The sequence below is a fragment of the Melozone crissalis genome, unplaced genomic scaffold (assembly GCF_028551555.1).
Source record: "Melozone crissalis strain CALT ecotype California unplaced genomic scaffold, PUWL_Pcris_2 ptg000013l_1, whole genome shotgun sequence".
Taxonomy (NCBI): Eukaryota; Metazoa; Chordata; class Aves; order Passeriformes; family Passerellidae; genus Melozone; species Melozone crissalis.
Window position 1 is genome coordinate 46,008,859 of NW_026535791.1, and position 130,112 is coordinate 46,138,970.

At 39.6% G+C, this 130,112-nt stretch overlaps 4 protein-coding genes across 4 annotated transcripts; all 4 read left to right on the forward strand.

Annotated features, from left to right (window-relative positions):
• The first annotated feature begins 13,775 nt into the window (after positions 1 to 13,775).
• Positions 13,776 to 29,917, forward strand: LOC128934440 (interleukin-1 receptor-like 1). Its single transcript, XM_054272018.1, has 10 exons — positions 13,776 to 13,845; positions 16,054 to 16,255; positions 16,524 to 16,692; positions 16,773 to 16,935; positions 19,134 to 19,202; positions 21,063 to 21,195; positions 21,288 to 21,445; positions 25,465 to 25,608; positions 27,556 to 27,714; positions 29,543 to 29,917. Exons 1-10 carry the CDS (start codon positions 13,779 to 13,781, stop codon positions 29,887 to 29,889), a joined length of 1,611 nt encoding a protein of 536 aa, XP_054127993.1. The 5' UTR covers positions 13,776 to 13,778; the 3' UTR covers positions 29,890 to 29,917.
• A 7,992-nt stretch (positions 29,918 to 37,909) lies between these two features.
• LOC128934605 (interleukin-18 receptor 1-like) lies at positions 37,910 to 49,977 on the forward strand. Its single transcript, XM_054272327.1, has 7 exons — positions 37,910 to 38,020; positions 40,601 to 40,720; positions 41,758 to 41,998; positions 47,276 to 47,453; positions 48,358 to 48,511; positions 49,063 to 49,125; positions 49,847 to 49,977. The coding sequence occupies exons 1-7, from the start codon at positions 37,927 to 37,929 to the stop codon at positions 49,975 to 49,977; spliced, it is 981 nt and encodes a 326-aa protein (XP_054128302.1). The 5' UTR covers positions 37,910 to 37,926.
• Positions 49,978 to 51,300: 1,323 nt separating this feature from the next.
• Positions 51,301 to 82,434, forward strand: IL18RAP (interleukin 18 receptor accessory protein). Its single transcript, XM_054271869.1, has 14 exons — positions 51,301 to 51,435; positions 51,616 to 51,749; positions 52,534 to 52,695; positions 54,233 to 54,391; positions 69,534 to 69,665; positions 70,730 to 70,997; positions 71,146 to 71,320; positions 72,570 to 72,744; positions 74,469 to 74,537; positions 74,696 to 74,816; positions 76,572 to 76,726; positions 77,595 to 77,732; positions 81,280 to 81,450; positions 82,070 to 82,434. The coding sequence occupies exons 1-14, from the start codon at positions 51,323 to 51,325 to the stop codon at positions 82,432 to 82,434; spliced, it is 2,337 nt and encodes a 778-aa protein (XP_054127844.1). The 5' UTR covers positions 51,301 to 51,322.
• Positions 82,435 to 84,976: 2,542 nt separating this feature from the next.
• Positions 84,977 to 114,924, forward strand: SLC9A4 (solute carrier family 9 member A4). The gene is made up of 12 exons (XM_054271958.1): positions 84,977 to 85,256; positions 87,406 to 87,869; positions 93,146 to 93,405; positions 96,420 to 96,637; positions 98,598 to 98,800; positions 99,921 to 100,007; positions 101,263 to 101,333; positions 103,530 to 103,691; positions 109,219 to 109,315; positions 111,045 to 111,176; positions 111,889 to 111,976; positions 114,626 to 114,924. The coding sequence occupies exons 1-12, from the start codon at positions 84,983 to 84,985 to the stop codon at positions 114,922 to 114,924; spliced, it is 2,355 nt and encodes a 784-aa protein (XP_054127933.1). The 5' UTR covers positions 84,977 to 84,982.
• The last annotated feature ends 15,188 nt before the right edge of the window (positions 114,925 to 130,112 follow it).

A 130,112-nucleotide genomic window follows, 5' to 3' on the forward strand; every position in this document is an offset into this window, starting at 1 on the left:
GATTTATTATTTTATGATATATATGCATTACATTATGACTATACTAAAAAGAAATAGAAGGAAAAGTTCTCAGAAGGCTAGCTAAGCTAAGAATAGAAAAGGAATGAATAACAAAGGTCTGTGTCTCAGCAGAGAGCGAGACCCACCTCTGCTGTGAGTGGTCAGTAAATCCAAACATCCACAGGAGACCAATCACAGGTGCACCTGTTGCATTCCACAGCAGCAGATAACCATTGTTTACATTTTGTTGCTGAGGCCACAGCTTCTCAGACGGGAGAAAAATCCTAAAGAAAGGATTTTTATGAAAAGATGTCTGTGACAGATGTTTATGTACCCTGAGAGATACCAACATGTCCACATTAGGTGATAAAACAAAGTGTACTTGAATTTTCCTTCTTTTCCGCTTACTTGCTTCAGCTGCTCTTTTGTAAATAGAAAGGAGGTGAAATATGGTTTCTCCTTCACGCTGAGGAATAGTTTCCACAGCAGTGGAAGGACCTAGAAGTGCCCAAATCTGCTGCTTTTACATGCAGTTGTTTCCTCAAATTCTCTGCTTTAATGCAAACAGAGCCTGCAGTTGAGGCAGCGCCCTGCCAAACTGTGCAGTGTCTGCAGTCTAGACCCTGCCTCTGTGGAACAAGAGCTCCTTCATCTCTCCCTGGCAATTTGAGCACAAGGCAGGTTTCATTTCCTTTTGCACTCTCAGGGTGCAGAGTGACCGGCTGGCAGAACCCAGAAGGTGACGCCATGAGCAGTGAGGCAGTGAGAGAACACCGTGGCTCCAGAGAAGGGCTGAGCGGGTGCCCAGAGGGTGCCCCTAATGCCCAGCCTAGGTGAGTGCACTGAGCTTTCAACAGGGCTGTGTGGTGCTGTGGGACTTAAGTGGCTAGTAAGAAACACCAAGGAAGAGACTGCCAGAAAGTCTGTTTCCCAAAAGGGCTTTGAACTGGGATTTGGAATGGGGAACTGTCTGTTGGTGTAAAATATTAGGTTTCTTTGCTTAGAAATGCAAAATATTGCTACTTTACATTTGTCCTCAATGTTCAAAATTAATCTGTTTAATTGTCCCCTCTCTGGAGAAGCATTTTTTGCATATATCTGCATTACTCTGTATTTCTGAGCCACAAAGAATGGAAATTTGTTGTTGTGAGCTTTTTTTTCTTTTCTTCCCTAGAAGGTTTTTCTGCTCCAAAGTAAGAACAAAGGGGAGGAAATTAGCAAACTCTTCCCAAAAACACCGCTGAGAACTTACAGGAACAAATCTCCAGAATGCAGGAATTCCATGGAAATGGAAAAAATCCATGGAAATCGAAAAAAACCCCCTCTTTTGGCTCATAGCAGAATTATTATTAATCACAGTTCTTGTGAGATGAAATGAAATAACTGGAATATAAATTCAAATGAGTGAATTTTGCATTTCTTCTCTTTCCCTGTTTATGTGATTATTATCATACCAGCTTGCACAGCCTCCCCCACCACACCACCCCCAGGTCTTTATCCTATTGCCAACCAAAAGTACAAGCCATCAATAATGGGTGAAGAAGAGGATGATAAACTCTGCCAGTGTCAACCATGGGGGATGGAAGCCTCAGTTTAAAGCAGCTTTTCCAACAGCATCTTATATGGTGATCAGTGTGCCTCTCCTTGAGTCAGGCCTCTTGAAACCAACTGTGCATTTACTAAAATCTTCACATGGCAATTAATTTTTGGTTTTACTTTTTATGTGAAAGAGTAGTGTTTTCTGCTTTAACAGTATGTCTGATCATTTCCCTGTTTCCTTTCTCATGAGAGGTACTGAAAAATAGTTTCCAGTGTAATCTTTCCTGGTGCTGAAAGCTCTCCTCTTTCTCAGCCAAAGAGTGACAGACAATTTGGCTTATTCTTGTGGCAAAAGCCCTCTTTGCCTCTGATACCCTTACTCTTTCTAATAACTTATTAAATAAGTTAATAACTTATTTTCATGCTACAATATCTTTTTTGTCAGTGAAGACTAGAATCACACCCAGTGCTCAAGATAAGGATGTATTGCATCAGTATAATATTTCCTGTTTTGTTCTCCATTCTTTTACTAGTAACTCTTCACAATCTTTGCCCTCTTGGTAGCTTCTGAACATCAGGCTTTTTTCAGAGAAAATCCAAAATGACCTCAAGATGTCCTTTCCATGTAGTGAAAGATGATCACTTTGTATGTGTTTGTAGGATTCTTTCCCTAAGAATAGGACTTTGTTTAGTTCAACAGCTGAAAGAAACCAAATAAAGCTGGAGGACACCTGATCTCATGGCATTTCCCATGAAAATTTATCTACTGCAATCAAATTTATCTAAAGCAATCATTCTGCTACAGAACTGACTGGCATTTCAGTTAGTTTCACAGGATCTAGGAAAATTCTGGTGTTTGGGCCTCATCCTGGAGCCTTAGTCCTGGACTGGTGTGTTTGGAAGGGACAGGTGGAGAGTATGGCTGTTGGGTTCTGGCATGTGAGGCTGAGAGGTGCTGCAGGGGGACAGAGAGGTGCTGCAGGGGGACACAGAGGTGGTGTAGGAGGACAGAGAGGTGGTGTAGGAGGACAGAGGTGCTGCAGGAGGATAGAGAGGTGCTGCAGGGGGACAGAGAGGTGGTTCAGGAGGACAGAGAGGTGCTGCAGAAGGACACAGAGGTGGTGTAGGGGGACAGAGAGGTGCGCTGCTCGTGCCACACAGTGCAGAGCACTCTCTTCACTGCTGATGTGGGAGGTCCCAGAGCAGCTTGTTTCTGCAGGCTGTCAGCTGCTGAGGATCAGTCCAGGAAGTCTGGCCTATGGTCATGGACCCTGAGAGCAGCTGGGCAGGAGTGCTTGAAAGCGCTGAGCTCCTCAGGAGTGGCAAGTGGCTTGCAAGCTCTGCTGCTGGCTATGGAGATGAGGTGGAACACAGATGTTTACAACTGACATTTATGGATATGAAAGAGCCAAGAACTGACCTCCACATGTGGCTGAACACACACTGAGGACTTGTATTTCTAGTGCAGGCATTGATTAGCTGTGGGTTAACCTCCTCAAGGAGGAGGCAGGAGCTTGGGCTCCACTGCCTCAGAGAATTGCCCCACAGAAGTTATGGACCCAAAATATGAAGAATAAATTACTTTAAACAATGTTTGTCTTATGTTGACTCCATCATTGTTTTCCTGTAGAACGGTGGATTGCCTATATTACAATGCCTACATCCTATGGGGAAAGCACATGGGGTAGAGTTTCTACTGTGTTTTGACTGCAATGTGTGCCTCTTGCTGGCACCTTGCAGGACAAATTTTTGAACAAAGGTTCACAGAGCTGTGAAGAAGTCCTGGTGAAGACCTGCCTGTGTTTGCAACAGGCCATAGTTACACCTAGGTTCTTTTCCATGTAGAATCCTACAGAAATTAGGATTTTGGCCCGGTTGACAATGGGAAAGTGAGTAATTGATACACCAAGACCATGTTATGTGGTGGTAGTCATGGTGACTATGGATAAGAATAAATAGCTCATTTTATATTGATGGAAAAAGAAGATTGGCTCCTGGAACAGCTCATCTGCTGGGAAAACTTGCAGAAAATCATGTGGAAAACTGTAAGAAGGATTTTGATAAAGAAAGGATTCTTGGTAAGTGAGGGAAGGCAAAACACATTATATAGAGTTGCTATTTTCATGTTGGAGAAACAAGACTGAGATCTGGGGTAATAGGTGCTAAAAGGCACTCTTTGGTACCTCTTCAGTTTACAGGACTAGGCAACAGTCTATATTCTCAGAATCTCTTAAAGCTAGCCAAACTGGGAGCACAGAGGACAATTAACCACCCATTTTCTGACATAATCTACTCTAATTTCCATGTGAACAGCTGCCAAAAGCCAGGCCCAGAGAAGATTTTCAAGTTCACAGCCCTCCTTGTTTTGACAGGTGCTCTAAGGTCTAGGGATTCAGTGCTCTAAGAATTTCTGAACTCTAGCAGAGGAGTCCTTGGTGTTTGGATGCCTGAGGTTTCAACTATACAAAAAATAACAAATACATTGATTTTTTTATTATAGAAAAAAATTACTTGGGTGATATTTTATTTTTATGAGAAGCCTTGTTTTTCTTTCCAAAATACTTTAAACTTTCAGGGAATGCAAACTCTAAGTTGCAGCCAGATCTGATGAACGCAATTAGATAATATTAAAGAGAAAAACAGTTCTTCCAAAAACCCAGTCCATAACCTAGAGAAAAAAATAGATATTTTCCTAAGTAGTGGTATTGTAAATTTTTTTTTTACAACTGAAGCTTGCTGTCAGTATGTCATGACCCTCTTCTCTCAGTATGACATTAACTTCCAGTAATTCATATACATTAAGGAACAAACAAGACTATTTAGTAAGATGTCTTTATAAACAATATAATTTGTCAAGAAATTATCTTCAATTACTTTCCAGAGAATTGAAATTCATTTTAGTTGTGTAAATCAGTAATTATCGTGTATTATGAATCCAAGTCACAGTTTCCAGAATGTCATGTATTTGTAGATATGTCTTCCTAAGAAATTGTGTGGAAAAAACCTCTTTGTTCTCAGGGATGAGGTCAGATAAGAACAACAATGATGTGCTAAATTATTGTTTCCTCAGCAAAGAAAAATGGAGTGGGTGCTGCATGGCTTCCCATGCACTCTGAGGGGAGCACTGGCTGTAAGGACCTGGGAGGGCTGGAATGTGTCTCTGATGCTGCACCAAGAACTGGCCTCTTCAACTTAAAATCTGGAATCCTTCAATTATGGACATCTTGTTTCTGCCCTGAAGTTATTTGGACACAAGAGTGATGGTTACTTCAGAGTTGTGTATAAACTTTGGAGAGGCTTTTGTGTATAAACTTAGGACAGGCTTCTTGCCCAAAGGTAATTGCCTGCTCAGACTCATCATCACCTCTGTACTGTAAGGCATTCTGGCATCTAAGGACGGGACCACCTGCGGGAATGGATGATTCTGGAGCCACAGCAAAGTGTTTTAATTTCCATAAGAGCAACAGATGTGCTGCACAGATCCTTTCTGTGGTAGGGTTTGTGGTCTTCCCATGGGGATCCTGCTGGTGGCCTGGTGACATTCAGACGTTCAGAACATCTGCTGTTATTTTCATCCTGGCTGTCTGTATCCAGACCCTATGGGATGACAGTGCAGCTGCTTTTGTTTTGGGGCAAGGCACGAAGCAGAGAAATTTAGAATTTCTTTAGAAAAGGAAACCAGTTTTAAGATAAAGGTTTTGTTAGTGATATTATGGTTTTTGCTTGTCAGGTTGGCCTGACAAGCATAACTATCATTGTAAGATCTTTTATAAACTGCTGGTGATCAAATAGAATACCAAGTAATGTATCAACATGTGAACCAAAGGAAATACTTGCCATCCACACAAAAACACAGATATGATTCTGGTTACTTTAGCCAATTACTTCTGTCAAGATAGTCCCCTCTATTTTACATCCTCTGAACTTTAATACCCTATCTGGCAGCTACAGTGGATTTGAAAACCTTATAAGATGCTGCTGGGGGATGGGTAGATATAAGTCTAATTGTGTTTGGAACTTACGTCTTAAAAAAGGAACTCACTAGGTCGCGGCAAAATATCTAAATATGGATAACATTGTAAACAGACCAGTGAAGAGATTTTTGATTTTATTTCCAGCACATCAGTCTCATAATACAAAAAGGAGACATGACAGCTCACTGATCTACTCCAAAAAATGCCTCCTCCAGGAGGGCTCATACAGCAATACATAAAATCATCTCAATCTAGAGTTCAGCTAATCACACACAGAAAACACATATTGACAAGCATTCTATCTAATCCCACAAAGTATACGTAATCATAGCTAAAACAAAGACTGGTTCATAGGAGACAATGAACAGAGCTCTATTCATGCTAACCTTCTAAAGATATACATTAAATAACTTTGTTGCCATCTTAAAACTAATTCTACAGAGATCTATTGTTATTTGTCACGTCTACTGCTTGGGAAACTTTTCTGCTTGCATGGGAAACTTTTCTGCTTGCATTTGCAATGCTAACAAAACTTCAGTCTGAGGCCTATACTTTTTTAACCATTTCTTAAAAACTCTCTAACCTTATGGATTCCAACATTTCCCCCTCTCTGTTTGACTTAGAAGCTTTCATTTTCTTGTCGCTTACTACTTGCGTTTCATAGCTCTATTGCAAAATTTCTGTTTATTATCTGTTGAAGACTTATTTTCACTAAACTGAAGTATTGCTATATTACGGCACAGCAACTTAATGCTGTGAAAACAGATGCTTTATATTTCTGGCTTGGTGGGATGAAGGAATGGGATGAGTAGGGTAAAAATACTGATGGCTTTGTAACACTTAAATTCTTATTAATCATTTGCTGTCTACAAGCATGCCCTCACTTACTGCTGGGTGGGAGCCTGCCATGCCAGTTGGCCTTGCCTGGCCTCCACAGCCCCACCACGCTGCTCTATCACCCTCTCAATAGGACAGGGGAAGGAAATACTGCAAAAAATCCATGGGCTGAAAAAAGGACAGGTGGATAGACTTACAAATTACCGTCAAAGGCCAATCAGACTCAGCTTGGGGAAATTATTTTAATTTGCCAATTGCTAACAGAGTAGGATAGTGAGAAAAATCCCAGACTAATCCCATCCTCTCCCACCCCCTCCCTTCTCCCCAGGCTCAATTTCACTTCTAAGTCTCTTACCTCCTCCTCCCAGGTAACACAGGGGGATGGAGAACAGGGGTTGTGGTCAGTTCATAACATTTTGAACTTCCTCCTCACACTACTCCCCTACTGCAAAGGGGGTGTCCCTCTCTTAGGAGACACTTCACAAACTTCTCCAGTGTGGGGCTTCCCATGGGCTATAGCTCTTCACAAACTGTGGGTCTTCACATGGGCTGCAGCCCTCAGGAACAGACTGCTGCAGTGAGTGTCACCTTCCAGAAAACCTGTTTTACATGGGCTCCCCTGTGGCCTGTGTTCCTGCCAGGAACCTGCTCCAGCACGGATCCTCCATCAACTACAGCTTCCTTCAGGTCACACCCACCTGCTCCAGTGTGGCATCCTCCATGGTGGCAGGAGGACAAACTGTGTCATCGTGACTTTCCCCATGGTCTGAAAGGGAATCTTGGCTCCAGCACCTGGAGCACCTCCTCCCCCTCCTTGTTCACCACGGGGTTGTCTCAGCCCTCGCTCACAGTTGCTGTGGAGCAGTTTTTACCTTTTCTCAAACATGTTCCCAGGGAGTACTTACCAGTGCTGCTGATGAGCTCGGGTGTGGCCAGCGTGGGTCTCTTTGGGAGCTGCTGGAACTGGCTCTGCTCAACATGGGGCAGTTCTGGGTGTCTCCTCACAGAAGTCACCTCTGTGCCCTCCCAAGTTTTGCCAAACCCAACACACCCTGGTCAGGAATGTATCTACCAACGGTGTCTTCTTGGGGTAACTGTCTCAAACTTCTCAATGAGAGGAACCATCAGAGCTGTTTGGGGACCAGCCCCTCCATCACCCACAATATGGGTGGTACTCGGGCTGCATGATAATGATAAAGGCTGGGGGAAACCTTTTCCTTGGAAACAGTCCATCTCTATTAGAATACTATGACCCTTGAAAAATCGTTCTAATTTCCCTTTTACACAAAACATGAGATGCCTTTGCTATGCACAAGAAGGGCACCATGACACAGATGAACAGGAAGAACTCCGAAACCTCAGCAGGGTGGATCCCCACCAGCCAAAAAACACCAGACCTGACACAGGTGTGGGCACAACCCAACACCCTGCCATCCCACCATGTGCCAGTTCCATCAGAGCCCCCTGGGGTGGCCTCAATAAATGGAAATAGTGAAACCTTTCCTGATAGGGTCACTTGTGTCTGAATGACTCCCTACTGTGTCCACTGACAGTCTGCAAGCAGGGTGCAAAAACCGTACCCAGCAAATATCTCCTGGCTAACAGAGTCAGGTATTAGGCAAGCAAGGCTAATGTGCTGCTGGGCTAAGCACTGCTTCTTGGAGCAAAGTGAACTCTGATGATGCTGAATTTCCGTTTCCCTATCTCTGCTTTTTGTCTCAGGACTTTATCTTTTTCAATCTCATTGTTTTTCCTGTTGCATACTTGAACTCCTAACTATTAAGATGTCAGTAACTTCATTCAGTCTGGGTTTTCAGTTTTTATATCTTGTGTGGCTTTAGCTTGCATATTTTCACAGGAGTAATTTTGCCAACACATTTAAGTTCATACACTCATGCTGTGGCAAAACAGTCATTGGATCACTGATGCTTTAATCTCTGGATCATTGACTCCTAGTGTCAAGGACCTTTGGGGCCAGCTACATTCATTTGATAACAGTACTAAATTGTTCTTTAACACTGAGTGGCAGCTGCGCTAAGTTCCCAACAAATTTCCAGTGCTTCACAATGTTACCTTTTAAAAGATTTTTCTGTAGTTGTGCTTAACTATCCCCTGTTTCTGCTCAAAGCCATTACTTATCTCTTTGCTTTGAGAGCAGATAATTTCCTTGCTTGCTGTAGTGCTATGCATACAGGCTGCCAAGGGAGCAATTAACCCCTCAAAGGAATCTCAAGGTATTTCTGTAAGCTCCTCTTTCCATAAATTTATCAGTAGGATTTTGTTTTAGGAGATGGGCCCTAAGTTACAAGGCATTCAGCATTGATTTTAGTTTCTTATGAAAGCTACAGAATGGCTTTTGCTCAGCTGGCAACTATCCTCTTTAGCCAGGAGCTCAGTTTCCCATCTGCACCATGATCTAGGAACAAGCGGGGCATGGGGAACACTACAGGGTTGAGGGCTCTTCTGAGGTGTGAGCAGCAATATAAGCACCTCTGATCCAAGTTTCAGTGGAATTTGTGATAGAATAACCTTTTAGCCTTTAGAATAACCTTTGTGTTCAGAAAATTGAAGTTAGCTTTACCCGAATATATTTAACCTTTCCCTCGATGTAAATGACATGTTGTGGTTGGAGGATTTTGAACCCACCACTGGATCCAGATGTTTACTCCAGAATTTTCACCAAAGTCTCTTATACCAGGAAATGAGAAAGACCTTGATTCTCATGAAACCTCACAAACTTGAGCAGGGAGTAATTTGTGAGCTTTTGCCAAAACATTGTGAGATTTCTTTGTTGCAGGTTGGTTGGCTTTTTTTTTGTTTTGTTTTTGTTTTTTTTTGGGTTTTTTTTTGTGTTTTTTTTTTTTTTTTTTTTTGTTTTGTTTTTTTGTTTTTGTCATATGGGAAGTGCAACCCCCAGACCACTTCAAAGGAAATGCTATACCAAGAACTGGGGAGACCATGGGTGTGACATAGGTAAGGTTTTTGCTACATCTTTGTGTATTGATGTGGAGTTGTTGCATGCTGACTATAGAGTCCCAGGAACACTGAAAGGAACAAATGGAATTCACAACTCTGCCAGGGAAGGGAAACAAAGTTTGAATGACCATAGGATAAAATCTTTCCCTCACAGACTTGATTTAGCTGCTGGTGCAGATAATTGTTTTTTCAGCATCTTCTTTGATCAGCTTAGCTTCAGTGAAGCAGTTTCCTTCACTTCATTAAAAACTGTTCCTGATTCTCCAGAGACTTTTCAAGCTGTTCTCAGGGAGCTGCTGCTTGACTAGACCATGCAAAGCTGCTACTTGTTTTCAAGCAAAATCTGTTTCAAAGTGCCTTCTGCCATCTGATTGTCCCCTCTCTCCCAGTGCTCCCCAGCCAGGAGATTTATTTCACTATAATTGTGCTAAAAGCAATAAAAAAACCCCTATGGTAGTGTAAAAGATATCTGATTAATTGGAACTATGAGATGCTATCTCTTATATGTACTTAAAGTAAATTGCTACAGTAATCTGCATGTTCTGCTCTGTTCAGTGGGAGGTGTTTCAGAATGGAGCTCTGTGCCTTGCTGCTGCAGACAGGAGCTGCCTCAGTCAGATAAAAAGAGCTCACAGTAATATCTGGTACCAGATTAGCAGAGAAATCTCTGCAAAAGACCCATCCACAGAGAGCAAGCCACTTCTCTGCTTTCTGAATTTTCTAAATGGTAGGTCAAATTTTTATATTGTCATTTAACCAGAAATAATAGAAGTATTTGATAAGAAAGCTTATTTCAGTTCACTTATGTGCTTCTTTATCTCGAGAAATAAAATTAGATTAAAATAGTGGGTATACTTCCATGATAGACAAATAGTATTTGGACTAACAAAAATTTACCTTGTTGTGAAGTGTATTTAGAAATGGATTTTGCCATCAGTTTCCTGGCATATATTCCTAATTAGTCAAAGACACAGAAAATCTTTATTCCCCAAATGATTTTTCAGAGTTTAGCATATTTATGTATTTTGTGCTTAAAAATATTTTTTACGAATAAAAAATATTCAATTCTAGAAATTCTATCCTTTAATGCTGACATTCCTACATTTTACACCTGCACCTGTAACTAGTGTAATTGTTAGCTCTTGAGAATGCTGGTTTTGGAATAAGTTCAGTTTTAATGTTGCAATTTTAATTGGATATTTTCAGTCAGAATGGATTTTCTGGTTTGATAGAAGAATGAAAATCATTTCCAAAAGGTGTATGGATGTATATATCTGTAAAAAAATTCCACAAAACTGCTCTTTCATGGTATTTTTACATTGTAAAGTCTGTTAAGTTTTTTTGGGTAGAAATTGAGATATTTCCAGGTTTTGTTAGTATGCTAGTATGCTAATTTTGTCACTTATATAAACAGTATTATAACCATTTTGCTGGAAAATAGAATTTTGGAAAGAAAGGCAGAAATACGTTACTAACACAGCCGCCTTCAGAGAATTACTTTAACCCCACTGAGCACTGCTTCTGCAATGCACACAGTGGGTTCCCCCTTCTCTCACCTTCCTTTGGTATGGTTCATTTAGGAACTAGGCTTTGACCCACCCAGACAGTTATCCCAAATTCCAGGTCTAGTGCTTTTCCAGCACCACAGTGATGTTTTTGCTTGCAGAGCTTAGGTTTACACTGCTACCACGCAGTCATTTGAAGCTGTAGGAAGGAGCTGTAAGGCACTGCAGAACCAGTCCTTCTCTTGCTGCTTTCTGTCTAGACCTGCAACCTCTGTTTCAGTTCATATTGAGCTAATTTGGTGTTTGCTGCTTACTTTGGAAAATGCAAACAGAATCACATTGCTTTTTCAGTTGCATGAGCTCTTTGGATTTTCAGGAAAAAATCCTCTTTTATTAGAGCCCTCTATATTGGACATATTCACACACACAACCCCCATACCCTCCTTGAACTGCTGCTGGTACTCAGCAAATTAAATATGGAAGGAAATTCAATAAAGCAAGCATCACATTTGGTGGGGAGTATCTCAGCTCAAATATTTTGCATTCTTTTGGTGCAGGCTGATAACCCAGTATGTGTAAGGTCTCTCAAAGACATATTTTTTTCAGTAAACAGAAGGCTAACTGCAACAGCTGGCAAGTATGGAGATAGGAAATTATGAATTTCTTAGTCCTGAATCATTCTGGCGCTTTTTAGAAAACTTAGTGAGAGCAAGCAATTGGCTGTCTCCCTTCCTGGACAAAGCTGTATCTTAAAAATGGTGAAAGCACATCTTGCAGCTTTCTGGTAATCACCAGCCTTCCATTTCTAGGGCTGCAATGGCAATAAGGGACTTGCCCGTGTCTCCAATAGAGGCATTACTTGTGGCTAAATTCCTAATAAACACTTACAAATAAAATATCAAATGAGACAAAACCCCTCATTTCAGAAAGACTCCAAACTTAGTCTGTGAAATAATTTTTCTTTAAAAATCAGCCAGTTTAGTTTTTGTCATCTTGCTGAGGTATCACTCACTTAAGACAGCTCTAAAAAATAGAAGGACAGCTAATATAACTGCTGGTATACCGTGTTGGGGGCAAAGAAGTTGCTGAAACAAAACCAAACACTTGGTGGGAAAAGGCTTCCGGTAGAGAAGGAATATTCTGGATAATTTTGCTCCCTGCTAGTGTTAGAAAGGACTTCTAGGAACAAGCCTCATGCTCTGAATGATAAAAAAGATTAATGCTTTGCTGTGCTGATGCTGTCAATGTCATTGTGCCATTTTGTGACATGTCTTTTTCTCCCAAGGGTCTGTCCAGTCCCAGGTCCCTCCTGGGCCCTGTTCTGGGCCACCTTGTTCATTCCTTCCAGGGCAAAACTCTTGATGTCAGTGTTGAAAAGTACCTTGAAAAATCTGTTCACTGGGCCTAAGGTTTCCTTAAAATTAAAGAAGTCAATAGATTTGCACTTGTAGTGGTGCTTTTCTCCAGCAAAAATGAAAGCAAGTAGATCCTCACACAATATTTCTCCTGACTGGTCACTCAGTTCCTGTAAAAGGCATGGCATCAGCTTTGCTGTGACATCAGAGCTGAGATGCTGCATTTTTTGGTCTAAACCTCATCTTTGTGAATATCCCTGCACAATATCTGCAATGAAATTTTCACACTTTTCCCTTCAAACACTAAGTTTTGTTATTGTTTTTTCAGAGGTTAAGAATAACCCTATGGATATTATTAAACCTTCTAAAAGAAGAAACTTTCCATTTCAATACAAAGCTGACGATATTTCTGAAAACTCAAAACTGAGTTTGCTCTGAATTTTAGACTTGGCAAAAACATAGGACTTGATAAGTCTTGTTCATGTTTATTTAGTCTGGAAGTTTTGGCACTGAAATAAAAATTTCTTGCAGTAAGTGTGACGACAGTACTTAACATTTCTTGCCTGTGTTTCACTACTCCCCTTATGCTCACTATCTGCGAGATAAATTATATTTTCTTTCTGACTTGATTTCTCTTGAAAATAACTTGTCTACAGTCTGTAGGACCCAGTGGCTGCTGCTCACTCATACATGACAGTAGAACCCACTGCTCTGTGATCTGCAGTGAAGAACTGCATTCAAAGCTTTTTCATGGTAAGTAGAATGCTTATAATTACCTAATATAGCTGGGTTGCGTGCCTTCTGTCTTCTGAGATATTCCTGGATTAGGTCAGTAATTAGGATTAGCTTAATGCCCATGATCAAATGGCCAGTTTTTTTAAATAAAGTGGTTTGCTGGAGAGTTCTTGAGCCACACCATGAACTACAGCTGGTGTGTATCAGCTAGACAGATGAAAACATCAGTGAGATACAGGATCTGCCCTGCTGCTGTTAGCTAAGTACAATATTATGTTCCTTTACCTTCCTTTCCAGTCCATTTCCTCAGTTCCCCTTCAGCTTAGCGTTGTTCATGACACTCACTTGGTTTTGATCCTACAGCTCAACACTTACCTAGAGAAGCTTTCACTGACGATTACTCCCCTTTCATAAAAAGAAAAAAAAGTAAGGTGCACCTAAGCAATTGGTTGGATGTAATTCAAAACCAGGGTTTACATTTTCAGACCCAGGATCTGTCCTTTTCTAAGTTGGGGTACAGTTTCTCTGCACTTGACTGTGAAGAGAATGCAATGTACATTTATCTTCCTTTTAAAAAAAGCAAGTAAGTTAAAAGAGGCTTCTGTCTGAGGAGCACCATGACAAAGCAATTCCCTGAACTAAGTCATAACTGTAGTTTCAATGGTGATAGAATAAATAACTTCACCTCAAAGCTGCAAAACGGCTGCACACAGTGTACAGAGCAGCTCACATGATGCTGTTTATCACTGCATGATATAATTTTCTGTTCGGTTTTCTGATGTACATTGATACAGCATTACTGATAAAGTCAGAGTATATTCTAAGATATCAATGTTTTTTCTTCCTAGTTTAGAAATATGATGAAGCTTATAGATTTGATCCTCCTATCTACCTTCCTTTCAGTTTCCATGACATCTGAAACATGTAAGTCACATTTTAAAAATACTTTCTGATAAGGTTTGTTCTGTACAAATGCGTAGGCTGTTTCCTAATTAGTGGTTTTATTTTTAAGCCTAGTGAGTTCACCTCAAGCCAGAAATCACAACTTAAAATCTAGCTTTTAAAGTATATTAAAATGCACCAAACACTGTCCATTTCTATGACAGCAAGTGTAGTTTCAACTTCTGTCACTTAGCACCTCTGCAAGCAGAAAGAAAAGGGTCTTCTTGAAAGAATTTGAGAGTAGCTGGTGCTCCAGTTCCCAGCTGGGCACAAACTCCTAGAACATGCTTTAATTGCACTGAGCAGCATGTATGCATATGCACCCTGCTGAATCAGGGGTGTAAATGGGCGCTGTTCTCCACAGAAATGCTCTTTAATGTCCTAAATTTGGGGATGTTAATTGAAAAATGCAGTGTAACAATAATGTTTCCCTGCACAGGGGCAATGTCCAGAGCAGTAAACTATTTATGATGGGCCAGCTCTATTGACTCAGCTATATAATGCTGACCAGGGACACAGTGTTGTACAGTGCTCATGTACTTCTATTCTTGAGCTGAGATGCTCATTTATCTGAAAAATTCTGTAAGATATGATCTCTAAATATTTCTCCGTATTGTCAATTTTACAATAGGAATGCTAAGATTCAAGCAAAGGATATTTATTAAGGTGCCAAATTCTGCTGAAGAATTTGGCAAAATTATTTTCATGGATGTCATTGAATTAAAATGAGGCCTTTCTTTTTCAATATCTTCCATCTCCACACTATTTTTCCTCAGAAATCTGTATTTCCAATATGTTCTACCTTTGGTGGGGCAATGTTGCATTTTCTGACCCCCTCCTGATATGTCCAAGTGTCTTTGCAAGGCTTGTGGGTGGTAAAACTGTTAAAATTGTAGGGTTGAGGTTCCTCATACTCATAGCTGGCTAATTTAGGAGCCCCAAATTAGTGAGTGAGATGACAATATCAGTGGAAATTGACCACTTCTTCAGAAAGAACAAGAGCAGAAGTGTCCATCATGTAGACTCTCACCTCCTCATTTGTGCACCTACATGTCTAAAGCCACCATTGCAAAGTGTCATTTTTGAGAGACACTGTCTGTTTTGGTTAGCTGTTTGGTTATCTACTCTCATTTTCATGCTCCTTTATCTACTGCAGCTCCTTTGCCAATCTCAATCTTTGTTCTGTCACCATCCTTGCTCATACTCCAATCTTTTGCTCCTTAGAATGCAATTTAACTTCCAGGTTGTTTTCAGTGGCCAGTACACTATTTAGGTACCTGAGCACTTACGTATTTATCACAATTGCTTGAATCTAGTTTCTCTGGACCAATTTGAGTATTCAAAAGTAGAAGTATATTCAGCTAAAAAAAATAACCAACTGAAAATATTCGTGTCTTACTCCCAGATTTTCTTATGTGTGATCACATGTGGTTTATTTTTCTAAGCTTCTTGTTTGTCTCAGTTATTTCTGTATCTTTTCACCTTCCCAGAATCTGATTTCTCATCAGATTCTTCCTTTCAGGCTATCACATTGCTTTCATTTTTTTCCCACCTTATTTCCATGAACTTCAGAGAGGGCCTGTTTTTATTTGTATTTTATTTTATTTTATTTTATTTTATATATTTTATTTTTCCTAAGGATCTAATCTACAGACTTCCTTCTATGATTTTTTTCTTCCAGGGAAAAAAAAATCAACTTCATTTCTCTGTATTAAAAAAGCAGGAAAAAAAGCACTCATCCATTGCATAAAAAAATATTCATTATACTGAAGTAAGGAAAGATAACTACATTAAAGCCGTATTTTTCTTTGTTTTAATTAATTTTTTGAATAGAAACAGTATTTCAGGCAAAGATTTACATAATAATCTCATTGTAAGAAATCACTATTTTTTCAATTAAATCCTCTTGTTTTTTACTGCGTCTCCACTTAGAACCTAGGGATTTGCTTGTTTATTTGTGCCTCCCACATTAGTTCCTGTTTTTGGAAACAAATGGCTCCATAGCTCAAGGTAAACAAAATTTTTGTTGGAAAACCATCTAGTGAAAATAAGCTTGCTGTGTATCATCTCCGAAAGCTCAGGGAGGGTAGAGGAACATGACTGGCCCGCTGATCCACTAATGCCAAGTTCTCTGTCCCAGCGGACAAAGGTTTAATTTACCTGAGATTTTAATCTTTTGCTCAATTGCAGTTGATGCTATGGAAGGTGAGGCCTTTGTTATAAAAGGTCCCAAATGGAGTTCATCAGTGAACATCGCCTGGTATCGCATGGACACTCACACAAGAATTCCTGCGGAAGAGAAGGGATCACGAGTGTTTTCCATGGAACGATTTCTTTGGTTTCTGCCAACTTCTAGAGAGGATTCTGGAAACTACACTTGTGTAACACATTTGTAAGTGCCACATGGAAAGTGGAAGGTGTAAGACTGGCAAGAATATATGTTTTGATAATATATTATAATTAAATTTTTGGACATGATGACTTTTTAAGATAAGTTTTCATCCTGCAACTGCTATTTTTATGGCAGATCATTAAAACCAAGCTGCGACTGAAATACAATAATCATCCACATGTTTATAGAATGACACACATTTTTTATAAACATTGATATATTCCATGTAAAAATGCAGTCACTGACATACCTTATTCCATTTTTGAAGTTCAAGTAATCGCACGAAGTCGTACAACGTGAGTGTGCAAGTGCATTCATACAAGCCAGGAGAATGTTTCCCAAGTCGGATTCGTTACCCAAATGACACTCAAACAGGAAGAGTTGTTTGTCCTACCATTGATAACTATAAGAATGCTACTATTGTCCAGTGGTATAAGGTAAATGAAACCCTGATAGTGCCAATGTAGGTCAAAATATTGAAAAGCTCTTTGCAACCAAACACATTTTTCTTTTCCAGGACTGCAAACCTCTTAAGGGACAGAGATACTTCAAGAAAGAGAAATATGTTTATATTGAGAATCCAAGAAGGGAGGATGATGGTTATTATACTTGTCAATTTATTTATACCCATAAAGGAAATGTGTTTAATGTATCAGCAACAAGAATTTTCATAAGTGGGGGTAAGACAATAATTCTGTAGCTTGCTAAGATTAAAAGACTAATGTCAATTTAGAGCAAGGGAAACTCCTTTTGTACATTAAAAAGAGAAAGCATTTTGGTTGGTTTGTTTTATCATATTATTTAAGAATTACATCAGCTTTATTAGATGAATTTTGTGGATGGTCACCCACATTGAGTAAGATGGAGTAAAGTCAGACCTGGTCTCATTCAGATTTTTGTTTAAAAGGTTCTGATGACTCTGGTTAGATGCTGTGGTTGATAGAGTTCTCTGGTAGCACATTTCTGAAATGAGGGATCTCCTCAGTGGAATGCCACTATGCTCTGCTTTCTATTTATTGAGGGCAGCAGAATCTGTGGCTGGTGAGGACTGTCTGGTGGTCACTAAATCAGTCATGTGTTGATGGCCTTCAGCTTAATGCCTTGTGGTCTGTCTCAACCATCTAACATTTATTTGGTAGTAGAACTGAAAAAAAATTTTAGATTTGTCTTTAATGAGACAAAATATAGCTAGAAATAGAAAATGGATGGATCTCAGGGATTACTATGTCTCTGTGATTTTGAACATAGCCAATATGACTGAGATGTGTGGACTTTGGGTTGCCTCTAGGATGCAGTCTCCTAAGGAAGGCTTTGTATTTGGATGGTGTCCAGGAAATGGTGCACAGAAATTCATAGTTTCAGATTGCATCAACTTGCAAAACTTCAAAATGCATCTTCAGTTCTGTAATCAGATCAGTAGAAAAATAGTCAGGAAAACCTTTTCTTGGGGGATGGTGGAAGGCTTGAGTTGGCTCAGATGGTTGTTTTGTTGCTGTGTAGTTACTTTGCTTGTTTTTTTTTTAAAAAAAAGTGATGTTCATTTGCAGACTGAGCATCAGGCCTTTTTGCTCTGGGGAGGCACACAGCTTGTGGGCAGAGTGCAGACCTGGAATGTGGGAGCCTTGGATGCAGTTTTTGCTGCTATGCCCAGATCTCAGTAGCAGAGTTCATTCTGACTATTCTGAGCTGGACAGAAGACAGCTTGAGCAGAGATCTAGTTCAGTAGCTGGGAAACATTGTGCTTTTCCTCCTTTTCTGCCTGTTGCTCTACATGATCACAATCATGCTTTCCATGACACTTGCTCTGCCTAACAATTTTTGTTTGAATGTACTTCCATCAAAACTTCTCTAACTGTTCTGGAATGGTGTTCTTCCTGGGTTACAACAAAAATTTCTGGGTTTTATTTGGCCCAAAGACATTCAAATTTATAAAAGCCTTTGTTACATCCAGGCAGATCTTGAAGTTCATCTCGCTTTCTTTTGAAAGCATTGCAGAAAGAAGAGATCACAACATAACATGTGAAATCTAGGCTGGGTCTGGCATGTCTGCTCCAGGGTTTTCTAAACTCAAAGTACTTAATGGCAACTTTGAGTTTTTATCAGACCTTAAAATACGTATGCTGATGAGTGGAACTGTTCTGTTTGGTTAATATTAGAGAGTTATGATGCACATTCCTGTTGCCTTGCAGATCCATGCTGATCCAGAGGAGTTTCTGCCTCTGAATTCTGGCAGCCAAGAACTTAGCATAGTCAGGCAGCTGGGAAGTTACTGGCTCTCTCCTGACATCTATGTTATCATATCCTGTCAGTCTGGGAAGCAGGGACTGCAATGTCTTCCTACAGAATTTTTTTGGAAATACGTGTTTCACAGAGGTGCCTTGGGGTGGAAAAGCTTAATGAGCAAAGAGTTAGAAAGCAATATGTTTGGGGTTCAGATTCTGCATAAAAGTATGTATTAGCTATTTCATATAATGGATATGAGTAATTTCTCAAATGTCTCTTTAGAGACTCCAAAACAGTTGAGAAACCCCAAAACAGCTGAGAAATCATACAAGTCTATATAACAGCATTTGCTTTTTTCCCCCACTCAGCAGCTAATACAGTATTTCAAAACCTAATTTTTTTTCTTACTTTCTATGTACAAAGGTACATAGATGGGGAATAAATACTGAAGATATTAACATGTACATACTCCCCAGAGATATTTGGTTGTAGGAATAAAACCTGATGATCCCAAGAAGTATGTGAAACACTGTTAGTTTGCAATTCTGTTTTGGGATCATAAAATATTAATTGTACAGATTACAAATCTTATCTTACAAAATGCATTTTCACAACTTGTTAATGCATACTTTCTTTTCCTCTTTAATTTCTAAAGTAAAATACTCACCTCTACCACCTCAAATCATATTTCCAAAGAATGAAGATGTAATAGAAGCAGAGCTTGGTGAGTACAAATTTTAATTTGTTTTTAAATTAACATTTTGTAATGGTCTAGAAGACGTATCTTCAAGAAGATGTAATGATGGAACTTCTCATCACAGTTTTGTACCATAATATTTACCATATTTAATTCCCTCCAGGCTCAGAGGTGTGAAGTTAGATATAACTGATGTGTTATTTAGGCATTAAGTGAAGTTTAGGAAGATTTCATCAACTTGTTCTACTCTCACCGGAATACACTTGGATTATTCACAGAGTGAATCATTACATCTCAGCTGAAAGGTGACAGCTTCCATCCACTTCAAAGATGGCAGTGGTTAAATCCCTCAAAACTGCTTGATGGTACCCCTGAGAGGGAAGGATGGACTGTTCTTGTGGCTAGAGCTGCTCCTTGCTACCCTCAGTCCCCACGTGGAGACAGTGCCTGTGTCTCTGCCGAGGAATGAGGGAGAGCAAGGAGCTGGTTGCTGGCTCTGAGGCTGAGGAGCACTGCCTGTCTCATACCCAAGCTGGCTGGCAGTGATCAGACAGCCTGCTTGGAAGAGCTGAAGGAGGACTGGGAGGGCAGAAGGACGGGACCCAGCAGTGGATTGAGACAGAGCAGCTGGACAGCCCATGATGCAGGGCTTGCTCCTGGCTCCCTGCTGTCCGGGCTATGGATGTTCCCAGGGATTCACATTCATCCTGGTTAGCTTGCATCATCAGGATAAGGTGTTCCTGGCAGGAGTGAGGGTTTGTCTGCAGTCAGTGGGAAAGGTGGAGCTCTCCAGCAAGAGACTAAACCCATCAGAAACCTAAATAGGTAATCCAGGATCTGTCTGCCAGGGCAAGTGGGGTGAAACTGGGCCAGTGGGAGAAGGGATTGTACCTACACTCCTCTGCTTCTGTCCTACAGCAAGACTGCTCAGGCAGCAGATACTGCAGGGGTCCACAGCCCTCTCTGTGCCATGTGCTGGGGCTCAGAGACTTGTCAGTTGACTCTCATTCCCATTATTTTATTCCTCTTTCCCCCAGCTGTTTTAGCTGTTTTCCCCAGAAATTAGATGGTCTCTGCTCGAGGACAAGCTTTCTCCAGTAAGATGGTCAGTGCCCAGTGCTCTGTGGGCTCTGCCTGTCACTCTGATAGTGCTTACACAGGGAAAATTCACTTTGCATTTGAAACCCAATTGCTGTACTGGCTCTGTTGTCTCCTGTTTGCAAAAATGAAGGGGTTTCCCCATGCTCCCTAATACCAATCATGTTCTAGCCATAAGATTTAATATTCTTATCTAAGACCTGCTTAGATGCAGACTTACATGGAAACAATTTAACATGTCTAAATTGTAGTTTCTTTTGGTGCAATGGTGGCCCTTACTTTGAAATAAATATTTCCTAATGGGGAATATTTAATAAGTAATTTCCTGTTTTAGTATTGCCTGGACTGGCTTACTTTACTTTTGTCCAGCTTGAATAAAATCCAAGATAAGGCTGCACGCAAGTCGCAAAATAATAGATGCTGAAATTTAATTAGATTATTTATGTGTACATTTGTGTGTTAACCACCATATCTATCCTATGTTCCTCCACATATAATCCAGCTGATCATATGTGTCAAGCATCACAAGTTAAGGGGATATTGTCTTCATCATAATAAATATAAATAATTCCTTTTGTAATCCTTGGTGTGCTATTAGATCATTTGCTGAAAAATTCCTGTTATTTCTTTTTCTCTGTTCTATGTATCATTTTTTCAGCAGTAGTTCAAAAAAATATTATGACAAAACTCACAAGTTTTATGAAGATTTGTAGGGAAAGGTGTTGTGAGGAAAATATAATTTTCCTTGTTTTTCATCAAGGAATGTTTACATCTCTGTATGTTGATTAGGTGCTGCTTTGTCTCTGAAATGTCGGGCCCGCCTGGGGATTAACAAACAACCACTGGCTGCTGTCAGCTGGGATGTGGATAACATGTCAGTGAAAAGAATTGTTTTTACAAGATTTCATAGAGAAACTCATTTGTAAGTCCACATAACACAGAATAATCTTTCTTCTACACAAACTGTGCCTAGCAATTGAAACCAATGGTACCATCTCTTTCTCTTTCTATTAGTTTTGATGATCATGAGCAAGTATACTATGGAGAGACAACTTTGAATATTACTGAAGTAAAAAAGGAGGATCTGCAGTCAAATTTCACATGTATAGCATTGAACACACTGTACAGCACAAGAGTCACAGTGACGTTACAACTCAAAGTGCAATCTAAGGGTAGGAGTTTTTAATTTTGATTCTTTACAATTTGCACTGAGTTTGAAATATGCTGGTGAGTTTATTTTATTATTTGTTTCAGATAGTAAAAAAATTTCAGTTAGTAAGAAACAAAACCAGGCTGCTTCTTCCCTACAAGTTCCAGCCAGTTGCAAAATTCTTGTGTCTGAGTCCTTGTCCTTGGGGTTGGGGAGAGAGTGGGACATTATTCAAACAGGGTCAGCAAGAGATGAAATACACAGAGCGTGACTGTATCAGCTCTGTGATAAGAATATCCTGTTTCTAGGATATTTCTCCACTGTGACAAATAGAACTATTGTCTGTAGTATAAAAGTGTGGCAGAAAATAGGCAAACTTTAAATGTAAGGGTTTCAGCTGCTGCTTTGCCAGTTTGTATTCCTTACTAGACTGCATCTACTGTAGTGACCTTTTTGGACTGAATGTTGTGAGAATCACCTCTTCAAAGTCACTCTTTATCTTCTCTGAGTGCCACTGTGTTCCCTCTGTGCCACACAGAGGTGTGAGTAGCGCTTCAAAGGCTATCCCTTGGTTTTGTTTTTAATTTCCTGGTTCTAGTAGTACCTGAAAGAGAAAGAAAATCCAGGGCAGTAAATGGTGGGGACAGAGATAATCCTTAGCTCATATGGGAATTTTCTTTTTTAATAGGGATAGCCAGATCCCTAAGCACTGTTGCCAACACCTCTGAATCAGATTCCTATGGCAGAAAATGCAATTCTGTCTGTGAGGGCTCAAGAAGCAGCTGTGATCAATTGTTTCCTTTTTCACTCCTTCAGACATGTTAACCACCAAGAATCTTGGAATGATAGAATGGTTTGGGTTGGAAGGAACCTTAAAGATCATTTAGTTCCAAACTCCCTGCCAAGGGCAGGGGCACCTTTCACTAGACCAAGTTGCTCAGAGCTCCAGCAGCCTGGCCTTGAACAGAGGGATGGAGCATCCTCAGCTTCTCCGGGCAACCTGTTCCAGTGCCTCACCACCCTCGCAGGAAAGAACTTCTTCCTAATATGTAATCTAAAGCTACTCTCTTTTCTCGAGGATTTTGAAAGTAAATGTCAAGACCTTTAACAGTTTTCTGTAAGAGAGTGTTGGGAAGAGTAAAATCCAGTGTACTGTGATGACAGGGTGTGCACAGACCCATGTCCTGCTGTATCCTCGACTGCTCATGACTTTCTACAGGATCATGGCTTCAAGGCCTGGACAAATTTCCTTGCAAGCCTGGACTAGAAGAGATGTAGGTGAATTGTAACAGCAGAATAGCACCAGCAGGAAGGTGGCATGAGATGTTTTGGCTGGATAGGTGAGTTTGAGTGCAGCATCACTCAGGAAGCTGGCAGTACACCAGCTTTGCACTGGAGCACCTGTGTGGGAGTGCACTTGCAATGAGAGGGAAGGAAACTGAGTAACAGCTTTTGTTTATTAGTACAAGTCTCTTGTTGGCCCCATATTACAGACTAGATGAAGGAGAACATATAGCATATCCTGTATTCATCCCATGAATCATTGAGTCTTATTTCTGTTATAGACAAATCTTATTTTGTTTTTTGTTCATAGGTCTTCAGTTAATGTTCATGAAAGCTCTTGGCTGTGACCCTGCTTTCATTGCTACCTTTTTTGTGTGGATATCTGTGCCCTTGTCCTTGTTGCTGCTGTTGACAAGGTGTCTGCCTCTGCTCCTCAACGCTGTTGGTGTCAGCAATGCTATGTCCAAAAGTGGCTGTGCTCTGCTTTAGTTTTCTTCACTCAGTTCTCTCAAAGCTCAGCAATACTTATGTTAAAGCAGTGTCTCTTCTTTCTGAGAATAATAAAAATGCTATATAGGATTCACTTGTGCCTCTCACCTTGTAAATGTGTAATAAGGATGTGCACACTCTTTTTTGTTTGTTTGTTTTGTTTGTATGTTTGTATTTAATAGAGAAAAAATTCCAAATATATGATTGCTCCTTAGTGTTTCTCACAGCACAACTTGTGTCTGCTAGCTACTACCCTGTTAATGCTTTTTTTTTGCAGTTATTCAAAGCAGAGATAAAGTTCAGAAAGCATCATCTCTGTTCTTCTTCAAAGATGTTTAATGTTAAAGCTAACCTCTTGGCTCATGTTTTGTAGGCTGATGTGGACAGGAACTCTAGACACAGATCTCTGCTTTCACTGTCTGGAAGTGCATCCACCTTAGATGCCAGAGAAGATAGAAAAAACTGCTGCTCTTCTGGAGTTTGTCTGGAACTCCTTCAAAAGTTGCTTTCTGACATGTTTTCTCTGGCCTTTCCAGTATTAGCTCTTGTGAGCTGATAGTTCTGTATTCCCATTACTCTTGAATATAAATAGAACATAGCTTACTCATGAGCTCAGCTGCTAAATGATGCAGTAAAGTCAAATGGAACAACAGGATCTATTCAGCCTTGTTCAGGGGTTTGTGGCACCTGCCCCCACTGTGCTGAATGTTCACTAGTGAATGAAATTAGTGAATGTCCATTAGTTAATACCAGAGAAATTAGGGGCTAAGCCAGCATTACTGGGAATTGAACCTGCTCTTCCAGGAAGACCTCTGTGAAGACACATTCCAAACTGCATGGGCACATTGGCTTCTTTTCCAGCCTTGGTCTAATCAGTGCAAATATAAACAGTGTTTTTTAGGTTTGCAATTGCAAACGTTGATGCTGGAACCTGCTTCTTCTCCAGATTATAGAGACTTAATGCAATGCACCAGTAATTGTAATGTTATGATGAGCATGCTGTCAACAAATGTATCAGTAAGAAACAACATCACACTCTGGTGCTTGGGGCAGCCCCTCCAGGTAGTGAAAGGGGTTTCCTTACTTTGTCTGTGTGTATTGAGCAGGGAAATGGATAAAATACCAAAATTTGAAGGGGTCAACAAGGATGAAGTTCCTTAATAGGCATCATGGGATACTATTAAAAATATGGTCAAATTTCACTTAAGAAGGAACTGACTGTTTTCTTGCCCAATCTTATTGAAAGGTGTTTCCTCCTGATCTAGTTCTGGTGAGGTAAGCTTCCTCACAAGCCTAGAATTTCTTTTCCCCTTTAAACTCCAAAGAAATAAATGTAAAGACTGTGAAAATCTTGTTAAATTTGCCTCAAAACCAACCAGAGGAAAGTGAAAATGTATTTGTAAACTCTTCATTTATATACATTTTCAGCAGAATTTCTCAGGCACACCCTCCACTAGACCAAATCTCTCAGCACCCCATCCAAGCCATTCTGGAACACTTCCAGGGATGGGGGACCCACAGTTTTTCTGGGCAATCTGTTCCTCTGTTTTACCACCTTCAATGTAAAAAATGTTTTCCACATATCTAGACTTAATCTATCTGTGATAAATCTTCACCTCTGAGGTAAAGATGGACAGATTCTAGAACTCTTCCATGAGGGAAATTGGAACTAAAGTGGGTGGCTCCTTTCTATCTCAGTTTCTCTTACTCATCATTGCTATTACATGCTTCTTGACCCTCTTGAAAGGAAAAGGCAGGAGAGAACATCATCTGACTTCTCATTGTTTATTTTATTTCTGTGACCAGGACGTGTTCTGTTTTCCTGCTTGTCTAGTGCTATCTTAGCTCTCTTATCTTGCAGATTTCATTACTTGCACACACTCTTTGTATCCTATTTGTGCAATCATGCCAGAAGCCTCCATTTGTCCTTTTGTGGATTTTCATGCGTAGGCTTAGATGTCTCACAAAATGGTTGTGTTATTACCAGTTTTGGAAAGTCACAGATTACTTAAACATCATTGTCAGCTGTGGTTTTTAGCATAAGTAGGTCTGGATTCAACAAAGTGAATATTAATTATATATTTATTATATAGTATGCTTCTAGTTCAGGGGTCTGTGTGTTGGCTATGCCAGCTGGGGAAGGAAGAAGCTTTCTCATCTCTGTTTTGAGCTCCTGAAAGCTGTTAACACAAGTAAGGATATGAGCCTAAAACTTCAGCACACTGATTAACTTCTCTGTGGCTAACCATATATTCCTCTACTTTGCAGAGGTTCTTCCTAATGTCCTCCTGATCACAGGATCTGTAGTTCTGCTAGGTGCAATAGCACTCTCTGTGATCCTTTACCAGTCCTTTCGAGTGGATATTGTCCTGCTGTATCGGGAGATATTCCAGCCCTACTCAGTCAAGGATGGTAAGTAAGATTTGAGAAAGAAAGTTTTAAAAAAGGGAAATGGCAAATCATAAAGTAATTTATTTGATAGTTGCTAACCCGTGATACCTGAGCCTGATTCTTCTCTTTCTTACACCTTCAGTAAAGAGAAGTAATACATAGCTCTGCAAGTGCTTTACATTCCCTTGTTTCCTGGGTTTTGTAGGACTGAATTACATAAAAGAGAGATTCAGTCCTGGTTTTGTAGTTTTTTATTGAAAGTATTTGCCATAAATACTGAATGATGTAGAAAACCCGATTTACAGTGCTATTAACTGTACTTGTTATGTGCTCTCTAATGCAAAGGAACAAACCTGATAACTAATGTGATAAAAGCATATGTTAGAGCAACACAGTTTTTGTAGGCCAAAAAGAAAGATAGCAATAATTTCTGGAGGAATACATACCATCTAGCTTTATTGGCTGCTTTCAGCTTAGGATTCAGATGTCTGCATTTAGTTGTATGAAATGAAAGTGCACACAGGAAAGTTTCCATCTCAGACATGAAACCTGGAGATCTGTGGCTGGATCCTGCTGTCTAGCCACGAGCAGTTGGTGCTGTTGGGGCTGCCTTAGGGCTTTTAGTGAGACTGGACCCCTCTGCAGGGGGCAGCTGAAGGGCAGACAGTGCCTAATGATGTGATGAAGTACATATTTTTAAGAGACCAAATCCAGCTAAATGGACAAATTTTAAATCTGAAGCTGACTCTTACCACAGATGTATGCATGTAGATATCTACAGCTGATCTAGTTACTTCTCATTAAAGAGGAAAGAAGTATGCCTTTTTTTGGACAGTTTCCATGTAAGCATATTTTATGATGAAATTAATCAGACTCTGGAAATGGATATTTCATTATTATTACAGAATCACAGGATCACAGACTCACAGAATCAGTGAGGACCTCTGCGATCATCGAGTCCAATCTATGACCAAACACCACATTGTCAGCTGGACCATGGCACTCAGTGCCATTTCCAGCCTTTGCTTAAACACCTCCAGGGATGGTGGCTCCAACACCAGCCTGGACAGCCCATTCCAATGCCTAATCATCCTCTCTGTGAAGAAATTCTTCCTAATGTCCAACCTAATCCTCTCCTGCTCCAGATTAGCACTGTGTCCTCTTGTCCTGTCACTGCTTGCCAGGGAGAAGAGGCTGATCCCCACACCAGGCTACAATCTCCTTTTGGATCATTATGGAGAGCAAGAGGGTCAAACCTGAGCCTTCTCTTCTCCAGACTAAATAACCCCAGCTCCCTCAGCTGCTTCTCCAAGGATCTATTGTTAGAATGGTTTGAGCAAGAACCTCAGCAACAAAAGAAAGGATACAGCCATTTCCACCAGAAAGAAAGAAACATTTGGGATTAGAATAAAAATGCTGTAATGGAAAACTTAATTTAGAGAAATGAATCAAGGAATGAAATAAATACTTGACTTTCTATTTGGTTCTGACTGTAAGACTGTTTCCTAAGAAATGTGATTTTCACTCAAGTGTATGATATGTTGTGGGAATGATGAATAAAGTCTTCAAGATGGAAGAATTTAAATGGAATATCTTGTGCTGAGAGACAAAGCCTGTTAATAGCAAATTGTATCACTGAAAAAACAAATGGTGAGCTTCGTGGCTATATCATGCTAATATGCATTGATCAGTAGAAATCTTATACTTTGGAATGCAATCTTCACAATACAAAGGCCAGGTTCTCCAAAGCTACAAACACACAAGACAAAACAATTGATCATGGAAAACACCAAATATGCACAGCCTTTAATTTCCAAACATGCACCAGATGATATACATTATTCAGATTGGCTGGAACTGCTTCTTAGATCTATTTCACTATTGACTGATATTTTTATTTCTCTCCTACTTTTTGCAACAGACAGCTCATGTTAACACAATACTCCTTCCTCTTGTTTTGCCTTACAGATGGGAAGATATATGATGCATATGTTATCTACCCCAAAAACCACACCAGTGAAGCTAATTTTGTGGAATATTTTGTTTACCAAATCATGCCAGAAATTCTGGAAAATAAATGTGGATATACGTTGTGTATTTATGGGAGGGATATATATCCTGGAGAAGGTAAGTTTCAGATCTGGTAATGCACTTGAAACACTTGTCAAGCTTGAGCAAATTGTGATTCAAGTCCCTTTTAGGTGTGTAGGAGGTCGCTCTACATTCCAGACCTTGAAGCTCATGTCCTCAGCAGCCATCTGCCTGCTCTTTCAGGCCAGGTGTCACAAGGGCACTCTGTGCTTTCCAGTGTGCTAGGAGAAGCAAGCCACTAGGAAAGGGCACGGACTTCTTATCATCTTGGAACGCACAGGAAACATGACCCTGAGTGTGACTCTTTTAAAAATACACTTGCTCTTTGGAAAATCTAACTCTCTGCAGGCTTATCTGGGCAAAGCCACAACCAAACCTTCCATGAGCTGGCTTGGCTGACTACAAGACAGGGAACAGGAGAAACCCATAAGCTCAGCCAAAGCCACAAACTCAGCTAAGGAAACACCTTTGCTGTTATCACTCAGGAGTTTTCAACCTTTTATGAGGGTGTTAGAATCACAAGAAGTTCAGCTTCTTTTCACTGACATGTTCTATTTTCCCTTCACATAATACTCAGTTTTAGTTCAGGAGAGAATTGGTATGCTTTATTCCTGCTTCCTTGTCTTTCAGGATGAAATAATGTAAATTAATCTGTGCTAATTTCCGTATTAACACCCTCCACACTATCACATATGATTGCTGCCACCTAGGTGCTATCTGCTCTCCTCCAGAGCTGACTTCTCTGTATATCTTGTGCCCTGGTTCTTCTATAGACCAGATCTTCTCTCTATGTCAGTGAGCAGGCATGAAGCCTAAGCTGGTGCATTTTCTGTTTCACATTTCTGAAATCATCTGCACTGGGCTGGTGTCATTCATCTGCCCTCAGCTGAGGCTGAAATCTTTGATGTCCTTCTCTTCTGGAAAGTTGTGAAAGGGCTGCTTAGCCTTGGAAAAAATGAAGGTAAAGAAAAGCCGCAAAAGTTGTTGAGCCAGACCATTCCCAGATCCAGCACAAGGAGCTACAATAGCTCACAAAACTGTCAAAGGCAAAATCTTACACCTCTTTCAGTGGTCTGGCAGCCCCCAGGAAAGGAAAAGAGGGCACACATGGAGCTGGCTGATGCATCTGCGAATCAGCTAGTTTGTTAAATAATTGGTGCGTTGAATTTCCTCAGCTGTGCTCCCACTTCTTCTCTTTTGGCCCAGCATCACAGGGACAGTAGCACTGATCAGCTCTCCCTAACATGGCAGTGGGAAATTCAAACATCTTCTGTTGTGCTGACACACAGATGCCTTGAAAGTCTGGATTTACCCCTGCAGGGTGAAGGCCAACACAATGCACAGATTAGTGTATAAATTAGCACACAATAACTCAGGACAATTCACTATAATTTAGTCTAACCTCACCTGGAAATAAGCCTCTTAGATGCAAGTCACTCTAAAGTCTCCTGATGACTATTTATCATGGCTAAGTATTGCAAGATCATCTCTAAGGCATTAAACATGGTACAACACAATTCCTTACACAGAGACTGTTGATCAAACACAATTTTCTTACAGTCAGATCTACTGAATTTGTTCCTAGGTCACTGGAATAGAAATTCCTAACAATACTTAAAAGCAGTGACCATATTGATGTTTCAACTAAAAAAAAAAAATTTGAAATGAAAGCTTTTTGGTTTGGGCTTCTTGCTTTTCTTTCCCCTTGCCCCATTGGTCTTTCTCTAATAAATAAACAAACTGTATCAGACTGAAGTGAGATACAAATTATTTCTGGTTACAAAGCAATGAAAATGGAGTTTCCAATCTCAAAAGAATTTTAAAAGTAATATCAGTGTCTCATCATTTTCTTGTACGTTGCTAGATGCAGCCAGTGCAATCGAGATGAGGATGCAGAAGAGCAGGAGGCTGATCATGCTGCTGACACACCAGCTGGTTAATTCTAAAGAAGATGCTTATGATCAACACATTGCTTTATACAATGCCCTCATTCAAAATGACACCAAGGTGATCCTTCTGGAAATGGAGACAATTGGGAGTTACGGGAAGCTTCAGGAATCTCTTAGGTTTCTTATTAAGCAGCAAGGCACCATCAAATGGAAAGAGGAGCACACGGTGCACCCACAGTCACCCAGTTCTAAGTTCTGGAAGCAGGTGAGGTTCCGTATGCCGCTGGCACGCAGGCCCTCACACGTGGCTGACACCAGGTGAAGAACAGTGCTGCACCATCAGGATGGACTACAAGCTGTTTGTCCTTTCAGAAAGGAAAGGAAATGACTGTACAGTCTGGAAGTCTGGCTGTGTTTTTTGAACTTTTTTTTCAGTCCTTCTACTGAGTAACAATGGGGTAAATTGATGGAAGAAGTCTAGGAAACTGAGGGGATATTTTACAGGTATGAGAGGTCTAAATAAATAATTCTAGATTTTGGGGAGAATTTTGCATGTCACAGAAAACCAAATGTGCCTATACTCTTTCTAGATATAGTTGTATATATAACAGAAAGTTATGATTGTGAATAACCGAAAGCCTTGCAGGTTGAATTCATCTTTCTAATGCAGTTGATAAAATATAAATGCCTTCTGTATTATTTGATTACAAAGTATAATGTGCATTTTGCAATTAGAAAGTATAATGTTATTATTTTGTTAACTTCTATTTTCTGACACTTACTCCTTTTTGATTCAATAGTGACACTCACAAGATGAAATTTTATTCTTCCTTGGTACGAATGCCTCACTAAAGAGTCTTTTGAGACTGATGTGAATACAGTGTTAAGGGAAAGAAATGCACTGATATATCTATATATCTATATATAAAAATATGCATTGTTACAGGAAATAAATGAACTGATATATACATATATATATTTTACATGCATTGTTAAGGGAAACGAATGCACTGATACATACAAAGGTATTTTATATGCACTTTAAAATATTTTATATATCTATTAAAATGAATCACACAAATGGGAAATTTAAGTCTTTCAGGTACAATAATCATGCTGTTACTATAATTATTATCTTAACATAGAAATAACATATTAAAATTTAGGATGTTCTTTTGATACACTGACAGCATTCCTTTAAGCTACCAAAAAAAATAGACTGCTTTTTTACAACAAGAATTATACAGTTTTTCCCCATGCTTTGGCCTCATGTGTAGTTATACTTTCTTATATTTCTGATAGGAAATCAGATGTAGTGTAGTTATACTCGTGTGTAGTTATACTTTCTTATTTCTGATAGGAAATAACCTTAAATGCAAAGGTCAGAGCCAAATCTTCTAGTTCAGGGGAATAGGAACAAGATGTATTCTAGTACAGGTATCCCTGAAAACTTTAATCTTTTTATATTTTCAAACCCAGGATATTCTTACTGTCAGAGAAGGCTTAGTTTTCAGCTTTAGACTTGCTACAGAATAGACTTAAAAAGTGAAAATTAGATGCAGAAAACTAACTCAATGGTAACTCATTGTTACCAAGTCCAGGATTAAAAGCAGGCAAATTCTTCCCTTTTACTCTAAGTTTTTATTGAATAGGGATCTTCAGACTTATAGATAGCTATTTGGAGTAGAAAAAACATGCATAAAATATATGTATAGATATTTTTCAGAATTCTGTTAAAAGATCTATGGCACACTAGACAGTTTTTCACTCATGAGTTGTATTTTCAAGCGTTCATTCACTCATTGCTCACTTCACCACAACTATAAAGCATCAAAGGTTGCATTTTGTAATTACCTCATTAGATTGTGTGCTGTGCTGGGTCCTGTTCCTAAAGATACCTCTGGATAAAACTTACTGTCTCCGTGGAGGCCCCACAAGATGGATTCATGCCAGTGTGAGACTTGGTTTGTTCCTACAGTACCATTGCTTCCCACAGAGAGCATGCCAACACTAAGGCATGTGTAAAAGCAGGAAAGCCTGTTCCTATAAACTTTGAAGATTTTTACACATAAGTGACTGAGCAAGACAGAATATTCACTTCAAAGATTATCACAGGATAAGTTTTTAATACAGTTTGAGTCCTGGGCTTGTAATGAACAAGAAAGGATGATAAGCAAGCATCTTTGAAGTGAAAAGTCTAGGATGACTTTTGAAGCTGGAAAGACATGAGGAGAAGGTACAGTGAGGAATTGCACAGGATGAGAAATGAACCAAATTACTCTGAAATATACTGGTGTGTCATTGACTCCTGTTAGCCATGCATGTAGTCATGGTGGTGAAAAACAAACTCACTACATGGCTCTTGTGGTGACGCTACATTTTTTTCAAGTTTCATGGTCAGCACAGAAAAAAAAAAGAGGAAAATAATTCTTATGGTGGTTTGCCAGCAGTGAAGAAAAGGAGCAAATTCAGTGTGGCAAAGGACTTTTTTTTTTTTACAGTACCAGGGCATGACTATGGGACCATAATTATGACTAAAAAATACAGCAGTTGTCACAGATTTTTTGTTATTCCTTACTTTTTAGTAAAAAAATATGAGATATGCATTAAAATGGGTATATTCTAGAGATGTTATCATATTTGTAATGTTAGAAAAAAAACACAAAAAGAACTGTGGAATACTTTTACAGCATCATTAAAATATCAGCACTACTGAAGGCACATCAGGAATCCTGCGTTTCATTCTGGGCTCCTCAGTAGGAGAGAGACAGGGACATTGTGGAGTGAGCACAGCAAAGGGCCATGGGGTTGGTGAAAGGATTGGAGCATCTCTCATAGGAAGAGAGAGCTGGGACTCTTCAGCCTGGTGAGGTCCCTCACTGAAGGGAGGGTACAAACAAGAGGGAGTCAGGCTCATCTCAGTGATGCCCAGTGACAGGACCAGAGACAAGGCGTGAAAACCTAAAAACAGGAGGTTCCCTCTGAACATCAGAAAGGTTTGTTTTTTTTGTTTGTTTTGTGGTGAGAGTGACCCAGCAGTGGCACAAGTTACCAAGGGAAGTTGTGAGTCTCCAACCTGGGAGATACTAAAAAACCTCCAGGGCTTGATTTTGGACAATCTTAAGCATGGGGGTTGACTAAATGACTTCCAGAGGTGTCTTCCATCCTCAATCGTTCTATGATATGCAACTTACAAACAACCTAGATTTTCAAAAACTTTCTTTTTTTTAAAATTAAAATTGGCTTTTTGTACACTAAGAAGTCTGCTTTCATGGAATAACAGAATGGCAGTCTGCCCTGTCCCCCCCACCCCCTCAAAAAAAAAAAAAATATTCTTTCAACATAGGAATAAATAAACATAGAAATAATAACATAGGAATAAACATAGAGAGCTTATAGAAGATTCAGTTTGGATGCCTTCAGCTTAAATTAAACAGCACCAAGGCAATTTAGTTGCTGAATTATATTGTCCACAAAGAGTTTTAATGTTCTTTGGTTTCTACTCTGCACTTCTGTGGTTTTGGCACCTCAAGGGACTCTGGAGAGCAGATTGACTTTCACTTCTTAATAGAGCAGAGTCATCCTGCCCTCTCGTGGGTGAACAGGCACCCAGAGATTCTGACCAGCTGGAAATCCAATAGGATTGAGATTTGATGTTCCTGCAGCTCACATGGTTGTGAAGCTCAAGAGACTTACCACTTAAAGAAGGTTTTAGAAGTTTTCAAGAGTTTTCTTAGCAAGCCATTATTTGTTAGGCAGTATTAATAGAGCATTGGACAAAGCCTGTTTGAAAGACGATGTGTAAAATCGATAGTATATTAAATTGAATGTACAACTGTATGTTCCTTACTCTTTAAAGGGCTGAAAAACTACAGTGTTTTAGGCACTAATCATGCATATCCAGCTGTGTTTCAGATGCTGGATACTGTATATCTTGTAGAAAGCCAGGTCCTTGACACAATCTCTGCTAGACAGACAGATCCACAAAAGTGATCAGAAAAACAGTGGGACCTGAGGGACCTGGGACTAACAGGTTGTGACCAGCATACAAACCCCCTCACAGCTAATCACTAGAGGTGTCCCTCAGGGAGTGATATCAGCACCAGGAATGTTTAGCATCCTTATTGATGACCTTGACAATGGGACAGAATGCACAACCAATGAATTTTCAGACAGAAAATCAAACTGGGGAGGGATAGCTGACCCACTGGAACACAGGGCTGCTGTTTTAGACAGCAACAGGCTGAAGAAATGGACTGATGGGAAACCCACAAAGTTCAACCCAAGGCATGGGCAAAGTGCTGAGATGGAACAAACCCATTCAGCAACGCAGCCTGGAGGTCAACTTAATGCAAAATAGCTTTGCAGAAATAGACTGGATGTCCTGGTTGACACTAAAGTGAACACAATTCAGCAGTGCGTCCTTGTGACCAAGATGACCAACAGCACCCTGCACCTTACTAATAAAAATGTAGTTGTGGAAGGTGATTATTCCCCCGAACGCAGCCTTTGTGAGATCATCTCTAGGGCACTATGTCAAGGTTTGGGCTCCTCAGCACAAGTGAGGTACTGACATATTGAAGTCCAGGGGAAGATCACCAAGAGCACAGATCACACAGGGAGAGGACAAGTGTCCCTGTTTCTACCTACAATAATCTAATGGAAAGACAGAGAGAGAATGGATGGAATCAGACTCTTCTCAAATGAGCCCAGAAATGGGACAAAAAAGTAACTGTGACTAATTAGAACGTAGGAAATTTATATTACATATTAGAAAAAATTTCACCATATGCATATTCCAAAGCTGGAACAGGTGCCCAGAGAAGCTGTGGAATCCCCGTCCTTGTAAGTGTTCAGGTCTTGTTTGTGTGCACCCTGGAGAGGGGCTGGACCTGAGGACTCCCAGAGGTCCCTTCAAACCTGAATTATCCTGTGATGCTGTGATGTGGGGGAACACTTCAAAGTGTCCAACTTCTGTATTTTAAAATTTCCGAGAAACATAAGAGGCTCTAACAGACACATTATCAGTTCGTAACCTGCTTTTTTGACATCAGGGGAAGAAAATGCTGAAAAAGTATTGAACATGACTTAACATGTGCTAAGAATTAATATAACTTGTATATAGAGATAATAGGTGAAGTTTAAGAAGGACTATTGCCACCTAAGAGCAAACAAGTTTAAACTATGGTTACAGGAGTTGGATGTGTTGCAATTTATGATGGAAATAATTTCAGTTTTTTTCAGTTAGCACCTCTATATAGCTTATGTTGGATGGAAAGGAAGATGTGAAAACTGTGAAATAACTGGTCTTCTCTAACTGATTCTCAACTGGTCAGGTCATCAGAGCTTCATTCAAAAATCTGTTTTCCAATCTGAGTGCAAACTTTGGTGTTCATCATGACATTTTCAAAATTAACATCTGAGATGTAAGTATTTTTAGTCAAGTTACATATCTATTATCACACTATGAATTCTCCATTAAAATTGCATTAGTCAGAGAACTAAAAAGTGTAAAGTTTACTCTCCTTTCACTTATGTTCATGTATGACTATGACATTAGTTGAAAGGACCAATTGAACACAGCATTTTCTGCAATGCAGATTAAATCTCGAAACTTGAGAGTATTTCAAAAGAATATGAAAGCAAATAAATGTGAGAGAAGCTCATGGAAAATATTGCTGTAAAAGACTGAGTCAGAAAAAGAAGTTTCCAAACTGTAACTATGAAGACAGTCTGTGAAAGTAAGAAGCTGATGACATTTTACTTTACCATTTTTTTGCTGGCTGCTAAATAGTTTCCAGACTGTCATTTAAAATCATTATCATCTTTATGATATCTGCTTTCTTTTAGGTTTTGAAATCAGGTACTAAGTCATAAAACCAAAAGCACTGCAAAGTATCTTCTACACATTTTTAAAGCAGTTATATTTAGTTAGATCCTTAGCTCACTCTCCTGGAGTTGTACTGATTTCCATTATGCAAAGGTCTAATTGTTATAGACATATGCTTCATTCTGTGATGAGGAAAACAAACAAGATTAGACAGTAATATACTCCAGGGTTTCTTCTCTTCTGCAATGAAAAATATGCACGAAAGCCAGCCCTGTGTAATCCCTCCCTCCTTTTAAGTGTAGCCTGCTGGTTTTACCTCCAAACTGGCCCCTCCCGTTGAAATTGGGAACTTTTGCACCAGCAGCTGTCCTGGGTAAAAACCCCAAAATGTAGCTGTCACCAAACAAATTTCTGAAGATGAAAAGGGTGATATGCAAATAAAAGGATTCCTGAGGGAATGATTTTTTTCCTGATGTTATCGAACTAACTTTATTTAGAAGTACAGTGAATCATTGCACAGTGCTTAGCAGATAAAGCATTCATGGAATTAACAACAGCAAGCATGCATTTACTTAGGAACAGGACTCAAACAAGAAATATGTCTCTCAGAAACCCCTGATTGAACCACAGTTCCAATATACCAACATTTGGCTAACAGCAAACTCAACTAATGGCATGATGGCTTATTTAGACGTTAATACATACACTCACAGTGCAGCAATGGAGCTACAAAATGTTTAATGTCCTGAAAGTTTCCATTATTCTCCCTTTAAAGAGGATATTGTCATAAAAACTTATGAGAACTGAAGAACTTAAGAACTACACAAGAACTTTTTTTTTTTTGTGTGTGTGTGTGTGTGTGTCTTTTGATGTCTTTGCAGGATATCAGCCTTTCAGTGTTAGCTCTTTGCACATCCTCATTCTCAAACCAGGCAGCGGGATGGGGAGGAAGCTGTAGCAGAGGCAAAACTTGGTATACTCAGCCCAATACATTCGTTCCTAGCACTCCGTCCTGCCTCCAGCACGCTCCTACAATGTGCGTTCCGCGGAAAAGCGGAGGAAGAGGCGTTTCGGCCCAAGACAGCGGAAGGCATCACCTCCTTACGCCTTTTCTTCCCCTGAAAGGTTGTGAGAGGGCAGAGGCGCACACACCCACCCCTCTCCGCCCGCTAAAAAAGCCGAGCATCGCTCGCTGTGCCGGCGGGGCGCGCTCGGGGTGCGCGGGGCCCGGCTGGCACCGCTCCGCCCGGCCACGCCGCAGCCAGGTAGGGCAGCGGGACGGGGAGGCCAAGGCTGGGCGCGGACACCTCACTACCCCTCGCTCGGAGGAGCCGAGCGCCCGCCCCGCTCACGGCATCCATCCCGGCGGGTGTGCGGGGAGCCGCTCTCGCCGACCGGAGACCGCTCCGGGGCACCCTGCCCGTCCCCGGCTCTGCCTGTCCCATCCCTGCCTGTCCCCATCCCTGCCCGTCCCCATCCCTGCCCGTCCCCAGCTCTGCCTGTCCCCATCCCTGCCCGTCCCCGGCTCTGCCTGTCCCATCCCTGCCCGTCCCATCCCTGCCCGTCCCCAGCCCTGCCCGTCCCCGGCTCTGCCTGTCCCATCCCTGCCCGTCCCATCCCTGCCCGTCCCCAGCCCTGCCCGTCCCCAGCCCTTCCCGTCCCCAGCTCTGCCCGTCCCATCCCTGCCCGTCCCATCCCTGCCCGTCCCCATCCCTGCCCGTCCCCATCCCTGCCTGTCCCCAGCTCTGCCTGTCCCCATCCCTGCCCGTCCCCGGCTCTGCCTGTCCCATCCCTGCCCGTCCCATCCCTGCCCGTCCCCAGCTCTGCCTGTCCCATCCCTGCCCGTCCCATCCCTGCCCGTCCCCAGCCCTGCCCGTCCCCAGCTCTGCCCGTCCCATCCCTGCCCGTCCCATCCCTGCCCGTCCCCAGCCCTGCCCGTCCCCAACTCTGCCTGTCCCATCCCTGCCCGTCCCATCCCTGCCCATCCCCAGCCCTGCCTGTCCCTATCCCTGTCCATCTCCATCCCTCTCCCTCTCCCAGCCAGCTGTGCTTTCCTGTCCATGGCGCTGTCCGGCGCTCCCCAGAGTCACCTCTCTTGGACACCTCTGTCTGGGGCATACACTGTATTTTTTCTTATTACCCAGCTGTCATAAACAGTTTAGCTCCTGAAAAAGGCTTATTTCAGCACACAGCCCCTGTCGCTGTCTCTGCACCGTCTGCAGCCCTTTTTCCCACACCTGGGTGGCTTTGGAAGAGGATGGGCTCCCTCAGCACTGTTGTAGGTGGTAGGAGCAAAAGATTATGCCTAAAACATTTGTGTATCACCTCTCAAATGCCTTATTAAAAAAATATTAATATTAACGACTTGCTATTAACTACTCATTAATGCTAGCAGAAATGAATTTCTCCCTTTTCCATTTTCCTTCCTGCAATCAACAGTTCTCTTTTTCCTTTTCAGAAGGTTTTTCAAACTGAAATATCTATGCATTGAATCACTTGCTGAGAGAAACAACTCTGTTTCAGTGATGAATGAGATTCAGAAGAGTTGTAAGTTCAAATTGCAACTCTCTGGAGTTTGGAAGACTCCCTGTCTATCCACTTTCCACCTGTCAAGACTTGCATAGTAAGTAAACAGCTTTGCTTATGTTCTTTGAAATTAAGACAGATTTTCATTTTTACCAAGAAATTGCAATCCTGGCAGAATGCTGCTTGAATCTAGTATGGTTAAGACAACTGTTTGCTAAATATTTTTGTTTTCTTCATCAATGCTGCGTAAATTATGGCACTGTGTGGTAATACTTACATAAAATCATTATAATACTAATATAAAATCTGTTTAAATTCTATAAGAAGCTGTTCTTAAAGAGGAAAGACTAATGCTTTCCTTCCTTGATCCCAAGATGATGTTTGGAACAGTCCCATGTTCAGAAGAACCTGTTGTGGTTTTTTTTTAAAAGGAAGTGACAACCCTTCAGGACCAAATTGAGTTTTCCAAAAGTGTTGATCAAAATTAGTTACTTGTCCAAAATTGAGGATCAATCACTTCTATGTATTGGCCCAATTTCATTCAAAAATCTTCTGGTGATTCTTGAAAAGTGGGGAATAATTTTAATGGTGCATGATTTTCTAATTAATGAGACATTGGTAATCCAATTTACAGAATTTAAACATTTGGTTTGTTTGAAACTTTTTTTTGGTGTCACAGTGGCACAAGTATTTTTAAGAACCATATTTTATTATTAAAACTCCATCATTCATTTTAAACATGTATAAAACATAAAAAAATGCTTAAAGCTGTTGTCACTTTGAGCCTTATAGACAACTTGTAATTTAATCAATTTTCATTGAAACTGTCATTTCCATCTATTACCTTAGAATTTTGCCCATTAGTATTTCTGTACTCCTTTATTAGGTAGAGAATCTTTGCTTTTACTTTAAAATGTCTCAATTTTTTTCTGAAAATCAAAAATCTTATTCTGTTTCTCAAAGATTCTCTCTGGATTAGCTGACTTTCACTAAAAGCTCTTTTCTTTTTTTTACCTTTTTGGCCCCCTCCTAACTTTTCAGTGAAGAGTACTCAAACTGTATAGCTCAAATCTTTTAGCCTACAGTAGAACAATTTCAGACAAATTGATCAGGTTCAACAGCAATGAGAGAGTAAGACTGAGGTCTTGTGTCTTGATTTTTCATAGTCATGAATCTCAAACCTGGTCATTACTAAGTCACTTCCATTAAGTTGCATGCATTCAACCAGCCTACTGTGTGCTGATGTGATATACCAAAAAATAAGTGGATTTAGAATTAAAGATCTGGTGTTAAATGATTCTATCTTTATGTAGTGGATCATAGTCTTGTAGTCACTAACAGCTATATTTCTTCTGAATGTGATAGGATAGAAAAGGAAAACAAAATTCAAGAATTTAAAGAGAGACGCCCTTCCTTCCTTATGAAGTGTAGGAGCTTGAATCTCCATGTGTAATAAGGAACTGAAATTGTGCGTTGCAGTATTCCCCATCCAGATTCTTTTAGCTTTCTAAATCTGGATCTGCCTACCAGGCTGTCTAAAAAAGGGATGTGAAACACTTCCTTCATCTCCTTGCAGTGCTTTAAGGGATGATGGCACACTTCTAAAGAACAGAGAAGAAGCACAGGAGAGGGAGAGCAGCTACCCAGTTTGGTGTCCTGCATACTGCTGGAAATGCTGTAGCCTCCTGCCTCCAGGCTCTTCAGGTCACAGGAACTTTCTGACTCTAAATCTTAGGGCAGTCTCTTAAAGTTTGTGTTTTCTCAAATTGCAACAGTTTACCTGATAAAAAAGAAATGGAATGCTCATGAGAGTTTTTAGCAGATCTCCCGGATTTCTGAAATGCATCTCATGTGCTTTTGTCTCATCTATCCATCCATGTTTGGGTCACACTAAGCAAGGTTATCTGTTTTGGATTCAGGGGTTGAACTAAGCTGATTGTGTATCTCACCTGTCTGTTTTGTAAGCAAAACAGAGGCTGAGTCTCAGGAGCAGCTCTGTCTTTGGTACCTGCTGTTCTGAGGAACCTCAGAATATGCCCCAAGCCAGTTTTAGTGGTGGTTTTCACTTGCCTTTGACATCAGTTGACTGCACATGAAGCAAGTGAATATAGGCTGCTTCTTGTCCTCCCCCTCAGTGGAAATGTTAGCACTCTCAGTAGGAGCTTATTGCCCCCACAGACCAAATTGTGAAAGAAATTTCATGTCCCATTGCTTTGCAACAGGCTCAAAGTTAGCCATCAACATATCCAATCTACACCATTGTGCTGTTCTCATTGAAGGCAAGGGAAGTTTCCAGTGGCTGTTTCTACAAGGTCCAGTCTTGCAAGTTTATTCTCTTTGTGGAGAAAAAAGTACTGTCCTGTCCTGTCCTGTGGTAGGTATCTGCTGGCTCAGGATTTGAGTGCTCTTATAATACTGCAAAATGCATCCATGAAATAAGAAAAGGGTACAAGGAAATCCTGCAGTGCTTTCTGAATTTGAAATGAAATTGCAAAGAAAAATCTAGATATATTACCTGATGTATGAAAATATCTGTTATGATAAAAATATGTAGCTTCCCATTTGGAAAGCCCTCTTCAGCAGCAGGCAATAGTTACACTGCTCACATGCTCAAAGGAATCTGTTTCACTGGACTTCTGGTGAACTGTGAATCTTGGTTTTTTTTTTTTTTTAATAGGCTTTCAGAACAAGCAAGAGCAATTCAGTTTCTTTTTTTTGTGGAGAAGAAGTGAGAAGCAACTCAAGAAAATGATTCTGATGATTTTTTTAGTAACGTTGATCATGGAATCTGCCCCTGGTAAGTAAAAGTCTTCAATTCAATAATAGAACATTCAAAATATGTGCCAGCTTCTTGACAGTTGCTTGGAGTAGGACAAGTTTTGTTTTTTGCAGCTAAACCTTGTAATTGCCAAGGTTTGGCAATTACAGCCCAGCTCCAGACTTGGGAAATTTGGTCCTAAACACCAAAATTATGAAATGAAAAAGCAAGGATGCTACCTGGAGAAACCTGATGATGCATGTGGCCATAACTGTATGAAGAGATATGGCAAACAAGAGAAAGAATCTGCTTCTTTTTGTGCCATTCAGAAGTGTGGTCACAATAGTTGCTAAACAACAATAATCTCTGAGAACCTCAGGAGAAAGAGAGCCTGAAGTCTGATTTTATTTTTGACTCTTAATCCTTGATCATGGTTCCTTTTCCGTACTTTTAATAACTTCTGTATGCAAAAGTAAATTTGGCAAATTTGTTTGGAAAGGCAGACTTGAAAACTAAATTTTACACACATAATCTCATTCCAAGGCAGTTTTCCAAAGATATCTGAAGTTTTTCAGAAATATATCTACATAATTATTCAGTTTTAATTAAGAAGATAAGGAAATGCAAATGTTAATTTATAGGATCTGTGCTTTTATCTCAAACATGTTTGTCAAGTCAAACCATATGTGAAGAATTTCTCTTCTCCTCTTCCATTTGTGGCAGCTGCTTTAATGTACAGTGGGGCCAGATTCTGCCTTTTGAGCCAATGTAACTCTGACACTGTGGAACTCATGTGAAAGAATCATAGAGATAGGGAAATGCCCTTCTATTTTCAGTCCTTTTCTCCTGGTGTTGCTTTGGTAAGATAGAATAAAGGCTTGGAAAAGGCTGAGTTTTTTAGCTAATATTGCAGGAATAAATAAATAAATGCTGCCAAACCATTTTGCTGAAAGAAGTCTTTTTATAAAAAGCCATCAGCAAGCAAATCAATTTAAAGTCAGGCTAATGTAATTTTCTGAAATAATAAAATAATGACTTCCTAATGTATTTTTTCCCCTTTCTCCCCTTCTCTGAAGAGAAGCTGTGTCCCCTTCGTGCCTCCATTGATATTCTAGAAGGGGAATATTTTTTCCTTTGTTATCTTGAGTCAAGGCAAGAACATTGTCAGGAAGAATCATATACAATAAACTGGTACAAAGAAAGTGCTGGCAAGCAGCAAGTGATAAAGGAAACACGCAGAATTGTTACGCAAATGAATTTTCTGGAGTTTTGGCCAGCTGAACTCAGTGACTCTGGGAATTACTCTGTCATTCACAGGTGGGTACACAACACACTGGGTGAATGTCTTGCCTGTGCATGTCTATGATGAAGATAATTTCTTTGTCTTGTTTTCTATAGCTAGTGGCATCCATATAAAAGGGGCTTGGGGAACTGCTCTAACTGCAGTGTCATGTCCCACTTCATTTCACAATAACTATCAAAGTAGACCTGCAATATTTACAAATATCTATAAGGAGTTTCAGCCTTTTAAATGTTCTGTAAACCTTTTGATAAGGCAGGTAACATTTTTGCTGGCTTGTGATTAATTACCTAAGAAAAATGAATGTCAGGCAACCCTTCTGCCCATTGTCAAGAAAAAGGAAACGTTTGCTTGTCTTCTTCCCCAGATTTGTTCTTTCTTGCTGTGTTGAGTGGATCTCATGCTATGAGGCTTGCCAAATCATCTAACTGTACAGTAAAGATTAAACATAGCATAGCTGAATTCTGCTTTCTGTGCGAACCTTTGCCTGCATGGAGCCATTCAAAGAACAAATGAAATAATTGGATTTGATTTCTTACTGCTATAGAACACCATGGGTTAAAAGGAGAAATGAGAATGGGCCTCCATTATTTGGTGGCAATTTTCATTGGAACACCTTTAAAGGGATTAAATCAAAGGTTTGCAGTGCTGAGTTCTTATGACTAACCCATAATTCAGCACTTACAGTCGAAGCAATGGTTAATTTGAAGAAGATCATCTTGCATGTAATGATTTGTGCTGTTCACCAAGTAATACTTTTAAGGTTCTAGGCAGGTTTATAAAGGGGATGGGACTGTGGATACTGAAAAATGCTCTCCACTTTATTCCAGAAATATCTCAAGTTTGATAGTTTACAGTTCTAAAATAGACTTCAATTGTTAACTTCCAAGTCAATTTGGAAGCTGAAAACTTTTTTTTAAAAATTCTTCCATGTATCATTACTGTTATCTCCTTACTGATATTATTTTAAAAAGTACTGACTCACAGTATATGAAATGCAAAATATTTTTAATTGTAGGTTAAATATTGAGAAAAATTCCATTCATCTCTGTTAAATTCAAGAGGATTTTGTTTAGGGATGATGAATATGGTAGTCTGTCTAGTTTGTTGTGCTCTTTTGTTGAGTTGATCAGTTTTCTGTATGGGCACTTCACAAAAAAGCTATTAATTCTAAAAACTCACTCCAATGCCACCTAATTAGTGTCACAAAATGCAGACTGACTAATTTTGGCATGGGGAAAGGTAGGTGGAGGTCATACCTGAATTGCCAGGCTACTGAAGGAGACTGCCATGAGTCCTAAACACTCATTAAAGGGCAAAAGAGAAGAGAGCTGTGATAACCTCAGCTTTAATTCATGATCATTATGGTTTTTGATTACTTTAAGGACGTGGGGTAATGACAGTAAACCCACAGTAAGTCACAAGAATTCTACAAAATTTCTATGAAAAAATGTAAACGTCAAAACCAAAGGAAACAGCCTCACGCAGAGAAGAAGGAGATGACAAGAAAAGAACGGAAGTAAAACTATTGCAGTACAGTTTTTAAAAATGAGTAATTGTTGGAAAACACAAAAATGTCAGAATCTTGTATGAAATTTCTTGATTTACTCATTTGCTTTAGAGAGAAAGTCAGAAAAAAGTTTTGATTACATCAAAGTATTCATTTGGAATTGAGAGTTTTGATTTTCTCTTTTTTGTCTTGTCTTCTGGAACTGTTACATGCTACATTTTAAAAATCAGTTTTGAAAGAAAGTATTTTTGTGGGAAAATTTCTTACTCTGAAACATATTTTCTTTTCTTTTTTCTTTTTGTTTTTAATTTTTAAATTGCTTTCTGTTAGGCCCATATGAACACTCATTTTCTGTTAGGATCAGAATGATGCCAGAATCTGGCAATCCTCCTGTGGGAACTCTTCACAGGTCTCACTGCTGGAACAAGAGGCATTAGGGGATTTTTTCATGGGATTTTAATGGGATCTTGGGCTTAGTTTATATGATGGTTCTCACTATTGGCAGGCATATCAAATGAGTTATATTTCAGTAAATACAGAAGGTCATTGCAAAAACTGTTTACTGCAGAGACAGTGGACTTTTAGAAGTTTCTGTAGGGAAAAATTGTGGGCTCTTGTGGGCTACTGAACTTGTTTAAGATTTAATAAGAATGACTGAGTGGAATTACTTTAATTTCAGAGTATTTATAGTAGGTTAGAAGTTCTACTTTTGAAAGAAGATATGCTAAGTATATTTGTATTTATATTTTTAATTTTTAACTATTTAATTTAGAGTTAGATGTTTGTAAGCTACATGGGAAATAATTTTCATAATACTTATAACTTTAGGCAGTTTCAGGGAACAATGTGACAATTACATATACTGCAGATTTTCAAGAAAAGAAGACAACATGTTGACAGCTTTTGCAAACTAATTAAATGTAGAATTTTTTTTCTGATGTGTTACAACTGACAGTATGTAAGAAGGAAGAGGTGAAAGTAATGTAACAATGGTTTATTATGTTGTAACCACTTTTTTTTTTTTTTTTCTTAAAGAGAAATCAGAAGTTTTACAGTTAAACCAGATGTGTCCTGCTGAGACATACATAGACAGCTGAAGTGTGCATGTATGTGTGTTGACATGCTCATGTGTGTTTGTTAGTACACTAGACTTAGGATAAAAATTCAGGAATCAGTGGACATCACCTATAGGCCTGACTGTGTCCATCTTCAGCAACATTCTTGAAAATAAAAACTGAACTTAGAGTAAGTGTGGTAAGCAGCAAAAACTGTGCCACAGGTCTTTGGAAAAATTTGTAATTTTCTATGGGTTTTTTTTTATAGCCTGTATCCTGTGGTTGTCAAAGAGAAAAACAGAATACAAAAAAGCAGGTCATCAGGTTGCTCTATTTTGGTAACCTTGAAACTGAGAGAACTTAGAGGCTCCAGAAAAAACCAAAAAACTGCAGAGAACCATGATAAACACATGATAAATTTTAAAATCCAAATATTGCTCAATTTTTCAATATGTTTAGAACAACTGAAAGCCATGGGAGCATACATATAAAGTTAATACTGTAGTTTGGAAAGCAGAGTGACAGCTTCTGCAGAAAATTGCAATATCAAGATAACACTGGCTTGCTGCAGTAAAATAGCCAAGGGATTACTTAGAATTGGCTATGTATCCAGTAAGCTTGGTTTATATTCTCTAAGGGCTTTCACTTCCCTGTATCATCTTCTGAGTCAAGCAAGATTTTGTTGTTCCTTCTTGCGGGGTTTGTTGAGGGGGGGAGTTGAAAAGCTGTTAAACCAGAAACGGTTTTGTTCCGACAGAATATCACTGGGGACTCTCAGCAAGTCAAAACAATGATAAAAATATATAGCAATTCAGACACTAGCAGTTTAAAAAATCCAACTAAATGGTTACAACTAAATGTGGTTTTGTGTGTGTGTGTTGAAAACCATGGTATATGGCAGAAAACTAGAAACTATGTATGAAAAAATTCATCTTTGTTTGCACTGGTATGGTTTTAATACCTTCCAGGGGCATTTTCCTTGCCAGAGGTTGGCTCATCAGGCAGAATATCTTGATCCATTTTGAGAGGTTTCCCCAGGTAGGGTCACAGAATAAATCCTCTGTGGAGTAACAGTGATGGGGAGAACATGTGGCTTTATGGACCCTTTTCTTTTATCTGCTGAATCTAGAGAGTAAAATAATTTGCTTTTCATGGCTAGATCTGTAATTAATTCTTTGACAGTATTCAGATTAGTAGAGTGATGCCTAAAGAAACACACAGACTCAGTGGAATTAATTGGAATTAATGTTTATGTCCACACCTGAACATATCTTAGGTACCTTTACTGTCAGGGAGGGAAAGGCCTTTCTGGGTCACAGGTGATCTTGTCCTAAACAAAATATGAATAATAGGTCTAACAAACTGCACTGTAACAGGGTGACTTCTGATGTGGTCCCACTGCTGACTGTGATTAGTAGCTCTGATTTAAATGTGTAAATAAGATGTTTTGTAAATAAGAATAGGTGAGAAGAGCTCCACCCACCGTGAATACCCACATGAGCTCGTCTCTGATGGAAAAGCTTTGGTAAGGCTTTTCCTGTTTGTGACAGCATAGTTAACTCATTTACCAAAACCACTATGTTTTGGTTTAAAGAGTCAATTAAGGAGTAATGAACATCTCAAGTGAGTAGAGAACCAGCGTAGGTTGAAAAAGGGCTACAATGCAAAGAAGGTGAGCAGGATACATAAATACATTTGTTTCGGGAGCTTAAAAAGCAGAAAAGAAACAACCCAAGACTTGGTTTAAATTCATCATAAAAATGATGTCCTAATAGTTCTTCTGAATCTTGTACACTCAAAAGACATGTCAAGAATGGTGTTTAAGCTGCTGTACTCATCAGGGATGCTTTTCCATTCCAACTCCTTTGTCCTCTTGGACTTTCTCATTGAAACAATTCTTGATTAGTTGCAGTTCTGGAAGAAATGTACTTTTCTTTTCTTGGAGGCAGGAAGATTCAAACATATTTACAAAGACATGACTGACACTGGAGGGAAGTTCTCTGTGATTGCTGCTTTTCCTTTGTCAGGCCCTGCTTGTTCAGAAAACAAATGAGAGCTCTATGCACTAATTGCAAAATCTCACCCATTAACTGACAGAATCTCACCCACTAACTGACAGCAGCATATGGCTTTCTCTTAAGCTCTACCTTTGCCAAATAAAAGTTCTTCAGGTTTCTTTCCCTTGGTAGTCATGTATTTGGATATATCAAACAGTGAAAGTACAGCTATAATCTGATTCTTTCAAGGAATATATTGATAGAAGCTAGTAGATACCTAAATATGAACCATTTTATTTCTAATTTTACAAATATGTTTTTCTGTCATGGCTTTTAATCTTAGCAACACATAGGAAATTAAACCTGCAAAATCTTCAGCTGATTCAAGGTCCAAAAGTCTTTGATGCTGTCACGTAACTATGGATGATGTCACAGATTGTTGCATCCTTTTTCAGGTCTATGTAGCATATATTGTCATGTTCCATAGATATAACTGTATTGTCAAATGCTTTGTGATAGTGCATTTAGTTTAGGTAACCTGTTTGGTTAAAGGAAATTACACTAATTTGGGAGTGGGAAAGTGATAAAGGGAAATAAAAGTAATTTGCTCACTGTAGAGGTACTTTTTACCTAACAGATGTATTTGAGAATTTATTTGTGTTTTGTAGCTCACCAAGCTGCATTATTTTAGAAAGCTCCTGAAACTGATTTTGCTAATTTTTTTTTTCTTAGCAATGGAAAAAAAAATGTCACAATTCAAAAGTGGACACTGAATGTACTTGAAAGAAATAAAAGTAGCTGTTTCAATGAAAATCATTTAACTACAGAAATTAAAAGTGCTGGAACTGGTCATTCACTGAAATGCAGCGATTTGTCTGTCTATGAAAATGACAGCATAACATGGTATAAGGTAATTATTGAAACAGTGTCACTCAAATCATTAGCTGTAGAAACAAAACATCTGATTGCAGGAAATATTAATTGCAAACAAATTTTTAGAAACACCTACAAACATTGTAAAGCCTTAATTTCTCATGGGATTAGGGGGAAAATCTTTAGACAGATACACAAACAAAGCTTTTGTCTGCTTTCCAATTTGTGTAAAAAAAATACCTGTTTCAGAAGTTATTAAGCTAGTAGTTTGGAATGATAAAAGATCTGATGTGCCTGTCTGTTTGCTGATTTTGGCAGCAGCTGGTTTTGCCAGCTGCTACTTTGCTGATACAGATATTGTACTGATGCTAAATGGGATGCCAAGATTTTTATTTTACAGTTGGCATGTACTTGTAAAGTAGTTGCAAACTTTTCAATTTTGCTGTTTCTGAACAGTGTGTAACAGATCCACTTCTGTTCATTTTTGGCAATTCACCTCTTTGGGGTGTGCTCCTTACTCCTCTCAGGTCTCCTGGTTGGAGTAACAGACCCTGTTCACCCCAAGACCAGTCAGCTTCAGGAAGGGATTTTGACTGATTTAGTACAGGCATCTGGAGCAGCCTGGCAAGAATGAGCCACAGCCCTGTTCTTTTGTCTTTGTGGGCCTGGGAGGATGGGACCATTGATGGACAGGGCCACAGGTTGTTATGCTTTCCTCAATTGCAGTGTTCTCAACTTCTATTGGGTTAAATGTTCAAATGTTGCATTTAAGTGACCTTGAATGAAAATTGGGCCTGCACCTCTTTTGGGTCAGACACATGTCATTGAGATAGTGAAAAGGTGATGGTGACACTGTTTCCAAAAAAAAAAAAAATTGATTTCTTTAATATTTTGAATGCATGTTTGCTGCAGAATAGTATTTTCTGGTTTTATTGATGCAGGACTGTAAGAATTACGAACATGAAACAGAGAGGGAACTACATTTTAGAGCCTTAACAGTACAGGACTCTGGGATATATACCTGTAAAATTCTAATCAGTCATGAAGGAATGATATACCACAGCACAAATACAATTAAACTTGTAGTAGAAGAAGGTAAGAAAGCTTTCTAAAATTTTGAAGCATGCTTTTTGGTTCACTTTACTAAGGAGATTTTAAATTGCAGTTCTTGTTTGATAAATATATACCAGGGGATAAAGTCTGGTAATCTGAACTACTTCAGAATAATTTGAGAAGTAAAAAAGTGGACGTTGAGATATTACCAGTTTTGGAAAATGTCTTTAGTATGGTTTCCCTGCAGTTTTTTTTTTCCAAAATAGGTGCTCTAAGTAAGTCATACAACTTGCTAAGAATTTTGCCCAAGAGCCTTTCCAACTATTACAAATTGTACTCTGTATATATATATATATATATATATATATATATATATATATATATATATGTGTGTGTGTGTGTGTGTGAAAAAATCAACAAGACATACTGGGTTTTAAGCTACTCAGTAACACCAGAACCCAGATAACCCAGATATTGTTCTGTGAATTGAATGAAATGTTTGTGATTAATTTTACATATAGAGCAATTATGTAACTTTTACTGTGGAAGAACATAAGTGAGGTATTACTTCAATAACAATACTTCTGTTTTAGATGCACCAGAGTCTTTCTCTTTGGAGATAGTTGGACGTGATGAAGAAATTGAAACAGAAATAGGTATGAAATTAATACAAAAATCTTTGAGGTAGCTACTCCACCTACATGCTTTTATTCTGATTTCTTTATGGTTGATGGACTAGATAAGTGCAATCAAACTAACTGTGCATCATCCAGTATGTGATCTAACCTCACATCTGGTAATGCTTTGCCTAGTGTATTCCATGATTGATACATAAGTTCACTGAATGTACCTTTCACAGAGGCAGAAGCTGAGGCTGCTGCTACAACCTGCAAGAGAAGGTGGTGATAAAACATCTCATCATGGCTTTCTTTTGTAGATAGCAAACCCCATGAAGGAATGTGTAAAAGATGTATGGTTTACTCAGTGAACAGCCATAATGAGTAGCCCTGCTGATACCTGATGTGGTTGAGAATGTTATTCTTCAGGGAAATGAGGAGTGTGAGGTGTGACAGTCCTGGCAATGTGTGCATGTACCTCTGTATTGTCAAGAGACCTTACCTAGCTGGAAGTAGGTTAGATAAAATCATCTGCAGGCTTCACACAGTCTTGGACAGGATCCAGTATTTTGTGATTGAGGCTGTAATTAATTTTTTAAAACAGAAATTTACCAGTCTCCTCTCCTCTCCTCTCCTCTCCTCTCCTCTCCTCTCTTCTCCTCTCCTCTCCTCTCCTCTCCTCTCCTCTCCTCTCCTCATCCTTCCTTTCCAAGTTTTACTCCCTCTGTGGCTCATGCCTGTATCTCATTTACTCATCTAGGACCTCAGATGCTAATTTTCCTTCCTTCCTATCAGTACTGCTTGGCAAGTCCATTTCCCATGCCTTCCAACCTCCCAGAAGGCCCTTCCTGCACATTTCCTCCTCGTTATTGTGCTTGTCCCAGCCCTTAGAAGTCAGCAGGGTTTGGTATCAAATGCTTATGAACTATCTGTCTTCCATCCCTTATCTGCCTTGATAAGATCATTTGATAAGGTCATTGAACTTCCTGCTGAGTGATGAGACAGATGGCATGGTGGAGAGTGAAGGGAATTTAAGATGAGCCAGGTCCATGATCTTTAAAATCTATCATTGCTTTGTTCTATGATATTTGCCTCCAAACAGCTGTTGTGTATGGTGGAAATGCTCGAGTTGCAAGGCCAATGATACTAGGTCAGGTCTGTGCAACTGTAATTTGGATTTCTAAGGTCTGAATCTATGATGGCCAGTTTTTCAGCTGGATCATGCTTTGAAGGTTCTAGAAGTATCTGATAAGTCTTGAGAAGCTTTGTGTGCTCTTAGAGAATTGCTGGGTAATTGCTTACTGGAAAGTGTTTGTGCATGATGGTCTGAAGAAGGAATAACATGCATTTTTCCTGGCTTAATAAAGAGCATTCTGGATGTGCTCCCTAGAAACGATGCTGCAATAGCCTAGAAACTGTGGTTGCAGCTAGCTTCACGTCAAGCTTCCCTTGACAGGGTTTAAAAAATCTCACACTCCAGAGCTGCAGTCCTCTGCCCTTATTTTTTCCAAGTCTACAGTTGTCCTCTTAGTTCTGCAATTTCTTAAAACTATTGGAGCTTTATGGGGTGGTTCCTGTCAGTTACACTTAGTGCTTTGAAGTGGGACAAGTAGCTGACTAATTAAATTACTTGTTCGAGTATTCAGGCATTTCCAGAGGTGATACTGAGATAAGAATTTGTTCTGTGCATGTTCAGCAGGTGCTTTGGTTTTGTTCAGTAGTCATTTTTAGTTTCCCTATTACAATTAGTTGGCTGTAATTCCCCTTACCAGTTACTTACTTTTACCTGGCCCTGGAACACTGGTGATAGGTTTTCCTTTTCTGCTCTCAGACTGCAGAAGACAGTCTGGTTTATAGAATCATGGAATATCTCAAGTAGAAGGGACTCATAAAGATCATCACGTCCAATTCCCTTTAGGTCTCGAAAGCCTGAAATTCTCAGGTCTATTTAAACCCACCTGGCTTTGATGATTTATCTCAAAGAAAGCAATGGATGATTGTCACTCTGCTGCAGTGCATGAGGCCATCACCAGTGCAGGTGTAACACCTATAAAACATTGAGCAGGGGCTACAAAATTTAGAAGGGAGCACAGCTTATAAGATATGTTTCCTGGAAAGCTGACACTTTACTGCACTGTGTAAATGGATACTACTTCTCACTAAATCTTCCCATGTTATGCTTTTTTCTGTAGGTAAAGAAGAGATATTCAATTGTACAGGTTCCTTGGGTGATTATATGCAAGAAGATGCCAGCCTCTACTGGTTAATTAACCAAACGTTTCCAGAACAATGCACAGGTATCCCTGAGAATGAACCTCCAATATGTGAAGAAGAACTCAAAACACTACAGTAGGTTTCCTGAAAATACTGCATTTAGTATGTGATAATGTCCTTCACTTTGTGGAACTGCAAATTCAGTAAAAAACACATCCTGAGGGTTTTCTCTAGAAACTTTTCCTCAAAGTCTGCCTCTCAGGTGATTTTAGGTTTTTGCACAGATAGTGTTGCTAACGCCATTCCTTGTTGCAGGTTGGGAAACAAATTCTATATCACAAGGCTACTACGGATTAAAAAAGTAAGAGATGAGGACATGCATCATAATTTCACCTGCAGGTTGCAAGCTGATGAAACCACACAGATGAAAATAGTAAAACTGAAGAAAGGTATGGCATAAACTAGAAATAATTTATTAATCAGTCTTCTCAATCCTGAGGGCATTTCAAAACACTGCTCCAAATACTGTCTGCTTATGAAGGCCCTCACACACCTAATGCTGGACCTAACAACCCCTGGGTGACTCCTCCTGCTCTCAGACAGGGACAGGAGGAGTGCAAAGCAAAAGAAATACAGACTACAATGAGCATGTCTTGAGAATGTCTTCATAAAAACTTCACAAAGATTTAAGTGTTAAAAATCTGTTTTTGGAACTAAAACTCTCAAAGATTAATGATGATGATGATGATGATAATGAAGAAAGGCATGAAAGAGACTAGAGAAAAAAAAGCAAAAGAATCTTGGCCAAAGAGATTAAATGGGACATTAAGGGCTTATGGATGGGACTGAGAGAGGGGTGAAAGGTAGATAATGAGAAGAAATTATAAAATACCTGAAGGAAACTCTTCGCAGAAGTGAGTGACCATCATTTTGGGATCCTCACATGTGTGAGGATCTGTAATGTCAGTCTTGATCTCACATACCCTGCACACACACAAAGGAACTGTAGGTGATTGTGTCCCAGATTGTTTCTCCTGTTTTTGCAGTAAAACATGTTTTCTAGTTTCTCTCTATCTTAGTGTGGCATGCATATGCGCCTGAAATATTAGCAGGAAAGGATCAACATGGTGTTTTTTTGAGGTGATATTTAGGTGCCATCAGTATTTGATACTGTAATCTTGTTAAATAATACTCTTTGTTAAGGCTGTAATTTGCTTTTTTTCTCTCTTACAGGGAAGATCCAAGACTTACCAGTGCATGTATTTACCACAGGAATGGTCCTGGCTCTGCTATTTCCATTTGTTGCCATAGCTGTGGTGTTTGTGTTAGTGATGTTTAGGGTTGACTTCGTTCTATTTTACAGAAATATTTGCAGGAGAGATGATACTGCTGGAGGTATGACTTTGCTAATGCTGACATTGAAATAAGCATATTGATGAAAAATATTTTCTGGCAGGTTCTATGAAGTAATCAGCTTTGAGGAAGATAAAAAAAATTCTTAAATCCAGGAGAGGTGTGAGAAAAAACAAAGAATATATAAAAGAGAACTTGATGGTCAGGTGCTAACGTGTGTTTGTTGTATGTGTGTGGTACTGGCAGCAGGTAAACACAGTGAAAAAGCTGCCTCTGGAGAAGGCAGTGGAAGGGACATGGTTGGATGCTGTTCAGATGAGCTCTGTTCTGCTCTGTTCTTCATCACAAAAGTTGACAGGGGTGGAGAAATTTTCAGTTGTCCATGAAGGTTTTCAGTTATCCATGAAGAGGCTGAGCACTCTGGAGTTTTCAGATGGACAGACTGACCCAAATTTGTTTTCACCTCACTGACGCACTTCAGGAGAGCAGGAGTGCACATTACCAGTATCTTACCAGGCAGCAGCTCTGTGGCCTTCACAGCAAGCAAACCTGACAATTACTCAATTTTAGGAATGATTTTTCTGAAAATTGTGATGACAAAACTTGCTGTATATATGGGTCTGATTTTCTTGGTCTTTCTTGGTCTCTAAATCAGCTTGAATATAACTTGAATAAACTGCAATGCTTGGAGATTTTCGGATAATGGGTGGATGTAATTTATGCCTGCCAGTGTTATTATCTACTGGTTGATATCAGCTACCACAGTGACTTACATTCACTCAGAGAGGGTCTGTGAGAACCTGGACTGTGCTGCTCTGGAGGAGCTGCCTGTTGGATACTAGGCAATGGATTTCCTATTCCTGGAGCTCTTGAAGGTGTGGGGTTTCACGGTGTTTACTTTGTGCTCTCTCTTACGAACTACCTGCAGTAAAGCATTCAGAAAGGGAAGCAAAGAAGTGCAGTTTCAGAAGCAAAGCCATGTGTGCTGGTGTATCAGTCCTGGTAGTTGCTCTGTGGCAGTGTGGTGGACCTGGCCTCTGGATTGGTCTTTGATTTTCTGTCTGTAAATTAGTGCCCCAACCCAGACCAGACATGGCATACTCTCATAACAAAAGTAATTAAATCGTTTGTTCTCTCTTTTACTGGTGCCCATTCCACTTGATACTCTTTGACACAATATACAATAAATGTTGAAATCTGCAACATCACTTGAACAGCAATTTTTTCAGTTTACAGATATCTTTTTTGCTTCCCTTCATATCTTGATTTTCACAGATGTGACATTAATTGGTTAAATTAATCTGATTTTATTTAAAAAGCACCTTAATGCAGAAAGGAAATATTTTCAAGCATTTTCCAAATGCAATCAGAATCTTTTGTATCAACCTTAAATTTCTTCAGGATTTTTTTTTTAATCTGAAGGAGAGTTTTTGAAGAGTCTTCAAAGTCTTCAGAAGAAAGATCAGGGGTTTCTAGATGCTTTACCATGGAGATACTAAGCTTGAAAACCAGAATGGTGAATCAGATACTGGATTTCTGATGGTTGATAACAAGGCAACAATTGTTGATTTATTTTCAGATGGAAAAGAGTATGATGCATTTGTGTCTTACCTGAAAGACTGTGTTTCTCCTACTGAAGAAGAGAGAGAATTTGCTTTGAAGGTATTGCCCATGATATTAGAAGAAAACTTTGGGTACAAGTTATGCATATTTGAGAGGGATGTATTCCCTGGAGGAGGTAAGTGCATTGAATATTCTTTTCATTAAGTAGGCTCATAGTTTTCACAGCAAGGTAGAAGTCTATAATTAGAAGGAATTCTGTCATGTGTTGTGCATTGAAAGGTTACATTTTTCATTTAATCTGGACTGTGTGCGTGCAAAGTTTGGTTGCAAACATTTTACATGTTTTATAGTTATATTTATGAATTCATATACCCTTGCACATGCACTCATAAATCACTAATTGCAAAGAATCAAGTTGAAAAGATCAAAGAGCAAGCATCAAGAAGGTTAAGGTGAGGACACAGAAGATATCACATATTTCCCAGTAATAGTGCTTTTGCTCTGCTTTTCCTGAAGGCCAATGAATGAACTCACATTTATTGCACAGAGCAGCTGATGACTCTGGTAGTAGTAATTCTTAGGCAACTTGTATGTTTGCTATATCTTCAGCGTGATGGTTGAAACCATTTTCTGAATGAAATGGGTGCCATAAAAAAATAGAAATAAGAAATGGAATTTTGTTTGGCCTATGGATGTATCTGGCATCTGCCTTTTGCTTGGATAAAAGGTACTATGAGTTTCCATTTAGTCGAAAGATCCAGCTGAGGAATGAAATTTCATTGTGCAAACCACAGAACAAGAGGATCAGTTAGCCTCCTTCATTAACCAGGATCTTGTCCCTTTATATCTATTCCTGGCAAATTTTTCTATCCTGAGAGAAGCCACAGCTCTTCCAAGCCCTTTCTTCTTACTGATTCTCATTCTTTAAGTATTAAAGAATTGTTTACTGAAGTGTGCAGTCGGATTCTTTCAATAGTTTTAGATTATTTCCTTTTCTCTGGTCTGGTCCATTGTGAACACATAAAATAGAATATTTCCTTCTTTGTACAGGAGCCTTTGGTGTTGTAATAACCTTGGTCATACCCTCCTTTTACCCTCAGTTTTCTCTTGCATAGGATAGTTCTGCGGTTTGCTTTGCCTTTCTCTACAAGTCATGCTTTCTAGATCTCTGGTTTATGTAGACTCTGTCCCATGGTGTTAAAACAAGCACTGGAAGCTGTTAATGAAAATTCAATTTGATATTTAAAGGGTATCACCATTCACTTTCATTCATCACTTTTCATACCAAAAGTCATCAATCTAAAACACAGTTGGCACTTCTTTTGTCATCACATGTTGGTTTTCTCAGCCCTGGATTACTGGAAATAGATTTGGGTGTTTGGTGTGATAAAGGAAGGTGTAACCCCCGGGTTACAAAATACTTGGAGAGAAGTTGCTCTTTGTGCCTTTCTGTGGAATCACTCGAATGGTATCTATGAGGAAAGAGCAAAGAAATGTCTGGTTGGGGGAAACCTAATTTTGCTGTGGCCTTCTGTCCATGTGACTACTGCCAGACAGCAGTCTAGGGTAGATGGAGATGATAAGTAGATTTATGTCTGCTCTAGAGAACAATCTTTCACCATACCTGAGTTAATTTTTGGAGACTCCTAATATTTAATACATATTAATATCTTCATAAGTGCAGGATGTTTACACGCTGTCACTTTATAAGAGGCACATTTTTGGTATGTATGTGAATTTAAAAGATAAGGTGATTTGGTCCCTATCCTTTCAATTTAATATAACAATAAATTTATCTTTAATTTGCAGCACTTGTTGATGATATCCACTCATTCATTGATAAAAGCAGAAGATTAATCATTATACTGAGCCAGAACTACGTTTCTGACAGAGCCATATATGAACTTGAGAGTGGACTGCATAAAGCTCTAGTTGAAAGAAAAACTAAGATCATATTAATTGAATATATGCCTATAAGTGACTACAATTTCTTGCCAGAATCACTGTCACTTTTACCATCAAAGAGGGTGGTGAAATGGAAAAAAGATAAATCTCTTCCCGTGAATTCCAGATTTTGGAAGAACCTTCGGTACCTGATGCCAGCAAAGCCTATCAAGCCAAAGACCAAAGGGCACTATAGTAATCTTGACTCAGGCTCAGAAACTGCTCAACCCTGGACTGAGGGCTGTGACTTTAATGCAATCGTATAACAATTCTGGAGACTGAAGGTGTAGCAGAAAACTGTGTGTATTTCTAACTAGTAGAACTAAATAATCTAATATTTTGGGAAATAGTTGATTAAGAGGCCAGCTCTGAGATCTGAGAAGAATGCAGAAGTCACTGCAGTGGCCAGGATGTCAACCCCAACTGAGAAATCCTATCCCAGAGAAGGTTTCCTCAGCAATCTGCACAAGGAGCAGAAGTTTCATTCTGCTTAGGACTTAGCACATGGCATGAAGCACAATGAAAAACATTTTTATTTCATGATTTTCAGTGATGTAGAATGATACTATTTTTACTTGCATATACTTTTTAGGCTCTTCAATAAATAAACCAGTACTTACAATCTTTTATTATTAGCATGCTCTTTGTTTTATATTTTTGTATTTTCTAAGGATTGTAAGTAGACCCAAACAGCTCCTGCCTTAAGGAGCTTGGCATGCAGGCTTTGGGCAACATCAAGTAGAAAAAACCCCAAACCAACAGAGAAAAGGGAGGTTATAAAAACTAGGGCAATTTTGGATGGTTTAACAGTATTTACTACTGAATCGTACATGGTCTACAACGGGGAATCATTTGAAGGTATGATAAAGGCTGTTTACATCCTATTTCACTGAGAAGATTGCAAAATGCTCATTCTGACTGGGAGAAGAGGGGGGTGGGATAGAAATAATGGTATTTTGTTAATGTATGCTGATACCACACTGGAACCAATGCCCAGAGAGGTTGTGGAGTCCTCCTCAATGGGTATATTCAAGTACTGACCGGACATAATTCTGTGCAATATGCTCTGGGATGACCCTGCTTGAGCAGGAGGTCAGACCAGGTGTCCCACTGTGGTCCCTTCCAAACAGACCTGTTCTATGATTCTGTTATACCCTGAGCTGCCTTCAGCTATTGCATGTAGGGGAATTAGGTGAAAATGAGTTCTCTGGTGTGTATACACACTCCTAATGCTTTGGAACTCTTGTCTTAATATTAGTTTCTAAAACAATGTTAGAAGAGTTATTCAAAACTATGCTAATCCTCCCTTATTGTTAGCTGCCTGACAGAAGATACCAAGCTCACATAAATTCCTGGATAAAATGGAACCATATTTCCTCCTAGCATCAGTGGGGAGAATCAAGGGAGAATAATTTTGGAAGATCTTCTGTCAGGTTGCTAGGAGATCATCAAGGCTCTGCCCAATCTTGTCATTGCTTTGCACGCCATTACTGCTGGTTTTGAGAAGGCATCTCTTTTACAGTGCCACTTAACTCATGGAGGTGGAGGAGCTCCATTACCTTCTCAGTGCACTTGAAAATCCAAGTGTTGGGTGTCATGACAATGTCTCAAGTTTCATGGGAATGAAACATTGTTTGTCAAATACCCTTTGATCACACATTGTTCCTGGAAGATGTTTAGATAAAAGAAAAGGTTAAGTATAGATTTCCAAAATGGAGACAACACTATTGCCAGGTAAACAGGTAGATGGAAAAGGAACAAATAAATAAAGCAAACATCCATAGGGACCTTCAGATCAGCTCTAGGAGGTCTCCTCTCTGTCAGACAACTAAAGAGCTATGTAAATGTGGTTCATAGGCTAAAGCCATTCTCTGGTGTAAGCTTTTACTGATGAGGATTACTCCTCTGGAGATGTGTGCCTTTACATTCCAAATCTCAAATCTTTCACAATGTTCAGTCCTTCTTTACCTGTGTTTCCCATGTTTTCTAGTCACAGAAAGTTTTAACAATCTCTGTCAGCACAGAAATGCCATCAGACATACCAGGCACATCAATTTTCTGGCCAAAGATCTTATAGAAGTGGTAGTAAATTTCCTAATACTTAATTGAATTATTAAACTTTCTCCTCAGCCATGTAGTTTTTCATATACTGTCATCAAAGTATTGCCTAACAAATTACATGTCAAATGTGTTTTACTACACGTGACTATGGATGATGCCCATGGTTTGTTAATAGCTCTGGACCAAGCCTACCCTCTATGAGAATCAGCTACTATAAATTGAAATTGAATTTGCCATGGATGCCCCCTCACCTCAGCTTGGAGAGACAACATGACTGCATATACCTGCTAGACCTCATGAAGATGTACCCTAAAGCCTGTGACACCATACAGAATTTGTCTGCCCTGAGATTTTACAGATTAACAGAAGATTATACATAAGGAAGGTTGAAAGCTAAATGGCATTAACTCCCAAGTTTTCTGAATGCCAGCAAAGCAGATGCACATTGAATGACTCAACATCTGTAAAAGGGGAAGTGTTTTTGCACAGAGAGGTATCATGACACTTTATAGATGATCCTCACTGCCCATGATGCAGTGGTAAAGGAGGACAAGGGAAATTAAGGATATACATACTCATACTAATGCCAGATAGTATTGTTCTTATTGCTCTTATATCCTGAATTACTGACATTAATCAGACCTTGGAAATGCCTGATTTTTGTTTGCCAGTCCATAGAGAAAAGGAACTGCTAATATTACCTTTATAGACTGTAGTTCTAATGATTTGCCTCATTATGTATAAGTGAATTCACATGATAGTTTTTTTGAGGTAATGGGTCATTTCAGCGATTTATACTGTGTCTTTTCTTCACTTTTGCACTTAATAAAACTATATTTCTCCTTCTCCACATCTGTGGCTTCCATTTTTGCTGCAGCTAGACAAGTAATATCATGAATGAGTGTTTTAAGGTTGCTTATAGAATCACTGACATATGTATTGGCAAAAGTAGATTTATTATAAAAGTGAAAGGGAGAAAAAATTAATTGGCAAGGTTCACTCTACTACTTACTGGACAGCTAAAGCACACAGAAAAAATCAAATTAAAATCTAAAATCAATCAATCTAACCCCAAAATCAACCCAAAAATTATCTATGAGGAGGCTGGAGGGGGAGTGGGGGGAAGAAAAGAGCTAGGGTAGGAAAAGGTAAGGATAAAAAGGAATTAGGAAGATGCTCCCATTTAGGTACAAGGTTCAGAGCCACAGCTAAACTTATCCAGTCTTGATCAACAGTTTAGGCCAAAAGGTTTAACAGCACTTAAAAGCACTTAATTGATAGCTTAAATTAAACAATTTAACAAAAGATTTACATAGAATTTACTGCAGCAAAACAGTAACTCATTTACAAGCCTAGCTTACCAACTTAAGTCTTTTAGGAGAGCAACATTCATAGCGCATTTGCTATTAAATATTCACACTTGCATGCACGCAGACCTGGAGAAGAATGTATCAGATATCTCTGTGAAAAATGCCCCTTGAATTCAGTGAAGTGCTCCCATCAGATGATTTTGGATCTTCTCAATGGACAAAGGGTTGAGCCTCGAGGAGTGGGGGTTTCAGCCCAGCATCTGCCATTGCCCAGTGATCCTCCAAGTGTGGCAAAGCTGGGAGTTCACTGGCTCTGAGAGGGAGGCTGCTGGCTGCAGCCCACTGTGCTCCTGGAGAGCTCAAAGGGTCCTAATCAGGACTGCCTTTATACAGGTTTGCAAGAGAGTGAGCTTTAGTCATGGTAATATCCCATCCTAGCCACGATTTGGGTTGGAAACTTTCCTCAAGAGAGCTCGACTCTGGTGCTGTTCAAGGCCGAGGCCTACTGAACATTTCTCAGCTCAGAGTGTGACCTGAGGGGCTGGGGGGAGGGATGCACCATCACAAGCAAGAGTCAAAAATCAAACTTAGGGTATGAAGAAAAATTGCAAGAAAAGCAAGTGTGGTTAGATCACAAGCAACAAATGTCTCATTTGTAATTTAGGAAGATTAAAACAAATCCAAATCCAAAAAAGCTATTGAAATATGTAATTTCCCTGAGGTGAACACAGATGGGATCAGTAAGGAGACAGCTGTTGCAAGCCACCAGTCTTGAAATTTCTTGTCTCTCTTTCTGTGTACTATACCATAGTAACTGGGTGTGAGAGCATGGTCTGTCTGTGCATTTTTTTGTGTTGCTGGTTGACCACTTTCTACCAGACACAATATAGGCTGGAAGCAAAACAGTATCAAAGAACTCTTCTTGTCTATTGATAATTGTAACATAATTGTAGGAAGAATTAGGACTATTGTGCATTATTGCTGTAGGGTAGTACTGTATAAGGGAGATTATTGCAAAGATTTTGTCAGTTCAAGGGGTTTTTTCCTACTATAAGTGCTTCTGTTCCTTCATGACCATCTGCATTCTTTAGAGACATTGGAGACGTAGAACTTGTGAAGCAGGAATAAATTCCCCCTCCTAAGCAGCTGTGTCACTCCGAATCCAAGCATAAAGACAAATCCTATCAATTCCACCACTGTCCCGGTTGTAATGAAAACAGGAGATTTGCAGAAGGGCTGGGCTCCAACAGATTCTGAGAACACAACTCCTGCGTGTGCAGGGTGAGGTTAGTGTTCACTGGACGTCTCACACCTTAAGGGAGTACATAGTACCCTATGTAAGGGTACATAGTTGATTTATGCAAAATGGTCCAGAATTTTATGTCTCACATTCAGAATTCAGTAGATTGATTCCTCAGATAATTGAAAATGGATAGAAAACAGAGATTAGCAGTTATGAAGATAGATGCATGTTTCTGACCTGGAGGGTTACTCTAGAACTGTGGTTATATATTGAAGTTGTTCTTTTCTATCTTGATTTCTCAGAGAAAATAAAAAAAAGTCACTTTCTTTTTAGAGACAACTATGGTCTGGCTTGCAGACTTTAAGAATGTTTGAAAGTGGCTTGTAGGCTTTAAGAATGTTTGTTGCCTTTCGTAATGAGATGCTTGTGATGTACTTAAAAAGCATTCAATATTTTGTAAAAGCAAATGTGATTGCATTTTTTGGGAAATAATTTTCTGAAGTAGAATTAGATTGCGTGTCTGGGTGAAGCAGCAGTTACCAAGATTTCTGCAGTATCCACAACTTACAGCTTCCTGTAGTTCAGCAGTCCAAATTTTCTGAATTTCAGCAAAAGCAGCTGCAATTAGGCCACAATAGTATTTTTTTGTTTGTTTGTTTTGTCAGCTAAATATATAAAAAAGTCATTACAGGGTTTTGTCTCTTACTGTTTGATCTCCCATCTGGGTATGATGGGTAAGAAATAATGTGTAATTCATAAAGACAGTCCAGTGTAATATGTTTTTTGCTTGTAACCTATCAAATACAAAAATAATAAGAGTTCAGTACATTGATGCCTTAAGGTATTTCTTAAAGACAATAAAATAGATTTATGGATTATTGCTGTATTGCTTTCAGCCACTACCATAACTAAGACAATTTCAGTGGTGTGCTGGAGATCTCATTTTACTATAAGGTTACAAAACTCTTTTCTATTCATTGCAGGAAAATTGTAGCTGTGTTAGGGGGTTTGACTATGGTGAAGGAATGCTGTTCCATAAGAGGCTCCAAAGTTACTTGTAATGCTGTACAAATCCGACTTTTTAGAAACCGTTGGGCAAATTCAGAAGTAACTGAGTCTAGTTTTGAAGAGCAGGTAGTATACATACATACAATCACTAGCAAAAAGATCTCTTGAGGACTTCATTATGAGACCTCATTACGAGACCTCATCTTTCAGGAGCCTTGAAAGTAAATATTTAGCTCTCAGCTGTGACAGCAACATCTCTATTTGTGCATATTGGTTTGATAAGCCACACATTAAACCTAGTTATTTATTATTAAACATATTTATTTATGTAGTACATAAGGAAGATACTCCCTTTATGAACTAGCAACAAAAATTCATCTACAAGGAAGGAACTCGTACACTGGAAATGAAAACTTGTGACGATCTCAGGAGTATCTCCAGCTTCCAGCATGATGAAGGAAAGACAAATACCAGTGAATTGCTTCCAATGAAACAAGACCTTGAGACCTGTGAGGCAGAGCCATTGAGGGTCAGCAGGGGAGCCATGAAAAGGCGTCCTAGAATACTTTAATTGCCTAGGTTGGTAAAATGACCAGGGAAAGGAATTGTTACCAAATGCATACAGGAAAAAAAAAAAGCACTAGAAAGAAGAGCTGTTCAAGCTAAGGAATAATATGCATACAAGGATGTGTCCTTGAATAAATATATGGTAGGCTTTAAAGCCATTATAAGAGTAAGGTCTCCTGTAAATTTCTGAAAGAAAACCAAAAATTTGGCAGTGGTCACCTCTGTCAGGTTTATGGTTCTTGGCTTGCAGTAAGCGGGCTGGGCTATCATGGAAGGCAAGAAGGAATTGTCATGGAATTTGAGGTGCTAGACAATATTTTCTAATTAACTGCTAAGAATTGTGAGAGTTAAAACTTTTGAAAGGCTTGCATGATGAGAATTTGCTTTGCTTTTTCTCTGTTGGTATGTGGCTATTCAGTCATTAGTATATTAATAGTACCTTTGTGGCTCTAGACATTAGTCCTTGATGCCCAAGGGAGAATTCACTGTAGTGCAGCAAATTGATGGTAACTGACACCACCTTCCTTTATTTCACAATTACCCACAAGTTCCAGAAACCACCTGTGACTGTATATTATTTCACAAGGTGCATAAACTAGTACAAAATGGGCAGAGATTCATGTTTGAACATTGTTCAGACACCTCCTGCAACAGCAGAACCACTGACTCATTGTAGAAGATCATTGGAGTGGGAAATTTCCTACCCACTAGGTGTTAACCATAGCTGGGCAGAGGAGGAGGTGATGTGTAAATGTGTCAAGCCAGAATAGTGTCAGAATAGTAAAAAACCCCTAATCTTCTCAGCACTATAAGACTACACTGCATACACACTGAGATGGTAGGTTTTCCCCACTTGAGTAGAAATGAGATGGACAAGGTAAGATAAAGCTCCCAAACTTGACTTTCCACAGGGGTGGGGAGATAAAATTTTCTGGAGATATAGCATAAAATATGCTAAATTTTAGCAGAGTGGGAAGGTAAGTGAGTAAAAGGGAGGAGAGGGCGGGGAGGATATTCTGGAGTGGTTCTTTACCCTCTTCCTTATGCACTTTGCCTTGAAGTCAAAGATAAATATGACCCTTGGAAGTGCAAGTGTGTGAGGCTGCTTTTTTAGTGTCTATATTATTTTTATAGAAGACAAAAGGGTGAATTGGAGAAGTGGCTTAGCCAAATATTTGGTGCTATGTGTAAGATTTTCATCCAGTGTGGTAACCAGCATGACATACCACTCAGAATTCTGGTAATGTGGCTTTCAAAACTCTGTGTGGCTGGTGTTTCTACTGTATTTCTAAAATGCATTTCTGATATAATAGTTGGACTGTTAGGCTTAATTTTTTTACTTTGGTAAGCCTTGGACTCTATGACAATTTGTACTCAAAATGAACGAAGTATATTTTATGTCTTTAAGATGCATCTCTGTGAAAGAGCTATTTTTTTCTGATAATCTGAGTTTGAAAGAAGGGCTTTGACTTTAGCTGTGTTGCACTCTGTAATTCCTTTAAGTGAAGGGGGAACAGAAGTGCTTTTTTTTCAGTCAGAGAGGACACCTTCAAAAGTTAATTCTTTCTACTGAAATTTTTAGAGATAAATTGGAGGTTTTTTTTAATTCATAAATCAAACATGTATTTTGCCATGGGGCAAAACATTGACTATAGTTTAGGAGACAATCACCAAGGTTGATCATCAGTGGGCTCAGGTTTGGAATAAGCAGAGAGCTAGAAATGCTCAGAACCCAACAGAATCAAGCATTAATACTGGTTATTGCATAAAGGAATGTGTGCATAAACAGAAGCAACATTGAAATGCCTTGTTGTGAAACAAACAGCCTTTCTAACCTTCCTGTGGAAACAGAGTGATTGACCCAATATACAGTACAGATAGAGAACTTCACACAAGAAAACAAAAACAAGTCCCACTGTTCTTGAAACAAGTCTGTTGCACACTGATGGACAAATATTTACATATCCTCTATTTGAATAGGGATCATTGGGATCTGAATTGATGGCAATGTGCTCTCACATGCTTTTGTGTAGTTTGGGTCACTGTGCAGTCAGTGTTTTTTGGGTTTTACATGCAAGCAGGAAGCCTGAAAGAGGGGCAGGACTGTGTGGGACTGTGTATGCTGAAGTGCTCTGCCTTCCCAGCAGGTCCAACGGGGGCAAGTCACAGATGGCTCAGGTTCAGCAGGGCTTCTCTTCCCTCTCTGCCAAGGCTGTGTTTGGCTGACTAGTGAGGCTGAATAGGAGGACACAGATGGGAGGTACCAGCTCCCACTTACAGTGGGTGGGGAAGGCAGCTGGGGACATTATTGGTCAGGAGAACTCGATTCTTACTGTGAATATTATTGTATATTGGAATAATCTGGTAAATCTCAGGTATTCCAGATTTTTGTGAACTGTCTAAAAACAGCATATGGAAAAAGAAAAGAAAGGAAACATTATCCTTCTTAAATGAAGCAAACTGAAAAAATCCAACACAATTTTGCACACAATGCAAGTAGAAGATTTTAGAACCCAAGAACCTTTGATCTCTTACTAGGAGGTGTTTCCTCTGTTCTTTTTTACAAGAAAGTGACCCAGAAATTTTCGACATAGTGCAACTAAACTAAGAAAGGAAGGGATGACGACTGTGAGGTAGAGGAAATTCCTGTAAAGGAAACAGATTCAACACAGTGCACAGCTAGAGCTAACCACAATTCTTAACCATGTTGGGTAGGATGTGCAAGTAAGATCTTGAGATAATTTTTTTAAAAATTATATTTCTTAGCTTTAGATTTTAGCCCTCCCTACCCTATCCGCGCAAGGTGAGTTCATTTTATTGCCTTTGAATGTGCATTTTAAAGTAAATTTGCTTTAATTGCTTGGTCAGGCAAAGAGTAGTGTCTTAGTAATTAGCTTCAATAAATATCCTTTTCCATTTTGTAGGCAAGATAAGCTTTCTTCAACTCCTGTGTGGCTATTACTAATCTTAGTCCTAGAATCAGATTATGCTTGCCCTTCCACTGATATAAGTTGAATGCAAGGCACAGGAATTGGTAGTTTTGATGGTGAAGGGATTTTCATCAGAATCAGAATTGTATGATGGTAGGATTGTGGTATGCCACTCTCTACTAGACTCTAGAAATATTGTGAAACTTGGCACAGCTCTCAAGAAACTGATTTTGGTTTTTTTGCTTATATTTTATGTAAAAAGCTGAAGAAGACGGTGAAAGGAGACCTCATCACAGTGTACTACTGATCTCTTCACTGTGATGACCGGTGACAGGACCCGGGGGAATGGCCTTCAGTTGTTTCAGGGGAAGTTTGGGCTGGATCTTAAAAAAAGGTGCTTCACCCCAGAGGGTGGCTGGGCACAGCACCAAGCCTGACAGAGTTAAAAAGGCCTGGGAGTTGTACTTGATGATCCCTATAGGTCCCTTCCAACTCAGCTTATTCTAACACTGTGAAAACTCTATGAAATAGAAATTTATTCTATTCTTCTAACAGTACTTTAGGAGTGGAAACATAGGCAATATAATACAATTCCTATTTTTCACTTGCATTTTTTTAGCACAAGAAATTATGTGAAGATCACATGAATTTCCTTTGCACATACGATATTTTCCAATTAGGTGGCACTTTAAATTCCTAGACAAAGGATATGATAATATGGATGTGTACATGGCAGGAGAAGGTGGAGAGACTTTTGATAACAAGTTGCCTGGAGTAGAGTCCTTTCTTTCTCTGGTAGATACTGATAAAGAGAAATGAGTCCTTGAGTAAACTGAGTCACTGAATCACCTCAGTGCACCTGAAGTGCAAATGCACCTGAATGCTGATTGCTGTCTGCTTCTGCTGTGAATTTCCCTCTTCCTGTCAAGCACACTTGCAAGATGACAATGATTAATTTCACATCCAACCATACTTTTTAAACACTATAAAAATGCAAAGATTACAAGATTCTCTACTAAAAATGTTATCAGTTAGCAAAAAAACCCCAAAAACCAAAAAAAAACAAACCAAAACCAAAACAGAAAAATCCTCAAAACAGCAGTTGTGTATTTTCCCATGCCTAGCTAAAGACAACAGAAAAACTGAAAAGATTGCTAACAAAAACTGCAAGATTCATTAGTCAACCTTCCCTTTGGCACTCCTTTGTGGTGACTTTTTGGAGCTTAAAGAAGGTATCATTAGTATGACAGCAAATTGCAGAACAAAGAGATTATACATCACTGGCATTATTAAATGCTTTGTGAACAGTCACTTCATGTAGCTTCACTCCATTTGCCTTTATGTCCCCAGTTACACACAAATGGGAAGCTGGGAAGTAAATACTTGCACTGCTTATCCTGTGCCAGGTCAGGCAGCTTCTGGTGGCTTAACAGAGTCAGAGTCACAGGTGGCTTAACAGAGTCACGGGTGGCTTAACAGATTCACAGGTGGCTTAATGAGTCACCAGGAAGGACCAGAACTGTCACAGGAGAGAGACTGGTCCATTTTCCTGGGGTCAAGTGGAGTGCAGAGGACAGAGAAATAGATAATAAAATCATAGAATAAGCTGAGTTGGAAAGGACCCATCAGGATCACCAAGTCCAACTCCTGGCCCTACAAAGGACACCCCAAGAGTCGCATCATGTGCCTTAGAGTGTTGTCTGAACACTTCTTGAAATCTGTCAGACTTGGTGTTGTGACCAATTCGCTGGGGAACCTGTTCCAGTGCCCAACCATCCTCTGGGTAAAGAACAATTTTCTGATATCCAACCTGAATTTCCCCTGACACAGCTTCATTTTGTCTCCTTGAGCCATGTTACTGGTCATGAGAATGAAGAGATCAGTGCTTGCTCCTCTGCTTTTGACAGCAGCAACTCCTGCTCACCTGCTCAAGGATCACAGCACTGAACCACACAAAAGGCCCTTGGGTCTTGATTGATACCCCACCAGCAGGCCTTGCCATGTGGGCTGCTGGATGACATAACTCAAAACACCACTCTTGGTTTTATACACAATTAACATGGCTAGAGATGCAGCCTCAGTGAATGCCTTGAGCAAGGTCTTCACACATGTCTTAAACCCAGATTTGAGAGTCAGGAACCATTCATCTTTTGCACCAGATAAAAAAGCTGGATAAACTTATTGAGGGCTTTTTCCCAGTGCTGGTAGCAAACTCACTTTATTGAGACATACATAGAGACATGGACTTTCAGGATGATTTTAAAAAATATGTGGGGTGATAAGAGTTAGCAGCCAACCTGTAACAAAGAACCAGGATGAGGTCAGACAAATGAGTTCACTTACTTCCTGTGGCTTCTGAGCATAAAAATAGATCATTCACTTGCAAGGAATAGAGACATTCTGAAGAGAATGGTGACTAAAAGTTCTCCCCTCTGCACAAGACAGCTGCCTGGAAAAGTGCTGTGTGGGAGTTCTCATCAGCTCTCTCTGTAGCTCAGTGTGCACTGGAGGCTCTGCTGATTCTAACCAGTATGAGCAGTGTCTGATTTGCATGAGGTGCCAACAGACAAGGGACTAACTTTTCCCCAACCTCTCTGCTTTTCCCTTGGGCTGACTCAGTGCCTCTCTGACAGCACTGCAAATGTGGAGTCACTCTGTGGTCAAAGGAAAGGAAAAAAAACCCTCGAGGACTCTGTTGCACAACGCACAGCTGTGCAAATTGAACAGCAGCAAAGTGCTTTGCTCCTGAACCAGGCACTGCCCCTTTACTCCTGGAGCAGATGCTGCAGACATGTCAGTCATGGGCATTGGGTATGTCCTTACTAAATACCCAGGTTAAGCCATGGCTGTGGAATATGCACACTAGGCATATTCAGTGTGGCTGAGAAGGCTATGGGATGCAGATCAGACTTCTTAGCAGAAGAGGGAAAACATAATAATATGGTTTGGGGTTTCACTATGTACAGGGTACTGTCACATTGAGGTCTGATGCATCTGAGTGTTTTGTGGACCTGCTCCAAATCCCCTGGGTGCTCCCAGTCCCAGAGGGCAGCCCACAGAGCTGGTCCCTAATGCTGGTGTGGGTGTTACCCTTCTCAGCAGGGCCCTGCCACCGCTGTTCAAGCAGTGCAGCACAGCCTTGCACTGCAAAAGTGAGGCCTGATGCTGCACACCCAGGTACACCACAGAGGAGGAGAAGGGGCTTTAGGTTGCTCTGCTGGCCCTAGTAGATATCCTAAGTATGCCCATTTTGGCTGGTAACAAAGCCCACTAGGAGCACGTCTCTTGGGACATGTGCCCATACAGGACATACTTTGAGGGCTTTACTTCTGTCACATGGGCTCAATGCCATTTGCAGCTGCAGCACAACTTCAGATTTGGTTTAATCCCAAAGGAATCTAATCTGGGCCTGTTGACCTTCAAGCTACAACAGCACTCCATGGATTTTTTGGTGCCATTTTTGCTGTCTCAGTCTGTTGCCAATAGGCAGGATTAGCTGAAGGCTGATGATGTTTGGCATCTTACCTCTCATGTTAGAGAACATGCTCCTATCAAAGGAGGAAGGATCTGCATTTTCATTCCAGAGGTGGAGTTCTGTGACTGTGTTCACAGGGGACTTATGATGAGGGAAGAGATGAGGATCTGACTCCATGTTTCAGAAGGCTTGATTTATTATTTTATGATATATATTATATTAAAACTATACTAAAAAGAATAGAAGACAGGATTTCATCAGAAGGCTAGCTAAGAATACAAAAAGAAAGAATGATAACAAAGGTTTGTGGCTTGGACTCTGTCTGAGCCAGCTCACAGTGACTGGTCATTAATTAGAAACAACCAACATGAGACCAATCACAGATCCACCTGTTGCATTCCACAGCAGCAGATAACTATTATTTACATTTTGTTCCTGAGGCCTCTCAGCTTCTCAGGAGGAAAAATCCTAAGGAAAGGATTTTTCATAAAAGATGTCTGGTAACAGATTTCTGCATTGTTGGAGGTATGACTTGGAAATCCATCTGTAAGCAATTCTATGCAAGGTGTATTTAGAGAGACTGTTGCATATTCTTGAGTATTATCCATCCTGTATTTCTGTGAAATAGTATGAGCAGGAAAAGTGCTGCAAACCCCATTTAAAAAAACCAAAATATGCAGGAAATAATGTCTGCAAAGTTTTAAAGAGGTACACAATGAAATATGCTATTTTATTGGACTCTTATTCACAAAAAATCACCCTGCTTTCCTCTTTTACAGAAGGCAAGATGATTCTGAAAGAAAATGTCTCCAAATATCAGCCAAAATTGATGAAGAAAATAATGCTCACTTTGTGCTGGATGCTAACACTATTTATCACTGGGGTAGAAGTTAAAGAGATTAACTTGCCAGGTAAGAATCTGCTCCAGTGATGTTTGGTGTTTGTGCTGCCTTCTGAAAACTTAGAAAAGGAGATCTTATTTTTTTCCTTGCTTTTGTGTGTTTTTCCTGCACATGTACATGCTTGTGTCAGACAAATAGCCTTTCTGCAAGCTTCTGAAGTATTGCTAATACAAGCTACCCTAAATTTGACTCAAAAATCAGTTCCCCAATGAAAAGGATCAATGTAAAGCAGAGTTACCGAGGCCTAAATGAAAAAAATGAATCACATCTGTGACTTAGGTCTCCAGCATCTGGTCTAGTGAAGCAGGGGCTGGGGAGAAGGAAGACAAAAGCAGAAATAGAGTGATTTATCAAAGCCTTCCACACACACAACATACCTAGAGGAGCTTGATCCAGTTTAGTGCACAGAGAGAAAATGAAACTGTAAAGGGTTTCCCAGGTGGGCAGGTGAGGAACAGATTTCATGACCTCCCTTCTGCTGTGGTGAAATCCTGCCGTACTTTCAAAGGTCACAACAGACTGATGGGCAGGATGGGCATTAGGGTGGCTGACCACACCTTTCAGAATTAAAAAAATTGTGTCATTTTAGAGACAGTGACTGAAACATAGGAAGATAAATATTTATAAATATCAGTGAGACAATAATGTTTGTCAATCTTACCTTAAAAAGGGCATGTGGTGGGCAGGTTCTGCTTCCTCAGGCTTATGTCAGCCCCTTCTCCATTAATATGGGGAGATTGAGAAGAGCTGAATCTGCTTTTCTACACAGTTGAGGTTTAACAGGTTAGCACACATGCAAAAGTCTACACATCACAAAAACTCTGTACATTAAGCTTTTGAAAAAAGGCCTAATAAACCTTTGGAAACCTTTGGAATGAATTTTCAAGAACATTGGCAAATTACATATCTGAGAAAACTTATATTTTATTAGTCCATGTTCTGATCACACAAAGAAATATTCAACATAAGAAAGGTAAGGTTCTATTTTTGTTTCTAATTTTTATTTTTAATTTTTTCACCATGGCTTTGCATTTTTTCAGATGGTACTGATATCTTACTGTCCTGCTTTTCAGGGTGTTCCCATGTTGAACCTCAAATATGGTATCGTGCAATTAATGGCGAGGAGTTTGTTCTACAATGTGCTTTGCCAGATAGAGATGCTACCAATGTTTATAACAACTCACTTCTAAATCAACATAAGGTGAAATGGTTCTGGCACCAGAAAGATACAGAGACACTGAAGGCTATCAAGGAAAGCTCAAATCTGACTTTCCAAGGGGATGCACTTTGGTTTAAACCAATAAGGGACAGTGCTTCTGGAGTGTACATCTGTAGGATATGGTAAGTAATGGAGCAAAAAAGTAATGGAGTAAAGGAGTAAAAGGTTTCTATTTCTATGGGAGAATTATTGTTTTGGTTTGGTTTATGTATTAAATGTTTAACTTTTTTTTTGCTTTACTTTTTTTTTTTTTTTTTTAACATCACTCAGGGGAAAAATCCCATGTCTCAAAATTGTTTTGGATGTTCAGACAAAACAGGCAGCAAAATGTTCAGGTCATGACACAAATATTCTATATCTGCTTGCTGGCAGTGGAAATTCAATAACCTGTCCTGGGACAAAATGTTACAACCACGCAAAAAAGCCAGATGTGAAATGGTACAAGGTAAGAGTCAGTCTTGCTGAATGGAGGTGGAGCTTCAGGTCTGGTCAATGTCATGAGCCATAGTTCTTGAACCCTTCTTTGGCAGGCAATGCCAAAGAAATTCAACTCAAAACTAGAATCTTGGACTGATATATATCAAGTATTTAAGGAAGAGTTTTGAAGAAATTTGCCACACCCAAAACATTATTATAGGAAACAGAAGCCAAGAAATCCTCGCTCTTCATCTAAGAAATTGAAGTAATTGAGAATTAAAATAGTTTTTTTACAAAACTGACATGATTGAAATGCAACATTTTAAGTTTTGTTTTGATATTTCAAATTTTGAAAATATCCAATATACCAAGGAAAAACTGGCTTTGTTAGACAGAAAATTATTTTAGGAATAATGTTTCAAATTGTTCTTTCCAAGATTTCTGTTTTAAATGAAACACTATTCTACTGAACCACTACTGACATAGTATTTGTAAGGATAGTAATTTAGCACCCAAACCTATATAAATGAGCAAAGGAAAATGACTAAAATTTGCAATTGTTTACTTTTCTGCTGGTATAATTTACATTATTTTATTCTATCAAGTAGAATTGTGATCTAGTCAAAGTTATTCTCCATTTGCCTTAAAATTTTAAGTGATGTTTATCTTTACCTACATCTTGATCTGAAACCCACAGAAGCTGGGGACAATCTACACATTTGCATTACTGGATTTTTTCAGGAATTTGATTTAAGGAAAATTCTTGCTGGTTTTGGTGAAATATGAATGTATTAAGCTGAAAAGTAATGGTTCTTTTCAAAAATAGACCATTTTCATGCTTCTAAAATTAATGACAGTGTCCTCAGCCTCAGGCCATCCAAACTCATGGTTTGCTTCTCCTAAAATAACTTGAAAATATTTTCAAAATGATTTCTTAACAAAACAAAAAATACCTAGTCCATCGAAAAAGTGATCCTTTTTGTCACTCTTTAGTAATAGGAGTTTAATTTAGATCAACTTCATTATTTCATATTTATGCATCAACCATAAATTTTAAATAATTTTTTAAAAATCCAGGTTATTCATATATTTTTTAATATAATTGAAAATTGTCCTCAGACTCCTAATGCATCCCATTTTGGGCTTCAGTGGAAAGACTTTGGTTTAGCCCTTCTGCCATGAAAATCCTGTCCAAATATACTAAAATATAATTTAGTAACAGCAACAACAGCAAGAGGAAAAACCAACTTTAATTCTTAGGTATTATTTTTCATTAGGATGGTCACCAGATAAAATACAGGAAAAGCAGACCAAGCCTAAAGCTTAAGCAGAATGAAATCTACTTGAATCCAACCTATGACAAAGATGCTGGAATATATGTGTGTGATTACACTCTGTCTGACAACATTACCAACTGGACAGTGAGAACAGCAGTAACAGTAGAAGTCATTGGTGAGTAATATAATAACCCAGAATAAAATATCTAAAGTAAAACATGTTTTCTTTATTATGTTTATTTCTGTCTTTTGTTCAGGCTCTTTTCCTGAAAACCCATAAACTGAATTAGCTACAGGATCATTCAAATCCTCTTCCAAGTATTCTGAGGACATCTTGGGATGCCAACTAGAACATCCAATAGTAATAGCAGTAGGTCCTGTAGGAAAGTATAAATCTATTCTATATCCTGAACTGTATGGATGCAGTACAGCTGTTTCTGTATGAAAACAGCACAGGACTATTCCTCAGCATCCTGGTGGAAGGTAGGCCACTCTGTGAAAGGGAAAACAGGATTTAAGGAGCAAAAGAAATATGTCAAGTGAGGCAACCTGGTTCTATGGTCTAGTGAAGAAACACTCCTCTGACATGTCATGGTCTAATGAGGATAATCAGCACTTTTCTGAAATAGGCGATCCTTTTCCCCCAGGTATTTTAAGCATTTGTTTCTAAGACTTCAAGGGAAAAATGTATCCATCCCATCAGAACAGGAAACCATGTCTTAACAACCTGTGAGATCTCTGTGTGGTGGCTTAAAATACCTCTTGCTCTTTCACTCTTCCTTCTGGCTTTATTCCCACATAATTCTCCAGGCAGGCTTGGACTAGCTCTGCTTTTATTCTGATCTGACTGTATTTGAGCTAACACATTGTCCTTCTCAGTATTTTTCCCTCACTTTCTAGAGCAGTCAGAAAAATACTTAAAAGGCACGATATGCATCTTACCCTAGAACCCTGCAGACTGGGGGGAGACCCTCTTGCATTGGAGGTTGCCATGTGAGGGGAAGAGAAGGGACAGGCACTGATCTCTTCTCTGTGGTGACCAGTGACAGAACCTGAGGGAAGGGTCTGAAGTTGTGTCAGGAGAGGTTTAGGTCGGGTTTTGGGAAAAGGTTTTTTAGTTTTTCACCCAGAGGGTGGTTGGGCACAGGAACAGGCTCCCCAGGGAAGTGGTCACAGCACCAGCCTGACAGGGTTCAAGAAGTGTTTGAGCAACACTCTCAGGCACAGAGTGTGACCCTTGGGGATGGTTCTGAGCAGGGCTGGGTGCTGAACTCGATCCTGTGGGTCCCTTCCAACTCAGCTTGTTCTGTGATTCTGTGCTACATTTCTCTGCTGTGACCTGGTTAAAAAAAAGAAAACAAAACAAAAAACCAGAACAAAAAGGTGTTTTGTGTGGCACTATTTCCTGCAGTATGGGACTTTCCTAGAATATCAGAGCTGTGGGTATTATTGTACAACCCGTGGGTATCATTATCTGTGCCCTTTGGCAGCCTGAGTTTTGAAAACAACATGGCTATTTTGGTACAAGTATCTGTGCTTGTGAATGGGGTGTGTATGTGCTCTGTTCATGCTTACTGGGCATGAAAAAAGGTTTGGCAGGGAACTGGTACGAGGATTGCACCCTTCAGGGGTTTTGCAAGAGGGGTTCCTAATTTTTTAATCCTAAATAATTTAAAGTGCAGACTAGTTGCTGAGCTTCTCAGCTCATGTAAGAGGACAATGCCTCAAAATAATAGAGATAGCAGATGTTTGAGTAGCTACACAAATTTTGTTGTCCTTCTCTTGGACTTAGGTGTCCAAATTCCACCTAAATATTGAAAAATTAAATTTTAGGTTATTTTCTTTGATTTTCTGCACTGACAATAACTTTATACTTAATGATATTCTTGTTAATTGCAGCAAAAAACACTATTCATCCACCAAACCTTTTGTATCCCAATGGTGTTGTGATCCTCGAAGTAGAAGTTGGTAAGTTTCAATTCCTCCTCTAGAAGCAAATGAAAATATTTAAATGAGGTATTGATAAATAATGACAGATCTTGAGAAAGCAAACCAGCTTTGCTTTCTAGGCTATTTAAGAGAATAATTTTCTGCAGGCATTTGTATTCTGTGTTCATTTGTTCCAGGCAAGCCACTTGAATTGGAATGTCGTGTACAGTTTGGGTTTGAAACAGTTTCTCCAATGAGGGTAACATGGAAACGAAACAACGAAGAAAATGTAAATGAGAAATTGAATCAAGAAACAATGTGAGAACCTTCTCCCCCATCCCTTCCAATATTCTGGGTTACTACCACCACAAGCAGCTGTATAAGTCCTTCTGTAACAGCTTTACTGAATACATTTTATTGAAAAAACTTTAGATGGCACTTTTCTTTCACCTAGTAATGCCACAAGCAAGGGACAGGCATGTGACCTTCACATGCAGAGGCACAAATTGATGGCCATAAAATCAAGAACTCAAACTGCATAATCTTAGCTCTTTTTAAAACCTTAGCTCACAGACAGCTTCAACATGAAGGGCTCCTGGTTGCCTGTCCCCACATGAGTAGTTTTCAAGTATTCTTGTTTTCAAGTGTTCTTGAAAGCACAGTCTCTGTTGTGTCTTGCTAGCAATTCACACAATCTGCCTTTGGAAGCTGTCTCTGAGTGAGGAATGAATCAGATCAGCAAAACAGTCCTGTGGACATGGAAGGGAGTTTGTGTGTCACAGGCATTGGGGTGTTACAGACCAGGTCTGAGGGCTTGCAGAACTGAATTTCAGGACACTGAATTTTGTTTTTCTCCCTGGTGAGAATTAACCAGACCCTGCAGAGAAGAAACATGTAGGGGAAAGTTTCCTGTGACCTGGAGACAGCCTTTGTAGTGATTGCACTTCCCTTTCCTTCCTGTTTTCATTCACTAACGCAGTGTTCAGCTTGGGCAAGCAACAGAGCAGAGGCAATGCAGGCAAGTCTGCTTTTCACACAGCCCCGAGTCAACTTCATGGGTAAACTTTCTGTACACTGGGGGAAGCAAAAGCCCTGCTGTCACTGCTAAAATCAAGTTCATAATAGGAGTCATATGGGGAAAAAAGGATTATGAGATCATACACACTCATGAGATAGACTGGATATTGAATTTTCATAACTTTAGAATGTTTAGATTTGGAATATTCTTGTTAACAAGTTTTTAGCTTTTTTCATGGATAGAGTTTCTGTTTATCTTTTAAAATAACAACAAATGAAACATCCCCAAGAGACTTTGGTTGAATCCTTGCCTATGCTCACTCCTACATGTCTTGAGGAAGCAGAGGTAGAGAGGAAGAGCCATGGGACACTGTCATTTTGCAGATGCATGATGTGAGATGACTTTTGGGATGACCCAGAGATGCTTATACTTGTGGCTTTCAAAGGGGAATGCTGAAACTCAGAAACCCTGGGTATTCTGGAGGGATTGCAGATACAGATCTGTTTCCCATATCCTTCACTCAGCCCTGAAGGGATTCCTCATTTACCTCTTCATTTCCTATACTTCTGTCCCTTATTTCTGTCTTATTCTGTTTGCCTATCCCGTCTTTGGGCTTTTTACCCTTATGCAACAGGCTGAGCTGCTCATTCTTTTGCCCAGCTAGCTCTCTCTTGGAGCTCCTTTTTGAAGTTTCATTTCTCTGCATTTCTGCCAGGTGAATATTTTACATCTTAGAAAACCACAAGTAATCTTATAGAAGTAAAAGGGACTATAAATTGAAAACTAGGCAAGTGGTAAATATTTTGCTGAGTAGATGAATTAAGGATAAACCTTTCAGTCTTCAGGCTTATCAAAGTGTTTTCTTACAATGTTAGTTAGTATTTTCTTACCATATATAAACCAAGCGAAGGTTCCAAACCAGAATATTGCTTTACTATTACAAGTTCAAGATGAAGAAGTTGCAAGCTCCTCTGTTTTTGTGTGTAAGACATTGGGAAATTGTGTGAATGAACAGCAAAGTATCATGCAAATACACTTTTTTTTTTCCTCTCTAGTGTCTATCCAAAAGGTTTGAAGGGGCACACACTTCTTCATGTTGCAACTTTGAAAGAAGTTACTGAAAATGACCTCAGAAGCAACTTCACATGCTTTGCTCAGAATTCAGTGGGGAATGCCACTGCTGTGATCCAGCTGAAAAGAAAGAAGAGAGGTAAAGCTATCAACCAGTGACTATTTACCCCTGAAGACACATTTTGATTTACTCTACTGCTACTAATTAATTCCCCATTGACACTGGCTTTTAGCCAGCAGCAGAAGTTTCTTGAACCTGAGTGGGAAAATCTAATTTGTCAGATGTCTTGAAAGCCAAGTATTTTGAGGATTACTCAGAAGAACAGGGCTCTCTGGGGAATTATTGCATGGAGGTGAGTCAAGTGGAAGTTAGAGAGTAACTGGAAGGAAGAAGAGGAGAGTGTAATCTCTGAGCATTAATGGGCAATCTACCAAACTAAAGCAGAGTGGCTGCTGAAACAACAGTATTCCCTGCTTTTCATGGGATATTTCTGTTTATTTTCCCAGTCATTAGCTTGCATGTTTCTGAGAAGTTACCACAACTGATATGATTGTGGCAGCCTTTCAAGTACCAAACTTGAATCAGTGTGGAAATTAAAGTGTTGAACCATAGTTCACAGTGGAGGTTCATCACTGGAGTGCTACAGGAAGCTGCAGAAGGGCACTGGGTGCAGCTGTGTCTGTTCTGATGTAGCTTTTCCATCTCAGGTGATGACTATTTTCAGCATTGCTGAGTGTACTAGAGATTGTTTTCTCTGCGCACTCTGCGTCATAGATTGGCTTTTCATACCACCAAAGAGATGCCATGCAAAAAAGGTCACTGATGAAGACTGAAATTCTTTGATAAGGTTTGTGGCTACATGAAATCTTGTCTTCCCTAAATTTTGCCAGAGGGATAAGGAAAAAGTTTTTGTAAGATGGTTTGTGCCCATTTCTGGACTGATTTTTTATCTGCGTCAGTATTATTTTGGAAACTCAAGTTATGACAGACTCTTTTCTTTCTGCAGTGTTATTCTTATATGTACTATGCAGTGCCATTTCTACTCTATTTGCCTTTGTCTTGTGCACTGTCTTTATTTACCAGCACTGGATTGAAATAGTGCTGATGTATCGAAGTTATCTGGTCCACAACAAAAGTACAGAAGGTAAGAAACCTAGTCTAATACCAATTTGATCCAGTTTTTCTACTGCCATTTGCCATATGGGATAATCTGATATGAATTACTCATTTAATTATGTTCTATTAATGACCCTGTTCTCTTTGAGCCAATAAAAAGTCTACTAAAGCTTGCAAGATGCTCAGTGAATGCAGATGGAAAAAAAGTCATATAGTGTGAAAGAAATATCTGACACCAACAGAAATGTCAGTTAGATTTTTACCCAAATTTAGCCATAGAAGATTAGAGTAGGAAGCTGAATTTTGGCAGTCCATGTGCAGGGAATAACTTTGCATCTCCAACATTTCAAAACCATTCTCTGGAAAAATTCAACAAAACATTTGGACAAGAATGAAATGACCTTGCATAACAAGGTGAAGGACTCCAGGGTCTATTGTATCTTTCACTTGAAGCCAAAAAGTTTCTCAGAAGAATAAACAAAAGAGAGAAGAAATAAGATGATGAAGGGCACCAGTTGACAAATCAATGTTTGGGAAATAATAGTATTTCCTTTCTAAAATCTTCGTAAACCACTTGACATTTGGACCTGAGTGATTAGCTTTTGATTTTTCAAGTCTCTGTAGTAGCATTGCCCCACCACATCAGCTAAAACAGGTTCCTGAAATAGCAGACAGAGTAAAAATGTATCAGGAATCACTATGACTACTTCAAAGAACTTAAGGTATGATTTTCTTAAATGTGTTGAAAGAATTCTGATAGTTTGTGCCTGAGAAAATTTTTCTAAAAATTCTTGCATCTTGATGCAGTTTGAGATAGGGGTGTCTGAGTCTGTTTTTGTGTTTGTACAAGCACCTTATATGTGAATGTGAAACAACTGTATCTAGATACCTTCAAGTACATGCACAATTGGAAAATTACCTGCTCTTCTGGAAAATATTTTTACAAGCACTAAAGCATTTGGCAAAGGCAGTTTGGGAAATCACTCAAAATTTCCCCACTACCTGGTGACAAAGTGATTTAAGGACCTGTGGAAAGTCCCTTTAAAGCACACATGTCAGCAGGACAGACACAGACCTGCCAAGGCCTGTGCACTAAGTTGAAGACACCTTTGGGTTTCACCATGACAGCTCCTGTCCCCTGCTTCTGAGGTACCTGAGCACACAGCTCCATTTGCAGCATGGGGGTATGGGGGTGTGCAGACCAACTGTGCACACCCAGAGAGTTTTCTGCCCAAGGGAAATGTGTTCTCACCTGCAGGATTGTGTCCTTCTCACTTCATGGATGCATGTCACCTGAGGTCTGGAAGGACTTGCTCATAAAGCAGCAAAGCAGCAGTTAGGACTTGATTTTGCTGTTTCTTCCTTTATATAATTTCTTCTCTCGTGTCCTTCTCAGCACAGAGTCAGACATTTGAAGAATCCCACAAGATTGGAAGGTACCCTTGGCATCTGCTCAAAGCAGAGCCAGCCTAGGTTGTGCAGGACCTTGTGGAGAGAGGAACCACAACTCCTCTGGGGTTAATTGGCCTCCCCAGACAATTCAGACATACCTATTAAAACTCCTGCCTTCTTCCACATGTAGAAATAAATAATGCAGGAGATTTGATACTAAAGTTTATAGAACACATATGCCATCACTTTGCTTAAGTCAGGTATTTTTCATTTCCTACACTTTCAGCATCTTAAATACAACATCAAAATTTCCTCAGCTTGTAATTTTCCTGTAAAATTATGTGAAAAAAAGGGTCTAATGGTGCTTATTTTGTATTTACCTTTTAACTTGCTATTGTAATAGTAATGTTATGAAGGTACGTGTTTGTTAGTGGTTGTGGTCTAATAAGATTGCAGTGACCTCTGTGGGTGAAATGAGGAATACCTGGCTTGTAGTGCAATTTAATGTTATTTAAAAACTGTTTTCAAGGGAGCTTCAATTTAGGGCATAAATGAATTGAAGTTCAGCTAAACCAACCTAGTGAACCTCTGGCCCACCTTTAATTCCCACATTAGTCCTGTGTGCCTGCTGTTGATGATTCAGTCTTGTGGGCCTAAATTGACTCAAGTTGTCAGAAAAAGAACTCAGTAAAAGACAGTGTGTAGCCAGCAAAGTGAATCATCTTCCGCAATTATCACAAGAGCTTATCACAAGAATTATCACCAGTAGAAGGATGGGGTTGAAAGTGTGTCCAGGAGCAGAGGGGAGGAGCAGAGATGCAACATTTGTTGTCTGATAACATTCTTGGCTTCCAGACTGAGTCTACACACCTCTGTTTTCTTTTGATGACACACCTTCTGCTATGTTCTGGTTCTGAATTTAAGTGTTCAGCCCCAGCTCATCCATATCAGTTTTCTGAATTTGCTTTACATACAGGCTCTTCTAGATCCTGAAGGAACTTGGTGACTCTAGCCTGTGTCTGTGGTCCTAATCTCACATCTAAGGATAGAAATAGGGAGGTTTACACCGAGGCACGTGGGTCACTACACTCAGCACTCAGGTCTCCATGCTGGATGTGGGTGTCTCAGTTCCCAAGCAGTGAAGGTGCAGTCAATGTGGTGGAATCCAGAGAGCCTCTCAGCTCACCCTGCAGCAGCACCCTGCTCTACACAGGGGAATTTCTTTCTGGTTCCTATTCATTATATTGTCATGTGATACAATTCAGCTAATTGAACATTGGTGCCTGATGGTATTTGGGCTGCCTGATGATGTCCTGCCATTCCAAAGTGCTTGAGTCTCCAATACTTCCCCTGTCAAATCTGGCAGTCTTAGGATAACTTAAACGGCCTCAAGTAACTGGGAAACTGGACTGGGTCCACTGTGACTTTTGCTTTCACCAGGAATTATTTTATTTTATGTTCCTTCTCCCTCAAGTGTAGTTCAAAGTTTATTCAGCAGATATAATTTAATTTTGCCTTGTAGTTAAGAATGCACCTAACTCAGGACATTGGTACCAGGGGACCAAAGCTAAGAAAAATTCTTTACCTTTGTTTCATCTGCACTGTACAAACGTTCTTTTAAGGAGACTTAAAGTTCAATAACTGGTCAGTACTTGGTGTCTGAGCTGATATTTTGATCAGACTTAGCCTTTGCTCCTTAACAGAGACACACAAGTTTCTATGTTTACAAACATAACAGTGTATAAAAACAGCATATCTTTTGCAAGCAACTAATATTCAAGAACATTGTTCCTTTAAGCTTTATTATATTTTAAAATAAGATTGGCCATTGACAAGTTTTTTAATCAGTAATCGGGCAAATAAGAGAATAGATTGGGAATCATTCCCTACCACGTGGTTTTTGCCTGGAAAGGACCAAATCTCTAAACTACCTTGCACCAAACATCTCTAGTTTGCTTGTTTGCTTTGGTAGAATATGTCTACAAAATTTGCAAGACAATGAAACAGCAAGGTTGTCTTTGGTGACTGGATAGCTGTAATCTATGAACACATCATAATTTGAGGTTTTGTTGTGCCTACTTAAACAGATATAAATGGAAACTGGGCATTAAGAAAGAAGCTGAATGCTTCAGCCAGACTTGTTAATGTATATAGTAATTTATTTATTTATTCATTTATTTTAGATGGCAAGGAATTTGATGCATTTGTATCCTACGCAAAACTAAACTCTTCTGAAAGTGGCTCTGCTTTAATTAGTGAGGAAAAATTTGCCCTGGAGCTTCTTCCAGATATGCTAGAAAATAAATATGGATACAAGTTATGTATTCTTGAAAGAGATATTCTTCCGGGAGGAGGTAAGTTCCCTGGGCATGGTACAATATCTTCAGTTTTTATAAAATTGTGTTTCACTTCTAAAAAATCCCCTTTGCGCACCAGAGCAACAAATTGTGTAATTAGGTAGTGGAATTTATGTTCAAATCTCATAATGTTTTGATCTTTGTGTCTGGTCCCTGAGCCTGATGCACACATACTTTGGAGTGAGGTGACTGTGAGCTGCTAGGCTGAGACAAAGCTTCTTGTGCAAGAATTTCTTTGCAAGCAGACTCCTTTCCCTGGAAAGACTACAAATATTCCAGTAGTTACTTTCTGAGCAACTTTAGCCAGTGCTACCCCAGTAATCAGAAAGCTCTGTGGGAGAGATGAAGACAAGTCCAAGTGTCCCTTGAGATCCTGCTGAAGTGTGCTGAGGTCTCAGCTGTACCCTTCATGTCCTGAGCAGAAAGTTGTGTTCTTCAGTTGTATAAGAACAGCCATGGTACCCCCTGATAGCAAACTCATTTCTAGGTGTTGTATCATTACTCAGCATTCCTATTCTTGCCTTTCCTTATTTCTGGGTTTTAGCTGTTGATATAGGTAGTGATAAGATAAAAACTCCTTTGCAGAATGCAGTAACTCTCACCATTTCCTCTCCAGCCTACACAGATGAAGTTGTAACTGCTATTAAACACAGCAGACGGGTAATAATCATTTTGAGCCCAGCCTATGTCAGTGGACCAAGCATCTTTGAACTGCAGGCAGCAGTGAACTGTGCATTGGAAGATAAAGGGATCAAACTGATATTAATAAAGTTCCAGGATTTCCAGGAGCCAGAGACTTTGCCACCAGTAGTGAGGAAAGCACTTCGGATTTTACCAATTGTTACCTGGAAGTCTTCAATTTCTGCTGCTCCACACAAGAAGTTCTGGAAATACATGTGTTACCACATGCCAATGAAAACTAAGAGGCTGGAAAACTTCAGCCTCAAGGGCTTCTTCCAGAGGTTATTCAGACTGGTATAGATAGGAGAAATTTCACAGGGGGATGACATCAGGCTCAGGAATGGTAACATGATTGTCAAAGACCTCTCCTATATTGCCTGACAGCTGCCAGCTGTCACTGCAGCCAGCAAGGGCTCCCTCTGGAACAGTCAGAAGGACTGAGGTGTGACAGTGCACAGCAAAACTGTGCCACTGCACATAACTGCAATATGTAAATATTTAAAAACTGTAAATATCTTCCGTAAATTATTATTTTATTACCATTTTTATTATACCATTTTTTTTACTATTTATTATACCATTTTGCTCTGATTTTGAGACATACACTGTTCTTTGCACTGCATTCCTTTCTGGAATACTTTAACACCTGTTTTCTAGAAAAATATTTTTAAAAGGGAACTCCAGAGGAAGCTTGCAGTTTAATTTTCTAATTTTCTCATGCAGTCCAGTGGGAGATACCCAAATTCTTCAAGTGAGTTACCTCCTCCAGTGGGAACATCAAGAAAATAACATGAGAGACTGCTGCAGCTGGGTATGCCAAAGGGATTCAGAAAAGAAGGACCACTCTGTAGGCTTACCCCAGGCATCTCCATCCTTCCTTCAATGAGGGGAAGAATTCAACCAGTTGTAAAACTGTTCACACTCAGGGACACGTGCACCTGATCATTGCTGATCCTGGCTGGCGCTGGTCACTCAATGCCCACTGAACCTGTTGGCACTATGGGTGTGTTGCAGGTGTAAATCAAAGCCATGTTTGTCACAACTAGTAGACTTCCAGGGTCTCTAAATCTTTCCCTTGCAGTCCTCTGGCTGCCAACTCTCCAAACCATCTTGCAGTCTGTGTGTGTGTCTCTAGCTGAGTGAAATGCAATGGTCAGTACTAAGCAATCTGGGTGGTATGGCCTCTTCCCTGTGGTTCTGCTCACTTCATTTGGCCTTCAAGTTAATAAATCCTTGTTTTGTAATGCTAATTGAATATCTCATCTGCCAGATTCCTTGTTGTAAAAGGGATTCTAATAAATATTACTGTTAACAGAATCAGTATACTGGAAAAAAGACTCTTGCAAGCAGGCTGAGCATTATCTTCCTAATGCTATATTGGGTTCAAAGCTTTTTTGGGAGGGCTGATGGTGCTGTGAGGCTGACAGAAGGTAGTGCTTCATGTAGAAGTAGATCATCAAAGGGCATCACTGATGGTGCTGTGGAGTTTTAACTTCTTTTTTGTTAGGGTTGGTATTAAATGTATGAGATGGTATTTTTTGTTTGGATTCAGATGTTTACTAGTTTTTATTTATATTACAGTCTCATAAACTGTGAATTTTACAGTATTTAAACAAACTAAAAAAATGGAGCTGTATCTCTCACTTTACAAGGTTTTTTTAAGGATAAACTGTCTAATTAAGAAATGATACTTAAATTATTTTTACTTTTAACTTACTAACTCATGGCTTATAATGTGGACTTTTTAATTTAATTACACAATACCACCCAAACCCATGAACACCATCTTCCCTACCTGCACGGTCTTCTAACACGGTCAAAAATCATTGATGAATTTGAATAATTTGTCAGTAAATTAAATGCACTCTGTTCTAAGATAAGTAATACAGGTTTTAGAAGCTTCTAATTAACAGCACTATGTTTGCACACCCTGTTATCCTTACACTAAACATGGTAGTTTTTGTGGAGGAGAAAATATGCGGGCATTTTAAAAAAATGATCCATAAGAGCAGTTGGAGGAGGATAATGTATTTGCCCAGTAGGTGCCTTACTGATATGAGTAAAACAAATGCCAAATACAAGACAACCCAAGATCCTATTTCAGGCAGGTGGTGTGACTCAGCCCTCCCTCTTTATGTCGACATCACCTGCTAATTACATACAGTTGTTTAAGGGAGGGAGCCCCTTTCCAAGCCTGGCTGTAATTTGCGCGGTCCCCCACCAGATGTCCCTCCCGGGAGCCCTGCACAGTCCCTTTATTTACACACTGGGCAGTTTTGTCACCAGGTGTGACAGGACCAGGGAGCCATGCCAAGTGTGGTGCCCGGGGTGCCACTTGTGCTGGGGAGGCAGATGGGGAGCGAGGGCAAGAGAGGAAGGCACGAAGCTGGCTCTCCTGCCTGCCCAGGCTGCCACCACCTCTCACAACCAATGCAATTCCCTTGAGCTGTGCTTGATGCCTGAAAGGTGAGCATTGAAAGCTTTTTTGATTTGTTGGTTTGTTTTTCTGGCTTTTTTTTTTTTTCTTTTTTTTTTTTTTTTTTGTGACAGTGGAAAAATCAGAGAGGCTGCATAAATTATGTAGTTGGAAAAGTCTTTTTATTCCTCAACAGGGTAATGCAGTGGCCAAGGTTTTTCTGGGTCAGTGGAACCTGCACAACCGGTATCTTCACAGAAACTCCAGGTCTGTCTGCAGCACAAGGAATGGGACAGGCACATAAGGACTATAAAATGACCTCTAACAGGCAAATGAAAGAGCCCTGAGGAAGAAGTGGCTGTGGGCAGTGTGAATCACCAGAAGTGACTGTGCACACCTTCATGCACCACTATATGCTAAATCTGTAATAAAATGGTCACAGGCCCAGACATGGGCTTTGCCAGGCTTGCACATGCAAAGCTTTCCAGCGTGCTGCTGCTGAGTGTGGTATCCTGTTCTGCTGCTGCTCATGGGGCTGAGCCCAGCCTGGGCAAGAGGTCCTTGCTTCACTATGAACATGAGTCCAGTGGTGCTGTTGACTCTTCTGAAGATATGAGGTTACATGTTTTCACACTGGACTATGACTACGTGCAAATTCCCTATGAAGTTACCCTTTGGATCCTCCTTGCCTCTTTTGCAAAAATAGGTAAGTAGAAAATGGGATCTTGGGGCCTCCTAACTTGGAAAGAAGTTTAAAAAAATACAATATAACCAAGTAACTTTCATTCATTTTGTAGCTGGGATTGATTTTACTGTGTCTGTCAAAAGAACAGGTGTGTTCATTACCACAGCAGTGCCAAAATTCCACCTTAGAATGATTCCATCTTACTTGAGTTAACATATGACCTCTAATCTTCAGGTCTCTTGGGCTGTGAGTAGCAAATAGCAACAGAGCTCCCTGACACAGTGCTGTCCATTCATTTTTTTTTAGTCCTTATAGATCACAAGATACCAGAATTTGCAACCTGACGCAGCTGCAGAAATCAATTACACCAGACTGAGACTTCAAGTGTACTGAATTTTGAGGAGAAAGTGTAAAGCATTCTTCCTTTATTTGAATAAAAGGAAATATTTCTCTCTGAATCTTTGTTTTACATATTTGCTCCTTGGAGTTGGTGTGAAAAGTAATACTGGGGAGAGAGAATGAGTCTCTGAGGGTGTGGATCATCAGAGATGTAGGCTAAGTATCTTTTGAATACATAGCAATGCATCTAGCTTCTATTAGAGCTCCATGTGGGTATCTGAAAGGAGAAATGCAACTCAGGGAGCAGTAATTGCAGTAGGAACTGGAATTAATATTGCAAAAAAAGGCTCATCATGTCTTACACATTTGCATGGCTGGGCTGAATTCATTTTGACCATTTAGAATTAATGCAGCAATATCAAATAAATGAAGACGGTAATGATGTGAAGAGTTGCACATATAAAATATCCCTTTTCTTTTGAACTTTTTGTGGGATTTTCAAACTCTTCCTTAGGACAAGCTGGTAGGTGAGACTGATGTTTTTCTGGAGGTGGCCTGAAGATAAACATTTTTCCTGTCATAGTTATCCAGCTGACAAAAATGTTTACCACCATCCACGCTTTGCCAGTTTCATTACAGCTGATGCCCTCAATCCGATTCCTACAAATGTTTTCACTGGTAACATAACAATCGAAATTTTCAAAATTTAAATTGGTTATGGCATCAGCAGAGTGTTTTAATATTAAACATATCGACCAAATTCTTTATTTATCATCCATAAAGCACAAGACTTGACATATGGCACATCTACCCAATATCCTTGTTTTGAACATGAAATAGATAATTTAGAAGAATTGTGTGATGCCTCCCAGGTGGACCTGTTACTTTTACTGTGAGTTTTCAAATAACATTATTTTTGATGAAAAGTGTGGAGCTGTTAATTTTAAATATATTTGGAAGAAAGCGTTAGTCTGAATAATCTGGTTACCCAGGGAAGAAGATTTCCAAACTGTTAAAGTTTTCAATGTTTTGTTCAGGTATTAATTTCTTTGTGGATTTCAATATTTAAGGGTGGGAAACAGTTCCAAGATCTGGAAAGGCAAAGCAATCCCCTTATCTGTAAGACTAGAAGAAGACTTAAAAATGATTTTTTAAATTAAAAAGCAGATGAGTAGAGTTATGATATAAACATACCTCTTAGAAAAAAAAATAGTGTCCTAAAAAAATTATATTCTTTTGCTTTTGGAAACTGATAGTTCAAGGGTCACAGAAATACTGTCATGGCAGAACCTTCTAGACTTGCAAGATGAAGGCTGACCTAGCTTCAAACATGGAGTCACAGACATTGGATTTTAAGGTTTCTTAGTCTGCATCATTCTCATTCTTGTAAATTTTAAGAAATCCTGACATTTTTAGTACAGGCACATCTTGTTCTCACTATGATCACACAGCTCTTTGTACAGTGACTGGACAAGCCAGCAGCAGGTGAGCAGTAAGGATTCTCGAAGAATATTTTCTTTCTAAATTGTGGAGGATCATTTCAAAGAAGTTTCTGCTTTCTCAGAACTGGAGCTTAAACTCAGACATGCTTGCTCATCAATCAAGAGCTGGGCAGCAGGAAGAGAAGAAATTCATGGTCAAACTCTTGCCCTGCTTTAGTGATACAAGTGTGGGAATGTTTAGTTTTGAAGGGAACAGTACTGCCTGTTTTTACCTTCATAATCCTTAGACCAAAGCTGCCTGTCTGAAGACAAAGTGTCCAAACGCAGGCATGACAATTGTCTGACATCAGGTTAATTTAAACAAATAATCCTCTAATGTTTTATTCAAGGTTTCCACATCTTTCACCGATTACCAAAACTTATGCCTGAAAGCTGCATCCTGATTGCCATCGGAGCACTGGTAGGAGCAATCATCTTTGCTTCCCATCACAAATCTCCACCAGTGATGGACAGTAGTATTTACTTCTTGTATCTCCTCCCACCCATTATTCTGGAGGAGGGTTATTTCATGCCAACTCGACCATTTTTTGAAAACTTTGGATCCATTCTGTGGTGGTCTGTTCTGGGAGCTCTGCTAAGCTCATTTGGGATTGGCCTCTCACTCTATGGAGTCTGCCAGATTGAAGCCTTTGGCCTGAGTGACCTGAGCCTGCTGCAGAACTTGCTTTTTGGCAGCATGATTTCAGCAGTGGACCCCGTGGCAGCTCTGGTGGTTTTTGAAGAAGCCTCCGTTAATGAGCAGCTTTACATGATGATCTTTGGAGAGTCACTGCTAAATGATGGCATAACTGTGGTGAGTTTGTTTCTGCTCCTTGTCTTCTCATCTTTGGACTCTTTTGGCTTCTAGGGTTACTGGGCACAGGACAAGAACACAGGAGCTCTTAATATATTATTTATTTTATAAATACTTCACTCAATCACACACAAGGGATTTTCATGCATGCAAAAATTACCCCTTAGATTACCTCTTTCCAAAGCATGTATTTTAGTGCTGCTGGAAGAGGGAAACATCCACATACGTGTGAGATGTGCTCTTGCATTCCCTGAAGTGAATGGATAAGCTACAGCTGATTTTTCTGGTCAGATCAGTGTAGGACCTTGGAATGTTCTTGACATTGTGCAAGCAAATAAACAGAAAATTGTACTGCTTGAAGACTGAAGGCAGCAAGGGTAGAAATACAGGAGATCCTGCCTTGTCATATATCTGAGAGGGTCCTCTGGAAAAAAAAAAAAAAGAAAAGCAAACCAGATGTAGATAACCTCTGGGGCCACACTCTGTCCTCCAGCCCCTTCCAGAAATTTCACCAGAGACCTTAGACAGGAATTCCAAATGCCACTAAGAACTTTGCATAATTCTGTTTCTATCAATAAAAAATATTGACATCTGAAAAATGTTTAAATTTTTTGGCTGTCTTGTCATAAATATCCAGAAACAATGTTTCCTGAATAAGAAAGATTTGGTTGGTTGGTTGTATGTTTGCTGTTGTTGATTTTTTTGTTTTTAATAAGAGTGTTTTTTTAAGCTCCTTTTGATAATATTTTCCCCCTTATCTCATTAGTTCTGCTAAAATTGGAGCAACCTGAAATTCTAGCTGTAAGCAGAAATGACAAGAACATTTAAAACATATGTTTTTCAAGGAAGAAATTTCAAGCAGGAAGTTTATTGCTCAGAAACCAACAGGACTGCTCATGTGGTACAAGTTAACAGCAGGTTAAGGAGTTTCACTAGATAAGATCTTTACAGAATTTAAATCACAGGAATCTAAAACACATAAAAACTATTCAGATACTGCTGTACATGAGGTACAGCCCAACTCGGACTTGTAAAATCTGTACAGAGTTCACTGCTGAAAGGCTTCATGGGAGTAGTGCAGTTTGCCAGTACTGAGAAAAGAAAAAGGAGCAAGTAACTTGCAGGCACAGCCTAAGGATCATAAATCCTTCCTCTTGGTGAGCAGAGATACAGGGCTGATGTAGAACTCAGGGACAAGTGTTATTTCATTTATGTTCAAACTACTTGGGTGCTACAGTAGTAACAGAAAAATCCCCAATGTGTCTATCTCTTACAATTGTCTTTTTGGTTCCCTCAAATACTGACCTCAAAAATCTAATGCCTCTTTTTCACATTGGAAGAGCTTGTTTCATGCTTTTCTTGATGGGCTCACTACCTTGCCTTTGCTTTTCTCCCAGCTATCTATCATGTGGGTCCAACTCCTGCTGGTATTTACCCGAGCTTCCAGTCGGGATCCTGTTACAGTACAGATGTGCAGTGACAGAAAGCCTGTTAAAACAGTGGATTTAGGCACTCCTCAGCAGCCCTGGGTGTGCTAGTAAAGGAGATGAAAGGGCTGCACGTGGGGTATGTTGGGTGCCCCTCTGAGAGTTCCCATTGCCCCACACTCCCATCTTTGGGGCTTAGAGCAGCTGCATTGCCATCACTTTGTCAGCTCCTGCTACTGCATCTCTGCATCAACCACCATTCACCCCCTTTCTGGGCATTTGGGCTTTCAAAATCTCTACCTGGCTTCATGCTCAAGGAGACTGAAGTATTTGTCACCTGAATGGAGACTGTCTCCTTTCTGATATCCCACCTACTTTTTTCCAAGACTTTAAAACTACTTATCTCAGGTGTCTTCTCTTACCTTTTCCTTCTATTTCTCTCTTAACAGTTTAATTTGAGTTAACTCTAAGTGTTTGAAGAAGATAATATCATCAAGATATATTAAGCATACGTATTTTTTTACTGTTTAAATACAAATATCCCCTGGTATTCTCCAGCCTGCTTATCAGCTTGAACATTTTTTTTCACCAGCAGGAAAAACTAGTATGAGTTTTGTTCAACTTGTGTAATACATGTGGGGCAACAATAGCTCTGTCTCCTATATTTAGTTCAATATGCTGGTATATAAAAAAGATTTCAAAACAACAGACTGTAGAATTAGAATTATAATCTAGAAGTTATGACTTTACCTTAAGGGGGTGGGAGAAAATGGATGATTTACTCATTTTACCCATTGGTACCTTTTCTTTTTTTCCTCAGTAGGGCCATGTATGTGGATGGAAAAAAGAAGGTTCCAAGTGCTGTTAATTACTTCTTTTCCCAGTTATTTCTGAGTGGGCTGTTAGCATCAGAATAGTTCAGACAACATCAGGGCTGGACCTAGGATACATCACACATTAGTGGAATTTCAAAGCCCTGTTCAAAAAGAGCATTGTAAATCCAGTGCAGATCTTATTCAAGACTGAACTCCGGTGGAATGCCCTGATTTTGCTGTGAAGTGTTTCAGCCATTTGAAGCTCTTCTCCCACATATACACAGACAATTTTGTTTCTAAACAGGAGCTGAGCTGCTGGTATGAATCAGGAACTGGAATATTCCCTGACTGCTTCATCTCTGAGGCTTGATTTTAGAAATACTGGGAACACCTATATGTCATGCTGTACTCAAAATGATTTGCACTGGCTGTATTCTCTAATGGAGCCCTCTTTTCTTTGTAAGCAGCAGAACAGTTAAATCTAATACATGCTGAAGACCTAAGTAAAATTACTTTATTATTTGAGGTGATTTGAAATTGCCTCTGATGTCACTGAGAAAGACCTTGATCACTAGTTTGGATGCTAGATAGGAGGATAGAGATCTCTTCTCTTCTCTTCTCTTCTCTTCTCTTCTCTTCTCTTCTCTTCTCTTCTCTTCTCTTCTCTTCTCTTGCTGTAAAAGTTGTTCCAATGTCATTAGAGTAAAACCAGCTACTGTAGTCAGAAAGAATTAGGGTGGTAAGAAAGAATTATCAAGACAGCCTGTGTTGGTGGTTAAGGCAGTCACTTGAAAATCTCTTCTTCCAATGCTTCTGGTGTGGATTGTGGTAGCAGTGATTGTACACAGACACCTGGAGCGTGAAGCAGTCCCTGGGGAGTCCCCTGTGGCAGCAGTGTCATGTTCTCTGTTCCTCTCTGTGGTTCTGAGAGCTGCCCAGTGGTACAAAATCCTCTCCAAGCAACCTAAATCATGATGTTCTCAGGGCTGCTACATGAGACCACTATCAATCCATCCCTTCTTTTTGTGTGAACAAAAGCCTCCTAATCTGATTCAGGCTTTCCTAATATATAAAGAATTCTAGTAATCCATTTGCTGGCATAAACACTGCAATGTAACTTAGCTGAGCCTTCCTTATATGACACAGTGCAGATTGTGGTACAGAACCAGTTTATTCCCACAAAGCATGTTACAAAAAAAAAAAAAATTATGTCATATTTCCATAACTTTCATTTTTATGCCAAATCAGTTAAATCATATGGATACTTTAGGAACTAGAAAAGTGAAAAAATTCTTAAGTCATTTGCTGAGAATCTTTCTTCGTAAGTCAGCATAGAATCATGCTGTGGTATCATTTATAAAGAATCACAAGTCTTAGGAAGAGGTCAAAGTCTACAAGAAAGGGAAACAGAGAGGAAACAGGCTCTGAAATTAAAAGCTATAGGGTAGGTAGGGTGAGGTTTGCTTACTGTGAAAACATAAACCTTCTTTTCCTTATCTGCCACTGAAGTGACAAATTTCATCTACTGGCATTAGGAAAAAGAAGTCCTGGGTATTTTCTTAAAAGAAATATTTTGTCAGGCTTTGTCTGTCTCCCAGAGCTATTAGCAGTGAGCCTCCTGGAGAACAGACTGTGTGACAGCTCAAGGTTATATGTCCCCAGCAGCAATTTAAGATTGGATAGTAGCTGAGCAGTAATTATTATCCTAATGAGCTTGACTCTTTTACCTGCAAATACCTGCTTTAGTCTTCTTAATAACCTTCTGGAATTAACTAGATGAAGAAGAAAGACTAAAGAAAACCATAAAATGCAAATGACTTTGGTCTATTTATTGTTTTTGAACTAATGCTTTAGTGCAATAGCTTTGGAGAGCTGGTGTCTAGTTATTTCCCAAATTCTCTTCAAAACTGAAAGGTGACTTTCATGTGTTACTCACTCACTGTAAACAGATCTGACAGGACTTAATATTAACTGATTGTCAGCAACCTCTAAGGCTTTTTTATTACTACACCACTCGGAAAATTTTCTATTCGTTTCTAAAAGATGAATGAAAGTGGAATTTGCTAAAAATTTTTCATTAACAGTTTCTGAAGAATAGAAATTATTGATAATAGAAATTTGGTGAAGCTTTCTTCTCTAAGATATTATCTTTTCAAACCAAATTATATAATACATTATATAAAATTATAATTTGCATTAAATTGAATCTTTCTTCTAATCTGATATTTTATTTTGATTTTAACAATTTCAAGATTTCTAGTCAAAATGTGTATATGTGCAGGGTCTTTAGAACGTTTAGAGGGCCACAGCATTTCATTCATACTTTTAGGTGGTTATCTGGGGAGGTGGCTAAATAGCACCAAACTCCAAATATGTGATGATAGAGAGACTTTTTTACGTAGCTAGAGAATGAAACTGAGGCTACCATCTTCCTTTCCCAGTCCCATTCTCAGTGATGTTTCATGATATTTATGTGTCAAGTGCTGTTGAAAAACATGTAACATTACCATGTCCATCTGATGAAGTTTGCCAAGTCTACTGGCTGATCCTATAGACAAACTAAATGGAATTTAAATCAAATACATGACTCTTAGTCCCTGCCCTGCCCCAGCCTGAGTCAGAAGGAGAACATGGAGGATAGAGCCTCCATGGTATTTAAGGTACCCAGATGAGCTTTTAACCTCTTCTACAAAGACCAAAAATTATATTAACTCTCAAACAAACCAAGAAAAGAGGGGTTTTTTTTTATTACTCAATGTCATGTGGTCCCCCAGTACTTTACTATTTTACTACTATTCCACAGCCATTTACCCTTTTTTTTTTTTTTGGTTGCTCTTTTTCAGGACACTTAATGGACTCATATTTCTGAGACTTCTTAAGAACCAGCTGAGATTTCAATTGTTACTTTGCTGATCTGCCTAAAGCAATTTCTGGCAAACACAGACACTAAACACACACACATTATTTCACCTATGAAATAGGTGTCAGGTTCAGAAAAGATGCCCAACTGCTGTTTTCTTATTTTCACATGTAGGTTTTATACAACATCTTCATTGCCTTCACCCAGATGCACAGGTATGAAGAAATTGAGTCCATCGATGTCTTTGCTGGCTTTGCTCGCTTCTTCGTGGTGGGGCTGGGTGGAGTCTTGTTTGGCATCGTGTTTGGATTTGTCTCAGCATTCATGACTCGTTTCACCCGCAACGTCTCTTCCATCGAACCCCTGCTGGTCTTCATGTTCAGCTACCTCTCATACTTGTCTGCTGAAACCCTTTACATCTCTGGCATTTTGGCGTGAGTATTCCTTACGGCTTTTTGGATGATCTCTTTGAGGAACTGGTGGTGTTTTGTGGTGGTTTGCTCAAGGTTGGTGCAACACAGGCATTAGACAGGCAGTGCACAGCTTCTTAGAGATCTGTAAAATGCAGTGGTGACTAGGAAAAGCAAACCCACAGTCAATGTAGGCACAGATATTCTACCGAGGGATGTTGGCAAAAGTACTGCAGGTGGCCAGTGCTGCCACCATCTGTCTGCTATCTCTGATAAGATCAGCAGCAGCAGAGAATGATTTGATACTACAGCAGTTTATCTGTATTTATTTCTAAGCAGCTTCACCATCAGATTCAAAGAGAGACATAAAACAACGGGTATGGAAAATATAAGAAAGCATATCTGAGTTCTTTGTGAACATCAGCCCTAACACCATTCACTGGAATTATATTACATTTGAACAGCATCACTGGGATTGAAACTGGGGAAAAAACAGGTGAAAGAGAACATAACCTACACATGCATACTTATAGTCATGTATATGAATATTGCAATTTTTTTTTTGTGGTCAGGATATCTTGATACTGCTGTAATGCTGGGGACATGTTCCTCAAAGTATGTGATGGTGTGGGTGCCTGCTGCGGAGAGAAAGCTTTAGGTTCTTGACTGGAGTAAATGCAGGAATGGTGAGAATTGTGGGAAGGAAAGGAGCTGGAAGAGGAAGGAATAGGGATGGAAGTGAGAGACTTAAGGAGAAAGGTGCTGGCAAGTGGCTTGCAAGGGTACCACCCAAACCAGCCCACCTGCAGGGTGCAGCATAAGAAGGTGGAGACCTCCTGTTGCCAAATGCTCCAGCTGGTGCTGCTGGCTGCTGCAGGCTCAGTGGACAGCTGGTGGGTGGCAGCAGCTTTGCATGGCCTCTGCTGGCTCTCAGCTTTCGTGATAGGCCTTGGATGACCTCATGTTGCAGAAAGTGCTTCCCTTTGTAGAGGACAAACCAGTTTAAACTTAACAAATACAAGCATATGGCTGCTGATGCCCAGACAGGTGCATTTACCCACCTCACCTTGTGAAGCTCTGATTTCACAAAGTCACAGAATGGTTTGGGTTGGAAGAGACATTTAAAAGCCATCTAGTCCAATGCCCTGGCAATGAACAGGGACATCTTCAGCTAGATCAGGTTGCTCAGAGCCCCATCCAAACTGGCCTTGAATGTTTTCACAGGTGGGATGTCTGCCACCATTCTGAGCAACCTCTTCCAGTGCTTCACCACTCTCATTGTGAAATATTTATTCCTTACAACTAGTCTAAATCTACCTAAATCTTTTAGTCTAAAACTATTATCCCTTGTCATATTGGGATGTCCCCATATTTCTTAAAGGCCTCTTTTAAATGTCAAAAGATTGAAATAAGGTGTTCCTGAAGGGTTCTCTTCTCCAGGCTGCACAACCCTGGGTTAATCAGCTTCAGAGTAGAATTGCCTTAATAAAAATAACCTTTGCAGGATGGTCCTGGGAAGCAGTATTTGAATATTTAAACATTTAAATAAGTAGTTAGACTGGATATAGATTATCTTGAGCAATTAGACAAAGCACATGAGTCTTGTGCTGTGTTTTGTATACCCAACACAGACGCTCAGATTGAGCTGACTGGCAACTTTAGTTGAGCAGGATTAGATGTACTGTGCAGTGAAGAGTAAAATCATATGGACCTCTTCCTACTTGCACTGACCAAAATACTGCTTCCCCACCTATTCCTTGCACAAGATTACATATCTCTTTATTTCTTTCACTTCTGATTTTCACTAGAGTTCTGAAATTATTAGTAATTTAAGAATGGTAATATAATTTGGATTTATTATTCTTACTGCTTCATTAAGGAAATTATTGCTTGTTTTAGAGATGGAAACTTATTGTCACCTTTCTGAATTATTGAGGATTCATTCATTTTTCACTTGGATCATGAAAGTCTATTATGTATGTGTATCTGAAAGTCAACAGTATTAATCATTAATGCCTAATGGCCTTGTCTTGGAGTGTCCTTGGACATGCTAAATGACTCAGCTCCACCAGGATACCCTTGAGATTTCTTCAGTGGAAATTAAATGAACTGAAACTAGAGGAAGGTTATCTAATGAACAGTCATCATTCTCTGAATTCACAAGTTTGGAAAAATATCATTACAAGAGGCCCCCAGAGACTAAAATCATATCAGTAGAAACTAGATAGGTGATGGAATATGTTACTAGCATAGCACTCAATCTGTGTGTTACCTATGGAAAATGCAGAGGGGAAAAGGAAATCCCCTTCAGCAGGGCTGATCAAAGATGCTGCTCCATGTGATTGTCACCAGCATCTGTGCTGGGTGGCTGCTGATGCCTCTGACACAGGCTCTAGTCTTCATTAACAGTGATGCAAAACATCCCTTTGCCTTCTTAGGCACATTCCACACACCCTGGTGACTGCAGGGAGGAGGACACCTCTGTAGGATATTGAATTTCCTCCTGCTGTGCCACAATGGGCTGCTGTGGCTGGAGAGCCCTGCAGCTTGCCCTGGCACTGCTGATCTGCCAGGGAGCCATGGCAGCTTTGGCCCTGGCACGGGGCTACCATGATCTGCACTGCCACCTCAAGGGACAATGTCACCCGGAGGCAGGTTATGTCCCTCTAACTGGTCCACCTGTAGGCTGGTACAGAACCGACCTGCCTCTTGTTTGAGACAAATATTTGGTGCTTGGTGGCTCCATGTTAGGCATTCAGGATAAAATGGACTTTGAGCTGGAATGTGATACCCTCCCTTGCTTGTCAGAAAGGCAGACTAGTTTGCTTCCTTTATCCTATAAGTAAAACAGATTTGTAAACGTGAATGAAGATCCTTTTCTAGCTAATGAAATAGCTAATGTTACTGAGAAATAAAATGCTTGTTTTGATGAAGGTCAGAACCTGGTGGTGGAGAGTACAGGTAATGATGGCTGATGTTGTCCTTAACTGAAAAGAAAAACAGATCATGGCTGATCTCTGATGTTTTGCTTGGTACAGGATGACAGCATGTGCAGTGACAATGAAAAAATACGTGGAGGAGAATGTTTCCCAGAATTCTTACACCACAATAAAGTATTTCATGAAGATGCTAAGCAGCATCAGTGAGACCCTGATTTTTGTGTTCATGGGAGTGTCTACAGTGGGGAAGAACCATGAATGGAACTGGGCCTTCATTTGCTTCACTCTGTTCTTCTGCCTCACTTGGCGGACACTGAGTAAGTAAACTCTTGCAGACAGCCTTCTCTGCATCTATGAGAAAAAATCTTTGGCACAAAATTTTCTTAGAAAGGTCTGTGGGGACTGGCACAACTGCTTTAACAACAAATTTACTAGTTTATATTAGTGACAAGCAAATTTCACAAATCTACACACAGAGAAAAAGGGAGAAAAAGCCCCACACAAATCTCTCCAAGCACAGACTTTACATTTGGGTGAAAATTGATTCTTTTAAAAGCAAAATTAAAATATTGTCATGATTATGCTTACAGAGATGTTTATGTCTTTATTCACTATATGCCCCTTGGGTAAGTGGGCCTCATAATGATTTCACAACACACTGTCATTAACTCATTAATTAGGTAATGTATATCATCACACTTCCAGTGCCATAACACTACAGGTCCTGGGCTGGGAGTGCTGGAGGCATAGGAAAAGAGGGAAGGTGAAAATTAGCATGGATAGATAACTAAACAGGGATTTATACCACATGTGGGCCAACAGCACTATGCTACTACTCCTCACAAGTCAAGTCTAAAGTTTTAAACTGCTAAAACGTAGTGCCCATATGAAATTACTCCATTTTTGCACATGGTATGTCCCATTCCTGCAAAGGTGTCCTACTCCCTGACCTGTGGGGCAGATTCCTCTAGCATGGGCAGGGCAGTTCATAGATGATGTCAGACAAGTTGTGAGACACAGTTTCTCATCTTCTCCTTATGTCCAGGATGGGTTGACAGTAATGCTGAGAAGGGAGAAGGAATAAGAAGGCTGGTGGTTGCTGTTCTTGAGGTGGTAGCAAAAAGGAAGTAATTACATATTTTCTTGCTGTATCTGGACCAAGTGTGGCCTCTGAATTTTTAAAGACTTGCTTTCCATTTTGAAATATCCTTCTAATTAAGACAGAAACAATACTCTTCTGATTTAAAAGCTATTTTCCAGCCACATGTCCATCCTTCTCTCAGACACAAAGGGGAGTGCTAGAGCTTTACAGAGGAAGGACAAAACACTTTCTGCTATATTTGTGTGTTAAAATGATTACATCATTTTCTATGAAGCTTGAATTAAGTAAAGAGATGTAGCCTGAGGTTGATACCTCACATAGGCTGTTTCACTCTGAGTACCTGATGCCTAGCATTATAAGTAGTCAAAAAAGGTCATGCATAAAGTGATATCCAGCAACCTACATAAAAGAATGCTGTTACCTCTAATAATCTGTGTGTATCAGTGACAGCTGTGTAAAATAACACCAGTTATCAGCATTTGCGAGCTTTTTTGTCAGTAAATTAATGGTTTGCACATAAAACATAGGATTTATATTTATTGTGGAGGATGAAGAAGTGAAACAAATTGCTAAAATTACACTATAAAGACAAGTTGCAGTCCTTACACAGCCCCAGATTATCTTATTAATTTTAAATTTTATTAAAAGTAAAATGAAGTTTGAGAAATAAACAAATAATTAGAGACACAATAAGCCCAAGGATTAAAATTTTAAATGCTATTATTCTTTGTCTTTCAGTGAGCCTGTCCACAGGACTTGTTGGTAAAGCATGGTTCAAACACTTTAGGCAGACACTGTACAGAAAGCAGGGAACATTGCAAAGGAAGGCACAGAGAAAACTCTCATCCAGTTGTTTTTCTTTTCCCCAAAACACTTTAGAGGAAACTATGCAACATAAGTATAGGAAGTTAATATTTTCCCTAATCTCTCTTCTAAACTCCGTTAATGAATTTAAATCCTGAAGCTGTCAGGAACGCCAGTATTTTATAGGACATATTTCACACAAGCCAAATTTAGCAGTTGGTCAAAGAAAAGCTACAAGAAATCAAAAGAGAAAAAAATGTGGGCTGTCAACAGTTCCCCAAAACAATAATTGCTTTGCTTTTAATATTTAATATTTGCTTTTTCTCTTTGATTAACAGTAGCTGTGGTTTGGTTTTTTTTCCCCTTCCTAGGTGTGTTTGCTCTCTTCTATGTCAGTAACAAGTTCCGAACATATCCCTTCACCTTCAAAGACCAACTCATCATTTCTTACAGTGGCCTCCGAGGAGCCAGCAGCTTTTCTCTTGCATTCTTGCTTCCAGTGAATCTTTTCCCCAGAAAAAACCTATTCATCACTGCAACCATTGTGGTTATATATTTCACTGTGTTCATCCAAGTATGTATATTTCTTAATGGATAACTTTCATGTACTAGAGGTGACTGAAAGCTTCATAGTGAAAATGGCATTGAATTCACTCTTAGGCTAGGACAAGTTATTGCGTTTTAGGGCCAGATTTAGCACTGTACTGTGTAATTAGCCTTTTTAAGAGCTTTTAGGTAATACAAAAATTCTTTTGTATCTTTTAAAATATTCAGGGGAGAGGGCACTTGGTGTCCAAAATTATTTATGTTCATTCCACATGCATTTCCTGGTACTTCCAATTTAAGAAGTCTTTTAGCTTTACCTTTCAGTACTGATTCATTCTTTATTTGTGGTGTATCTCAAACTGACCAGAAAACAGTATGTCTGTTCTGTGACAGATTTTGAATTTTATACTTTTATCTTTGTCTGTCTTGGGGACCAAATACAAATATTTTGAAATGCTTTGCAAAAGAATATTTTAAAAATGAAGTGAATAAGTCACATTTGTAAGTATAGGTGTCTACTTTAGATTTTTGAGTTATTTCACCTTGCTTACTGCTGTACCTGGAAGAACTGAAACTTCTAGAGAACTCTGCAACCCATATTTTGCATTTTCCAATACCAAAGTCTCAGATCCTCTAGGGTGCCAATGGGGCACTATGCACTTGTGATAAGTAAGGCGCTTAGGTTCCACCAGCATGTTTCAGGAAAATAAAAAATTTGTTTCTATTTCCACTTTTAAAATGGTTTTCTGTAGCAGTGCAGTAAGGAAATGGGAAAAAATGAAAACCATTTCTAAGTGAAAAAACCCTGGAATGTTTAATTCTGAAAATATTGAAGTAAATGGTTTTAAGACTTCAAGACCTCACAAAGATAATATTTTCTTTCAAATGAATCTTCTTTTGAAGATGATTGCCAATGAGTCAGTTACTTTACATTATGAGACTATGCCAATAAATAGAATCTCACTTAAAAAAAGACCTTTAGAATTTTTTTTGATTTTAAATTCTCTTCTGTAGCTCTCAATACAAATAATGGTTCATTTCTGTGCTAAGACAGAGCTTTCCTAACTGATTAAAATTATCTCCTTTTGCTTTCTTTCTATTTTTGCCTAAAAGATAATTAACAATTCAACTCATTATTCCAAATACAGGGAATCACAATTGGACCTTTGGTCAGATATCTGGATGTTAAAAAGACAAACAAAAAGGAATCTATCAATGAAGAAATTCATGTACGAGTAAGTTTTTTACATCAGCAACCACTATCCCAAAAAGAAAAGAACAGGTATTCTGAAAGAGCTGGAAAGAGGGAGGCACTTGGAGACCTGGCATTGATTGCATTTGGATGCTCAGTGCTTTTATGAATGTAGGGAGGTAACTTAGGCATGATTTTCTAAGATCTTGCATCTCATTTATGTTCATATTTACTACCATATTATACTATCATGCACAAGTGTCATGGTGCATTAGGTCCCTTATTCATTGGCACTTTGACCATGGGAGGACAGAAAGAGAAAGGTAATGTTTATCAAAGTACTCACCATCCTTCCTAGCTGGATTAGTCAGAAACACTTGTTGCCATCTTTTGACCAGTTCTAGACACTGAAGTCTTAAAAGTCTTTAATCCAGATCCGTTGAACTTAGTTGAACCATTGAACTGCAAACTTAGTTTCAATTTGTTCTGGGTAGTGATCTTTTATCCTCTCAAACATTTACTTCAGTTCCCAAATTACTATTATAGAGAATCACCGGAAGTTGTTCAATCTGATTTAACATTACAGAAGACCTATGTACATTCTTTCATTTCACAATAGGGAATACATTTGAAATCAAGAGAAACGCTGTGTCTTAAAATGAAACAAACACACAGATGTAAGCTGAAGAGATATTAGCAAAATTAGAACATTGAACTGATTTTGAGTTTAAAGTGAAATTAATTCTTCCTATCTGAACATTTACAATGAACCTTGAAGAGAACTTGCATTTTAAAGCACCCTTTATGACAACATGTCTGTAAGAATTGGCCTTTTTCTGTATCTATAGTGCTGGACAAGCACAAAAAAGGACTGAAAGTAACAGAAGGTAGTAGTAACCAGTCTCATGTCATTCTGCAAAATCCTCAGAGGATTTATCTGTCAAGGTGAAGGTGTTGGTATGTGGCCCTGTGCCTCTCCCAGGAAGGCCATGCATGAGGAGGGGAAACTTGGAGGGGAAACAGAACCAAGAATTTATATTTTGGGTTCAGTAGACAAAAAGGACCCAAAATTTTTTTGCTTCCATCAAAACACTTTCAATGCAGCCAAGCATCCGCAGTGGCATCTTTGCCTTGATTTTAGAAAAATGTAGATGCTTTCAGAATTAACTCACATGCTCCAGTAAAGCAATAAATCTCAAAATCATGTCAATAAGTGCAGATTTGTGAAAGCATTTCATAATGAACACATGGACATTTCATAATGGCCACTTACAATGTTTCCATGTTTTTTTCTGTAGTTGATGGATCACTTGAAGGCAGGTATTGAAGACATATGTGGACATTGGAGTCATTATCAGCTGAGAGATAAGTAAGTATGTCTTATTGCAGTCTAATATAATAAAAAATAACCTATCAGGTAATATATAGTAAGTAAATAGAAGAGGAAATCAAAATGCTGCGGTCATGTGCTGTATCTCTTTCTAGAAACAGAACTCCTGAGTAACCATTAACTCTTGAGAGTGCAATGCTCATACATTGCCTGCTAAATTGGATCTGCACAAGCAGAAAATAAGCCTTCAGAAAGAAAAACATAGCATGGGAACTCACGCTGCAGACATCAGCCTGTGCATACCCTTGGTATAAATCTGAGATCCCAGGAAACACTTCTTTAACTCTGGATTTAAAACATAAGCTACACATGGTCTCAGTGCTTTGCTGGCTTTTGCTGTGAGCCTCCATAGCAAAAAGGATCCCTTACAGGTCTTTGCATTCAGTAACATCTAAAATAAAAGTGCTGAAGGGAGTGTTTGAATTTAAACAGCCAGTAGCATAAGCAGAGCTAGTCTTTACTCAGAAATGCAGGTCCCACATTGTCCCTTCCATCAGCAGTGTGAGGTGGTTTTGTGAAGTTTTGCAGCTCTTCCAAACTCTAGCCAGAAGAGGTAGATCTCCTGTTTCCTTTAAATTTTCCCTAAGGGAGTCCTGTGGACATGCTGGCCACCACCACAGCATGTGAAGGCAAGTAGGGAAAAGACTGATTTTTCTTTCCCCCCAAACATCTTATTATGATGCCGTGGGCTAAAAGTTATCTCTAGTTCTGCCTAGGCTTCTGTGCTGGAATCTTGTCTGACTTTCAGTGTTGGACTCCAGTAATCCAGCCAAGGGTGTCTGCTGGGACATGTGGCAAGTCCTTCCCTATGGAAACCAGAAATTCAGAGGGGGAAGAGGATGACTAGTTTGCATCCAATTCTTGTCCCAATGGGAAGTAATGATATAATGTACTAGGGCATACCCAGAATCTAAAATGTCTTCTTGGTTCTGAGTACAGAAGTAGCTTTAGGACATCCATCTGCTGGGACCACACCACTGTCTGTGCAGTCAACAAACTGAGCAAATCTCTGTTGGAGCAGTAAATCCATTTAAATAGCTGCATTTACACATATCTGTGAGTAAATGCCATCCATTTGTCCCATATCTACCTGATAGCTCTGAAAAGAGAATTTTCCCTGAACTAGCCATAAATGTAGTGTTTTGGTTCATGGACAGATTCAAAAAACACACTGTGTCTGAGGACATTTAACATAAGAAGATTGTATTAAAAAGTATTCCCTAAACTTTTGTATGCAGCTTTAAAGTTGCGTACAGAATTAATTACCTAAGCAATGACAATCCAGGAGGCTTTTTATTACACAGAGAAACATAAAGAGCTGTAATCCCCGTGCAAATATTTGTGTACCTTCCTCTGCTATTAATGAATAAAAAACGGCCTTTGCTAAGGAAAGAAAGATACAAACCCTGTAGTGCTTTTCCCAGCATCGTGGAGCATCTTACCTTGCTGTGGTAAACTGTTCCTTTGAAAGAAACAGAACTGTTGCTCTGCTGAAGATCTGCTGTTTTTCTGCTAAATGTCTGCCTGAAAGCATGTACCTGTTCCAAGGCACCCACACACATTCACATTCAAATTATGCCACACATTAGCAATATTTTACAATCTGCAGCATGCAAGCACATAGTATTTTGGGGTCCTTTCAATTTCTCTGTTATTCAGAATACAAAGAAATGTATTTTCTCTGCTCTAATTGTCAGGATTCAAAATTATCAGCAATGTAATGGGCCCTAACTACTGTAACTGCTGGGCCACTTAGAGCCTCATTGGTGGCTGGCTGAATAGGCCAGGATTACAGTAAGAGCAGCTGCTGCTGTTATGTCCTTCTATAATGCAACATTTGTACAAAAGCATGGAGACTGGCCGTATTCTTTTCTGACAAATGTGGCAGTGTAATATGCAAACATACACGCAGCCCTCTTTTTTGCTCTGATTGCAGCTTGTTTCTTTCTTTTGTCTAGCGGGCTCTGCAATCTCTGTGGACCAGTAGACTATGCCAAATATCCCCCTAAAGGTCTCAGCTCGACAGGCCTTCAGGAGTCCACAGGTGCCTCTAATTTGTATTCAGTTTCCACCACTGAATTGTAGATATATGCATTTGAATGAAGATCAGCTTGTAGTACAGAAATGAAAACATATTTCCTTTTCTACACTTTGATTTTGGTATCTCTTTTGCAGATTTAAGAAGTTTGACAATAAGTATTTGAAGAAAATTTTAATTCGGGAACACCAGCCCAAATCCAGCCTTGTGTCGTTGTACAAAAAGATGGAGATAAAACTGGCCATCGAGATGGCTGAGAGTGGCATGAAAATTTCAAAACCATCCACTACTTCTTTACAGTGAGTACCAACCTCCTGACCCTTTGCAGAGTAGGGACAGAAGGGCAGGGATAAAAATGAGGAGGTACCCAAGGTATTCCATGATTTAATTGAAATGTAAGAAAAAAAAAGACAGTTGAGAAAAGAGAAGATGCAATTTGGTGCTCATCGTAATTGTGCTTTGCTCAGAGAGTGAAAATTAAAATCATGGAAATTTCCTGTTTCTTTTCCATGATGGACAGTCCTGAAGAGGAATTATGAGTCACATACAGAAGCCACTCTGGTTGCTTTAAATCACAGTAGTGGCTCAAGACAGATGTACTTATCTTTAACCTGGCCAGTGGGTTTTGTTAATCCCTGCCAGTTCCCTGCCATCCCTGCAGGAAGGCTTAGCATACAGGTCCTGACTCCACTGTCCCAATCGTGAATTTTTGCTGAGAGCAGATTTCTTTGTAGCATTTGCAATTTCTGCTGCTTCAGTTTGCAACCTCTCAAATGACCTTGCCATATTTTGGTATTTCCAAAACAAACAAATTTTTCCAATTAAACATTGAGAGCAGCAACCATATCCTGCCTCAAAAGTAGCATGACCAGCAGGCTGTGGGAGGGGATTCTCCCCTGCTACTCTGCTCTTGTGAAACCTGACAGTTCTGGGTCCAGCTCTGGGGTCCTCAGTACAGGGAAGACATGGACCTGTTAGAGTGGGTCCAGAGGAGTGCCACAAGGATGATCAGAAGGCTGAAGCACCTCTCCAAGGAGACAGAGAAGGCTCTGGGAACACTTGTTTGCAGCTTTTCAGTACTTAAAGAGGACTTACAAGAAAGAAAGTGACAGACTTTCTAGTAGACTTGTAGCAGTAGGACTAGGAGAAGGTAGGTTCAGGCTAGGTACAAGAACTTTTTATGATGAGGGGTGTGAAACTCTGGAACAGGTTGCTCTGGGAAGTGGCAGATGCCTCATCCCAGGAAACATTCAAGGTTGGGTGTGATGGGGCTCTGAGCAACCTGACAGAGCTGAGGAGGTCCCTTGCTCATTGTGGGGGGTTTGGAACCAGTTGCAAGGCATTCTATTATTCTATCAAACAGTGATGCCACTTGACATCAGACAGACCGGGGGACAAAACTGGTGGGATCTCCTGAGGGAACTGAGGGAAAAACCCTCTAGGAGAAAAGTTGCACAAATCTTCTGTCCTGCATACTATTATTGATATGCATATATTTATCTTTGCTTTGCAACACACTGTCCAGAGCACAGGTACTGCTGCAGGCACTTGCCTCAATCATTTCTTTCCTGGGTTCTTGCTGACCACTGTTGCTGCTATTTCCTGTTGCATCCTTAAACCACTGTCCATTTTGCAGCAGCTCCTGGTAGGGTCTGGCATATAACCTTTTCTGAATGATGATCACTCCCAATAACAGAAAATTCAAATATCAACTGGCTATTAAATTAAAATCTTGCTTGAAACTCTGGCTTAATCATGTCAAGATCAATCTGCTTTCTTGTACTGATGTCAGCATGCAGTGTAAGACCTTGCCCTTTTCTCTCTAAATTATTCTTTGCTGAATGGATGATATTAAAAAAGACTGCATGTATATCAGGCTCCTTTCTGTCTGCTCTAATCCTTTGACCATTCTGAGCCAAGAGAAAATGTGCAAGGTGGATAGACAATCCGTGGCAATCAAACCACATCCCTCTTCTTTTCCTGAGGGAATGAGAAAATAAGACAAATTGCTCCAGCATAGTTCAGGAATTTTCTCCTGAGCTGAGAATTTAGATTGAAAAATATTCTTTAATAACCAGCTGATATGATGGACTAATTTTTGCAATCTCTAACCGGGCTATAATTGAATTTTGCTATGCATCATCCTCTGATGAGAAAGCCTTTTTAAAAATGAAGTGTCAACTTCAGAAAAACAGCCTGTGGCTCAAAACCATTATGGTCTTGCAGGCTGTGAGAGTGTTCTAGGAAAATACATGTTTCCCCACCTCTGTTCATTGGTAAGTGTCTGCTGTTGAGGACTGCAGGAGAAAGGATATTGAGCTAGTTGGTGGACCTTTGGTCTGAGCCAATACAGCAGTTCTTGCTGCCTTTCCCCACAGCAATTAAATGAACATGTGTAAAAGGTCTCTAAACGTATTTATAAATTGTATGGTTGCTGTCATTGATTCAGCATGTTCCTAAAGTCCCTGTCTTCAGTGAAGCTACAAAACTCTGGCCATGAACAAGAGGAGATTTGAAATAAAATTCCAATGTATGGCATGTAAATCATTATTAGCAGTGCCAGAGTAGTGAAAAAACTCCCGCTCACACTTCTGAACAGTTTTTTCAGCCTTTATTCACTCAAGAAGATTTACTTTATAAGAATCAAAGCAGATGTCCAATGCTGTGAATTAGAGAATTGCATTCATGCTGTTGTGATTCCTGCAGGTGGAGTGGATGTCCAATTTACAGTAAGTATTTTCAGTGAGTGTGAAAATTTGCCCATGGATTGTGCAACAAAGAATACACAGTGGAATGAAAGCAGAGCATTTGGTTCTGACACTTTGGAGAATATAAGCCTGATAAATAAGGATGGAGATGGCAAAAATGGAATCTAGGAGATATTATCAAAACTGTGGGTTTATGGCTGGTTTTTGTAGGAAATATGACTGTTAGAGAGAACCATGGTTTAGTACTGAGTTTACTTAATGCTGGCTTCATATTGCTGCAATTTGACTTTGATAAATCTTAGAATATATCAATACAGTACCGATCAGAACCAACTGTTGTGTTGTCATTTGTGGTGGTACAGTTATGAGAAAGTTGTGTCCCAAAATTATTATTCATTCACAGTACGAGTAAAGATTAATGGAGAGTTTACAAAGTTCAAAATTTTAGATATAATATTAAAAAATATTACACAGATTGTGCAAGTATCAATGTATCAAATATCAAGTATCTCCATATCTAAGGAAGAAAGAAATAATGTCATGGCAGTCATTACAGAGAGACAGTTTTCATGGCATATTATAATATAACTTTTTTTCTTCATACATATGTATCCTGTGCTATTCTTTATTGTAACATATTGGAAGATTCAATAAGAAAAAAGAAATAGTTTCAATAAGGATTACTTTATGGGTTTGGTAACATACTGTACACGTTTGAAAGCCCTTTCTTAAGGTACTGCAAAACGTAAAAGCAATCTGTTCCTTATTACCATATATGTGCATTGTTATCAGTTGGGCAGGTTAATTTCCAATCCCATGAAAAGAATGACGGTTTTTTATTTGTGCTCCAGAACAATATGGATTATCTTCATCCTATTTTTTCTCTTGCTACCCCAGCTCAACTGAGACTTGAGCAGTTTTATTTACTCTACTTAATTCACTTTAAGAGCAAAATAATAAGATTTGAAATTACTTAGAACAGGATACTTCTGTGCTGGCATGTGGAGAAAGTCAGGTATGCAGCTGGAAAAGTAGAGATAATCTGATAATCTCCCCTGTGGGGTCAAGATTTTCCCTGTTTAGATGCTTTCCCTTGTTTATTCCAACCGTAAATTATAAAGACCCTGTGGACACATTTAGTGGAGCACAGAGCAGGGAGGCAGCTCTTCCCTGTGATGTCAAAGCCACCTGCAGCAACTACTCCAGTTCCATTTGCATTACACAAATGAGCCAAGCCTGTATTTTAGAGACCAATGCTTGATGACAATCCCCAGGGCTTGTGCTTGTGTATATTTTTCCAGGTGTACCCAGGGTCTCCCTGTTGTCCAAAGGGACATCAGACAGGGGCTGCTGACAGCAAGGAGTCTGGTTTCCCTGTGGGGAGGGCAGCATACACGGGCTGTGCCCAGCCTGAGACACACTACACCCAGTAGGGAGTAAAGGTGCAGTGCACCCAAGCCTGAAAATTGGTAGCATCCCCAGATCCTCCCAGGGTATCTCTGAGAACTGAAAGCAAGTGAAAAAGGAACCAACCAACCAATGCACCCACCCATTCAGCCTGGAACTGGGTGATGGTGAAAGTCTTTTTTTCCCTAATGAGAAATAACTAACTTAGTTGTCATTGCAATTGTTGAGAATTGATGAATGTCAATTAAACATTTGATGGGAAGGATTTATCAGAGACAAGATAAGATTTCTGGTCAAATCCAGAAAGGCAGCCCTTTTCTGTCACACTGACTTGCCAGCATCTCAGTACAGACTCATGGGTCACTCATGATTCAGTGAGGTCCTTAACCTGCTGCTTATCCCAATCCTCACTTTAATATTACACCTTAACCTGCTGTAAATTTCCCTCTTTGTTTTTATTTCACAGAAAAAAAGTCAGGTGTCTGTTTTAGTCTGATGGCAGAATAAAAACACTTCCCAAAACCTTGAAATATATCAGGAATTAATTCTTATATTCCAGGGGCTTTGCACAGGGGCCAGGGCCCCAGCGATCACTGTCTATTTCATGGTAAGAGGCAGTAAAATATAGAATCCAAGTCTTACAAATTTTCAAGATGTTCATGGTAGATTATATAACAAAATAGTAGCAATATTGTTAAACTAGATAAAATTGTAAATTCCAACCTTTTCCTATGTTTACCTGATAATCACAGTTCAACTTGAATCCATTGTCCTTTGTCATTAAAATTTTAAAATTTATTTTAGAGGAAGTGTGAGATAGATGCACACAAACTCTGGCAGTACTGTACAGACAACATTTTAAGAACATCACTTAGCTGAAAAACACCACTTGCAATCACTTTTTTTTTTTTTAGGAGGCAAGAAAACAAAATGGAGAAAGGAAAAATTCAGAAACAACAAGACAGACTGATTCATCCTGGATGATCACTATCTGTTTTCCTTTCTTTTCCTGGGAATTCACCTGAACACTAACTCTCACAGTGATTGACTGATGTAGTGAAACCCGATAACATTTCACAGCAGCCCTCCTCCACTGTTTTGCTAGTGAAAAAGCCACGCAGTTACAAGTGACTGTGGGCTTGTCAAAGTTTTTTAAAGACACAAAGATTACTATCTTTTAGGTGGTTCTTTAATTTCAAATGGAGAAACAGGTTCAGTAGCAAGGAAACTCTATATGTTCTCCTCACCACAGGGCAGGTCTCTCAGACTTCATAATTAATATACTCTTAGGATTTTCTTCACTTTCTCAAAGGAGTAAAAACCAGTAAAATTGCAAGGCCCAGACTGCTAGACCATGCTGAGGTTTTTGTTCAGACAGAGGAGGAAACTTGCAGTGCTTTCCTGAGCTGGTTATGGCCTGGTCTAATCCTTAAATAGGAACTTCCTTCTGGAGCTTTAAAAAAGCAGAGTTTCTGCTGCCAGCTGTATGAGGGCTTAGGGCCCAATTTGACTATATGGATAAAACCAATGAAAGAGCAAAATTTGACCTTTTTTTATTCATCTTTGGATGATTTGCAGGTGTTGCTGATCACTGAGAGGCCCTACATAGCCTTCTGTTCTAGCACTAGAAGTAGTCCGTGCGCATTATTTAATGGGATTAGCATTTAATCAGCTCATTAATATCATATTTAATTTCCCCTTTTATTTACAGGAGCGGCAAGAAGCAGCGTGCACACAGGCTGTCCCCGGCAGAGGTGGAGGCCATGCGGGACGTCCTGGCACACAACCTGTACCAAGTGCGGCAAAGGGTGCGTGAGCCGAGCCGAGCCGGGCCGGGCCGGGCCGGGCCGCCGCAGCCCGTGCTTGCCCTGCCCGTACCGCGGGCGGGGGCACTGCGGGGAGCTGGGAGGGCAAGCAGGGAAGAACCCTGGGCTTGGGCACTGATCGGAATAAGGGAAAGCTGGGTTTGCGCTGCTTTTTTTTTTTTTTTTTTTTTTTTTTTTTTTTTTTTTTTTTTTTTTTTTTTCCCATCAGCTTTTCACCCTGCCGGCATCGTGAAAAGCCAGGATAAATCAGTGCCTGAGCTGTAGAGGTCAGGCTTCGCTCGCCGCTGGGCTGTGAAACTGCGAAACTGAAACTGCGCTGCGGGGGCGGGCGGGCAAACACCGCGCAGCCCCGCGTGTTGGGAGCGGCATTTACCGCGCCGCAGGAGGAAAAAAACAAGGGAAAAAAAAAAGATTTCCACGTCCTCCGAGCTTCATTTGACACGTTTAGGTGGTTTGTTTCCCTGTAGAAGTGGTGTGGTAATACCTCAGCGGGGATTTGTTTTGTAGAAATTTGGAGTGACCCTGATGCAGCCCAGGGTATGGTATCTGCTTAATCCGGTCTCAGGCACTGAATAGACAATTGAGAGCTCGCCCACAGCAACGAGTGGGAGAGAATACATTACAGTAACCTTGAAATTATGCCGATAAACAAGGCTAACTCATGTAACACACGTGTACTAGAAAATGCTAGGGCCTGCTCATTTAAATGTGGCATTATTAATATGTTATTCATTCCTAACATTGTTTGACTTGCCATGCCTAATTATCCTTATGATATTAATTTCTTATCTTACCAGCAACAATTTGCATATATAGTTATCTCTTAGCTTACTGAAATGAACTCACTCTCTCCAAAATCAATTACAGTAATGACTATTTGTGCTAGTCATTTCCTATGTAGTATTGAGAATGGTGTGCTTTTGGAAATGAAAGATTGGATGGAAAGTAATGCTGCTTCTAATACTCCTTTTCAGCTCTGAAAAGCTCTTGCTCCCAAGACCAGTTTTACAAGGACCCTTGCAAATGAAACTGAGATGAGATTCTACTTTTTAAGAGGGATTATAAACTTCAGTGAATTTTTCTCTTTAAGGCCGATAATTATTTCCTTAATTTCACTAGATGTTGATGATAAACTAAAAAGCTTGTCTTAAATGATGCTCGGTTTAAGGGTAATATAAATTTGAAGTTTGTGCAAGTATGGAAAGGAAACTCAGTTGTGCATCTCATTCTGGAGATTCATTCTTTGTTCCTGAGTGCATCTGAATCATGCTCCAGACTCAGTAATATTAGCACCAAAGCTCAGAGCTGAGTTAACCAGTTATCTCTTTCTTGAGACCTGCCTCATATCTGTAGCTCCCAACTACACTTAAGGAGATGAGAAAAGAGATGACAAGGCAAGCCCAGAGATGAGAACAGCCTTCTTAGGTAGGTATATTTTATACACCTGCACTTTGAGCAGGTAAGAGTCTATCAAAAATGGCATCAAAACACAGCCCTTGAGGTCTGAGGCTTACAGCTGTGTTCAGCTTCCTCCCATCTTGCTCTGCAGAGTGAGATTTGTGCGTGGCCGCATTTTGCCGTGTGATACCAAAGCGATCTGTGTTGGGTCGGTGACCGAGCTGAGGCAGATGTCCCCTTGGCCCTGTGGTTGATCAGACTGATTAACATTGCAAATGCATCAAAAATGAGCTGGCTGCATCTTTTGTTTCAGGCACCAGCATACAACAGGCACAATCTTCCTACTGAGACAAGTGAGAAACAAGTGCAAGAAATTCTCATCCGTCGGGAACACAGCCTGAGGCAAAGTTGCAGGAAGGGAAACAGCTTGCCTTGGGGTAGACCGGTACCTGTTATCCATCTACTTATGTAAAAATCCCTCTGCTTCTCTGTAAATATGGAAAGACACTAGTTTTAATGTGCCCTTCACTGCATTAAAATGGGTGTTTTCCCGGTGTGCTCATGCAGCACTTACAAAGAAAGAGCTTCACTTAGCATGGGAGCAGCAAAGTTTTCATGTCCCATCTCCATACATTTGTCAGAAATCAGCTACTCTGGCTCTGTGTAGTAAAATTATGTAACTTGCATTGATTTTGCATGTGCAAAGTATAGTGTAATCAAAAAAGGCCTGATGCAAAGCCTCTGGCACGTTGATGATTTTGGTTCTCAATCAGTAAGAGATTTGTTTGACTAAAGGGAGGCATTGAACAGCACAGACATTTATAGCTGAGATAATCATGGTTAAGGAAGAGAAATAAGTTCTTGTTGGATGGATTAGTTGTATTCGAATTTTTCACTTGAAATGAGAAAGGTGAATCTTAGAAGAACGTGTTTTTCTCTGGTGGCAGTAAAAACCCCTTTGGCTGTTATATCAGACAGACATTCTCACTGGAGCTGATGTGAGTTCAACCATCCAAACCAAGCATTGATCTTATTCATGCCTATCAAAATTTGGCTTTAAAGGTGCAGCATATTGCCATAACTCTTTACTGTTTCACCAAGTAAGTGCCCAGTGGAGGCAGTCACAGGCACTGGACACACTTCTGTCTCCTGCACAGGTTAAGACCACGGAAATACGCTACCTCTCCTTGCCTCAGGGTCCACACCAGCCCACTAGAAGAAAAGCCAGGCATGTTACTTTTACAGGTAATAGAAGTGCTTTACTCTGTATCCTAGTCCAGTAGCAAAAGAAACTTGGCCAGTTGTATGGTGGATTTAACCGTACTACATGCACAGTCCCATGGAAGCCTACAGCCTCTTTAAATGAGCTACACCCTTCTCTCCTTTCTGTTTTATCTATGTTGTTTATATGATCATTACTGCAGCAGTTTGTTTTGTTCCAGCACCTCCTGCTTTTCTCTTCTTCCCTCTTGGACAAATATTCCTGTGATCCCTGCAGTTCCACCTGGCCAAGCTCAAGAACACAAATTAGCCATTCCCTGCAGCCCTGCAGACAGAGCTGTATGCAAAATTATTATGACTTTCTGAACCTGTAGCCCAGTCCAGGTGAGACTGATGGAGCTCCATGCCCGAGGTCCTGCAGGTACCAAGACTGAGCAGGTATTCCCAACATGCAGCCCCACACCGAAATTCAGTGCATGTGTGCACCCAGCCAGACACAGAGAGCAGCACAGACATGGCACAGGGCTCACACAAACACAAACAGCACCAATGGCCACGTCCTTGTCCCCTCTCTGGCTGATGAGACTGATAGACTGTTAGGGAAAAATTATAAATACGTGCATGCTATCTGAATCTTCAGCAGCTGGCCTGAGATACATGCTCTGCTCAGCACCTGGCCCTGGACCTTCCATCTGCACATTTGGTGGCACTTGGGCATGTGAGTCCTTGGGGACACAGCCCCCAGCAGCTGCTGGTACACAGACCTACACAATGGCACACAGAGGCTTGGTCTTACACTCTCCCTCGTGTATTGTAGCACCCTCCAGCAGCTGGCCTTGGGCAGCCAGTCTTCCCTGCCTAAAAGACCTAAAGTATTCCACACAGCAGACTCAGACCTAAAAGCACTGCAGATACTTGCAAGGAACCAAATGCTGCTCTAGGAGGTAGATGCATTATTTTAGTGGGGAGAGAGCTAAATCCTGAAGCAGTGAATGCAAGTATTTTTTTTTCTATTAGGCCTGAATTTAAGACCTGCCTTGTAATCTATCAAAATAAAACATTTTTTTGGCCCAGCCTCTGGCCCCACCTTAGGGCCATTGTGTGGCATTAACACCACTTTAAGCGTCTTCAGCAGGAAAAAGCCACCCTAAAGTCTCTCATAAACTCTTGGGATGAGATAAATTGCTCTTGGAAACTAAGAAGAGAAGTACTCAGTACGTAGGGAATTAGAGTGACAACCTCATTCATGCACACATGCATTTTCAGAGATGAATGTCATCTCTTCTGTCTATGCCTGGAAGACCTTCTGGAAAAAAATCTTTCAGCAAGCTTGATTTAGGTCTTATGTACAGATTGTGCAGAAATTTTAGTAAATAAAGCTCAGAAATACCTTAAATTGATCCTTAAGTCACCTACCAGCTCTTTCTGCCACTCGTATAAATGAATTGTCCAGAGAGGTTCTTGTTGCCCAGACAAATTATGGACTCCCCATCCCTGAAGATGTTCATGAGCAAGTGGATGGGGCTGACCAGCCTGGTCTAGTGGAAGATTCCCTGTTCATGAAAGGAGGGCAGAAGTAAGGGATCTTAAAGGTCCCTTCCAACACTAACCAGTCTATGATTTTATGAATTATTTCTTTGGCAGTAAATATCATTCATTCTTTGTAGCAGTGATGCTCCCAAAGGGCTCAGTAGAAGCCCTGGAAATCTGAGAAATCCTATCCTGCTTGGGATGTAGTATGTCCATGTGGCCTATGAGCAGCAGTGCTTCACTGTGCCAACTGTGAAAGAAACATTAGCTTTAAAGAATTTAATAGTTATGGATCTGCAATAATTTCTTAAATTTTAAAACTGTGACCACAGTCAATACATGTGTACTTGAATTGTAGCAGGATTTGGACTAATTTTGCTGTTCATAGACCTCTGTGTTTATATCCCAGATCCTCCTAGCTTAGATTGTTAGGAATTGCTTCTTACATTAACTACTTTCCTGCTCTGTAGTTAGACTACAAGTGGCTTTAGGAAAGGGAAAAAGTATATTCTATAAACTCAGCAGGATAAGAATGCCAGTTACTGGCCTCTTGCAGGCAATTTTTTACAATGTACTTGTGGCAAAGCAAGCTGGTAGGAGCAGATCTGACACACCCAAAGTAATCAAAGCACCCCTGGTTTCAGATGAAACTGTTCATCTTGTTAGTCACAGGTCACTGGCAAACTTGATTTTTGATGGATCAGAATTTTCTCCTTTATCCCATTTTTGTTTTGTGCTGTGGGTTTAAAAATGCTTTTTAACCATGGTACTAGGTACACTTGTGAAATTTTAGAAAAATTTAAATTACATAAAGGAAAGCTCTTGCATTTCACTCTTGCCCTTCACCCTTGCAGTGAAGGCATTGGGGAGGTCTGTGAGTCACCAAAAGGTGAATGTGCTCATATTCTGGGGTTTCAGAGCTGAGATGAGGTAAAGAAAATCTTTTAAACCTCGACTTTGAGATGAAAATTAAAAATTAGGGCTATTTTTAGTTCTTGACTGCTTCCTTATTCTATAGTAATTATTTAAAATGTTTCAGTTCCTGGATATTGTATTTAATACCCTTTATCCCTCCTTTCCAATACCATGGCATTTCTCTCTTGCTTGTTTAAAGCAATGAATTATTTGTCTGTTTATCTTTAGATCAGCACAGGAGTGGCTCTGATGCTGCACTGCCATTGACATCGAGGTCCCAGCCCCGACCACGGCCGCTGGAAGCACAGCAGCGCCAGGAGCTGATTCCAATGGCACACCTGGACAGACGAGCTGCTCCATCCAACCTGCCAGCTCGCAGAGGAAATTCAATCAGGCCTCATCATTTCACCAGAGCACACAATCCAGCTCCACTGCCAAGGGCTCACTTCACTGTCAGAGAGGTGGAGGAGTATGAGTCAGAAGAAGAGACAGAAACAATGGCACCAGCCAGGCCATTAGTTATATGAGGAGCAGAGATCATCAGTGTTTGCATCTCTAGGGCCCTTGTTGCACTGCTTCTAAAGAATAACAAAGCTTTTATATGACCCAAACTATGATTTTCCTCTGGGGACCAGTGTGCTTGCTCTCGTATCACTTTCAAGAGTTGTATTAAGGTACTTAGTGCCTCAGAGAAGACTCAAGTTCTTATGGGCTAATATCAAGCTTTCTTTCCAACAAAACACTCCAGGAAAGAGGAGAACATGATATTTGTAGGGGTTTGGATGTGGATTTAAACAGCAGTAGTTGGGTGCATGAAGTGCTATGGATAAAAGATGACACTGCCTTTGTTTCATACTATGGTCTGCATCCAGAAATATCTAAAGGCATCTCTGACTTGTGAATGCACAGATTAATAACTTCAGCTTGCATAGAGCTTTTGATTCCAGATCAGAATCAGCTGCATTCTGGAAAAGAGTTAAAAACAGAAAAGCATTTTTTAGGGCATATAAATGTCACTGAAGATGCCTAAGCAAGACCTTAAGTCAAAAGGACTTTCAGTGAACATTTTAAGCACTTGGGAACCTCTTGGTAACTCAGGTTTTGGCTCTGCAAAAGCGTGTAAAGTCATCTACGTAGAAGATCCATGGCTCCAGCTACTTAAGTCAATTTCAATATGTAGGCTCCTCTCACTCACCTACAGTTATTTTGGAGGAATAAAGGACGTATCCTTGTATGTAGAAACTCAGAGGAGTTTTCAGGCAGGAGTGCCATCAGGATTTTATTTGTAAGCACCAAATGGCAAGAACATACACAATATATTTGTGATTCAGCAAGCAGAAGGCTTCCTTGTAGAGTATCTAACTTCTCCATTCCCCACTCCCACCTTGTGTGCCCAAATGCATGCACCATTTTTCACACTACAGCTGGACCAGCAATGCAGATAGGAAGCAAGAAACTGGGATTAAAGGTAGAGGGAGCCTAATCCTGTAGCCTGCTGTCTAGCAGGAAAAAGAGGCCCTGTGTTTGCCTCACAGCGATTTGTAGTGTCTTCCTATATGTTGTACAGAGAAGATTTTCTCCAAAAGAAAGCAGAAATAACCAGAGGGATGTGCACTACAGCACTTGAGCTCCCAGCCTTTCTGTGTAGCTCCCTTCCAAGTGGCTCTGTGTGCCCATGCTCCACTCTCAATACTGGCTCTCCCTAGCAGCAGGAGAAGCAAGTATGGTCTTTAGTTATTTAGCTAAGTCCCAAACACCTAGTTTCTCTGAAAAAGTTCCTTTCTGTAGAATGGAAGCAGAATTGCCACTGTCTTCTGTGTCTTGGCACTGTAGTTGAGCTGATTTTATCCAAGGGGATGAATCCAGAAGTCCATGAACCCACCCTTACAGCTGCACTGAAATCGAATCTATGGTTAAGAAATGTACCAAGTTCAGTCATGTTTTTGTTAAATTTCCTCCTGTTTCCTCCACTCAGACCTTGCTCAAGGTCTGTAAATGCTTCTCTAAGAGTCAGAGATAGCAGTGCTACTTGCATTTTTCTCTTTTTTATATTGCTGGTATTGCTTGTATGTCCTGGTCCATAAAAGAACTTATTTCTGTAACTTATGATTTCACATTTCTTACAAAGGCTTTCTGATTCAGGACAGGTAGAATCTAAACTAATAAACTTGAAAAGCACTGCCAGAGGAAGAAAGCCCTACAAGCCCTTTACCCCTTTTTCTTGTGTTTGCAGCTTTTATGCTTAGCAGGTTATAATGAATCATCTGTACTGAAATTGTACAAAGCTTTATGAAACTCGAGTTCTATTTGTATTTCCTTATTGTGCCAGAGAAATTATATGACTTCCTTTTATGAAAACAGTGGTACATTATTGAAACAGGGTAGGATTTTTCTTCTGTACTGAAACTGAATTAGCAATGAAATACAGTTCTATACCTGAAAATCAACAAATAAACCCAGCTCCACCAAAGGAGGAAGTGCTCCACAGAATTTTTAAACAAAAGCCTTGCACCAGATCTCAGTCCTACAGCAAGTTATATTGACATATCATAAATCTAAATTAAAACATGATATTAAGGGAAAGAGTTACTATACAAACTCAGTTCTTAAATTGCACTGTAAGCCTCACGATATTTGCCACATGATATTTAATTGAGGGCAAAATTAGTACCCATATGATGTGGTCTAAGGCCACAAGGGTGCATGGAGTAGGACAACAGAGGTGTGGAACCTGCTTCTGCATCGCAGAGTTGTGGGGGATAGGAACTGCTGGCAATCCTTGGGGACAGGAGAATGTGGAAATCTGAAGGAAAGATGAAGAAGGGGTATTGTCTCATCTTCCAAGGGAGGCTCATGAGAGACAGCTTTAATGGAGGATTTACTGTGAGCAGCAAATTCAGCATTTCATCTTTAAGAAGATTTAATCAACGAATTGTCTCGGGGAACAGGACAGAGACAAACTCTGTGAGACGAGGATTAATGGGATGTCAGGAATGGCCTGGGAAGGGACTAGGCACACACCATGAAAAAGAGGAGTCTGCATTTTGACCCGTGCATGTTTGACAGATAGGCTCAAAATTGACTCCTAAATTCCTTAAATATTGTACAAGTTGTGGAGCATAATATAATTACCCATCAAAAGTAGGGAGCAAAACATTCAGTTTCTAATTATGAGTTTATATTAGGACTAGAGAAAAATAATAAAATACTAAGACAATTAGTGCATAGATGGAGTCAAATCTCCCTCCTTTGCTTCATTCCTAACCTTCTTGTTGATGAAATCAGTGACTCAGAACTTCAGAGAGTGTAAAGCTGTAGAGAAGCTAGAAGTTAATAGAGTGCTCTCAGATTTTGCAGTCTAGCTCCTAAACTTGTAAAGTCTATTTTTAGTTTTCATTCCTAGCAATTAGTAAATAGTACTGGAAGAAAATTTCCTTCTGTGCCATTAGTTGCTGTTAATGGCTTTGCTGGCCATCAGCCAAGAAGCAGTGCTGCAGATGCCTATATAAAATATGTTCCAAAATATAATGTTGCACTTTTTCTTTTTTTCCATAGTTATTTTTTGTGGGAAAAAAGGTTCTTCTGAAAGAAGCACATTACTTATATTTTCAGTAGCAATAACTACAGCAATATCTTATTGCAAGTAACTTAATCCATGTCCATAAGCTTTCAGGCCTCACCATAAAGAAAGCTGAAATGGTTTAGGGCATGAATTTAAATCCAGTGTGTGGGCATTCTTAAGCTCTTGAACCTGGGTCACATCCAGGAACCTTGTGCTGTAATTTACAAAGGTGAGTTAATTCAAGACCTCTTTCTTTTATTTATTTTTTTTTAGGCTGGTAGAGTGCTATTTACTCAGGAATTTAAATTCCACACTTGTTTAAGGTAAACTGACACAGGAAATCCATGCCCAGAAGGTGTGGAATATTATTCAAAATCCAGAGAGGAAATAAGAGCTCAGAAAATTAAGACTGTTTCCTTGGCAGGACAGGTGAGTTTCAGGAGGGAATAATAATTAATAGCCTTTACCTTTCACAGTAGAGAAAACAGGAGATAATGTGGTAATGTGGTTTAAGCCCAGCTTGTAACTCAGCCCCATGCAGTCACTCATTCACTACCCCGTGGTGGGATGGGGGAGAGTAGAGGAGGAAACCCTTGTGGGTTGACAGTTTAGTAAGTGAAGCAAAAGTCACACACACAGAGGCAAAAGAAAACAAGAAATTAATTCACCACTTCCAATGGACAGGCAGGGGTTCAGACATGTCCAGGAAAACCAGGCTCCCACACATAACAGTGACTTGTGGAGGCAAACACCATCACTCTGTCTGTCCTCCCCTCCTTATATTTCCCCAGCTTTGTTGCTGAGCATGGCACCACAAAGTGTGGGGTATCCCTTTGCTCACCTGGTCAGCTGTCTTGGCACCCTCAGCCTGTTCATTGGTGGGGTGAGAGGCAGAGCAGGTCTGTGCTCTGTGTACACAGAACTCTGTGTCAGCACAGCTCAGCAATGACAGAAACGTCCTGTTATCAACACTGTTTTCAGCACAAATCCAAAATACAGGCCCATATGAGATACTGTGAAGAAAATTAACACTATCCCAGCCTAAACCACATCACACCTTGTTAATCAATGAGACTTGATTGATTAACACCTTGTTAATCAATGAGAACTTGTTAATCAATGAGAAAAATAAGACAAGAACAATCACAATGAGAACATATTTTAGGAGCAAAAGGAACAATATTCAAGCAGAATATTGCAGAAAAAGGGAGGGATTTATTGAGGTCAGTGATATGTTGTGAGGAGCTGGCAGTACTTTCATGTTTATTGCACAGTGTAATTAACTGTTAGATCTTGTTGCTCTTTCTGCAGCTATTGCTTTTCAATTAATATCCCTGGCAAGTAAGAATGTGCAGTAAAAGAAGACTCTCTCCCTTAGAGAAGTCAGCAAGAAGGAAGCAGCAGCAAGTGGAGTGCCAGCAATCAGACAAGACAGCAGCTTGTGCAGGGAGCATCCAGGTTGTGATGGATGTTACATCCAAGTTAGCAGGGTGCACTGGAAGAAGGCTTTGCTGTGGTGCCTCTTCAAGGGACAGTGGTGCCCACCCCTGAGCAGTCAGGGCTGCTGCCATCTGTACAGCACCCATGGGGAAAACTGCTGCTTAAGGATAATGCCAGCAAGCAGGATAGGGAAGGATGCTGTGAAAGACCCAAAAGAGTTTCCAAGTCACACCAGGGGAGGACACTGGCAAAGGATGCAGAACCAGGGGCTCGGGGAGGCAACTCCCCTTGCAGCACAGCTCAAACCCCAGTGCATGGAGCAGGCAGGTGTCCATTGAAGGCAGAGAGAAGAAGCTGCAGCGCAAGGAAAAGAGCAAATGTCCTGGTGGGAGCTATGGGTGGACTGATTTAGTGCTGTGTGTGTGCCAAGGAGGTACACTGGCTTAAATGACAAGAGTTCAGAAGTGCTCAGAGCAGCAAAGGGAAGCTATATGGGATTCAGGAGAGTAGGTCAGAGTTCAAGGCTGGAGAGGCTTATAGTGATCATGTTTAATGTGAGAAGGATAACATTCATATTTATGAGAGAGGTAGTCAAAGAAGGAAGACCAGTGATATCTGTAGGGGAAACCATCAAATGGCTGTGGATGCAAAGAGAACTTATAAGTAACAGAAGATGAAAAATATTGTGAAATGTTCTTTATTTTCCTGCTGGTGTGTCAGTTTTGAGAACTAGCACTTTCAAGGTTTTTTTCTGTGGCCCAAAAACTTAGACCCCAAAACCTCACATTTTATTGTCTTATATGAGTGGAAGCTACTATTTAAAAGCCTGCGGATGACTGGAAAATAGCAACAAATATTTTCAAGCTTCCCTTTTTCATATGTAATCTTTAAAAAAATTTCTATTTACATATGTGCATAAAACACAAAGGCAGAGAGTGGAAAAGCAGATTACCTTATCTCTATATTTTGTTTGCTTTTTAGGTAGGACAATTATATTTACTGTTTAGCCAAACTCACTATACTTTAGAACCTTAAAATTAAAGATGTTAGGTTTATGAGTAATATTCAGAACCAGTTAAAATGACTGGAAGTTTATTGAGCTAAGTTACCTAGTTAATTTCATGTTGAGAATCTGTCTCATTGTTAATCACAAGTGAAACTTCTTTTTCTTTCCTTCTTTGGTTTCACAGGTGTTAAATTTCAAAAGCTAATATTGATTCTTGTTTATTTCTAGTCCACCCATCCTTATGGAAAAATTTGACTACCTTTCAATCATGAGAAAAGTGACACAGACTGAAGAAAACAATGTCAAATTCTGATTTTCAGAGTTTTCTTTGGCAGGGCAGAGTGCAGCCACACCAACAGTGTACAGAAGTAGACAGCCAATCTGAACATCATACCTTACTTATTTTTCCACCATCCTTGGGGGAGAAACATAGAAAAGAAGAAGGATCTGTCAAGAATAGCCACAGTGAGCTATGGGCACAGGTATTGGTCATCTGCAACATCACTTTTACATGTGCAAACACAGGTCAGATTATCAGACAAAGCTCAATGCTTTCTCATCAGCAACCTATTTGGCTAAATATGAAATTATCATAAAAGATGCTTGAAGTTAAACTGCTGGCACCTGTGTCAAGTATTAATTTGGAGTCATTATTTGCTACTAAGCCTAGGACCATTTGCTCCTTGCTCCAATGAATCAGCAGTGATAAGGGGTGAAAAAAAAAATTAAAAAAAGAGACTTTGGTTCCTTGACCCCAAGTCTACCTTTACTTCCCTTTGGTTTTCAGATGACTGAAACCTACAGAATGGAACAAAAGAACAGGCTGAAGCTTTTCATTCATCTCACACCACAAAAAAGGAAACAATTCACACAGAAATTGTTTCTGCACTGCTTCAAGCCAGATACCAGGACTTGCTGCTTACAAACACCTAATGTCCTAAACTGTGCCATAAAATTTTGCCATACTTAAGAATCATGTACAAAATATATGTAATGTAAAAAAATAGTTTTCCACTCATTTTTCCCTTGTACATTCACTGTTGTTCCGTTCAAAATCTATATATGTTCTGCATGTTTTGCTTAGTTCCAAAAGCTGGTGACAGGGTAGAAAGTGAATATACTATGGCAAACAATTTTTTTTTCCTTGGAAAATGGAACAGAAACTCTTGGAAACTGCTCCTCTTCCCTTTCCTCTGATGGGAATGGGAACCTGGAGATGTTTAGCACAGGTGTTAGAACTAGGACAAATCTCTTAGGGCTAAAGGCACTCAGGACTAAGGCATATACAGATGCCACAGTTCATCTTTGGCCACATTTGGTAGAGGAACCACAGAAGCTCTTTGCTGCCTGGATCAGCAGCCAGAGCTTAGAGAGGCCCCTTGGGGCACCTTTAGGGCAGCTGGACAGAACCCCTGGGGCTGAAATTGGAGGGGATCTGCTCAAGGCAGCCAATGGCATTTAGGGCATAAATTGATTAATGTGTGGATGGCTACCTTGGTCACCACCTGATAAACAGCGCTGCCTCCACTGACTCCAGTGATTGTTTAGACCTTAGTGGGGAGCATATTAATGCAGCTTACTGTGCCTGAATTAGTATTCCACTGACCTGATCCTTTTGGAACTCATGAAAGAAAGTGTCTTCTCAAAGAAAGGCATTATGACTGCTTTATCTTTGAGACAAATCTTATTTTCTTCCTCAATAAATTAAGTTATTTCTATATGTACACATAAAGCACATATACACAGATATGGACATACATATGTATATATTTAACAGTGTCTCACTCTGTGTAGCTCCCATATTCTCTTAATTTCTAAAAGACTCTGCCTGCAAGTGTATTTGGCTCTGTCAGCTGTAATGCCTTTAGTGATAGAAAATTGCAAGGCTCACATTACTGCAGCTTCAGATGGACCTTTTGGCTTGAACTCCACTTAATGATAAATATTCCAAAATCATTCCTCATCATTTTCATAAGTATGCAGACTGATGCAAATGAAAGTGATGGCTGCTGACAAAAGTCTTGGCAATTTAAAGGAGCTTTTTTCTTATTTTTCCATAGTGTAGAAATGCCTGATACTGATTTACCAAGAGCTACAGAGCAGATAGAACAGCTGGTGCCAAGATCAGATTTACATGTCTTGTTCCTGGGTAATGTAAAGAAGGACAGATGTAGTGACCAAGCACAGAACTTCATATAAACAAGTTTGCATGAATTAGGTAAAGTTTCAAAGCTCAAATGAGCTCATTTTATTATTGTTTTTGTTGTTATTGGTGGGGTTTTGTTTTAGTTTGTTTTGATTTTGTTGGGCTTCAGCCTTCCACTATGTGCAAATTTTCCTGTAGTAATTTTTCTGTCTCTAAAATAATGGATAAACTAAACTTCTGCTAGATGACAGCATTAATTATGCTTTATCTGCTGGAAGAGGAACACTTTCACCAAAGAGGAAAGGAGCTGCAGTGACCTCTGTCGATGGAATTATGCAATGTGTTTAAAGAGCCAAAAAGGAAAAGCGACACATTCAAATCCTCTGCTGTAAATCAACAGAACAAAAAGCAACTGTGCTAAGGAAAAACAACTTTCAGGCTGAATATGAAAAAGATTGACATAGACACTTAACACCCACTGAAGTCAGAAACCCTATCAAAGTAGTTGCCTTTTAAAAATTATTTTTGGAAAATTTGTTCCGTGGTTTTTTGTTTTTGTGTGGGATTAAAAACCATTGGCATGAAGACAGAGGGTGTAACACAGAAGGGAGACGTGGGGTTTTTGCAGTGCTTCAGTGAATTCCAGGAGTTTATATCACCAAAAGAAAACATCGTGCCTCTATGTATTACGTGATCTTAATTTAGTGACCAGTTCCCCACGCCAGACTGAAACGCGGTATTCTTGGAGTTTTGAGGCAAAGAAGCTTCCCAGTTGGCAGGCTGCCTGTGGCAGAAAGAAATATCTAGGAACTGTCATGCCTTATGACCAAGAATTTGGAACGTGTCTTTATGGGCTAGCTCTGATACAGGAAAATAATTAAACACGTAAATACCCACAAGGATCTGGACTTTAATGCTTAACCTCAAGGTTTGGAGGAGTGTCATTAGAGCCAAACATTTAAGGATTCATCCCATATGAATAAAGTTATTGAAATCAATGAGAAAGCTTCCATTAAGCGCTAAGTAGTTTGTGGAAATAGGAGGAGTATGACCTTAATTTTTTTCAGACTTGGGCCTTTGCTAAGGACTACTCAGTATTAAACAGAAGGATAACTGAGGGGCAGGGCTTTGTGCTCTTAAATTTATTTTATGTTTCCAAGCTGCCCAGTAAACAATTGGTACCCACACTTTGTTTTCCAGGAGCCACAGGGTTAGAAATTGGTATTGGTTTCCTTCAGTGTCAGGTGTTGTGGTGAGTCTGACCATCATCACCAAGATGGAATTCTTCCCAGTTCAGGTATTTCAGTTTGATAATGCCTCCACCAGAGCCTGAGAAGCTTGTTTTCTTAGTTTACTTCACAGAACCACTGCTGTGCCTGAAACATCCTTCTCACAAGAGACAAATGGATATTGCTAATGTCTTTTTACTAGTATCTACTATGGTATTCTCATTCAGGATTTGTAGAGAATGATTTCTGCAAGTGTAAGGAGGGAAAAATACCAAATTCATTATGGTTTTTATAAAAAATACTAGAAAATCTACATAATGAAATATTTTATTTTGATATAGATAAATATAACCCCCAAAATAATAGATCAGTACACTATGATAGGATATCATTAACTAGATATTAATTGTGCACTTGGTCTGTCAGTCTAAGAATATCAAGATACACAAAGTGTAAAGAATTCAAACCTCTCCCAGTTTGCATATGTTATAGAGGCCATAAATATTATGGTGTCTTTATACAAATTTCAGAGTAAAGGCAAATATTTATAGCTGCCTCTTTGAGAGCTACTTGCTGCTGGGCATGAAGGAAGTATTGATGTATATTCTATATATAATTAATTATCCTGGTGAAGATCTTAATTGACTGCTGGGAAGTTATGTCTGGATATTGTCTCTGCATGAGTCTGACAAATTTTTGTTTGCAGTGGTCAGGATATGAGGTATAGCTGGGTGGTAGGTTAGATCAAATATCTAATTTTTCCTCAATATATTATCATCCTACACAGATCCCTACCTGTTAAAGGACACCAAATTCCCACTCAACACACTAAATGTAAACCAAAAAAAGACTATTCCTGGAAGAGTTTACATATTAAGTAAATAAGTTCTGTGTTAGAATAGCACACAGAACCATTCTATATAAAGAATGATTTTTTCTGCTAATTGTTATCCTACCTTGTGGTGTGAAATTTTTTTATGTTGCTTGACATAATTATAAAAGGAGCTTTTGTAATATTGTACACAGCTACAATTTTTGCACTTATGCTGAAATCACCTATGTTCTGGCATCTAATCTAAAACTGAACTCCATTTCCACATGTATTAGTTTTGTGACCTCCGATATCATTTTAGGAAGCAGGATGTGACTTGAAAGGAATCAAAATATCTTATTGCTGCTTTCAACTGTGCATTGTTATTACCCAGCATTCAGGATTTATAATTTAGTTTTTTTCCATTTTAATTTTATAGTGCATTTATGAACAAGTTCCTGAGCTGTTATTTATGTACCAGTCTTTAAAGGTCATTTCTCTTGGCTTATCTTATAGAAGAGAAAGGAAAAAGTCAGCAGTCATCTTTTTTTATATCTGCAAAAGTATCTTTTTCATACAATTATAACTGTTTGACAGGAATTTGCTCAAAGTTAATGAATATCTTTGGATAGAGATTAAAAATGGAAAATTACATCTTCAGAGATGTACTTTTCTTTAAATTACTAGTATGTGAAAACTGTTTTGGAACTTTAATTGCTGCTACAGGCTTACTACAAAATAAACTTTGCAATAAACCCTGGCTGATCCTTATCTATAACCAAAAAACCTCCACACTGGCAATAGCATAATGTAGGGTGAAATCATATTTGGATTTGGATTTTTTCTTGCAACTGAGTTCAAAAAAGTAGGATTTTCTCTTCAGAAAGCCCCAAACTTCTCCACTCTGTATGCAGAGATTATCTGGATCCTGCAGTAATTGCTGGTTTGGTCAATTGCTTGATTTTCTGCAGTGAGCAGACTTACATACTTTCTGGTTTTGGCCTTACACAGAAGCATTTGGGTATGATTTCTCAGGGTAAACTGGATAGTTCAAACCCAGAATTTGAGTGACCTTCTGAGTTGGAAGCCAACTTCTCTGCTCAGTGCCAGCTCTGAATCATAACAATTATGTCCATTTCCAAAAACTGCATCTGGACCTGCCATTCTTTTCACCCTTGTGATTTTGGCAATTTGTACCTCTCTGTTCATCCTATTTCAGTGTGATGCAGGTGAGAGAATCCTGAGTGTCAAACCCAGGGAAAAAGGCTTCATCTAATCCTCACAGAGAGGCAACCCCTACAGAGGTGATAGGTAAAATCCCTTATCATCACAGAATCACAGAGTGGTTGAGATGGGACCTCTGGAGGTCATCTACTCCAAACCCTCATCCACTACTCCTCTCTAGTAAATTGGAAAATACCTGGAGAATGCGCACACCTACAAGTTTCTTAGCAAGGGTCAAAACTCGTATTCCATCTCAGCACTGTAAGAAAAGCTTCAGGAAAAGAGGTACCTGCAATGAGCCCTGAAAGAGGAGGCACCTTGACTAGGCCAGCCTGTGAGATTTTGATAGTAGCTGTGGGCAAATGTGGGATTTGAATCCACCACATTTGGCTTCAGATGTGTGCCCAGCTTATCAAGGTGGGGCATCTTCTGTGCTCCTCTCTAGGAGGCAGCATCTGCAGGCAGTGATTGATGGGCCTGGGTAGCAGCAAGCAGGCCTTCCTGAAGTGCCCGCTGCTTTCCAGGAGCCCTAAATAGATCCCAAGGTGCCATTGCTACAGGACAGATGAGGGCGCCCTAAAAATAAAATTATGATTACATTGTTTTGAGGAGTTTAAGGGGGTCTAAGAGATTTTGGTCTTTTTTAGACCAGCATCTGAACACATTTTATGTGATGCCAGGGCTGAACTTGAGAGCAGTAGTTAAAACACATGCTGATACTTTTTAGTCTAGTTCTGTACCAAGATACTTGCATAGACTCAAAAAAGCAGCCTCTAGAATCAAAGCAGCTGTATCGTCATCTGTATCATGAGCTCCAAGCCCATCTATTTTCCCTTAAGAATGCATTTGCTCACAAGTGTGTGGCACTGAGCCAGTCTGGGAATCCTGCTGCTGGGACTGCATGCAGGATCAAAAATTTGTTAGCTCTTCTCTGCAGCACTTCATACAGATTTGAGTTTCAAGGTATTTGACTTCTGCAGGAGAAAACACAGGTCAGACAGATTCCTCTTTCCCCTCTCTAAGGTTATTCTGTTAAACAACTTCTCTGGTTTATTTCAAACACTGTGGGATGGTGTTTGCTGCCATTACAGGGCTGGCACCAACATGCTGGTCTAGCTGACATGAGAACCAAATGACAACTTCACCCCAGGACAAGCAGAGATTAATTGCACAGGACAGATACACAGCCTCTGCTCCTCTCCTCAAAACTGGCATTTCCCAAGGCATCTGCAAATGGAAAAGGGGATTTACTTATTTCTGTGTAACAAGAGGTGATAAACCTTGTTGCAAATTATGTTAGAAATTTTGCTAATTCTGTATTTTGGCAGGGTGTTCCTTCCTCAGAAGGTATGGATGGAGTGTCAGGCAGGAGGAGTTAAAAACATCCTGGTAGTTAATGACTATGAATATAACAGCTCCACCTTTCTTTTCCATGACGCAATGTTCCAAGAGAGACTGTTGCATAAGAAAGTAATCAGAGGCAGGTTAAATTACAAGGAAATGGATACAATCTTCTCAATAAAGTAATGCTATCCTAACATGGCTTCTGTGAGCAGATTTGTTTGTTGTTGGCATTGGACACACTTTACCATTCCGGTGCACTTTTCTGCTGGGGTGCTTCGGATGGTTTTCTTCAGGGTGTAGAGGTTTCTGTTGTTGTAGTTGTTGGGGGGTTTTCTTGTTTGTTTTTTTTTTTTTTTTTTTCCTTCCTAGGGTTTTTTTGTTTGCTTGTTTGCTGTTTTTTTTCCTGTTCAGCCTTTTCTCTGATCAAAAAGTTTGTTTACATTTTGATGCCCGTGTGTAATTAATTGTGGGATCAAATCCTACTGCTTTTTTATCACTTTTAAATGCTTGCAATTAAGTTGAGAACTCTAACATTGAAGTATCAATGCCTAGCTGAAATGATTTATAAATACAGCAGCAGATTTTATTTGCAAGATTTGCATTCATGGAAAAGGGGAAAAATAATTTCAAACATAAGACTGCTTATTAGAGCTAATTACATGGAAGATATATAAAATATAAATAAAATCATACTCATATATATGTGCAAGTATATGTGCACGTGTGCTTGTGTGTAGATGTCTTGATATAGATACTAAATATATATAAAAGGAAAAGAGGCTGTCTGTTAGTCACTGAAGAAACAGTAAATTTGTTCTCTACTAAACTATTAGCATTTGAGTATAATCAAAACCAGGGTATAGACAGATGATGAGGGTATGGGAGCCAGTGATACTGTGATTACCAAAGGATTGTCAATACTAAAAATGTTAATCAGATCTTTTCAGTGGTATGTTACGTATATCTTGCATTTGAAAAGTTTGTCAAATGCTGAGAAAGTTAACTGAAATAATTTCAGTGAGACAAAGAAAATCTGGCATCTTCCTCATTATGCCAATGAATCCAATTTGTTTCTGTACCAGTGAGCAACCATTAGTTTGTTAACAAAAATTTCCACTCTTCTCAAAGCTTTCCAAAGAAGTGCCCACATTTTCCATTCCTGAAAGCTCCTGTATGCATCTTCCCAGTTTAAAATGCCATATAAATTCTTTCAGAAATTTTAGAATATCAGCAATTTTTGTTATTACTTTTCTTTTTTTTCATTTGGAAAACTCTGATAATGAAAGTGTTGCACCTGTTTTGTGATACTCTTTTGGAATGTTAAATGAGTCATAGGGTTCAATAATACCATATTTGAAATAATGAGAAGGCTCTTTCTAGGAAAAAAATATTTTGATGCCTGGCTGCTGCATGCTCTAAGCACTGCAGCTTTGCTCCCTTAACCCCACACACTGCTGCTATTCCACTTCACAAGTGCTAAAACCCAGGCTGTGGGCTGGGGAGGGTTTCTTGTGCAGCTGAATGTTGTACCCTTTGTCTCTGGAGTGCAGAGGCAGAATTTAAAAGCTGTAGTTCTTTTCACTCTAAATTTAGGGTGTCTTCAAATCAAAGGCTTTCTTCCAACTCTCACAGACTCACTGGCTGTTCTACCAAACATACCTCCTCTTCACAAAGCAGTGGGAAGGATGGACTTTCCCATGATATGTCTTCTTGAATTAATGAATTATTTTCTTTAATTTCTTACCTGATTGTTTTGTGCTAACTTTCCCAAGGACAGGATTATGTGAAGAGATGAAAAAGATTTTTTTTTTCACATGAATCATAGGAACAATGAACTGGAGTAATTTTTATTGAAAACAAACCACACATAACATTCTGTATAAAATTTAAAGCCAAACTCCGCCAAGTCAAGTGGAAAACCTATGTTCACACCAGCTGCCTATTGGTCATAGAGCCAAGCAGCTGAGATAAGCACTTACAGATTCTGCAAGGGTTTATAAACATTCTGCAGTGAAAATATAGTGATGTGAGAGATGCAAGCAATGGCTAAATGACTTCAGTGGGTAGGCTGGATAAAGAGAAATAATAAGTAATGGAAAACTAAGTAGAGATAAACAAAACACAAGCCAGTGAAAAGAAGAATTAATCAACTCATGAAATGCAGCTTTCCGAATCCTAAAAAAAAAAAGTTATATAGAGTCAATAAAATTACCAGCTATTCTAGGTTAATTTTTTTTCTAGATAATGAATGCTTACTATTTAAGTTCTGCATACACAGTATTAGTGCACAGACATTTAATTCATTGGCAGCCCACTGCAGCAATTCACAAACTACCTTTCAGTGCAATTCAAAATTCAAAACACCTTCTTTGTATTGGGGCTACTTCAGGCTGTCAGGAACACTTCCCTGGCTTCAGTGGGATACATACAGCATCACTCAACACAGAATCAGCTTTTAGGTTTGTAGAGACTCTAAGGTATTTTTTTACGCCTTTGCTGAAGGATGGCTCCTTGTAGCTAGTGATGACCGGAGGAGGCACTGGGTGCATTTATTTGTATATTGCAGGTGGGGTTTTGGGATAAGGAGGAGAAACAAGAGGGTGTCAGAAACGAGATATAGATGAGATGAACAGCTCCCTACACCACATATTAATGCTGTTCCAGCCACTGTTGTCAACTGACTTTCATCATTGCTGCAGGGTGGTGTTCTGTAGGCATCCCAGAAGACATTTCTAGATTCCTGCTTAAGATCTGAGTCTTCTTAGAGAAGTCTTTATCAAGGGCCTAAATGTGGCCTACTATACCTATTCAAGCCAGCTCATTGTTGGTGAAAGGAAGCAGAGATTAGGCTGTGCTTAGCTCAGAATAAGGTGGAAGTTGATTTCCTACCAGGCTGCGCACAGCCTGAACACATTTTTTGTGTGCTTCAGAATTGCTTGGGAAACATTGTAGC

Excerpts from the sequence above, each read along its gene's own strand:
- LOC128934440 (XM_054272018.1), top strand. The coding sequence starts at position 13,779 with ATGATGAAGCTTATAGATTTGATCCTCCTATCTACCTTCCTTTCAGTT. Across the intron at positions 13,846-16,053 it reads TTCCATGACATCTGAAACAT|TTGATGCTATGGAAGGTGAG; the intron begins GTAAGTCACATT and ends GCTCAATTGCAG. Across the intron at positions 19,203-21,062 it reads TGTAATAGAAGCAGAGCTTG|GTGCTGCTTTGTCTCTGAAA; the intron begins GTGAGTACAAAT and ends TATGTTGATTAG.
- LOC128934605 (XM_054272327.1), top strand. The coding sequence starts at position 37,927 with ATGAGATTCAGAAGAGTTGTAAGTTCAAATTGCAACTCTCTGGAGTTT. Across the intron at positions 40,721-41,757 it reads GATCATGGAATCTGCCCCTG|AGAAGCTGTGTCCCCTTCGT; the intron begins GTAAGTAAAAGT and ends CCTTCTCTGAAG. Across the intron at positions 47,454-48,357 it reads ACAGCATAACATGGTATAAG|GACTGTAAGAATTACGAACA; the intron begins GTAATTATTGAA and ends TTATTGATGCAG.
- IL18RAP (XM_054271869.1), top strand. The coding sequence starts at position 51,323 with ATGCAAGAAGATGCCAGCCTCTACTGGTTAATTAACCAAACGTTTCCA. Across the intron at positions 51,436-51,615 it reads GAAGAACTCAAAACACTACA|GTTGGGAAACAAATTCTATA; the intron begins GTAGGTTTCCTG and ends TCCTTGTTGCAG. Across the intron at positions 81,451-82,069 it reads AGATATTCTTCCGGGAGGAG|CCTACACAGATGAAGTTGTA; the intron begins GTAAGTTCCCTG and ends TTTCCTCTCCAG.
- SLC9A4 (XM_054271958.1), top strand. The coding sequence starts at position 84,983 with ATGGTCACAGGCCCAGACATGGGCTTTGCCAGGCTTGCACATGCAAAG. Across the intron at positions 85,257-87,405 it reads TGCCTCTTTTGCAAAAATAG|GTTTCCACATCTTTCACCGA; the intron begins GTAAGTAGAAAA and ends GTTTTATTCAAG. Across the intron at positions 96,638-98,597 it reads CCTCACTTGGCGGACACTGA|GTGTGTTTGCTCTCTTCTAT; the intron begins GTAAGTAAACTC and ends TCCCCTTCCTAG.